Source organism: Saccoglossus kowalevskii, chromosome 8, assembly GCF_978046115.1.
Source record: "Saccoglossus kowalevskii chromosome 8, keSacKowa6.1, whole genome shotgun sequence".
NCBI classification, from domain to species: Eukaryota; Metazoa; Hemichordata; class Enteropneusta; family Harrimaniidae; genus Saccoglossus; species Saccoglossus kowalevskii.
Genome location: NC_140648.1, coordinates 16,552,854 through 16,697,032, shown reverse-complemented (window position 1 = coordinate 16,697,032; position 144,179 = coordinate 16,552,854). Strand labels below are relative to the sequence as shown.

The 144,179-nt window shown below is 35.9% G+C and overlaps 10 protein-coding genes across 10 annotated transcripts; 3 read left to right on the top strand and 7 right to left on the bottom strand.

Moving 5' to 3' along the window:
• Positions 1 to 5,627: 5,627 nt before the first annotated feature.
• Positions 5,628 to 11,197, top strand: LOC146739365 (BMP-binding endothelial regulator protein-like). Its single transcript, XM_085502729.1, has 4 exons — positions 5,628 to 5,660; positions 7,248 to 7,293; positions 9,739 to 9,986; positions 10,898 to 11,197. The coding sequence occupies exons 1-4, from the start codon at positions 5,628 to 5,630 to the stop codon at positions 11,195 to 11,197; spliced, it is 627 nt and encodes a 208-aa protein (XP_085358855.1).
• A 7,092-nt stretch (positions 11,198 to 18,289) lies between these two features.
• Positions 18,290 to 22,809, top strand: LOC102806902 (BMP-binding endothelial regulator protein-like). The gene is made up of 6 exons (XM_006815976.3): positions 18,290 to 18,421; positions 19,108 to 19,180; positions 20,750 to 21,025; positions 21,147 to 21,394; positions 21,742 to 22,034; positions 22,248 to 22,809. Exons 1-6 carry the CDS (start codon positions 18,335 to 18,337, stop codon positions 22,279 to 22,281), a joined length of 1,011 nt encoding a protein of 336 aa, XP_006816039.2. The 5' UTR covers positions 18,290 to 18,334; the 3' UTR covers positions 22,282 to 22,809.
• Positions 22,810 to 32,588: 9,779 nt separating this feature from the next.
• LOC144350826 (uncharacterized) lies at positions 32,589 to 37,920 on the bottom strand. Its single transcript, XM_085502273.1, has 6 exons — positions 37,780 to 37,920; positions 37,349 to 37,433; positions 35,310 to 35,600; positions 34,862 to 35,124; positions 34,067 to 34,398; positions 32,589 to 33,746 (listed from the first exon to the last, which is right to left on the bottom strand). The coding sequence occupies exons 1-6, from the start codon at positions 37,891 to 37,893 to the stop codon at positions 33,731 to 33,733; spliced, it is 1,101 nt and encodes a 366-aa protein (XP_085358399.1). The 5' UTR covers positions 37,894 to 37,920; the 3' UTR covers positions 32,589 to 33,730.
• A 6,842-nt stretch (positions 37,921 to 44,762) lies between these two features.
• On the bottom strand, positions 44,763 to 60,319 carry LOC100371616 (mucin-5AC). Its single transcript, XM_002734354.4, has 6 exons — positions 60,172 to 60,319; positions 56,424 to 56,517; positions 53,914 to 54,204; positions 53,470 to 53,729; positions 46,109 to 46,437; positions 44,763 to 45,774 (listed from the first exon to the last, which is right to left on the bottom strand). Exons 1-6 carry the CDS (start codon positions 60,277 to 60,279, stop codon positions 45,765 to 45,767), a joined length of 1,092 nt encoding a protein of 363 aa, XP_002734400.2. The 5' UTR covers positions 60,280 to 60,319; the 3' UTR covers positions 44,763 to 45,764.
• A 6,839-nt stretch (positions 60,320 to 67,158) lies between these two features.
• On the bottom strand, positions 67,159 to 74,974 carry LOC100371461 (uncharacterized). Its single transcript, XM_085502272.1, has 6 exons — positions 74,774 to 74,974; positions 72,253 to 72,343; positions 70,781 to 71,074; positions 69,877 to 70,133; positions 69,094 to 69,416; positions 67,159 to 67,403 (listed from the first exon to the last, which is right to left on the bottom strand). Exons 1-6 carry the CDS (start codon positions 74,897 to 74,899, stop codon positions 67,394 to 67,396), a joined length of 1,101 nt encoding a protein of 366 aa, XP_085358398.1. The 5' UTR covers positions 74,900 to 74,974; the 3' UTR covers positions 67,159 to 67,393.
• Positions 74,975 to 87,114: 12,140 nt separating this feature from the next.
• On the bottom strand, positions 87,115 to 97,859 carry LOC102806088 (uncharacterized). The gene is made up of 6 exons (XM_006815972.3): positions 97,692 to 97,859; positions 90,604 to 90,703; positions 89,225 to 89,512; positions 88,656 to 88,909; positions 87,817 to 88,133; positions 87,115 to 87,339 (listed from the first exon to the last, which is right to left on the bottom strand). The coding sequence occupies exons 1-6, from the start codon at positions 97,815 to 97,817 to the stop codon at positions 87,327 to 87,329; spliced, it is 1,098 nt and encodes a 365-aa protein (XP_006816035.2). The 5' UTR covers positions 97,818 to 97,859; the 3' UTR covers positions 87,115 to 87,326.
• A 2,107-nt stretch (positions 97,860 to 99,966) lies between these two features.
• Positions 99,967 to 105,435, bottom strand: LOC100371769 (uncharacterized). Its single transcript, XM_002734355.4, has 6 exons — positions 105,298 to 105,435; positions 103,590 to 103,686; positions 102,513 to 102,803; positions 102,079 to 102,335; positions 100,970 to 101,295; positions 99,967 to 100,268 (listed from the first exon to the last, which is right to left on the bottom strand). The coding sequence occupies exons 1-6, from the start codon at positions 105,418 to 105,420 to the stop codon at positions 100,259 to 100,261; spliced, it is 1,104 nt and encodes a 367-aa protein (XP_002734401.1). The 5' UTR covers positions 105,421 to 105,435; the 3' UTR covers positions 99,967 to 100,258.
• Positions 105,436 to 118,034: 12,599 nt separating this feature from the next.
• Positions 118,035 to 122,925, bottom strand: LOC100371918 (pantetheinase-like). The gene is made up of 3 exons (XM_002734356.3): positions 121,810 to 122,925; positions 119,849 to 120,079; positions 118,035 to 119,470 (listed from the first exon to the last, which is right to left on the bottom strand). Exons 2-3 carry the CDS (start codon positions 120,065 to 120,067, stop codon positions 118,172 to 118,174), a joined length of 1,518 nt encoding a protein of 505 aa, XP_002734402.2. The 5' UTR covers positions 120,068 to 120,079; positions 121,810 to 122,925; the 3' UTR covers positions 118,035 to 118,171.
• LOC102807137 (tolloid-like protein 2) lies at positions 121,779 to 138,737 on the top strand. The gene is made up of 12 exons (XM_006815977.3): positions 121,779 to 121,874; positions 124,419 to 124,565; positions 125,051 to 125,168; positions 125,866 to 125,994; positions 126,778 to 126,943; positions 127,437 to 127,536; positions 128,541 to 128,882; positions 130,444 to 131,701; positions 131,828 to 131,883; positions 134,130 to 134,278; positions 135,604 to 135,666; positions 138,394 to 138,737. Exons 1-8 carry the CDS (start codon positions 121,781 to 121,783, stop codon positions 130,719 to 130,721), a joined length of 1,374 nt encoding a protein of 457 aa, XP_006816040.3. The 5' UTR covers positions 121,779 to 121,780; the 3' UTR covers positions 130,722 to 131,701; positions 131,828 to 131,883; positions 134,130 to 134,278; positions 135,604 to 135,666; positions 138,394 to 138,737.
• LOC144350823 (uncharacterized) lies at positions 129,499 to 132,322 on the bottom strand. Its single transcript, XM_078008893.2, has 2 exons — positions 132,068 to 132,322; positions 129,499 to 129,746 (listed from the first exon to the last, which is right to left on the bottom strand). Exons 1-2 carry the CDS (start codon positions 132,159 to 132,161, stop codon positions 129,529 to 129,531), a joined length of 312 nt encoding a protein of 103 aa, XP_077865019.1. The 5' UTR covers positions 132,162 to 132,322; the 3' UTR covers positions 129,499 to 129,528.
• Positions 138,738 to 144,179: the final 5,442 nt, after the last annotated feature.

Below are 144,179 nucleotides of genomic sequence, written 5' to 3'. Positions count from 1 at the left end.
GAGTCAGCTGATGTGCATTGAAAACTGTAACATTGATAAACGTAAGGCTTCGGGTTTATTTTGTGTATTTTCTGCCAATATTGCACAAGTCTAACTAAACTAACCCCTCTGCTGCGTGGTTTAATGGTGTATTAGACATGTGAAGCAAAAATTTACAAAATTTGATGTGTACATTTTCAACAGCTGGTTACTCAGAATGACCCCAAATTTCGCTTCCGTACTGCATTATTGGAACATTTTTAGTGTTAAATATTTTAAAACAGAGAGAGATAGGCACCGATCCAATTTTGCATATAATAACCATTAGTGTATGGAGCGCTTTTGTAGCCTGATCGGCTAGATGTTATTGAAACATTGACTAAGAACCACGTAGTGAGAGTTTTATTCCCAAATAAACGTAATACGGCACTACTGCAATTATTTACCCATCGTATCGCCACTGCTCTATCTACGTTACGTTCCTCCAATTCTGAAAATTGTTAAATTGGTTTTGTCTAAATTAACTCTCAAATGATAATTATCACAATATGATTTCAACTTATTTAGTAATATTGTATTATAGGACATGTCAAAACTAAATTATCCGCACAAAGAAGATAAAATAATTTAATTAAACCTACATAACTAACATTATCACCTAAAAAGGCGTCTGACTGAAGTTCTACGTGAAGGTCATAAGAAAAGCAAACAAAAAAAGAGACAACATACATCCTTGATGCACTCCAACAGGACAGCTAAAGAAGCCTGTCAGACCATCGCTTGTCATGACACATGATTTTACTTGTAAATACATAGAATGGAATACATTTTACCTATAATACCTGCTTTACCAAGTTTGAAAAATAAAGCTACCCGATTGACCCTGTCGAATGTTTTTTTCGAATTCGATAAAGGAATAAAAACGTCCCCGTTTGGTTGTAAGATATTTGTGTACCAGTGTGCGAATATCTATGGTACTAGACCCTGCCCCGAAACCCACTTGTTCTTCTCTAGTAAATTCAGTAATTTCATCCCATTTACATAGCCCTTTGTATAAAATTGAAATTTTTTGAGCATTCCATTTTTTCAACAAATTGTGAAAAGATGGTTTTAATAAAAACAATAATACCACTGTAATGTACTGAAGTGACATTCATTGTTTTCACGGTCAAGTGTCTGTATTTCTGCATTGTAATGTATGCACTGAAACACAGAAACTCTGGCTTATCATGTATCTGACACACAAATAGTTAATGATGAGAGTGAATAATAGAATAATTTAGTACAAGTATGCGCTTAAATGTCTTTTAAATTTGCATATAGCAGGAAATATATATACACAAACTTTATATTTCTATTTGACATTTCTCATATCTATGCATTTTTTTGTAGCCGAAATAAGTAAAGGGCATGACTTCAGTATCGTAAATTTGTTCCAGCTTATTTATTTTTCATGGCGGGAATTTAATGAGAACGAAGCACAAGTGAAACATGAACGTGTACCAACCATACGTTGTATCTTTGAGAATATACAACGTGAAGTGGAGTTTTGTTGTATGAGCTAATATGCATCATTCATGAAATCATTTGCTACCACACTCACTCATATTATAAAAATTAATTCATTTATAACATATTTGCTAAATATCAATGAAAATGGTGAAATAGTTATAGAAGAATGGCCAAAAAGAAATGGCTGCCAGTCGACCATTTTTGATCTGATTGTGAAATAATTAATTCCCCGTCATGGTTTTGTATAGTAACATTATAATTTGAAAAAAAAGGCCTGTCATCGATACACTGAAAAAACAATATAGCTCCCAGTTGGCTCTTTTGGTTCCGATTGCAAAACAAATCTTCGAGGGACATGAATCCCAACATGTATAATGTATATACCCAAATTTAAACAAAAATGAACAAACCGTTTCCAAGATAGCACATTTTCAAAAACAACTGCCAGTCGGCCATCTTTGACCGAAATGTTAAACCATTGTACTGCAAGTACATATGTCCCTTCATGAAGTACTAAGCACATGCAAAAAATGAACAGATTTGATCCAGAATGAAATATCATCACGGGCGGACGGGCAGATCATGTGCAGCTCACATCGCCCAGCGCGGTCATTTTGAATTTTGAACTCCTGACTCCACTGAGGTCACGTGACACATTTGACCTTCTAGCTGGAACGATGCAAAACAGTCACCTTTTATTAAATGCGCATTACATCGAGCTACACATTACATATCTTATTTGATATATCTCTCAAAATAGTCCACTGATTTTAATATTTGCATGTAATTAATAGAAAGCTTTCATGACTTGAGTTGGTTTAATAGTGACAACGAAATGTACTGAATCATTTATTTTATGTTCGTAAAATATTTCTATACTTGTTTGGCGAACCTAGATGAATTTTTGTGGCGTATAAAAAATATAAAAGCAAGTTGAATCCCAGCTCTGTGGCAGCGCACTTTACATGAATAGTCGACATTGTACGCCAATTCCCTGCTAGGACACAACACATTAGGCAACATCATAGCTACTATGTCAGCCAATGCACAGATATGCCAGACATAAAAACAAAAATGGTGCCGTCATTTAATAGAGTGTTGTAGTTACTTTAATAAACTAAATAGTGACCTCAGTGTTTATTTATTTATAACGTTGTCGTGGCATTAAACATCACAGAACATTTACATACGTTAGACAAATCACTCACACAGGTGGAAGCTGAACTAATGCGAGCGAAACATATGGAGTTTATGGCGCTGGAACAATGGTTGTTATACATATTACTATATTGAATCTCGTAAAACCGGACGGGAAACCAGCACAATAACAATACATGTTAAAAAGGGTTGCAGTGGGGCTTAAAAGCGTGTCATTATTCAGTACATCTGTTATTTCTACACTGCAACCCACAAACAAAGGTACTTCACGCTGATGCCATGAGGTTATGGCAATTATACTACAAGAATTATTGCCATGTATTGAACGCGTGTGTTGTACGTGATGACCCCAGGGGTGGCGTCGTCAAAACATCTTTTTTTTTGAAATTGTCTAGGTACACTGTACATGGGGGGGGGGCAATATTTTCTTCCATAAATTTAGCTATGAAACCGAATTGGATTTGAGGGTGGAAGAGTTGGACTTCACTCAGACTTTCCCGTGGGTCAACGCTCAAGTTAATACGCCTAGAACAGGGGCGGATACAGGATTTTGTTTATGAGGGGGGGGGGGTCCAAACTTTAAAATCGCCAGACTAAGTTAATGATTTTTTTATATTATATAAAAACAAATTGAATACATTTTTCAACGGGGGGGGGTCCGGACCGCGAGACCCCCCCCCCCCCTAGATCCGCCACTGTAGAATGAACACTAACCGTGAGAAACGATAGAAAATGGGTGTTATTTTGTATGTCACAAATACATTACACCCATAGAGCTGTAGAAGCAGTCGATTCATTTTTTACATTTGGTCGGCTGCTCCACACAAGCAAATATCGTCTCATAAGCTTTTTACAAGGTCCAAATCCAGGCATACCCACTCTTATTGTCTGCATTTGTCCATCGAAATAAAATAAAACTATTAACTCTTCTTTAAAGTAGTTCTTATAAAAAGAATGCAAAGTGCGTACGTGCCGCAATCAATGTTTTAATATATATTGCAAATACGTCATTTTTTTCTACAAATAGATGTGGCAGATAATTGCCTAATCCCTTAGTTTGATGGCGTAGTTATTGTTCCTTTTTTCTGATACGCTACCGCTAGTTGACAAACGCTATATACAGTTAGACAGGAGTTCGATTTATCCATATAATTAAAAGTACAGGGTAACAACAATCTACAATCATGAAGCTTCTGTTAGCGTTCTGCGCTATTTCCGTAATCTGTTATTGCGTTGAGTCTCAACCCGGAAAGCAGGTAATAGATGTGTATTCGTTTTCTTTCTTGTTTGAAGTTAACACGATATAACTAAACAAGGTAATGTCAGTCTCGTATTCCCAATCTTCGACGACGTTTCAAATGTAATTCACGAGTTAGTTACTGGTATATACAATTTCCACGAATTTAGTTTGCGATACGCGGCTTTTAATTGCCTAAGAACGTACCTTTGTATAATTTGTTTATTATAATCGTACATACCGATATATCCTCGGACATACAACGTTTGTATTATTACAATCGAAACAACTTATTTAACATCTTTCGAAAGACAAATCACCTTTGACAATTCAACTATAATTTTAGAGATACAAGATACGTTAATACTTGAAAAACCAATCAAACATGAATTAATCAGTCTGTTCTCGTACGAAAATGGGGGTTAATTCTTTCCTTGCTGGTTTACCTGGTCACCGGCGTTTAGATGAGCTATCTAACGTTTACGCGGCGAAATTAACCCCACATACGCAGACAAAATTAGAACATGTTAATACCAGGGTGCGGAGGTTTCTGGGGTATTACGGAACTCGAAACTTCACTTCGCGTTCACATACTTACTGAGTGTGTTTTGATAGAAAATGCTGATCATTGTGCGGCGTAAAAGAACCTACTGATCTGTTATTGCTAGTGATAGTTACCCGGCGCCCCCTGCGTTGACTACTTACTCAGAGATGTGAAAAAATAGAGTAAATTCTACCAAGATCACCAAACGCAAGGTTTATAATGTGACGTCCTGTCGAATGGGGACGCACAGGATACATTGCATTGAGAGAATCAATCTTATTCCTTAAGCTTTATAGTACATTTCCATAAGGGAAATAATTTAGAAAGATACGATGTACCGCAAAGTTATTATATAATTTAAAGACAAATGCGGAAACGGAAAGCTAGTTCATTGACAGTTTTGTGAAACGGCGCTGATTGTTGATGGATTTTATTTGAAAGTTAACTCGATTGCTGTACACTGATCAGGAGTGTTTGAGAAATGATATCAGATGATAATTTTCAAAATAATTAAACGTCACATGTCCGACTTCACTGCCTGAATTTGAGAACAAACAGCATTTAACGAGAGAGTGTCTAATTTCATTTCCACAGTCACGGAACCATTGCCAGTTTAAATGTTATCTGTGAGTTTTCAGCTTTATTATTTGCGCCGTTGTTTTCAAATGACAGGACGATTTCGACAACCGTGCGATAAAAAACTAGATGTGCATACACCAACTATTTCGGTTTTTTTCACAATGAATTACTTTCATGTTTACACAGTACATTGTTGGTGCATCCATCATTATTTATAAATGCAGACTGTTAAGAATACCCAACACGTTTTTTTTTTCATTTTTTATTCATAAAATGTACACAATTTATTTTGCCGAATATGTACTATATGCAAAAAATAACATTGCCTTCAATTTGAAACACGTTTTTACATAGTACATGGCATGTGCTTCCCCGTATCATAATAATGTGGACCGTAATAAATACGCGGTACTTTTTTCCAGTTTTCATTCATACCATTTGTACTATGTGCAAAACATCATTTAATCTGAAACAAGAGTCTGCATAATTCCTAGTAACATATGCTTCGATGTTTAAAAAAACATTTACATAATTTACTTAAGCGTTGATCAAATATAAATGATTCGTGTTTCTGTATCGAAATAAGAAATCAAATATTTAGCTTTCAAGACGATTCAAATGACGAATGACGTACCAATGGTCGGAGAGTCGGTACGTATGTCCCGGACACTGTATTGAGTACATACGTACATCACCAAATAATGCGCCAGTGATGCGTTGAGTATGTACGTACGTACGAAATTTAACAAAAAAAGCACTCAGCAATATCCACGTAATGTCGGTAGATTAGCACTTAGGCAGTTGTGTATATTATACGGTAGTTTGACCAATTCTCAGACGTCGTGAATAATGCTTCGACGTTGAAACTGGCAGACGTGCAATAATGTTTCTTAGACGTATTGAATTATGGTTTGATGTGCCGACTACCAAGCATTGTTAGAAGCTTACATTACACGGGAGCCGAGTGTCGAGTGAAGTCCAAATCATGTGCTTTTGTCAGGTGTCTCTAATTTCCTTCGTGTTGTGTAGAGTACAATAGGATGGGCTATTCCACTCAGGTGAACACTGCAGAAGTGTCCGTGTGCACTTTCCAACCTAATATTACCTATGTAAGCATCCACTTAATAAAAGGTAGGGTGCTCCGAGTTCACAACACCCTTTCAACCATGAAACCCCATCCAAAACGGTACAATTCATGCCCTACATTAAAGATTTATTGATAATAAATATTTGTATAATAACTTAATAAATATTACTGATCCATGAATTATTAAAACAGAAGTACGTCTTGTCACAGAGATGACCTAAGTGAACTAACTGGCATCGAGAGATCTTGTGATCTTGTTTCCCCCAAAAACACGTTTTAATTAGTTGGTAATATCATTTCAATATTAAGTGTATTATGTATTGGTGTACTATTATCTATATTGAGCTAGGTGAAAGTTGTATTTGTAGATTATGTACGAATCGCAAGATTTCATTTTATCATTGGCACAGCAAAGGTAGCTTTGTTCGACAATGCGTAGCTGGTAATACGACACCTATGATTAGGTTACTCGATTATCTTTGAATTTTATGTCGATTTCTTGATTCAAGAACCAGTTTCCAGTATTGACGTTTTTTTTATCGTATACAGTTATCCGTCACAACGCATTGAGAAACAAACAAAACATTTAACAATGTTACCCAGGGTGATGTATGAAGATTTCAAAAATACATATTTAGTATTTGAAATTTAGCATTCCGTGAGTTATGAGTACGAGGTGGAACCTGTTTGTCAAAGTAAAAAGATGCTATGCTTTCGACGTCACACAATCAAAGTATTCAAATGTCTGTGATTCAGTCAAGCACGTATGAAAGAAGTTATAGTATGTGACTAGAAAACTGTTTGAGCGCTAAAGGCGACTCTTGTCACCATATATTGTAGCCAACTAAGGAATTATTACACCATCCATCCAAAAATCATAGATAAATGTATAATAGGTGCAAATTATGTTCCAAACATTTCTCCAGAATCTGAAAAGGGAATTCCCTCATATGTTGCATCCTACGTTAAGAGTATAAACTGAACAAACGAAATTTCCACCAATCTCTTAATTCATCAGTGGCATGCCATGTATATAAATTATAAAGATTTGACAGAACACCAGCTTCGTTTGTATATTTGTAATGTCCATGTTCATTTATTTCATATTAATACACAAACATATTAAATTTGTTTCGTTCATTCAATTTCAGAACAACGCGCAAAAGGGGAAAGGACAGCCGTTAGGCAAAGGAAAAAGTGAGCTATATTTCATAATGATTGTAACCTGAATAGATTATAGACGCGACTGGCCATGGGGATTTCGCGATTGAGAGAGCCGAGAACTCGTCTAGAGTGAAAGAGCAATGAGATTTGTTGCTGCCACTCAAACAGTCACCCATTCACTTCCAACATCGAGTTTATTGTTTCCTTTTTGTTTCCTTGACTCATTATTATTAAATCTTTGTTGCAGGATATAAAGTGGAAAAGTTCGTGCATCCCATATTTGACACAAATATATATATATAAAAATTCACTTATAAATTCTATGGGTGTCAGACGATAAAAGCACGACAACGATCCTATTATCGATTTTAGTTAGACGCGTATAGAGAGAAAAGGGCTTTTTTCGTCTTAGAGCGTCAAATGTAGGAATGTTGGAGGACACAAACATACCGCAGCACTACATACAGTCCCTGGGCCGGGCCAGGAATAAACGAAATGCATTATTATACGCAACATGGAGATCATAAATATTGTTTACGACTATGTTGAAACCAATTGCAAAGCTGCAAATATTATATGTTAGAACGAAAGTTTTGGAACAATGTAATTTTAACATAATTACTGCAACTAGAAAATTGTCGAAGCAATATAACGGCTCTGTCGTAGAATGATCAAATCTGTCGTTTTATGTCCTCATCATCTATACAATTATGAGTAACGGACATATCCTAAATAAACGTGCTTGTGCAAAATGTTCAGCTCATAGCCACCAAGATATACGGGTGGAACTACACTGCTTCACTCATCCGAGGAATAAGGTACATAAGTTCAGACCTTTTAGAATCGTCAATAATATTAAAGACCGAGCCATATTCATAGTAAGCATTAATGACGGCAATTTTGAATTGCTGGCAAAAAGTATCACAAAATGAGAATGAGGCATTTATTTTTCATCAGTGCTTTGAGGATGAAAGGAAGAGTCAGTTTTTGTGAAACAAAATATAAAGGATACTACATATATTTCCGAGAACTCAACAGTCACGGCGATTTCAGATTGCTTTATTTCTTTCGAAAATATTTCGCATTTTCAAGAGGATATGTTTTACGTTTCGATAAATTAACAACTGAAAACTTTGCATGTAGTATGTCTGACCAACGTTTTATATGAGAATAAGTAAAATAATTGTGACCAGTCACGTGGTTTTGCTGCCATCTTGGTAAAATGTTTTGTACTTAACATGATATTTTGCAAATGACATGTGTGGCCAAATCCTCGAACGAGAAAAGTGGCGAGTATTGTGTTTCATGTTTATATGTTGGAAAATATAATTCTGATTCAATATATAATACAAACGGTGAGATAATGTAAATCGAACGATCCATTCATCTGTTTACTCACAGAGACCTTTAGACATATTTGGGCCATCCAATGTACATCAATAGTATACATGGGAATTGATGAAAATTTTAAGTTTACAAGCGCTGCAACATTCAATGTTATTGTCGAAATTGACGGACAACCACTGATGCAACTGGAGGGGGTGTTCTACCCTCCGAACTATTTCTATTCTCTATTGGGACCATTTACTCCTTGCCAGACTATCACAGTTTCAGTGGACATGTCCGAAGGTTGTAAAACAAGATCGGTGACCTCTACTATGACAACAGGTATATTTAATTATGTGATTCGGTGCCATGAACTAGTGTTTCGACGCACAGTAGCTTTCGCTGAAAGCGAGAGAGCCTCGCCCGCGGCACGAGTAGAACCTTACCAATGAGGTATAAAATACACTCAAGGGGTTGCCAAAGTACGTTTTAAAATGGGCAAGTGTTTATTTTTTGACATTTGCAATGGTCAAGCAGTTTCTTTTTAACCTGTTTTTGGAATCAAATTTCGCAATTTCGCTTTGTTGATATAAAGTGTGATACGTGTTCATTTCGCTACAGTTAATGCTGCCACAACTTTTCAAGTGTTGGGTTTATCTGGATAATTTGTTGGCAAGAGGTCGATTTTTAAGGAACTTGGTACCCGGACCGTGTTTTTACCAAAAACTTTTGCCCCCATACCCGTCTTTAAACAATACAAGTTTGCTCGCGTGAATCACGTGACGTGTTCTGCCCTTTAAATAGTGTCTCAATTTCTTCTGTCATCGCGTGACTCTCGCTCGCAACGAGATTAAGTCGGTCATTTGCGGCTCATATGTTATTTTATCAATTTATGATATTGATGAACCAATTTAAACAATAAAATACATTGAATAGAAAAGATTAGATACCTTTAAAATACGTATTTTTATTGAATAAAAATGTCACCGATTTTCTGGTGAATTCAGAATGGAACATTGACAGATAGCAAAAGACGAAATATTTTGAGCAGTGTTTGATAAATCTCAGCTTTTCTTTGTCAGTGGGGGACCAACATAACATATATCAGGCTACAATGTTATATTTACATTTTGTTTTTAATTTTATTTCCAGCTTGTCCTTGTAACCCGGCGTCTGAGACAGGTGATCCACATTACTCCACATTTGATAACACAACTTTTACTTACCAGGGCCCATGTGGGTATATTGTGTCAAAGGACGCGTGTGACGGTGGCACCCCTACATTCGAAATATGCGCCACAAACAGTGGGAGAGAAGTACAGAATGATCCTCGGTTCGTGATCGGCGTACATGTGAAAACGGAGAATGACGAATTACTGTTGTCACGACACACAGTTCTGGTAATTGATATTCATCATTACGAATATGATAGACCTGAGCCGCTAATGGCCGCTGAAATCTCGTTGAGAGCATGAGATGCACGAGATGCACGAGACTTGTTATCAAGTATCTAGGGACAAGTATCGTGGATTTCGCAGAACACAATTTCGACGAGCATTTACGTCCAAAGTATATTGATGTGTATCATAAAGTTATTTTGTGTGGGTACATTGTGGTCGCTTAAAGACGATTAAGTTTGTCTTCAAAAAATTGACATTCGTATTGTCATTACAGATCCCTCTGTCTGGATTTCTAATCGATATTTCAATATCATATTCTCGAGACTCGAGCAGCTGTTGCAAGAGGCATCTAAACCATTTGCGACAGAAATAATAAATTGATACATACTTTACATGATTTCTAAAACAACTATCGCATAACAAATCATAGAATCAACAATGCCTGTATTCATTTGTAGTATGGCGCAGTATCTCTGCCACAATTACAATATTACAATATCACACTGCTTCTTAAAAACAACGCGGGAAAATAATACGAAAATAGTCAAGTGACTTTACATTCAAATGTACGAATTAAATGATTCCATGTGCAAATATAATAATGTCATATCCGAATAATATGATGTCATTTACTTATGAAATGATATTGTAATATTCTAATTTTGCATGGATATAACTAAATGTCGATTGATCTGTAAGACGCGCGGCTCATTTTTCATGGTAATGCACTGAAGTTATGGAGACAATAGTTATTACACGTAATTCTGTGTCTATTACGTAGATACATGGACCATTTGTTAGTGTACTCAGAATGACTGGATTCGCGCTATATTTGTGTGTGGTATTCTCAAATGCAAATTCAAATTGCCGAATATGTAATTCAGCGATTGACATAAATTACTTCATTGTAGTGGAATGGCGAGGTTGTGGATAAGAGCATCCCAAAACTGTCAACGGATTACAAATTATTGACATACACTTCCATAGACGGCAGATTCGTACTTTTTCACACCGAATATCTGTGGTGGATAGAAGTTTTAACGCGCACACTCCACGTCTATTTGCACCAGGATTCACCACTTCGCGCTAACATATGTGGAATGTTTGGTAACGCAGATGGCTCTCCGTTCAACGATATGGTTCTTCCTGACGGCACAAGCACTGAAGATGACATCGTGTTTGGCGACGCATGGGAATGCGAAAACATTTAATGATCATGGCATATATACGACTACTGTTCACTCGTTTCGACATTCTTGGGGTATTTTAGTCAGTTTATTATGCCATACAATTGTAATATGATACTTATTTTGAAGGATTTAGGATGCCACGTGCCTAATTTGCATATTTATGCAAACCAATCACGGACTAGATTCCAGGCACAAGCTTCCATTTATAAAATAAATCCATGTTTGTTGATATTTGCAGATAATACTATGTTACTCATACATTATTTGTTACTCATATTTTCATATTTATCATTCTACCAACAGTTGTGGCTATAAAGAACAGCTGGATGACTTGGGGGAATTAAAATGAACTCATATCCGATCCAATTATATACAGTTTAATGGATATTATTTTCTTGGTAATACGGTGTTTTTGTAGGCTGGTAAATGATTGACTTTTATCGATGGTCTAATATAAATATATTTGTGAGTTCTACTGTGTTCGCTTATATACTGTGTAATATTATATTTTTGCTTCACAATTGCATTCCCATTTTGTAGTATATATGTAGAGAGCTACGTGCAGTTTGGAAGACGTTTTTTTTAAAGGAATGTGGCGGTCTTGAACAAATATTCTGTTTGATTTGATTTGATTTGTTTGATTAGATCAACAGATTTTATTGTTTTTCATTGTAATCACAATAATCATTGTTCATTTCATGCTTCGGGTAGATTGTGGAATAAATTGTATTGCAAATGAAAGCAGACTCGTAATTTTTGTTGAGATTATTTGTGGGCATATTTAAATTTAGTAACACGCCAGCGAACTTGAATCAGCAATACGATTTATAATCCGTTCATCAAATTATCTAGATAAGGCTCAATGCAGAGGAGTATATATTTTAGTTCACAGTGAATGAATGAATGAATGAACAAATCTAGACCAAACGTATTGCTCCTATCGACGTTTTGTGCAGCATTCGAACATTCTTTGAAACATTTTGACTAATTTCGAGACTTAGTCGCCGGTATTCCTTATAAATGTGATATTGTGTAGTTGTATTATATGAGATGAGTGCTCTACTTTTTGTCCGTAACTTAGCTACATGTATTCGTTGTGTTATTATATGAAGTTTTTTTAAGGAAAAGATGTATAATAATAAGGTTATTACGAGGATACCGAAAAGTATGCACGAAGACAGTACAGCTGGAGAATCGACCGACGCGCAGCGATAATTTGCGGTATCCTCGTAATAATCTTATTAGTATACATCTTTTCCTTCCAAGGATGCACCATGGGAATGCCGAAATCCAAAATATTTAGAACAGAATCAGCGAACTTCTTTGTGTGGAGTCCAATCAAACTCTGGCCATGGTGGCAACCATGTTTGTTTTTATTATTAGAGGACACTTACGGGGGGAATCATTCGCATTTCCTAAAATACCGCAAAATTACGGCACGCTGTAACTTATGGCGTTACGGTGACAGATGTATAATAATGTATGTTATGTTTAGTTTAATTCGATTACCATATAGTACTGCACTTAGTGCTATTAGAAACGAGCAAATACAAAATAATATGGAAACCTGAAGATCAATCAAAGGTCAAAGATCGATATTTGGGTTTACTTTTACCAACGTTTCCCATAGGATTCCTATAGAATCCCATTGGAGAAATTCCTGTAGGATTTCTATAATATTTTGACACATGTTTTCCTATATAGGATTCCTGTAGAACAAATTCCTATAGGAATCCTCTAGGATTTTGTGTCAAAATATTAAAAGAATCCTATAGGAATTTGTCCTATAGGACTTTGTGTCAATTTTTTGTAGGAATAAATGTATGAAAAGTACAATTACAAAAATACTAGTATGCATATTGAGTTTTTGAAGAAGCATAGAACCCTCAATTCAAATTCATTGATCCCTAATATGAGAGAGAAAGACTTCATTTTGAGTCAGAAGGTTTAATTTGTGTTAAACAAATGTGAAATAAAATATTGCCAGTGCAGCCTTCAATATAAACATACAAATATACATTGACTTCGTATCTGTGAGATATGTCATTCATAGGATTTGGGCATTGGGCCTGTAATACAAAAATGAATTTGTTTCAAATGTTGCAGCATGCTGCAATGTTTGATTTTTTAAATTAAAATATCCTAAAAAAGATAAAAATAACTATCATTTATAATAAACTGTATATGCACTATTAGATGCGAATTCCCATTAGAAGTGCATATAAACACAAAATCGCATTGGCTGTATACTAAATCTTTGAAATATTACTTATTTTTGCCAAAGAAAAAGAATCTATATTTTATATAAGCACATTCATTACTAATAGAGCAAATATGCTAAAAATGTATAATTTCTATAAAACAGTAAAATTACATTTAAATAGCAATCGTACAGATTTGAAGGTACATGTGTGTAATGTTTTTTAAATACTACATGAATTTCATTGATTTTATTAAATGCATTCCTTTGAAGTTGGCTTTCACAAATTGAATACAAAAAATAATATAAAAAAGTGGTACTTTCTAAATGTGAACATTAATTGATTGAAATGAGAATTTAATTATAATTCCCCGAAAAGGAGAGTTGTTAGAGAAATCAAAATTGGTTCAATAGGATAAATATTAGGCTATAATATTGAACGTTATTGCCGTTATGAGTGAATTTCCCCAAGAAAAAGCCATGATTGACCACAACAGTGGCTGACTATTTAGCAAAATTATATACACAAAGCGAAAAAAGAACAGTAATCTTGGTATATTTATAATTGTAAATGGTTATGTACACTCCCATCATTATCGTAATTGTCTTTAAACTTGAAGGAGAAATGATATATTCTCGAGGTCAACAGTCAACTTGTTAATTAATTAATTCAGTGTTACTTATCCTTAGGTACACAGTCACAGTACCTTGTGTGTTTGTGTTTTCTGAAGTTAAAAACACCAAGATATACCATAATATTAATGTTACTCACATGTTTTCAACAGGTTTATGGTCTTCTTGGTCCAAAAATTAGGTAGAATGACATCTGTTTCCAATATTATAAGGTCAAAGTGACAGAATGGTCTACACTTCCTGGCAAAAAAAATAAGTGACCTGTAGTGCATGATGGGTAAATCACTCAGAAAGAGGCTGCTGAAAGTTCACCAACTGTGGTAACAGGAAGTTCAGGCTTTGTGTTCAGTGACGTATCTCCCAATAATTTAATAATAGTTTGATAAATTATTAAGTTGCTATGTTTTATTAAGTATTTTTTTCCCTCTAATCTGCCAATTACGAATTAAAATAGAGCTGATTTCAAGAATAACAAAATTGTAAATTGTATTGTAAATTGTTCTAAAATTAAACAAATCCTAATACAATTCCACAAACTAAAGTATGTATACAAAAACTGAATATGTATTATTAATTTTTCAAATCACATTTTATGAACCTTTAACAATTCAGTAAAAGCTGTAGATTTTTTTTATGTGATAAACATAAACATTTTGAAAGTTGAAAAGAAAGTTGAACTAAACATGATTATTAAAAGATTTTTACAAATGATTTTTCATCATTTTTCACCTACTTGTTGATATATTTTTTTCAAAATGAGTTGACAAATCTTTCAAAAGTCTATAGAAATAATGTATGCCAATCCGATTTTTTAAATCATTTTTTTTAAAGTAGGAAACTTAATTTTAGTTATTTGAATATGCAACATTGATGAAAACAACTATTTTTCAAATCATATTACAAAATCATATTATCAATATTCGTTAGATAAGAACACTAATACACATGTGCATTGATGTATGCACTAACAAATCCAATATGCGTATAACAATTTCATTGTTTCGTCAAACGAATACTCATACATGTTCTCATCCACATTGCACCTATAGTTTTCAGTTAAAAAATACAATATAAAATGTATGTAAGGAAAATAACATATACAATAAACAAGTCACTGAAATGACACAGTCCCCGTTAATTTTTTGAAAGTTCTCTTTGTGCTCGTCATATTAAAGCGAAGGGGTTGTCGCGAGCGTGTCCTTGAAACTTGAGTCCCAAGTGGCGTATACAACAGATTGTTTATTTACATCAAATTTGAACACGTTGCGTGACGACGTCCCCTCCGGTTTAAGACATGGCAAAGAAAAACATAGATCACAAGTGAAAGTAATTATTGCATTTGCTAAACTTGTTTAAAGTATGTTTGAGAAAATGCAAGTCTGAGGATGGGAATGAGGCACTAAGATTACATTACCATACATCTCATGAATATGAATGCTTGTTGCCATGGTGCCCTACAATAAATCTTTACATGGGGCTTACAAGATTAACATATGTGTTACGTAATGACCGAATTTGAGATTCTGGGATAAGAAATACAGCAATTGCAACTCTTTGTAATTGTATTGTTAGTTCTGGACTAAAGTGGCTAATAGACCTTTTCTACAATTCAAGCGCCCTCTTGTGTTGAATAATATGGTGAAGGCAGTGTCCACAAATTTGCAGTTTTAATAAATAACAGTTCAAAATAATGCATTGAATTAGAGTAAGCTAGGCATAGGCCCGATTCAAAAATGTCTAAGTATGTCCAAGGTATCACATTTTAAACAAAAAAAGATGGCCGCCAGTCGGTCATATTCGATCAAATTGAATTGACATGTACATGTATCCATTTATGACATACTAAATATCAATGAAAATGATACGTGGGTGACAGAGATATAATAATATGGCCAAAAATAAAAACAGCCGTTATTTGGTCATCTTTGATCTGATTATGAAACAAACTGACATGTATGATGTATGTGCCAATTACGAATAAAAATGGTACATACATCTTGGAAATATAGTAGTAAGGACAAAAAGTCAGATGGCTGTCAATCGCCCATCCTTGATCAAATTGTCATGGACATGTATCCTAGCATGTATAAATTATGTGCCAAAATTGAATGAAAACTGACAAAGCATGTCTAAGATACCACATTTAAAAAACGAACAAGATGCCTGCCAGTCGGCAATCTTTGATCCAATTGCGAAAGAAATTATCATGGACATGTATCCTAACATGTATAATCTATGTACCAAATTTAAATGCAAACTGACAAAGCATATCCAAAATACGACATTTTCAAAAAACAAGAAGGCTGCCAATGCATGTGCATATGTCCCACATAAAGTACTAGGCACATGCAAAAAATAAACGGAATCATTCCAAAGGATTCTGAAATATGACTCCAGACGGACGCACGGACGCACGGACGAAGACCGAATATAAGTCTCCGTTTTCGAACTTCGTTCGAACAAGGACTAAAATATTGAAAAAAAAAACATGCTGTACATTACAAATGATCGTAATGAGATTGACAAAAGTTTATTCAATATAAACAAATTGACATCTTATGTAAGTATGTAATATCTTATGAACATTTTTGTAAGGGGGTGATATGAATCTAGGTAACCTACTCTACATATGAAAATATGTAGAAATATACAGTCCTATAGGACTTATGATCTCGCACACCAGTCACTGAATATTTGCTTGTATGATGAATTTTAATTGCGGTCAAAATGGAATTTTTTAAAATTACACCTCGTCAAATATGAATACATTCAATTACAACGGCCACCTCTCATATCCCAGCAACATAGATAGCAACATAGATTTATGTTTTCCTCAATAAAATGAAAGAATGGATAATAATGTTTTGTCATAAGATTCTCTAATGAAAACAATATTACTACATAAGCATATTTGGGTAGCCCACTTATTAATTGCACATTCGCCTAGAAGAATGGCGTACATACAACAGATATTGCAGTAATGATATGTGTGATTTTGTTTGCACAGTGTTAATACATAAACACTAAAACAAATTACATATATCAAAATGAACATATATCTTATGTTAAATCGATCAGAGATCTGGTCCATCAAATTAGAGAGATTATTAGTACAGTCTATGTGGGTAATATTATATTATTATTATAACAGATTTGACCTCATATTATCACAGGATAGCGTAATTAAATATGTGCATGTAAAAGTTATTAAAGTCTCAAATCCGAAATTTGATTAATCATGAGCACTCTAGCTACTTAGTTTGTCTGTACTTTACGTGATATAACAGCGTGTCACATTGTGTTAGTAATCCCCTAAATATTGACAGGTTAGTAAGTTGCAATAATATAACCACAGTGTATACGTATACATGACAAGGTTAAAATTGAACTTTTAATACATTAAACTCAATTCATGAACTTGCTGTGTACGTGTACGTGTATGTCTTCTATTCTTATGCAATTATACAATTTCATAATTATATTGGAATTTGGGACTGTCTTTGCATTCCGACGGTATTCAGTTAAATCTTGCATCTGGATGTTTACGCACGCTTGCGTCGGTTTATATTCATGTACAATTATATGCTTTACGTAACAGTTCAACTTAGTCAGTTTAACACATTATTCACCGGGTTCAGCTAAGCGGAGAACTGCCGCTGTGTCGCTGAATAGTATTTTGGAAGACAAAAGCAACAATCATATTTTCTTATATTATAAAAAAAGTATACCGCAAGAGATATAGTATACCGAACACTCATGGGTCAGTAGAAAGAGAAACGTAAGTTATATAAACCCCATATTAATTAACGTATTTAAGTGCGTGAATCAATTGACAGATATTAGATGGTAGGTGTCTGTGTTTTTTAACAATATGCAAAAAAAGACAGAGGATATACTGGTCCTATACTATCTAGGTATCTTTATGACTAACTGGACTCTCATGAAGTCCACACTGGATAGTGGAAACTGAAGGTGATCTTGCTCAATAATGCGTGATCCTAATTATGTATAATATCTAAAATTCACACATATACTGTAAAGAAAAACGTCAGTATACAAACCTGGCTCTCACTAATTTATACTAAGCTTATTTTAAAATATATACACACTATTGGCAATATATTTTTCAAAACAACAGCTTGACTATACGAGGCATTATAATCACAATTTTCATTAAAAAAATTGTAATGAAATTGCGAATTAATATTTGCAATTGAAAATAACATTATTAATTTCGTATTTCATCTACAAAAAAGGATCAAACTCTGAACGTTAATATAAAGAAGGTTGTCAGATACACCATACTACCAATTCTTGTAGTAACTATGGTGAGCTTCACATTCGTGTTATTAATGGTGACTGTCGCTGCTGTGACAGTTAATGGAAATGCCATAGTCAGAAGCCACAGAGAGGTATTGTTGTCGTTTTATTTCTAATTTATAAAACGTCTTTTTAAATATAAGAAACGACTAAGCCATTGTACATAGTTCGCGTTATTTCGTCGGTGTTCGATTGGGTCTGTATATATGTGCAATATATGTACATTGCACATGTAATTTAGTATGAAGATAGAATATTAGGTTTATGTGACATTATGATTTGTTGTTGGTTAGTCAGTGTTAGTCTGTTCGATTTTACCAAATCGCACGTTCGTTTTTATAGAATACGTATTTTTCAAAGTATTATTATTATTGCTACATGACACACATTCAACAATAAAAGCAAGATTAGAATAGTATTTCACACACATAACAGTTCCTTGTATCACTTGTTTCGGTACGTAAAAACGTTCAACGAGAATGTACATCCCCGAAGTTGCCACAATAGACCATTTTTACTGTTATTAGAACAACCCCCTTTATTGATAACAACCAGTTATGTTCACTCACTTATTTTATTTTCGACCACTATAAAATGAAAATATCGATAAGGCCAATCCAATATATTTACTTGCAGAGTTGCCGATGGCACAACTGTCCGTTTCGAATCTCAATTCGATAGTTTTGTTGTTATTATAGTCATTGTTTTGTGTTGTTTAAACACAGCCATTGTTTGAAAATATTGACAATTAAAATTATTATTTCTCTCATTCTCAAAGGTTAAAGAAAAACGTTCCCCTAGCGTCAGCTGGGTGGATCTCTATCGGCTTATGACTGGAAATTGGCCGGACGGTAAGTTTTACAATCGCCAGACTGTTACTTATATTTTGAAAATCAGCTATTCACTGTATGTATACTTATAATTTATGTATTAGTTTGAGGAGTAGTGGTTCTGGTCAACTGTAATGGTTCTGACCATGGTGACATATGTCTAGCTTTACTCATCACTGAAAGCATGGTTTGAATTTGGCCAATTATTCGGGAAGGTAGAAATACACATGAAGTTAATCAGGTGAATATTCAGAGGTTATTGCCATGTTTTTGTTGGTGCGATAATTGTTGTGTGGGCTACATCACTATATTTAGAAAGGTTCCGGCTAAACTTTATTTTGTTGAAAACACTCATCAAAATCTAATATTTTGTTAAGGTAATACGTGCGCAATCTGTAAATACAAACACAACAGGTTTTCTAAAGGAGTCAAAGGTCTTAAATATATATTTGTCTGCTTATAAGCTAGGTATAAACGACTGTCTCTATATGCATTGAATTTATATATAGACAAATATATTTCCATCAATGCAATGTTCTTCAGTATGTATGCTATCAAAGGCAGTTTCAATTATCATATGTTCATATTTTTCTTATATTGGCTGAACTGAGATTCATATTTGTGAGCAATGCATTCCATCCCAGAGTTGGTGTATTAGTGAACAAAATATACTGGCATATATGCCGGGATCTTGAAAAAAAAAAGATAAATAAGATGACATCTGGAATAGAATGATCGATATATATTCCTGAAAGTAAAAGATTCAGCAAGTGTTTATTCACTGCTACTGCGATTGATTCATCTATTATGTTTTGGGCAACACCCTAGACTGGCTCTGGTGTTTTCAATTACAGCTAACAGCTGGGCGATATGATGTAATCGTCCATAGTCACTATACTGAATGGAAATATCCATTACAACACTTTTTTTCATAAATTAGATATTGAATTGTTGTTTTTCTCAAGGACTAAATGTCTCCAGCTAGGCTCGACATAGATGTAACTCACCTTAAACTCCCCTATCACAAGATGAGAATTTGTATGGTACGAGAATTTGATTTTGTTACAAATTCTTGCCAGATGGACGTAACAGTAAATACCACAACACGTTTACCCGCCGAATTGCAGCTGTTTCAATGACTTTTAGGCAGGCTCTGGATTGTTATCCTTTATTATCCTTTTCATAAACTCCAGGTATATACCTACGGCAACGGGTATGTCTTAATCTCCTCTCTAAAAATATTGGTACAGTCCACATCTGTGACCACAGTAAAATCTATATATAAAACAGCCTTTACTCTTTTGCGTTTGTTTTTTTCATTTATTTAACAAAATCGTCAGGCGTAACCAAAACGTCGGGTGTGATATTAAAATCGTCTGGCGCGTCCCAAATAGTTATGCTAATTACATACACAATCGTGCTTGATACCCAAATCTGGTAGCGTCTAGTAATAATTAACCTAAAATGATGAGTAAACCTGGCCACAAACACTAGGGCGCAGCCGGGCTCACGTATCATGGCGTAATACAAACTAATTAGTTACGTATTTTATTTTGTATTTATCCAACATGTCCTATATAAATCGTTAAGATGTATGGATTGTCGAGATATATACTACCACGTGCACAAGCTTCACGGCAGAATTCATCGATCGATTCAGTTACTTTACCGGAGGAACCCTGAGAGTGACTGGTTTTGCTGATGGCCAAACTCCCCCGGAAATTACCAAAAAACACGAGTCTGAGCCTGGACTCTTTGAAGTCCAGTACGGTGGTTTTAAAGATTGTGATATTGTAAAGCTAGAAGGAGTACTCGTCAGTGCTGACAACGTCAAGGAAACTGCCATCTCCTTCAGTACAAATCTTGGTATGTTTATTTAATATTTAATTAATTTAGTTTATTTTTTGCATAAATGACGAAGCACCGTTTAACATTATAATCATAAGTCTATCATAATGTAAAGTCGCGCCTTCTATTTCTGTCACAGAATGTCCTTGCCTAGAAGGCACTGGTCAAGGCGATCCACACTACAGAACGCTGGACGGAGTGAAACTGACATACCAGGGGGAGCATTGCAGTTACGTCGTCAGTAAAGACTGTCAAAACAAGACGGCATCATTTGAAATCATCGCAGTTCACGGTTCTTCGTTACACGACGGTCAAGTCCGTCGTATAATCGGCACGGTCGTCAAAGCTGGCAAGCACATTATCATGGCGGGAAAGGGTTTAACAACGGTAAACTTTAGTAATGTTATCGCACTCTGTCAGTACAATGTGTTTCATACACTCGTCATCACTAGTCTAATCGTTCCAAAGAGACACACCATTACTAGCTTCCGATAAAGTTGTAAGGAATTATATTTGAATGCTAGATATTATCGTTTTTTTGCTGGAATCATTCTTTCAATCTGAGGTAATATATGTGTTCATATATTACCTCAGATTGTTTTGTGAAACAAATTGTTAGCCGCCAACACGGTTTCATAGCACCGCCAGCCTGGTAAACTCGCCTAAAAGTCTGTAATCTATCTATTCCCCTTGTCAATATTCAACACTTTATTTAAGGAAATTCTTTAACCTAGCTCGATGGTAAACAAATCGACCGTAAGAAGACTCTGATGTCACCGGATTTAGAACTACTGATGTATTTCCAAGATGGTTGGTTTACTATACAGTCCATCAAACAGCGTTGGTTTGTCCAGTGGAGCGATGAACGTCGTTTCAAATTTGGTATCCATGCAGACTCCTTAGTCGCTAAACATGTATGCGGAATACTTGGCAATGCAGATGGCACTAAAAATAACGACATGACAATGCCTAATAAGGCGAAAACCAAAGACCACAACAAGTTCGGCAAAAGTTGGCAAGTTCCAGGGTACGTGATTATAATATTACATGGACGCGGTAATAATTTACATCGTTCTTCACTTTTTTCTCTGTATCAAAGCGATTTCTGCCAAGTTATTGTTGATTCATACTACTACTATAAAATATTTCTAACAGGCATTAATTTCAATTCTGTTTTCGACATCCTTTCATTCAAGGCAAAGTATACCTATATTATTAACATTTTTTCTTTCTTTTTCAGTTGTGAATACACCGATCTGTTCGCTGATTTCTAAACTCCAAATCTCACCCTGTCATCGTATAGACGACCTTGACCATGCCATTGCTCTTCATGAATTAAATCTTGGATAAACAGCAGCAGGCTGGAAGGCTGTATTTTGTTTATTTCACCTCTCCCGTCTCGCACTAATTTTATTTTCCAGGCTGTCCTTTGCTTGCTATTGGGTTAATTTATGAATCGTATTGAAATGTAATCTAAAAACAAAATAAGCTATGGCAAGGAAGTTTGGCAGAATGGACAGCAGATACAAAGCGTTTTCTCCTTCCGACGTCATTACACCATCTCCCATTTGGTCACGCCCATAGTTATACTTTATTATTACTATAGTTATACTTTATTATTACTATAATGTCTCTTAGGAATCGTATTGTATCATTTAGATTTTGTAGTTCATGTTCATGTAGAAATAAAAATGTATGGCATATGCAAATGTTCAGTGTTGGTGAAAGAATACTAGAAAAATATTACATTGCTACATTCGTAAATGTTCTATTAAATGTTCTATTAAATGTTCTATTAAAAATGTTTAATGTATTGCCCATATATTGGCACATTATCAGCTGTTCCAATAGTTACCAGACCCAAATGGACGCCGGGATCTCGTTGGCAGCGAGAGAGCCACGAGATTTGTTATACTCCCTTGAATAGTGTTCCATTTTTGCCCATCAACGCATCTACTATTCTATGTGGATCCTAATCTATGTAAACATTGTATTTAGAAAAATGAACTTGATGTAAAATCTATATACCATTTAGAGACTTTCTCGATATCAACAGGTATGAATTCTCGGCCGTGTTGGTTCAACGCAATGGCAACAGTAGACTGCAACCTCTGCGGTCGATCCACACAACCACAACAGGCGGAAAAGATTTCTGTCAGCCCAAGTCACTAAATTCTGCGCAAACACAATTTCGACTATCACCATAGTACCACAACATCCATAACATATTTAAGCTCAGTTGTTGGAAGGAATTCAGTCGATTTAACAGGAAAATCAACCTGCCCACACCGACAAAAACAATTCGACCATTACACACAAAATCTTCATGCTGACCACCACAGGAAAGCACAGACTTATTCATAAACAAAGTCATTCCAATACCATACTATAGATGGCGCTCTCATTATAGACCACCACATGAACGTTTATGGAAAACAATACGAACAAAAATATAGCTGCAGAGAAACAATTACCCAAGCTTTGATCAAAAAATGTGGATTTCTACAGAAATCAATGTAGCCATCTATTATGTGTGTCATATCTCTTCAATGCCTCCTGTATGTACCACAGGTGGTCCGTAATTAACGTTATGCAGTATTTCAGTTCACTGCCTATTGGGCGTCAGCAAAAATGCTATTTAGCCATAAATTATCCGCTGCGCTTTCCATTTTACGTGACGATATATGGGCAATAAATGGTTGCTTAACTTGACATGGATGACATTGTTGATAAGCCACAACAATTAGTCCAATCATTACAGTTAAGGGGGAAAAGTGTACCTGTGTATGTCTGCCGCAGTGTAACAATCCTGTAATAGCAGCAATGAAATTATTCCTGAAATCACCATATGCTTCTGATTTACACTAAAATATTGTCTCGTGAATACCAAAATAACACAATTCAGTATTCAGTAATATAGCACTTGAGTACAGTCAATTAAAGGGGAAATATCAACAGTAAGATTGCAGCAATATCAACAGTAAAGCGTTTCCTAAATTTCCAACCGCATGACTAACATACGTAGAGACTTTCTTCCTCGTCATCGGCCTGTTCTTGTTTTTGATAAACATCGGTACGAGCACTGATTTCCGTGACAATTTATCGCATACGTTCTTAAAGGTGTATTTGAGGAAATAGCTATTGGGAATCCAAAGGAAGTCAAACGATGGTAACTTTGAATGGCTTCACTCGAAAAAAACTAAACTGTCTCTCCGTTTTGATCGTAATACTGCAAAAAGACTAATTTTCACTGGGTTTAAATTTCACTGATTTAGCATTTCAGTCATATTCAGTGGTTTTATCATTAAAATAATGTGTTCTATGCCTAATTTTACATATTTACTGGGTTTTAATTTACCGCATTTTTCAGTCAGCGAAATAAGCAAAATTGGTGTAATGTAGTGTTATGTAGTGCAGTGAGGTGCGGTGTGGTGCAGTGCAGTGTGGTGCGGTGCGGTGCGGTATGGTGTGGTGTGGTTCGGTGCGGTGCAGTGAGGTGCGGTGCGGTGTGGTGTGGTGCGGTGCAGTGCAGTGTTGCAAAAAACCTTCCTATTCTAGATGTGACAACATATATTCCAAACAATGGAACAGCCTTTGTAATATTTGACAAACAAAAAAAATACACAATAATCCTGCAACGTTCGCGGTGTAACCGTTTCGTAGTGGTCGTTATTTCTAATTTGTCGATGTTAACTTTACTACACACCTCGTTGCCCGTAGACTATATTATATTTGACACTCGTTCTTGCTTGGTTATTCTACACATCATAACGCCGGGGTAAAATTTCATGTCCAGCACACGTTCAGGAACCAGGCTCATATATTGACATATTGATCACGTTAGTTGCATTCCCTAGTCCCTGACAACGGATGTCTGTCAAGCATGTTCTGTGTCATTTAAATCTGATTACTGTATTGCAATTTCCTATAGTCATATTTCTCATCCAAAAATATGTCCAAAGCAACGTGGCTAAAGAGATAAGGCATAATATCTCTGCCATAGAAACCTATGGTAAAATTGTTACTATACTAACAAATTGGCCACTATCCACTAAAATATAACCATCATTTTCTCAACAATTAAGCTGATGACCCCCAACTTCATTTAGGTCAATATTCTTATATTTCCCGGAACTACAATTTATTAACAAATAATAAATTCTGGGTATTTGAATTTATGAGTAGGCTTCTACCTTAAATAACACAATCAATGCGTATCACGTGGTGTTGGTCTTCAAACGTCTACATTTGTAATAGTTTTTTTTTTCAAAACAATCCTTAATAGTGTAAATGTAGAGATTATAGCACGCCGTAATTCTTTTCATTTTTGCCACGTAACCAGCATGCAAATGTCTAGTACGTTAATATCGCTCACTGATTATCACCGTGACTATCTCGCGTTCCGATGTGACAACGATGCCAATAAGTTGTTTTATTAACATGGAAATATACAGCAATAAAAACACTGTTCTTTTATTTTCAGTGTGAACGACCGATTCTTGCCAACCAGTCAGTATGCAGGCGCATAGATACCGACTTTAATTTTTCGACCCAAGCTTGGCTGATCTTTTGAACAGTTGTGAAAGAGTTCGCATTCTTTTTTTTTTTAAATTCCAAATCTTGAAATCGAGCCAAGCAGTTTAAATTCAGAAATGCATGTCATTCAGTAGTCGGCATATAAATACAAGTGTGTGATTAGATAATGTACATTAACATATATAAACTAAAACTATGGATGTTATTGGCAATTGACAGCGTGGGCAATGTGAAATCACGTTGGCACTTGTACGCGTATAACCTGCTATGTCTTGAACGTGTATCCCCTGGTGTACAATCAATCTACAACAATCGGGTCCCGTGGAATCCATTACGTCATCATTCCAGAGAACTGTGTCTAAGAACGACAAGGAGGCAGTCACGCTATCGGGTACAACGCTAAAAGCCACTCGAATTATTGCACGCAGAGAATGGGACACTAATCGTCCTGGTGTCACCTCTTGTGGTGGGAGGCGATAGTACTTAAAGTGTTTTCGTAAGTTCGTAAGTGATAGGAACAATAGTGACACGTAGTATATACATCAATGACCGCGAGTTGTATGCTTGAACCGTCACCATGGCGATAACACACGTTTAAAAATTAATTATAATCATGTAGTTTGTAGCTAATAGGTCGATGCAGAAACAGAAATTTTCTTTTTAAAAAAAATGCATTCCCATTATGTCAGAGGTCAACGACGTGGAACGCTGTACGAAATTTATCGAAGCAAATATATGTTACCGCAGAAATGGTATCGTTGAAATTTCGAGCACGTACAAGTACAATGACCAACTGTTATTCCGACACGTCATACGCCATTGATTGGTGCCACAACTGAGCTTTGCATGAATCTAAATGGTAGTTAGATAGCGTAAAATATGTGACTGACTACTACACGGATTTAACGGTGTTGAATACAATACAGACAGCTTTCATTTGTCTGAATGGAAGTGTAGAATATAATTGGATGTGTTCAATGAGACGCCCATCTCCTACTCCCAGTTAACAATGGTTAAACCGAGTGCATTGTACAGAGACAGTTATGGACCAATTGAAGTGAAACGCCAAGTACAACATATTCAGGTCAGCGAACAATGTACTTCTTATACGGACAATATATTGAAATTATCTCTCGTGACGGCACCTGAAATACTATTATGTGAAGATATCACATTTGTGGTCATTTCATCAATCTGAAAGATTTTCTGAAAAATATTCGTTGAATAGAAGCCGTGGTAATTCAGCTCGACATATTACTAGCGTACATTTCACAGAATATATAATTCTAGATATTAAAAGTTACATCACAAAAGCTTATGTAACAGAGCCGGAATTGTATGACCCGCCACTACTTTTAATTGTGAATTGTGTTAACCTCCAACAGGCATGCTAAACACAAATTTAATTTGTCGGTAATTTTTTCCTTCGTGCCCCCTGGGTTCTTTCAAATCTTCAAAATACATTTAAATTCATATTGAAAAAGGGGATTATAAGGGGTTGGGGTCATTGGGCAGGCAATAAAGTGTAAATAAACTATGCACAAAGAAACCTATCCTTTCTCGCGTATTATAAATTGAAATGGTATTGTTAAGAAACCATGGAAACTTTAGAAAAATGCATGGGACGATTTTACGTGGTAGGTGGATCGAGATTAGAGATATAACGCGTAACTGAATTTTCGTTGGCGTTGCCCCCGACCAGGTAAATTAAAGCACCGTGTTATTGGCATTCTGCCGTGGATGCCATGTAATTACTTGAATTAGTACGTGCCCCCATGTAATAGTCATCGAGTTGTACAGTGGTTTGTATTGAGGGATGTGCACCTTTGTGTGGTCCTACGCTATTCCTATATTAGTTAAAGGGCGCGGTGGTCGTCGCGCGGCGCGTGTTCAAAATTTGTGTAAACAAACAACGTATGTTACACGCGGTACGTCGCTAAGAGTGTCGTATCGAACAGGACGCAGCGCGACAATCATTGCTCTTTGATTATTTTTAACCATTAGGGAAATCGAGAAAATTGTGTAGCAAATCCGTCAGTTTATATTTATAAAAAAAACATAATTAAAAGTTAAGTTAAACCGCTTAATTAACTTGGTCTGGCTCATTAATTTAAATTTAAATAATTAGTGTATACCTCAGGCTCTTAGGACTGAAATTGATTTACAACAGTATTTACCGATTCGTTATTACTGAAGTACGTTGGAACAAACATACAATGCCAGTTCGCTCCGTCCGTTCCCGGTACCACAAATGAGACTATACGCTACAGTGAGTGTTTGACCCCAAGGTATTTGAAAATGTGGTTAGACAATATAAAATTTACGAGAATGTTGAAAATATTCAACAGCTCGTAAAGATAAATGGTAAATACTCCACTCCACGCAGATAAACACACGTGTTGTAATAGTTATTCTGCTCAGTCGCCGATTTTTTTTTCTCCAAACTAATTGTAATCGTCCATGGAAACTTCGTTCTGTCAGCCCGATGTCGCGCTACGAAACCCGGTGTCTGGATGAGTGGCTCACATCTCCTGTCGTCAAGATATTGTAAACAAAGCAGACAATGCGTTGACTAGCCAGTGAAGTGGCCGTTGTTGGGAGACGGGGGTTAAAGGTTGCTGATCACTACGTCATAAATCACCACAGCAAGGCAGACATCAGACCTAATACATGTTAGTTTACGTTAATGTCTGTTAGAGGGGACCGACGGCACGGACTCGGATCGAAGTGTTAGATTTTCCAATCTTACAGATCTAAAACAAGTATATATTCGCGACCCGATGCATGGATCTATTGCAGATTGTCGCAAAGCTGTATTTAACTTTCATTGTACGTCGTATCAACTCATCATTCAAGTGTGTGCACGAGTAAATATATGCTGGATTCTACTATCTACGCGTTTTTCTACTTTCACCTGGAAACATCTTGCTGGAATGAGCAATAAGCCCATTTATTATCACAAGTATTAGTAATCGCGAAGAAAATATAAGTTGTCTGCGTACTGGAACTACTGAAGATAAAACATATTTAAAAGGGCTTTTGCGTGGGACAAATACGAAGTTTACAGGCGACTCGTTTGGCGGAGATCTGTCTATTGTGGTCGACAGTATCAACAAGGTGTGATATTGCTTGCCATACCAATTGCAACAATCAATGCTCACAGCTGAGCGAATTCGAATGGCCCGGGGCTGCGCACTTGGTATATACATGACTATACTTCATTCTAGTGTGCATTAGTTCCGTTCAAAGAGGACACGTTGGGGTAAATTAACTACAGCTTTGACGTTAACGAGTCCACGGAAATATCTCGGGTCATTGTCGGTGAACATGCGACGAACACGTACCAAGCTTCAAACGGCAGTGACTGGCAACGGCTACCCGGCTACTTATACTGACGATCACCAAAATAGCGTAGTAGAAACGGAAAAGTTCGATGAGATTGAATCGTGGCGAACAAGAGTTGAGAGCATGCGTACTAAATCCCGTCTCTGCGAACGGGGACGCATTCACGATCATTTGAAGAGTAGATCGGTTTTAGATAGGGCAATTGAGTCGCTCGTGTCACACACAGTGCCGCTGTACAGACCCGAAGCTCGCGGTGAACACGGGTGTTTTGGCGAATACCCAAGAAAAAATAGACCTGCATCTGCGGTGAAAAGAAACTCGACCAACGGTAAAACAGAGACACTTTCAGCGTCATTTGGAAAGGAGTCCTCGCTGATTTCCAGCAGTCGTCCACGGACTACGGTTACAACTATCAAAGAATTCATCTACAGTGAAGCCGGTTTTCTTCGACCAACTTATGCAGATGAACCGGCGACCAGCAGCCAACTAAATAATCGAGGTTCATTTTACGACAGCAAACGCTCCGCTAAAGTTCTGGAACGTGAGATAACTGATATTATTGAACGCAGAAAAGTTGGCGGCGACAACAAGAAGTACGGTAAAACAAAACTGCAAACGTTGACAAACGACCTCGGCCCTGACGACGATTCTGGTGACAATATAGATCATGGTGAAGTGAACCAGAAGAAAAACCTAACGGGAATACTATCTCCAGGTCGGACAAGAATTAAAAAAGAACACTCGCATGGGTTGTTGAAAACGGCTATTAAAAGGAACGATGCTATCAACAACTCAAGTAGCGACCAATCAGACGAAGACATTCTGAAGAGCCCGACTAAGGTAAAATTTATCGACGATAATACAATAGATGAAAATCAAGAAGAAAAACAACCGGGTTTCAAAATAGACTGGTCAAAAGTTAATGAAGTGCAAGAACAGGTAGACGAAAAGCAGAATGAACAGAAACTATTGAAAACATTTGCACAGATCTACCGCGACACATCGTTTGACGAGGACGACAAGGAAGACGTCGACAGAGAAATGACTGTGTATGCGGCCTCGGGCCTGGCTACTTTGGGTGAACTTGGCGAACCGGAGAAACCAGCTCATCTGCGACAGGAATAAACTAATTTCGACATTTATAATTGCATAGCTTGAAACCTCGATTACTGTATCTTACGCATTGCCTAGAGACTGTTGTACATAAATTGCCGTGGATTTTTACGTTGCTAAACAACTTATATATAGCAACGCACGCGTATATATCCAACAAGCACAACAGTATGATTCCACATGGCAAGGATTTATTGCCGTATCAGTACATAATGGTTACTATGTACGATGATCGCCGAATGTTGTCATGTACGCTTTTTGGGTAGCCTGTCTTAGACCGTAGATGCAACGTCGATATTTTAATATAAACTGGTCCAACGAACTCATTGAATAATTAATATAAGGTTTTCAGAGTTTCGTATTGATGGCAACATTGTCAGCGGGTATGTATTGACGATCAATTATCGAGCCTGGCTTCAATTCATTTTAAGATTGAGTCAAACGCCAATAAAATGAATTAACCAAGTTATGAACTATATTTCCGACTCTTGCAAATATTTGAATAATTATGCGAAATCTTATACTATAATTTAGTATTTCAGAAGTTTCAAATTCCGATAAAAGTGAATGTTATTTAAATGAAATATAATCTATTTGATTTAATTACTTTACTACTATCCTGTACATAACTCAACTTGAATTCATGGACTTTATATTTTATTTAGACTTTTTTTTTCGATATCATGTTTCGATTTGAAGAAAATTACCTTACTATTAGGCATTTTGTGTCGTTAATCATTTGATGTGTATGGTCCTATATGTAGTTCTGTTTCCGTATATAAGTGTCAATTTACTGCCATGTATGCAGTTGATACATTAATTAATCCAGTAACAAAAACTTGTATTTGATGAGTATTATACTTATCATTAAAGATTATGTTTTATGTACTCGGTGTATTCAATAACACCGCAATTATGGAGGTTAATAATAAGAGAAAGGGTATGTTTATCTATCCAAAGTTTTATTCAATTTAGTGTCATAGGCTGCGAAAATATCAAAAGATAAAACTTATTGATGTATATTGATAATATTGGTACCAGGATTCACATTTTTATACACGACAATAAATATTTGCCTAAATTAGGAAAACGTATCAAATCACTACTAATACTGGTCTTTAGTGTATATAGTTTGAAAACGAATACGATAATGAATCCATATATAGTGACTGGCTCGTCATTAACCCTATTCAAATGGATTCCGAGTCACAAAAAATTATGTATATTACCCCTAGCCGCCAGGACGAGTGAAACATGACTTAGTGACTTAAAATCGAGGGGTAAAATAGACTTGAATAAGACCAGTTATTGTGTGTTTCATAACACCAAATTCAAATTATGCAAGCACACACAAGCAATGATTCGCGCTGATCAGATAAATCACTGGGTATTTCAAATTCACACAAGACAGCAATTCAGTAAACTCTTTTTCGGACAAATGTGCAAACCATGAGCACTTTTTTTAAAGTCTCGAATACGCATGCGCGATCGCAAGTCGAAGGATATAACACAACATGTTGATTTTTGCGCGACAGCGTATTGTTCAATCGATGGGTAGAATGTTGTGTATTGTATTATATTATATATTGTACACCGACTAAAACTCAACGTCAAATGTCAAGTTACGGCATATCACTGGGAACATTGTAGAAAGTTCGATGACCAATATATTCAAAACAATAGTGCTACATAAACATTTCTCGATTTAAAATATCTGGAATAGAATCAAATATTTTGAATTCTGTTGACAGATCCCCAAAACACAAATGCATTATTCCAGAACATTGTAGATAAAAACAACAATAAAGAGTGTGAAGCTTCAACTCTACAGTACTATCGGTGTCGATGGCCGGAATAACCTACTCAGTTTGAGGTCAACACACTGTTTTCGTCCCCGAATGATGTAGTGTACCTTGAATTGTTGACATCGCGAAGACGCATTTAATTAGATAGCGATATAGTCACGTAATAACTTAACATAGTCCGAAATATAACAACCGTGTTTGTGCACATTACAAACACAAAGACTATAGTGAATTTGAATGCCCGGGTCTATTAACCTGATTTGGATTTACTTTTGTTACGCATTTTTTGGTCATTGAAACAAAATAATTTTCAAGTGAGAATTACTGTTTGAAAACATGTACTATCTGTACATGAATAGAAAATAAACATTACTTGATTGTGTTATTATTATTATGATATCGCTGATGAATGTACATTGCGAACTGTTCAGTTTGGATTGCATCGTACAACATTGTTTATGTAGTTTACACCATAACTCTCTCTTTTATATTTTCCTTATTTCGGTAGCCAAAATTGCTACTCTTGACCATTTTACCGTCTCCTGGAGTATTCAGGAATTCATACAACACATACACCTTAGCTGAGTAGACTAACCAACCAGAGTGAGTTTAGTTTGATCACAGTTGCAACATTAAAACTAGTATTACGTTTTGAAGAAGTTATTCCAATGATTCCAAATTGTCATTTCTTCTAGTTAAAATGTCCGTATATTGGTATACGATTCCAAGATTCATTTTCAGCCCCCAACAAAGTAAAAAAAACAAAAAACACGCACACAACATTTTCTCCCAAATATCAAGATTTATTATCCATCCTATACCAGGTCCCATAGCGTGATGTGAATGATGTAATATTAATTATATAAAAACTACTAAACAAATGTAGAGTTGTGATTATTGAATTGATGAATATCAGTGAAATTTTGGTACAATAGTTTTTGTGTGTGTGACATCGTACCGACAATAACACACACAAATTAACGCCGATGATTCTGTGATGAAACTAAGTGCTGCCTCGGTGATCACCACCGATATATAGCACACTCCACTAGATTGTCTACGGTACGAAACTTGCTATCTTATGAGGTAAATATATTCAAGGCCCAGAAGACGGACACGTAGAAATTGTTCATTTGTTAGGTCTACTCATGGGTATGTTTAAAGCGGAAAGGTCGTTACCTGTGCATGCGCCGTAATTGAGTCCCAAGCGATGATAACAACACACGCTAAGAACGCAAAGGCTCGTGTGTAGACGCTTGTTTGTAAACAATGACACGCTATGGCCACTTGACGCATGCGCAGGTGACGACTCTCCTCTTTAAGTAATTGTAATATACTAGTAAATTCATTTAGAATATGAGATTATTGTACATATAAGTGCTGCGTAATTATATTTGATCACAATAGAAATAAACAATACATATGTTCCGAATGCAAACAACACGTGTATATTGTTGTATGTAATTACCATATTCACTCATATACTTTATTCAGTGTTGTCAGAACCACACATATAAAGTATAAGGAGAATACGTAGTTAAATATCAGGTTTATGTGGAATATATATCAAATATATGTTTGACAGTTACATGAATATATAATGATGTACTTTAAACACGTACGGAAGTGTAACACATTATTTTGGACTATAGGTCGAAAAAGAAGGCGTGGTTTGTTTGGTTCAAACGCTGTTGTTGTCTTTGTTTATGTTGTCTATGTTACTATACATTTGGTAATGGGACCTGGTGAATTATGATGAGCACATCAGAAGGTTTCATCAACATATATAATATAATAATATTATTCGCTGATATCTATAGCAGGCACTATTGAACGGTAACCATGGTAGCACTACAGGAATAAATACTTTGCTACTGTAAACAGCGTCTTAAACGTAGTCATCTGTACCGGGTTATTCGCCATATCATTCCCATGGGCAACTGTAATTTCAAGAAAAGTACGTTAAATACGAATTATATTTGACATCTGCTATTGTATCTACATCTAACTCGTACGATATATATATATATATATATATTTAAGGGTGCTCTCTAGGGGCAAACATAATCGGTGACGTCACTCTTAAGTATTTTATTGGCAAACGACTGCAGATCAAAACCATATCAATGCCATCAGAACGTCTCTTGTACCGAATATCATGTAGACACAGACGAGTTTCGTCGCTAGGTGGCGCAATCCATAGCTATATTGTATAACGTGCTGCGTTGAGCAGTTTGATAAAAAAAAACTACAAATTTACCTTCCATTTACGACATAACTGTTTCCCAGTTCCTCCTGGTCGTAAGTATATGTCCCATTAAGCAGAAGAAATCCTTCGAACTCATAGTCTTCGGAATTCGTTTCGTTCAAGTTGGTCTTAGTACCTAACAATCCGAATGTGTTGCCCACCAACTCAGAATCATTGTGAATACCAATAAATAATCGGTTTCGGTTGTTACGGGTGTTCTTATCCCACTCGACCCACCAACGCCCGCCTTGGGAGAAGACTACACTCGTGGCATTGCTGATAATTTGAGTATTAATCGCCAAGTCAGGGGTCATGTATGTTTGGTTGTTTATCACCCCGTCAATCTGCGAATTACAATGTATATTAGTGTAATTAATGAATTCATCTTTAAAACATTATTACTAACTGTGAAATAATTGAATTCGTGCAATATGAGTAACAATTCATACAGATTTCTACTACATTTGAGTTTCAATTACATTCGTATGCCACTGATATGTTTTATTTTAGTTTGTTCCATTATACTTTTGAAGAAAGGGTGGAAATATTATTGAAACTTTCTGCAGCCTACTGCAATACACCGTTCATAGTAAGTCTCGCCTTCTAGCGACAAGGGCCCTCTAGCGACAAGGCTCCATGTGATGTAAGCGGTGACCTGATAACTTCACACTCACTGAGACGATAATATTTCAAACTATTGCTGATTATCCAAAATCGAAATATTCATTTATCTAAAAAAAGGTCTTGTTTGAATGAGTTGACAATGTAAAATAAGTGTGCATTAAATATGTGGTTAATAATACTTACAACTATCGCTCCGTTGTCTTGTAGCTCAACTGTATGGTTATTATCAACGTATAAGTAGGCTGCCTCAATACGACGAGCATCAGTATTAACAAATCTGTTGACCACTTCTCCATGTTTTGCAACTACTTGAAGGGTATGATTAGTAGTGTTTGGGACCGTATTTAACAGAGTGTAGCTGCATGGGCCGTTAAAATCGACGTGCTGTCTGTCAAATGTCACATAGTGTGGATCACCTTGACCAGTGCCCGGCTCACATGGACAATCTATATTCAAAACAAAATAGCTTAAAACTCAGCCTTTGGTATTTTCAGGCGGAATAAAGTAGCATATTTGCTTTTCATTGGACAACAAATATTAAAATTACCCTGTGCACCCTATATCATATGATGTTTTTCATTCCATGTACTATTACCATAAATTCGGTTATATTTTATAATCACATACTTACCAGTCTCCATGGTGAATGAACCCAATCTGGCAAAACCATCATTGTTTTCTAGGCGAGATATGATCGTAATTGTGGAACACGGGTCATACGGCCCAAGCGTTACAGTGAACGTAGGTCTATCTAGAAAAGAAAATGCATTTCTATGCACTGTCGTCCACGTTGGACCGGCGACATCGGGATGTTTGTAATATTTTATCTTCATCCATCCATCTTCGAATAGCTTTACAATATCGATGATCCAGAATGTGATATATTCACATGTCCCAAACAGCACATATGCAATGACGGTATCTGTAATACAATAATAACAGAAACAACGTCGAGGGAAGCCACATTGATAAACGAGCGTGGGTACAAATGTACAAAGTACAAATGGGGACAATCAAAGAGAATGGCAAATGTAGAATTAGTGATAACATGACTTTATAATCCCCTGTCCAACGTTAGACCCTACTCTGGTGGTCTTTTCAATAAACATACAATAAGGTTCATTATTGTTTTATTTGCTAATAATTGCCAATATCAATTTTAATAAAATTGTCGAAAACGCGTTGTTCTCGCTACGGACCAGTCACAATTTTGTGAGAGATTTGGTCTAGATACTATATACTAGAGGAATATTCTAAGAATTCGTACTATTATTCGTAAATATTACCTAATTTAACATTTCCAAACCAACTGAATTATTAACTACTTTGACACATACTAGTATAGTATAACTCAGAGTGTTTACTGTTTTTAAATTATCGTTTTATTATGCTCCACTTGTGGAAGTAAAGTCTCAAAATATTGACAGCAAAATATGATTTAACATTATTGGACAGTGGTCTACGAACTTCAGCATGTTACTATTTGGCATGAGATATTTTTACCACATATGTCCAAGGCAGATTAACGTATGATTTTTAAGTTGAAGATTCACGTATTGACTATTGCTGACTTTAAAACAGGTATGGTGCTTCCACTGTAGTTATCTGCGTTGGTTAAATAGCTATGTTCGCACCACTGATCTAATGCAAAAGGCGTTTAGACGTAACAAAAAAACTTACATGACCGTTTGCATGTACATGTATATTAGTTTATGACGCAAACTGTGTAAACCCCATTCTATCGAGTGAATGTATAGCTCATGCGTGAACAAAACATGCTAAAACATTTTTTTGTTTTTCATTAAATGTTCAAAATAGTTTAAATTAGTATATCGATGTTAGAAAACGTCATTTACCATAAATTAGAATGTGCCTACTCATTGAAGAACATTTTTCATCACTTATGTTATAGCATACAGTAAGCTAAAAGTGACATAGTATTAGTAAGTAAATAAGAACGTTAGTACTAATTATTAAATGTATATATGTCATTAAAAGTGCAGTAATAGTATAGGTTTTATTTCCTCTACGCTCACATGAACGGAATCATATTTGATTTACAATTATAGCACCTGAGGTGAACTATCAGTTTCCTATCTACTCAATCATCACAGCTGCATAGAATAGTAGTCCCTATGTTATTACTTGTATTTACCATTATTTTCAATAAGGCAATTGGTAGCACATCTTGGGAATTGACGCAACACTTCACTTGGAGGTACATGGCTGCCTCAAAGCCCCCCCCCCCAAATAAGGAAATATATATGATATATAAAGTATATAATTAAGATTATCTCTTGATAAAGTGATTCAGAGCAGCTTTGAATTCACTCTTGGTAAAGCTAAAACAACTTAATGGGGATCAGTGGATCTGATGAAGATAGAGAATGGAACACTAGGTGCAGAAACAGTGTAGTGGCTCTCTTACCCTAACCTACTCTAACCGAGATCTTGTCGTATCAGTTCTATTAAAACGGCTAAATTGAATTGTCAAGAAAGAAATGTTTGCCCAATTTTTGAAAAGTCCAATTTAATTTTCTACTATGCAATCTATATATTTTATGTCACATGTGAGGTGCATACAATTATATTGTCGTATTCAAACATCGATGTAAACTATTTGAGTTTGAGCAAGCATTTCCATAACTAACAGTTGACAAATACACATACCAGGAGAGATACCCATGGTCTGTCTTCTCGTTATAGTAGTTGGTTCCATCAAGTCGATGGCGTCTGGTAACGGCAGGACTGTGATCTGAGGAGAAACCAGCAGATTACGTGAGTGGACTGCATTCAAGTACACTTCTCAAATAGTTCGACACATTAATAATGCTTAAATCAAAATTAGGAAATAATTGTGTGTTTTTTTTAATAAAAGTCACACTTTTGTCCACAGTCATTTACTAACTACTGAACACACATGGCCAACTAGTTCACGTACGGCCTCTGAGTAACTGCATGTGTCCCCATCTAAGTAAAATTAAATTCACAATTTTGAATTATACCGACAATTCCTTTGCTGACACATGATTACAACGTTTCTGAAGTAAATCGAAAGTTCATCACTGAAATTCCAACGCTTGTGTAAAAACTAACCGTACATTAAGTTCAGTTTCCTGATTCCGCATTTCTGCCAAAGCACTTCCATGTACATCATTACTTAGAATAGCAACAATCATGCAGCAAATAGCAGAGAATAGAGCGATGTTTCCCATGACTGCAATCTGGTAGTTTTACCCAACAATATGGCAAACAGCGGATTATAAACAAGTGAATTGTTGTTTTATTTTCACCGGAACCGCGTCGCGTTGATTGTTAATACTTAATGTGCAAAAGATGTCCCGTCACCAGATGGAGAATACTATTTGTACTGAATGTATATATAATCATTTTGCATATAGGTGGAAAGGGAATGAGTTAATATCTCTCATTGTTATTTTGAAACTAGCAATCACAAACAATATTTTTCAAATCAATAAAACATTATTATTATTAATTAATACATTATCGGCACGATAAAACGTAAACTCTGTACCAGTGACACATGTTACCATCTCCTGTACTTGTATAAACATGATCCCAGTGAGAAAGTCGTGGGTCTTGATTGTGGTATTTTGAGTGCCAACGCAGTCAAAGTATATTTTTAGGCGTCATGCTTCTGAACAAAATAAAAATAACGGATATAGAGATATTTCAAGCGATAAGCCATACATACAATCTAAAGTACTGGATTGACTTTTTGGCCAAGCTGAGCGTTATGGATATTACATGTCACATTGTGTTACCACCTAATTCACCTTGTATATATACTGATCCCGATGCGAAAGTGGTTGGTTTTGGTTCTCGCAACCAACTGTAGGTGTCATTGCAGTCAAAACATATTTAGGTGTCATTAAGCAACACCCGAATAGCCGAGCCTCGACTATTACGCTAGTTAGGGTAAATAATGAATTCCGGGTGGCTACAGGTAGCCAGCATAAATATCGTCCTATTCTACTGTGGCGAACGTGAACAGTGCGTGCGGGGAGCAGTGGCGGGGATCATTTATCTAGACGTAATTTCAAATTACGTGTTGCATTTTAATATGCCTGTAACTGCAATTGTAAAATTCCTGATCGATTTAAGTTATTATTAAATTATGTATGGCAAGGAATTATTGCCGAATGATAGTTACTATATGCGACGATCGCCGAATGTTAGCCTGTCTTAGACCGTAGATGCAACGTCAATATTTTAATATATAAACTTATTGATATGAGTGACCATTAAGGTTTTAGGGTTTCTTGCTGATGGAGACACTGCCAGTGCGTATGTATTGACGAACAATTATCGAGAATGGCTTCACTCATTTTAAGATTGTGTCAAACGCCAATCAAATGAATTAACCAAGTTATGAACTATATTTCCGACTCTTGACAAATTAAGTTTCAACTTTCGATAAAAGTGAATGTTATTTAAAAGAAATATATTCTATTTAATTCATTCATTTACTTCAACTGTATGCAACCCAACTTGAATTTATGGACTTTATACATTTTGTGTCGTTAACATCTGATGTGTATGGTCATATATGTAGTTCTGCTTCCGTATATAAGTGTCAATTTAATGCCATGTATGCAGTTGATACATTAATTAATTCCTTAATAAAATCTTGTATTTGATGAGTATTATACTTATCAATAAAGATTATGTTTGATGTACTCGGTGTATTCAATAACACCGCAATTATGGAGGTTAATAATAAGAGAAAGGGTATGTTTATCTATCCAAAGTTTTATTCAATTTAGTGTCATAGGCTGCGAAAATATCAAAAGATAAAACTTATTGATGTATATTGATAATATTGGTACCAGGATTCACATTTTTATGCACGACAATAAATATTTGCTTAAATATGGAAAACGTATCAAACTAGTTATTGGGGTATACATTTTGAAAGAAAACACGAACACAAAAAAATAAGATATTGAATCCATAGCGACTCGTCCGACTGGAGTGTAGCATAGGTTTAATCCTATCCAAATGGATTCCGAGTCAGTTTATTACACAAAGCCGCCAGGACGAGTGAAATATACTGCGTTTCGAGTGACTCAAAATCGTGGGGTAAATAGACGTCCGCCATCGCCTGAATAAGACCAGTTATTGTGTATTCCATACAGCCACAGTCAAATTCTACAAGCGCACACAAGCAGTGATTCGCGCTGATCTGATAAATCACTGGGTATTCCGAATTAAACGTTTAATTTCAAATTCACACAAGGCAGCAATTCAGTAACCTTTTTCTTGGACAAATGTGCAAATCATGAACACCATTTCAAACAGTCTCGTCTACACATGCACGATCGCGTTATCTCCCAGGCAATGTAGATGGGTTGCAAAGGAGATAATGCAAATATGACAGCCTATTTGTCCAATCGATGCATAGAATGTTGTGTCTTCTATTACATATTGTATACCAACTAAACTTATTATCAAGAATTCACAACAACATACATCTGACCAGAAGGTATGGCGTTCTGCATGTAAAGTTGCGCATCGTTGTGTAATGTCGCGCATCTCTATGCAGTGTTAGTATATATGTAGTATTATTCCTCGTGGACCGGATATGCCTCTTGCGGTCAGAGGTCATACAGCGGAAACGCCAGAGCTTGCAAGCTTGTGTTTTACAATATGCCTTATAAGGATCACTAAAAAACGAATGCAATTGTTCCGAGCTACTTGTGTTTGTTTTATTTTATGTGTGTTATTTATCTTATTTCTATCATTTATTCAGACGTTTACAGTTCGAATTGATATTTTTGTACCTGACTAACATTCGGTCGCGCTCGCAAATTCTTTGAACTAGAACTCCCGCCGGCGCACGAACCCCGACCAAAACGCACATTTTTTTTAATGTGGTTATATTTCAGCCCTAATATTTTACCGTGTTCGGAAACTCTAATGTGATCGATGTTTTATAAAGGTAATTCCCGCAACATAACAGTAAAATTCTGTCATCTCGGGTAACACTCTGTATCCGTTTCGGTAACTGGCTGACGCCAGTTCGGAGTACTCGCGGCCCAAATATGGTAAAACAGGGCCGGGTGTGATATGGAAAATTAATTGCACGGTTCACTTACCGGGTTACTCGTAGCGTTACCAGACCGGGGCGCAATACGAGGTAAGTGTGCATTTCTATATAACGTTGCAGATTCTTATGGAGCCTTGCATTATAGTAAAGTGTGCTCAATGTAATCCAAGAACACGGTATAACAATTCACTGTCGAAGGCCATTTTTAATTTGAAGAAAAGTGCTTATCACGTGACACCGGCCTCAAAAACGCTGTCGTCATTAGATCTCGCGCCATCTTGGTACTGTAGGTAACAACAAAAATAGCCTCTGACATGCCGTGCAATATAAGTATGAACTATTTATGAGCCGATTAAAACAAATACACGTGCTTTTCTTTAGATCTGTAGCTAATATATCACGAGTCGATTCACGAATTCACACGACTACAGCGCTGATCATCAAAGATATTTCCGTTCAACCTTATTTCTGAATACATTAACATTTATTTGCATGATTTATAAGCCTGAATGTCCATTGTTTGCCAAATAATTACGGAAAACGTGTTTTCGCCAATGTGCAAAGACCGGAAGAAGTGCAGCTGTTATATTTCCACAAATAAAACAAAAAATATGGAATAAAATACAACGATCTAGATTCGTTGTTTGATATTTCTACGGATGATGTAAATTTTGACACATTTATCAATTTTTTTTTATTTTGGTTATAATTTTTCGTGTTTATAATCACAGATTGTTTCGATTACAGATCCTGTTAAAGAAGTTGGCATGGAGTGTTTCATTATACACAAATTAGTGTTGATTACGAGTATTTAATAAATTTATTCAATGGTGTTAGTTGATCAAAAACCCCACAATAGTTTTGGAAGTTTGGGTATGTCAGGTTCACCATTTATATTATTTTTTTCTATATTTGGTTTGACATTTGATCGACAAAAATAAAGTTCCCCATTTTTACTGTAGTACATGTCACAGCTTGCTCTCATTTATCTAACTATGCAATTACACATCACATCCCACAAAGTAAAGAAAAAAAATACTTGTAATACTTGTACTTTTTTTTATTTTGGTTATAATTTTTCGTGTTTATAATCACAGATTGTTTCGATTACAGATCCTGTTAAAGAAGTTGGCATGGAGTGTTTCATTATACACAAATTAGTGTTGATTACGAGTATTTGATAAATTTATTCAATGGTGTTAGTTGATCAAAAACCCCACAATAGTTTTGGAAGTTTGGGTATGTCAGGTTCACCATTTATATTATTTTTTTCTATATTTGGTTTGACATTTGATCGACAAAAATAAAGTTCCCCATTTTTACTGTAGTACATGTCACAGCTTGCTCTCATTTATCTAACTATGCAATTACACATCACATCCCACAAAGTAAAGAAAAAAAATACTTGTAATTGGCCACAGTACTGAAACAAATAACTTTCTCGCTGCCTTGTGTTGGTTGACGTCTGCTATGTTTTTTGTATGTACATCATCGATATTTATTTTTATTACTTTGTAAAAAGAACATTAGTTTGATTTTTGAGTGGACTAGATTATAAGTCAAAGCAGGATAAAAAAAAATCAACAATAACCACTGAAACAGTGCTACATTGTCGTTTCTGGTCCCCAAAACGGCTTCACTAATTACCTAACATATGACACACAGACGAGCATCACCAGCTCCAACCTATTTGAATAATTAGAAATCTTCCACGTCAATCGTTTCCAATTGATCAGTATCCAATACGGCGCAGTGCGCGAGTGGTGTATGTTCCGGGAACCATAATTCGACCATGATTTTACTACATTTCACGAATCAAAGGGGATTGGGCCATTCAAATTGTTGTTGTGATTACGCATAGCATAATAAATTTAATAATGGTGTTGGTACTTCGATTTCATATTCCATGATACCAAGTTTCGGCATATTATAGGAAACATTGTGGAAAGCACAATGACCAATATATTAAAATCAGTAGTGGTGCAAGAACGTTTCTAGATTTAATGGAATAGAATAAAATATTTTGAATTCTGTTGACAGATCCCTAAAATACAAATGCGACTCATTATTTCAGAACAGTATAGAAAAACAACAATAACGAGTGTGAACCATTCAAATATACAGTACAGTACAGTACAGTCAAAACAAAAGTTATCTTATTGCCACTTCTTCTGAAAAAAAAGTAAACTAAATTATGTAGCCTGAATGACGTTGTCATCCCTAATTCACTATTGAATTATGGGAGTTACTGCAGGTCCAATAGCTTCGAGTATTTGTAGATATTTCGAGGTTTGGAAAACCAACCAGAAGTGTCGATGGCAGGAATAACCCACTTAGTATATGGTCAACACACTGTTTTCGTCCCCGAATGATGTAGTGTACCTTGAATTGTTGACATCGCGAAAACGCATTTAATTAGATATCGATATAGTCCCAAGCGACGATAACAATTGTTATGATATTCTATTTTTGCTGTAAAATGAATGTATTTTGATAATGCCCAGTTAGCTAGTGAGGCTTGCCCAGCTGCGGAATTAGAATAGACAGCATGTATTGTCATTGCTAATTAATATTCTTTTGTTCGTGCTTGTGCAAGACAACGTGAACACGAGTTAATCAAGTTGTCACCCAGCTCCCGACCAGTGCAGTGCAGCTCAGCTCAGGTGCAGTGTCAACGTGGCAGCCAACGTATGTCTCATGATAATGCCTGACCAATTCGGCATGTGGGACTGATAGATGCAAAACAGCCTGCTGTGGTTCTACGCTGTAAAACCAACTTTAGTCAAAGACCTGTGTTTCGCCAGAAAGCATGGTTTGCTGATCTTGGTCTTCTCTCTACACGGACGGTATGGAAGTCGCGTAACATTACGGTCAGTGTCGTGTAATTTGCACTCCCCGAGACCTCTTAGTTTGGAGCTGTAGAACTGATATCGCCGTCGACGTTGCTGTGATTAACTGTACTATCGCTGAAACTACGCAATACGAGTTCTGCACTTAGGTAGGGTAGACAATTCCGAGCTGGGCTATTATCATTAATGTTATATTTATTGTGATATATATTGTTGACCGGTTTGTGATTTATATCACTCCTGTTATTGGTTTATGCTTATTGTATTATTAAATTAGTATTATTGGACATATCCTGACTGTGTGCCTTTGTTTGACCTTTAGTGTTGCGTTCTGGAGTGCGAGATATTGGCGGCCAGGTTCGCGGGAGACTATCTCGTATTCCCGTTCGTAACACAATACACGCTAAAAATGCAAAGGCTCATAGGTAGACGCTTGTTTGTAAACACGCTATGGCCACCTGACGCATGCGCAGGTGACGACTCCCCTGCTTTAACATAGTCCGAAATATGACAAACGTATGTGGGCACTGATACCGCATTGTACAAACACAAAGACTACAGTGATCTTGAATGCCCGGCTCTATTTTCTGGTCATTGAAACGAAATAATTTTGAAGTGAGATTACTTTTTGTAATCAGTACATGATTACAAAAAGTAGTCTCACCTCAAAATTATGTGTGAATAAATAAATGAATTGAAAAATAATATTACTTGATTTTGTTATTGTTATTAAGATATTGCTGAATGTACTTTGAGAACTATGCATGTTCAGTTCAGCATGGATTGCACGGTACAACATTGTTTATGTTGTTTACATCATGACTCTGTCTCTTATATTTTCTTAATTCGGTATGCAAAATTGCTGTGCAATGAATGTTAATTTCTTCTGACCATTTTACCAACTCCTGGAGTATTCCCGAAGTCATACTGCACATACACCTTTGCTGAGTAGACCAACCAACCACAGTGAGTTTTGTTTGGTAACAGTTGCATCATCAAAACTAGTATTACGTTTTGAAGAATTTATTCTAATGATTGAAAATTGGCAGTTCTTCAGGTTAAAATGGCCGTGTATTGTTATGCGTTTTCAAGATTCATTTTCAACATCTTTCTACCCACAATGACTGGTCAGCCCGCAACAAAATAACAAAAAACGCATACCACATTTTCTCCCAAATATCAAGATTTATTACCTATCCTATACCAGGTCCCATAGCGTGATGTGAATGATGTAATATTAATTATATAAAAACTACTGAACAAATGTAGAGTTGTGATTATTGAATTGATGAATATCAGTGAAATTCTGGTGTGATAGATTTTTTCTGGTACATGGTACCGGAAATAACAGACAAAATAACGTCGATGATTACCGATGTTTCTGTGACGAAAAACAAAGCGCCACCTAGGTGATCACATAAAAACATTATATAAAACGTTATACGGTACGAAGCATGCTCACTTATTATATTCAAGGTCCGAAATAATGTACACGTAAAAAGTGTTTAGGTTTATTCAAGGGTATTTATGAAAATTGCGTATGTTTAATTGTGATATGTAGTAAATTCGTTTAGAATATGAGATTATTGTGTATATAAGTACTGCGTAATTATATTTGATGACAATAGAAATAAACAATACATATGTTCCGAATGCAAACAACACGTGTATATTGTTGTATGTAATTACCATATTCACTCATATAATGTATTCAGTGTTGTCAGAACCGCACTTATAAAGTATAAAGAGAATACGCAGTTAAGCATCATCATGCTTATGTGGAATATATATCAAATATATGTTTGACAGTTACATGAATATATAATGATGTACTTTAAACACGTACTGAAGTGTTATATATAACACTGAATTATTTTGGAATATAGGTCCAAAAAAAGCCAGGGGTCGTTTTTGTGTGTGCAACGCTCGTGTTGTTTGTGTGTATGCTGACTATGTTACTATACATTTGGTAATGGGACCTGGTGAATTATTATGAGCACAGTAGAAGGTTTCATCAACATGTATAATATAATAATATTATTCGCTGATATCTATAGCAGGCACTATTGAACGGTAACCATGGTAGCACTACAGGGATAAATACTTTGCTATTGTAAGCATCGTCTTAAACGTATTCATCTGTACCGAGTTATTCGCCACATCATTCCTATGGGCAACTGTAATTTCAAAAAAAGTACGTTAAATACGAATTATATTTGACATCTGCTATTGTTGTAATACGCCGAGCAGTATCTACATCTAACTCGTACGATATATATTTTTAAGGGTGCTCTCTAGGGGCGAACATAATCGGTGACGTCACTTAGCCGCTGACGTACCTTGATGAAAAAAAAAATGTTATTCAAAGTAACATTTTGGTTATACAGTCGTTTTTCATTTACTATAGTAATACATAGTCACTCTAAGTTTCGTCGCTAGGTGGCGCAATCCATAGCTATATTGTATAACGTGCTGTGTTGAGCAGTTTGATAACAAGATTTACAAATTTACCTTCCATTTACTTCATAACTGTTTCCCAGTTCCTCCTGGTCGTAAGTATACGTCCCATTAAGCAGACGAAATCCTTTGAATTCATAGTCTTCGGAATCCGTTTCGTTGGTCTTAATACCTAACATTCCGAATGTGTTGCCCATCAACTCAGAATCTTTGTGAATACCAATAAATAAACGGTTTCGGTTGTTACGGGTGTTCTTATCCCACTCGACCCACCAACGCCCGCCTTGGGAGAAGACGACACTCGTGGCATTGCTGATAATTTGAGTACTAACCGCCAAGTCAGGGGTCATGTACGTAGTTTGGTTGTTTATCACCCCGTCAATCTGCGAATTACAATGTATATTAGTGTAATTAATGAATTCATATTTAAAACATTATTACTAACTGTGAAATAATTGAATTCGTGCAATATGAATAACAATTCATACAGATTTCTACTACATTTGAGTTTCAATTACATTCGTATGACACTGGTATGTTTTATTGACCTTCGTGCGTCCGTGTGTCCGTACATCCCTGTGTCCATGGATCCCTGCGTGCGTGTGTGCGTCCGAACCTACATCTTAGACTGATAACATTCGAACTTCACACATACATCATACATAATATTATACATGTGCACATCAATTTGTTTCACGGTCTGATTCAAGATGGTCGAATGGAGGCCATTTTTGTGCTTAAAAATCATCGAAAACAAGAATTGTCACATTACGGGACCTTGATGCATATCATACTGTTTTTCAGATTGGATTTAAAGCGGGAGGGTCGTCACCTGCGCACGCGCGGGAATTGAGTCCCAAGCAACGATAACAACACACGCTAAAAACGCAAAGGCTCATGGGTAGAAGATTGTTTTTGTTTGTTTTGTTTGTTTTTTTTAAATGTTTTTGTGCCAGGCAACAGTTCCTGACATTGAATGTCACTGTTGTCTCTCCTGACTTTTTGTTGTTGTAAGTGCTAGTGCTGACACATAGTGTAGACGATTGTTTGTAAACACTGACACGCTATGGCCATCTGACGCATGCGCAGGTGACGACTCCCCCGCTTTAAAATGGATGATCGGTGGCTATTTCATTTAATGAATGCAGTTCTGGTGCCATATCTCTGCCATGCTTTGACTGAATATGTTCAAATTTTATATATTCATTATACATCATGTCATAGATATACAGGTATATTGGCTTGACTATCTGATTCAAATAGCCGAATTGTATATATTCACTATACATTATGTTATAGATATACATATGTATTCAACATGGCCGACCAGTGGCCATTTTGTTTCAATTAATACTGTTCCAAAGCAATATCTCCAAATATGGACAAGTACTCGTTTGACGATCATAAACAAGATAACTGAATGTCAATCAAGTCAATGTTGAAAAAATCATCATAATTAAGCATCAGCCTCTGGATCCATATTTCTGACATGTTTATGTTCCAACTATATTACTATAAACAAAACTATATATCTTAAATTGTATAACTAACGGGGACTGTGCCATGCATTGCTTGTTTTAATTTGTTCCATTTTACTTTTGAAGAGAAGGGTGGAAATATTATTGAAACTTACTACAACCTACTGCAATGCACCGTTCATATTAAGTCGCGCCCTCTAGCGGCAAGGCGCCTACGTGATGTAAGTGGTGACCTGATCTGGTGGCCGTTCACACTACTGGCGACAGTGAAGACTATATCACTTTACTGAATACCATTTTACTGCACAGCCAATCGAAATTGTCTATTTGATCCAACCTACGTCATTTTCGGAAACTGATATAACCATGGAATGTCTAAAGGAATATCTCCCTTCCAACCAGCTATTTTAGACATTTACTATGAAATATTCATAAATCTAAAAACAATCCTGACAATGAAAAATAAGCGTGCATTAAAGGCGTAGTTAATTTATTAACCACTGTCTGAGAGAATCAGGCAGATTTGAAAAAAAGTGGGAAGATGGGGGTCGGCGGATTTCTTTTATATTCTGAGGTTTAAGTACAGCAAGGGTCTCTACTACGAAAATAAGGTTAAACATTTCTGATCATAATTATTTTCATAGTTATCCCACCCCCCTAAAATATACCCTTTTTGGGTATCTTCAAAACCTCGCATCTTTCAATTTATGGTCATTTTCATGACCCCCTTAAAGTAATTTAAGAGTTTGCGATTCAAATTAAATTTCCAGGGCTTAAAATCTAACCCCTTTTCTTTACATTCATGTAAACAAAATTTAAAACAAAGCATGGAAAGCTTCCATTTTTGCAATAGGGGTGTTGCAATTTTTTGCATTTTTCAAGAAGCGGAAAAAAGCTATATTTTGGCAATATTCAAAGCTGTATAAAAAAAATGGCCCAACTTTTTTCAGGCTGATTTTTTCATAGAATGTGAACCAAACATAGGTCAACCCATTACAAGTTTCAAATCCGTGGAGTGTCGTCAGCTCTTTTGTCAGGAGCTGCTTAAAATTCAACCTTTTCAAGGAAACATGACATTTTGGAATCTTGTACATGGTGCCAATGAATTATAATTATGTGCAGTAAACCAAACATAAGCATTTGAAAAAACACCTTACACCAAGAGCATGTCCTTAAGAAATTCTGGCAAATATAATTTCAGGGATTTCCATCTGTTTACACCCCTATAACGAAAAATGGACTGCCCCTATGTGATAATGTACATCTAAATCATACATACGAGTCATAGATTACTTGTATAACACAAAACGGGAATATGATAAGGAAGGCATATAATGATAAAAAATAACTTAATTAGTAATCCATTGGTACATGGACTTTATAAAAACATTACAGGTCTTAGAATCAACCTTTAGGGTCACACATATCACGAAAATACACAACAAATGACACCATAAAGTTTTAAGAACAATAATGATTACAATAAATTTCTGTCAATTTTTATGTCATTTCCTTTATGGTCTCAACTGGCAGGTGCAAATATTTACATTAAAATCAGTTTGGATTTCAGAGGCAGATGGATAGGAGATCGCCCCCCCCCCGGAAAAAACGGGGGAGGTAGGCCTAAAGACATAACCCCCGAATTCATTTTTTGCATGAGGTAAAAGCAACTCCTGAGAAAATTATTCATGTTTGTTTTGCTCCTTGTTTAAAAAAAATAAAAGTTGCCTTTGCTGAGCTAAGATATTTGCAATTAGTAATCAAGAAAGGTAATTAATTTAGTAAGTATTTTGTTCCCTGTTTTATCATTTCAAAAATACACCTTTATTAAATTGTGAACAATATTACATTGTTGTATAAAGTGTATCATTTGGTGCCATACGAGAGTGTTCTTAACTTGAAATGTCAAAAATGGGCTTAATGGATTTTGCAACCTAACCCAGGTAGATTGGAAAGATCAATGTATGTATAAGACGACTGATAGTTAACTATAGTTAATACACACGTATGCAAAGCAGAACCTAATTAAGTTCCAAGATTTTCCCTCGACGGAGTAATGACTGAGTGAAACCTTTGCAATCGCCATTGTTAGGCCTAGCATATTTATACCTGAATACTATCAAAACATTTTAGCGATGATGAAAGAAACTAACAATTTTCATCATCTACTTTGCAATTGTTCCGTTCAGTTTACGGAGTACAATGTTTCTTTCAGTTTACGTAGTAGCGCAAGTACACTGCTGTATGTACTCTTCCAGTGGCTTCAAAAAGCAGACTATTCTAGACAATGATCCTGCATCCTTTATTTTGAATTGTTCACATATCTCTTTCAATTTGAGCGATTTCTCCAGCGTGCGATTTTCATAGAGATGAAATAAGTTCATTCCTCTGAACATAATTGGATGTTGCAACCCCAATTCTTGGAAGACAAGATCATGCATATCAAGGCGTTCGCTATCAGCATCATACTTGTCATCGTCGTCCTCGCTGTCATCAGGCTACTGGTTACTCTGCATTGGGTCAGCAACAGGCAGGTGACTTCTTCACTTAGCCTGCTTCTGCTTAGCTGCAAGCCTGCTAAAATAGCTTTCTTTTTGTCTGGTTGTTTTTCACTCTGATAAAGTGAACATCAGATCTCCATCATCCCTCTTCAAGAACCGCATTTCTTTGGAGACTTGAGCTGGATCAGCTTTACGGCCTGTTTTTTTACCGGTTTCAAACTTCTCAATTAGATAGGATCTTACACCTTGAGTTACTTTCTGGTGTTTTTTCGGTTCTTTCAAAGCACAGCCCTTTTCAGCAACCTTCACTGCAGCGATCTCTTCACGACTAGAATCGATTGTTGGCATTAGTTTTCCTTTTGAAAAGTGACACCTTAGCTGCCCACTTTTTCCTGATGGCATCATACATTGTTCTTTTGGCACTTCTCGTTGGTGTTCCTCGGTGTCCATATGGTTTTTCCAGATCTTTGAAAGATGTGAATGTCTGTATGCATCCTTCCTCTTCACAGGAAAATACTTGCTGGGCATGTAAAGTCTCTGGAGTGGAATGTCTGAGTGTTCCTTTCTACTGGGATGTCACTTCAGAGAGAGAAAGGATAGTTATGTCAGTAGGTCCCTAGTTGTATTGACGACTTGCAATGAACTTGCCAGTTGTTTTCTCTGGCCAAGTTTACCTCAGAAACTGCTACCCTACAATCCTTGGTACCTCCGTGGGAATCAAAAGCCTTCTTTATGTCCTCAGCAGTCACCACGTCATTCTTTTCACTGACATATGTGCTTTCATTGGAGCAATCTTTCTGTCACAGATATCCTTGCCAAACTGGGGATCAGATAAATCGTATCTCTTCACGGTTATACCTGTTCTGTTGCCAATGCCTGTGAGAGCGAATAGAAGCCGCCTATTGTGGTAGCAACCTGCGTTGTCACTCTTGAGGAAGGCATTGACAATCTTTGGGTTCAGTTGCTTGACCGTGGAAAGGACATGTTCAACAATCGATGCTACAGCAAACCAATTCTGGGTGCATGAATTGAAGACATGTACAAAACACTCCACTTGAAATTTGCCATTTTCTTTCAAAATGACACAAGACACATGCCAGCTTCTTCCTCTCTTGTCAAAGAAGTCAGCCATTTGCTCACGAAACTGCAAAGGAAGAAACTTCATCGCCCAATCCATGACCAAGAGAATACTGGAATCATTTAGATTGTTCAGCACGTCATTTTTGGCGCACTCCTGATTTGATGTTCGTGCAATGTGCGCTTTCCAGGCATCAATGTCAGATTTAGCTATGTCAAACTCAAATAACATGCGTTCTTTTTCTTGAGGCGATAGAGAACTCTGGATATTGTTCCTGATACTGTCCATAATCACATCTAGTGTAGTACATCGCTCACAATTAAGTGTGTGGTTATGGCTGCATTCTGAGGAGAATGTATCAGACTTGTGGTCACTAAGAGCATATCTGAGACAATGATAAGTACATCCATCGGTAACGCTTGAAGTTAGACTTCAAATACAGTTTTGAAGATTTTGAATCGTGTCCAGTCTGACGACAAAACTCATCATCACATCCATTATCCCGATGGCTGGTCAGCATGTCATCTAGAGTATCAAATGCATGGCCACCCTTTGTCAATTTAATAATCTAATCCTTGGAGAGATTTCTGTTGGCTTGCTGAACATACTCGTAGCAAAAGCTTTGATATTGCTTTATGATTCTACTCGGAATAACAGTTTTGATAGCATTCGGAATTGTTATTCTTGTTCCATCATCCAGTTTCAAATCTCGTGTTCCGAAGGCAACATCTTGAAGGTAATGGGATGTAGATATGAAATCAATGAAATGGTCTACCTTTACTGTATTCAATAGACTTCGTTAGATTGTTACTTCGGGTGGAGGCTTTCCATTTCCTACCTCAGATGCATGTTTTCGTGCAAGGTAAATGTTATACTTGCTTAAGCCAGGAATTAGTTCTTGCAACTCTGACTTAAAGAAGTCATTGACAAATATAGACAGAATCTAAACTTTCTCTTTAGCTCACATGGGTTCATAGTTCATTATATAATTCAGAAAATGATTTTGATACATGAATAACTGACAAACTAAAAATTCAATGTATATTATTTAAATAAAAAGAAAAAGAAACATATGAATGAATATTCCTCTTAAACAAGCAAGGTGTCAAAAAAGCTAGATACCAGAAGCAGCTAGGTATATGTAATGGAGCTATATGAAGTTGTACCACTTTGATACACTGATCACGGATGGCAGCCTCTCTTGACCAATAGTCAGGTCATGGGTCAGGTCCCTCAAGTTCAGCTGACCTGTGATGCCTGTGTGGTATCTGTGAGCATGTGCAGCCCACATATTGTTCATTGCCGTGATAAAGAAATACATGTTGTAACACAGTGTACTCCAGAAGACAATGCAGAGTCATTATATGAAATTCATGGGTCTCTCTTTCTCTCTGTTTCTGTCTCTCTCACTCTCTCTCGTTCTCTGTTTCTGTCTCTGTTTCTGTTTCTGTTTCTGTTTCTGTGTGTGTGTGTGTGTGTGTTTCTCTCTCCCTCTCTCTTGGTTGCATCTCGGTGATTTACAGTAACAAAATAAAAATGAATTATGAGTTACACTTTAGTCACACCCATTTTATCTATACACGAACAATGTCTAGGATCATCGTTCTTGTTGCAGATATGATTCAATACATTAAATAAAATAATGTTGAAGGAATAACATAGGCCTAATAATATAATATTTGATAGAATCGGTCAGTCTTCCACAATGCTGGATGCGTTTCAGTAGAATATTCATGATAATAGAAAAGAAATACATATCAGCTGAAAACTACACTTTTTCACCATTTTGAAAAAGTGACCTACTTTAAGAGGCTGTAGAGCAAAAAATAAAAGACACTCCACGAATTTGAAACCTGGAATAACCTAACCTGGGTTGCCTCTATATTCCACATAAAAATCAGCTCAAAAAAATGTGGGCCATTTTTGTTATAGCTCTTCAAAAATAGCCCCAAAAGGGCTATTTCCCAATTTCTTTAAAGTCAGCAAAATTGCGTCACCCCTACTGAAAGAATGGAATGATCCAATCATTTGTGCAAATAATGAACTATATAACCTGAAAGGAAAAGGCTTGAAGAAGCCAACCTATCAATTTCAAATGATTTCGACAAGATTCAATACACTTAAATTCATGATGAAAACAGTACGAAATTTGAAATTTGCCAATTTTAGCGGTACCCCAAAAGGCCATTTTTAAGGGTTCGGGATAATTATGAAGATAATTATGATTAGAAAATTCTAATGCCATTTTTGTTAGTTTAAAACTAAATCTATTAAAACCTCAAAGTATGAAAGAAATGTGCCGACCCCCATGTTCCACCCTCTGCCTGATTCTCTCAGACATGTGCTCATAATACTTACAATTGTCACTCCGTTGTCTCGTAGCTCAACTGTATGATCATCAATATATAAGTAGGCTGTCTCAATACGACGAGCATCAGCATTAACAAATCTGTTGACCACTTCTCCATGTTTTGCAACTACTTGAAGGGTATGATTAGTAGTGTTCGGGACCGTATTTAACAGAGTGTAGCTGCATGGGCCGTTAAAATCGATGTGTTGTCTGTCAAATGTCACATAGTGTGGATCACCTTGACCAGTGCCCGGGTCACATGGACAGTCTATATGCAAAACAAAATAGCTTAAAACTCAGCCTTTGGTATGTTCAGACGGAATAAAGTAGCATATTTGCTTTTAATTGGACAACAAATATTAAAATTACCCTGTGCACCCTATATCATATGATGCTTCTCACTCCATGTACTATTACTATAAATTCGGTTGTATTTTTAATCACATACATACCAGTCTCCATGGCGAATGTACCCAACCTGGCAAAACCGTTATTGTTTTCTAGGCGAGATATGATCGTGATTGTGGAACACGGGTCATACGGTCCAAGCGTCACTGTGAACGTAGGTCTGCCTAGAAAAGAAAATGTATTTCTTTGCACTGTCTTCCATACTGTATCGGCGACCTCAGGATGTTTGTAATATTTTATCTTCATCCATCCATCTCCGAATATATTTGCAATATCGATGATCCAGAATGTGACAAATTCACACGTCCCAAACAGCACATATGCAATAACAGAATCTGTAACACAATAACAGAAACAACTTTGAGGTCAGCCACGTTGATAAATTAAACGAGCATGGGTACAAATGTACAAAGTACAAATTCGGACAGTCAGAGGGAAATGCAAATATATGGTTCGGGATACCAGAACTTGTTTCCATGGTAACAATGACTTTATGAACTCTTGTCTACCGTTATACCCTACTCTGGTTGTTCTTTCAACAAACATACATTAAGGCTCATTGTTTTAAAAAAAATGTTTTTGGATACCGCTCATTTTTTCTCGAACTTTCAAAGAATCACGCTCTGGTTGTATTTAACTATTTTTACGATAATTGACAATAATTAAGTTGTCGTTTTTCTCGATACGGGCCAGTCAATTATATTTGGGGAGAGATCTGGTCTAGATACTAGATACTAGAAAGATATTGTAATAATACGTACCATTACTAGATAACCAAATCAGATATAGACGGATTTTCATGACTTGTTAAATTTCTTGAGACAAGGACAATGTATTATGTTCACAAAGCAGTGATTACTTTAACACTCCCTACCCAACTGAAACTTTAACACTCTCTAACCAACTGAAATAATACCTAATTTAACACCTAAAGTATACCTTAGAGTTGTTATTGTATATAAATTATCGTTTTAATATGCCCCACTTGTGGAAGTAAAGTCACCGAATATTGACAATATATATATTTAAGGCTATGAGTAGTCCACAAACTTGAGAATGTAACCTAAGGAGATATCTTTACCACATATGACCATGGCAGATTAACGTATGATTTTCAAGTTGAAGATTCACGTATTGACTATTGCTGACTTTAAAACAGGTATGGTGCTTCCATTGTAGTTATCTGCGTTGGTTATATAGCTATGTTCGCGCCGTGGATCCAATGCAAAAAGCGCTTTGCAATGAACAAAAAACTTAACATAATCGTTTGCGTGTACATGTATATTAGTTTATAACGCATACTGTGTAGACCCCATTCTATGGAGTGAATATAAATGCATAGCTCATGCGTGAAAAAAACATGGTAAAACAATTTGTTTCCTATTAAATATTCAAAAATTGATTAAAAAAGTATATCGATGTAAGAAAACGATTACTGAACTTCTTTGAATGTCATTTACCATAAATCAGAATGTGCCTACTCATTTAAGAACTCTATTCTTCATGTGATAGTGAGCCACAATTCCCGGTTCCCGAATTGATAGCGTTTGCGCGTTCATCGTTTGAGCTTGCGCATATTGCGTGACCTGGGGTCAAAATTCTCCTGAAATAAAACTGCCATCATCTTTCAACTAACTCGTAGAAGTCCCTGAAAATGTGCACACTATTCTGCCTAAGCAAGAAATACGAGCATGCAAATTATCTTTGGCTATCGCGTAATATTTTCCTATTTTTTTTCTGGTATTTAGTCATACTTACTCTGTGAAACAAACACGTATCTTCTCAATTTCAGTCTATTTTCTCTGAAAAATCATCTTTTTCAACTAGAAATCCAGGTTTCTCAGCTGTCTTACTTAGTTATTCTAGCTGTACTGTCCTCGTTTGTACCCACCCGCACTCACTCCGCTATTTTTGAAAACACTATTTCAAATATGTCATTGACTTCTTCCGGGTTGCATGTCTACCGGTGTCTTTCGCCCGTCGCTAGGTATGTTACACTTGCGCAAATAGAATTACATCGCATCTGACGGTAATTCGGGAATTGACGCAGCATCAGTAAGTAAGTAAATAATTAAGTACTAGTTGCATTTATATATGTCATTAAAAGCACAGTTAATATTATAGGTTTTAGTTTCTCTCCGCTCACATGAACGGAATCATATTTGATTTACAATAGCGCATTAGGTGAACTATTTCCTATCTGAACACATTTCTTTTGAACACGTGTTTTGGGTCACTCAGTGGGTGTGATGAACATAGAGAGAGAGAGTGAAACTCTATGCAAGGTGCAGAAAGTATCGTGGCTCTTGATCCAAACGAGAGCTTGTCGTATCAGTTCTATTGAAACAGCTAAATTAATATGTCAAGAAACAAATGTTTGCCCAACATTTGAAAAAAAGTCCAAATTAATTTTAATATGCAATCTATATATGTTATGTCACATGTGAAGTGTATACAATTATATTGTCATTATCAAACATCGATGTAAACTATTTGAGTTATTTTTAGAGCAAGTATTTCCATAACTAACAGTTGACAAATATAATACACTTACTGGGAAAGATACCCATAGTTTGTCTCCTCATTTCAGTATTTGTTTCGTTCAAGTCAATCAAGTTAATGGCGTCTTGTAACGGCAGGACTGTGATCTGAGGAGAAACCAGCAGATTACGTGAGTGTGCTGCATTCAAGTACACTTCTCAAATAGTTCGACACATTAACAATGCTTAAATCAAAATTACAGTAGGAAGTCACACTATTTGTGAACAGTCATTTACTAACTATTGAACAAATGTTCGTGTCGTGTCAAAACGCCACGATCTAGGCTGTGGGAGGTGGTACAATCTTGTAGACGCCCAGTGTAACAAATTGAATGACAACGTAATTTCCGTACTGCCTCTGAGTAAATGCATCTGTATTCATTTACGACGTACAATTGAATACCGAAATTGACAATTTTGGATTATACCGACAATTCCTTTCCGACACGTAATTAATACGTTCCTAAACTAAATCGAAAATGTAACGCTTCTGTAAAAACTAACGTACATTAAGTTGAATATCTTGATTCCACACTTCTGCCAACGCACTCCCATGTACATCATTAATAAGCATATAATAGATCGATGTTTCGCATGACTATAATCTGGTAGCAGATTACGTGAGTGTGCTGCATTCAAGTACACTTCTCAAATAGTTCGACACATTAACAATGCTTAAATCAAAATTACAGTAGGAAGTCACACTGTTTGTGAACAGTCATTTACTAACTATTGAACAAATGTTCGTGTCGTGTCAAAACGCCACGATCTAGGCTGTGGGAGGTGGTACAACCTTGTAGACGCCCAGTGTAACAATGACAACGTAATTTCCGTACTGCCTCTGAGTAAATGCATCTGTATTCATTTACGACGTACAATTGAATACCGAAATTGACAATTTTGGATTATACCGACAATTCCTTTCCGACACGTAATTAATACGTTCCTAAACTAAATCGAAAATGTAACGATTCTGTAAAAACTAACGTACATTAAGTTCAATATCTTGATTCCGCACTTCTGCCAACGCACTCCTATGTACATAATTAATTAGCATAGAATAGATCGATGTTTCGCATGACTATAATCTGGTAGTTTTAACCAACAATATGGCAAACAACGGATTAAAACAAGTGATTTTTTTTCACCTGAACCGCGTCGGGTTGGTTGTTAATACTTACTGTGCAAGAAATGTCCCGTCACCAGATGGGAAACACTAATTGTACTGAATGTGTATATCATCATTGTGCTTATATGTGGAATTTGAATGAATTAATATCTCTGTTTTGTTCATTATTGTTATTATTTTATAGTGTTGTCAATAGCAGTGGATTTGCTGCGGAAGACTTGGAGAGAAGTCCACAGTGCACGGAACTAGTTTTAATCCATCAAATAACATTGTACATGTATGTAAATTATTTTCATTGCGAGTAGACAAGTGACTGACGTGATGTGGAGCAGCGCTGTAGTGATTGCCTGAGCGAAGAGCACGTGCACCATAACTGGTACGCCGTTTCGGTGTCCGCCGCGATCTTGGACAAAGCTACGACGCTAGATCGCCGCCGCGGAACGACTGTGCGTATAGGTGCGTACCCGGGGTACAAGTACGTAGTCGTATCGTTACCCCATTCCACAAGTGTTTTTAAATCATCAAGGTAGATGTTACTGACACCTGTCCTGTCTGTGTAATAGTTATTTTCAAATTCTACGAGAGGCAAACAAACTTAGAGGCGTAGTGAGCAAACGAATATGACTGGAAAGCTCGAAAGCTTGACGCTGAGAAAATACAAGTCACCGTCGGTCATTCGTTGATATCGTTTTGCAAATGGTGTAGTACTACTCATTACAAAAAATAGAAATCATCTCTCTGTACTCGCGGTATGTGGACATACATTTGCTTGGACGAATCACCCCGGACTAAACTTAGTTCATCGACACGATCGGGCGACCGAGTCAGGAGGCCATGACCGGAACAACAGCATCAGTCGGGATTCTAGAAGCGCGCGTTCCAGATGGAACGCTGCGATCGAACGCACTATAGCGTACAGAGCAGCGTTGCCTTCACAAAATTGTCGTATTTCTATATTAAAATCCGTTGATATAGGCAATGGACCATTTTATTTGATGTCGTTTTTAATTTTAATTACTTGTTATCTAACAATTTTTCTTTATTTTAAGTAGTTTCTACTTTATTCGTTTTCAACAACAACATTGCATTCATATCCATGGTACGGGGCCTTGATGCTCAATGGCATGCCTTATCGCGAATAATCTGCTGCAATGACGTCATAAAATCCACTGTTATTGATAATTCTATAATAGAGACATTAAGATGCGCATACGAGAACGGACACGTCACCGCTTTGTGCATGAGCTCCGCGCGAACCAATGACGTCATCGGTTGCCTGGTCGTACGGCAGTCGTTTTGAACGTGATCAAGGTGACTGACTCGTAGTTGATTTCCGAGAGCTTTTCTCGCTGTCAATTTTGATTAATTTTCACTGACACTGATAAAACGTTTTATATTAGAGTGATTTTGTATATTTATGATAAAATAAGAAATATTGAATGCAGTTTAGCTGATATTTATACCCACCGAAAACACATGACATTGTTCTGCTGAAAGACGTCTGCAGGCCTGGGACCTCAGCAGAGAGTGGATGGAAATAGCGAGAGCTCTGTCAAATGTCTGTGAACTAACTACTGATTCTGATTCCGAACGTGAAATGACATAACAAATTTGATTGGATATTATGGTTGCCCAATGATAGACGGATTGACATGGTTCTGGTTTCAGTTACGATCCCGTTGTGAACGCTTGTACTTAATCGTTTTCTGACACCCGGGAACGTAACGCAAACGAAATTAGAACATCACATTACGTTCTCGTTACGTACGCCAATCTTAAACTCTCTAATAAATACGTTATCGACACGATAAAACGTAGTGGCATATATTATCATTTCCTGTACTTGTATAAGCATGATCCCAGTTATAAAGTCGGGGGTCTTGATTGTGGTATTTTGAGTGCCAACGCAGTCAAAGTATATTTTAGACGTCGTGCTTCTGAACAAAATAAAATAATGAAATCTGGGTTTGCCGGGTGAGTAACGTAATGTTGTTGCACCATTTTGCCCAATCGGATATAGAGATATTTCAGCCGATAAGCCATATATTGTTCATATAATCGAGGAACTGGATTGACTTTGTTGGCCAAACTGAGCAATATGGATATCATAAATGTTACTACGTAATGTACCTATGTATACATTATCCCGATGCGAAAGTGGTAGGTTTTGGTTTTCGCAACCAACACTATAGATGTCACTGTATAGATTTAGGTATCAGGTTATTAAGCAACACCCGAATAGCTGAGCCTCGACTATTTGGCTCGGTAGGGCGAAATATAATAATGAATTCCAGGTGTTACGAATGGTTACAGGTAGCCAGCGTTAAATATCATCATTTTATACCGTAGCGAGCAGTGCGTGCGTAACGGGACCGGGTTTTACTACAGTGGCGTGGATCATTTTTCTAGTCGTAATTTCAAGTCACGCGCTGTGAGTTAATATGCCTGTGACTTCGATTGTAAAAGTCCTGATCGATTTACGTTATTATTAAATTATGTAGAAGTTGTGACGTATGAACACTTGTCGGTAAAAATTACCTAACAAATTATACATTGCATAACTAAACTGAATACTGAAGATATATGACACGAGATAATGCATTTACAAGGAAGAGAAAAGAAAACAAACTTACATTAGAATCGTAATTCGACCGACGGGATTGAATATGTTTTCCATTGACACAGGTACCAAGTGCAATAAAGACACATAGCACAGCGGGGAATAACCCTATTTTAACCATGTCCGCGACGCTGCTCGTGTAATACAGTCTTTCTCGTGTAACGTACTCCAACACACTGCCGACTCAAATGGGAAATGAACACTGACGTTGTTATCCTCATTTTGTTGAGGACGTGTAGGTTTCATTGTTTGTAGCTAATATGCGAAGATGCATTGTCACCAGATGTGGAAGGTTTGTTTTTGAGACATCACGATCGGCATCATATGTATTCATACGGATTGTTGTTGACATCAATGAGAACAAAGTTAATTCGTTCATTCAATTACAATGACAATAATTTTTTGTACGGGGACAAGGAAGCCCAAAAAAATAACACATTTCATTTCCTTTAAAAGAGGTCTTGAAGATAATGTGGATGTGTGGATGAAAAGAAAAGAAAATTACACAAATGTAGGTCAAACATATATTGAGGTCAATCAATTTAACGTATCTATCAGAGACTAGTTATGAAGTAATTTGGATTCCACAGAAATGTTGTTAAGATAAACAGGAATATTTAGATTTTCTATGTGAATATGATTTGTGTAATGTCGTATTTTAATGTTTCACGATGGCGGACGTTTCTGAGAGGAAAGTTCAGTGTGAGAATAATGTTCCAATAATGTTCAAATATTTTTTTTTCCTAAACAAATCGCGTGGATTAGGAAGAGGTATAAAATACAATTATGACGGGGATATCGAAAAGTGTCACCCGCTACTCTCACTTCACTGTCTTTGTACGTACTTCTACTTTGCGATGTCCTCAAAATAACGTAATATTGTTATATTATCACGGGGGATATTCTTTTCTCTCGGGGTCTCCACACTTGCCAGGGGGGAAACTCGTCTCGTCTCTCTATCTCGTCCCCTTGAGGTACGGGATCGGGAAAGTCACTTATACTTTACAGTCAAATAAGACACACACAACGAAATACGTTTCAGCTCTCGTCTTAGTCGGTCAATCGAGCACACTATAAGACACAGCGCCCTGGGGAAAAAATCCCCAAGACTCTCGCAAGGCTGAACCAAGACTCGCCCAAGACTGGACTGCCTCAAGGCTCGCCCCTGGACTGGACTCTCGACTGCACTCTCTCTCTCTTCTGCGTCTATCGTGCTGTGTTCGTCAAGACCAACTCAAACTCTCTTTATTCATTTTCAAAACTCTAACCAATTACAAAACAGTAAAAAGACTCTAGGGCGTAACCTTCAATCATAAAGCCAATCACACTAAGTACTGAATACGTTATATCTTTTGATTAATCGTTCACTACATTAATAACTATGGATATAAACTGTCAGAATGAGTAGTCTACAAAGCGGCGGTTATCTGGTAATTAGTTCCAAATCACTGAGCCAAGTTCCGTCCAAAACTTCAAATAGACCTGAACGATGACAGACATAACACAGCAATTCGCTAATAATCAGTTAATTAAGTCGGTTAACAGATACGCGAAAACAAATTCATGACAATATTACCGTCAATGTTTCATGTGAATATGATTTGTGTAATGTCGTATTTTAATGTTTCACGATGGTGAACGTTTCTGAGAGGAAAGTTCAGTGTGAGAATAATGTTCCAATAATGTTCAAATATTTTTTTTCCTAAACAAATCGCGTGGATTAGGAAGTGGTATAAAATACAATTATGACGGGGATATCGAAAAGTGTCACCCGCTATTCTCACTTCACTGTCTTCGTACGTACTTCTACTTTGCGATGTCCTCAAAATAACGTAATATTTTTATATTACCGTCAATGTTTCATGTGAATATGATTTGTGTAATGTCGTATTTTAATGTTTCACGATGGCGGACGTTTCCGAGAGGAAAGTTCAGTGTGAGAATAATGTTCCAATAATGTTCAAATATTTTTTTTCTAAACAAATCGCGTGGATTAGGAAGTGGTATAAAATACAATTATGACGGGGATATCGAAAAGTGTCACCCGCTATTCTCACTTCACTGTCTTCGTACGTACTTCTACTTTGCGATGTCCTCAAAATAACGTAATATTTTTATATTACCGTCAATGTTTGAGTTGTTAATTTATTGAACTAGGCTTAGAAAACTAAATTGCTTTCTGGTGCAAAACATAAATAGCCGTATCAGCCACCACTGGGAGGCAAGTTGGGTAACAAGTGTTTTAACTGGATAAATAATAGTAATCATCTTAATAATAAAACAGATCATCGCATTTAACATTTTAACATATTTGAATGGAAATGTATATACTTGAAAAATACTACAATATAGGTTTCATTAATGTGTGTCAGTTTTGTCAAAATACGTACGTTGTCATAGCACATACCATCCATACAAAAAATCAAAATGGCTTTGATTGATCAATCTGAATGTATATGGGTCACGTTCCCATAGAAACATTATTTCGGTTTTCACCGTTCCATAGTGAATCTTGTTAATCTGTAATCAATAATTAAGTTACGCCTTCTGGCGCTGAAGATTTTCCGTAACGTAAATTGATGAATAAAAAGCTGTTTACGGCATCAATATTGTTTTTGTTTTTTTTTGTTGTCTGCAGTCGCACTTTGTTTTAAACGACGAACAACTACACTAATTAAGCGTTTAGCTTTTGAGAGGGTTTGTGTCCCATAAATATTACTTTTATTGGTAGCGTTTTTATCATCAGGATCGCGGAATTGTTCACTGTCATGGGTTATTCTTGTTATTAAGTGTTTGTGAAAGATATGTGCACACCAGAACACTCTCATCACTGGCAATTCAGTTTTAATGCCCGATGGTGGGCCGTTATAGGATTGTACAAAAATGACCCCCGTTAATTAATTGACTTCCCTACCTAATTATTAACACATAATGAATAGCCTGCTAGTGTATTTTAGAAGGGACAAAATACATTTGCATTTTAAGTATATAAGTGAATATGAAAAACTATTAAAAAATAATTCATATATGTATTTCTTGTATTTCAGGTTCCTAACTTAATAAATGTTTATATGTCACCATGTAAAGTCAAGACATGAAGTCGTGGATTATATTTATCGTAATAGATATATTTTGTATTGCTGGCTACATACTGATCCAAACCGATGTACTACCTAAACTGTCGGTCCAATTAATTTTAACACAAAACCATTAAGGATGGTAGCAGGCAACACACTATTTACACATCAATTTCATAAAAGTTTTAGAAGTTATTCCCCGCGAGAGCTTATTTTAAAATACGTAAAACAAATAAAATGAATATCCAAATTAATTTTAGAATAATGAACCTTTTGACCTATATTTAATTCAAAATTGCCGTCAGATAGAGTTTAACGCTATTATAAAGACGTCATTACCATGGAATCGAGTTTGAGTACACACTCTTACTTGTCCTTATATTTCATTGGATGCTCCCTTTGGCTCATCGCAAAAATATCAACATTATGATTTTACACCACCGCGTGTGTTTAACCCCGGCCGACTTGCGCCCTAATGTAATTTACCAGACTCAGACCAAAACTGTAGTTTTTATATCTGTGAATCAAATCAATCTATCAAGTGAGTGTTTATGACTTATACAACGAAAAATGATAAAATTGAAAGATTCTGCAAGCTCGTTAAACGGAGGTTGATTTGCATCGATACAAACAGCTATTGTAGGCCCATCTGTAGACTGGAAAAGTCGGGTCTTCTTTTTTGTTTTACAAAAAAAAAATTGTAAATTTAGTCTTTTTTGTGTGGTCACGAAAACTAGCGTGCCCGAGAAAGAAATCTCGACTGGACGCATCTGCAGGCGACCCTCTGCATTGGAGTGAAAACCGGAGCGGAATCTCTCCGGTGATTATGCTAATTAAAAGTTGTTGACTAGCACTGACAACGAATCAGAGTGCAGCTCCGATGTTTGAATCACATTTCCGTTGTCATTTTTGAGAGTGAAATAACTAACCCCCAGCACCACTACCACCATAATTCTAACCTACACTACACTGCAACAGTTTATCCCGTTCCAGCTACATTTTCAGTTCTGAACTACAAGATACGACAAGCAGCAGAACATTCATGACCCAACCTTTAAAAGATCATGTTTACGTTCACACACCCATCATGAATAATCAATGACATCATGAATAATTAATATCAGTCAAATGCCCGCAGATGTGTCCAGTCGGGATTTATTTCGCGGTCACGTTAGTTTTCGCGATCACGCTAAAAAAACAATTAATTATTTCTTCTTATAAATCAAAAAAGAAGTCCCGACTTTGCCAGTCTAGCCCATCTGCTTCTGGGTGTAGATGTTGAGGTTTTGAACTCCATCCTTTCTCAACACTTTTAATAATTTATAAAAAAATTCCATCTTTTTCTCAACTCCAAGCGGCTGCATCTTTACTGAAGCTGTACAGTCTTTATCAAGGTACAACAGTGGTAAAACCTACTGTCTCAAACAATATATATATATATATATATATATATACATATGGATATTTTGCGATCATTCTCATAATTTTGAAGGCCTTATGTGAACTATTTTGCACAAAATATGTAATGGGTAACGGAAATCTGCTCCTATTTTTGATCGAACATTTGTTACGCAATGAGTGAATCGAGTACACGTGTGAATGAACTTTTTACCGTCGGAATGTATTCTAATTGTTCTCATAAAATTTGCATACTGAACAAATTGATGGAGGTGGCCCGCATATGCAAGTTCTTTGTGATGAATATTCATGATCTAACACATCGAATGATATAGCTGGATGATACAGTTTGTTTCTTAGCACCATAAAACTTGTTCACTGTTTATTTGTGACGTCACGTGATCTGTATAGAATTCTTAGAATAATTCTAGGATATTTGTGTTATATACGAGCATTGGGATTTGAGTTGAGAAAACAAGCTAGACTCGAAAACATATTTAGTGTATAATAAGTTTTATAATGGGCATTCTGATTGGTCGAGAATCACTAGGTTTGTTTTAAGATAATAAAGCCCGCCTACGGGGACGTGGGGTATAAATTCTGGTCTGAGATAATATGTCGAGACTGCAGGCGGTATCACGGGTAGACCTTATTTTCAATGAGAGTCCGAGTAGATGGGCTTTATCTGACTCAAATCCTACCACTGAAAAACCACCTACCACAGATATATATTTTGCCACCAGTGGGTCAATTTATGAGATTTATGGATTAGACATTTTTCTGTATATAAAGTTCGAAAATAGTGCATTATGATTAGTCGAGAAGCACATGGGTGTGTTGTACAGTTATCTAGCGCATACAATGCCGGATTACACAGTACTGTTATCATATATATCAATAACGAGTGAGAAAATAGCGTACGGTTCGATTCACGTACGATTGATCATGACTATTATTCACGCAGATATTGATATAAACCAATTAGAACCAATGTAACAATATTTTTGTGCGGAAGAAATAGTGATCAATTTAGTATTTTCTAAGAAAATCAATGCTGTTTATTAAACAGTGTCCGTTTACTTTGTTGTTTTGTTTGTTTTCTTTGTTGAAAAAATGCCCCGGTCATTAATTTCTTTGTTCTCATCAATGTCCGTTTAACTGAAAAGTATATTCTTTCTTTGTTCAAACAGTACCCAGTCACTAGTTTCTTTATTCTCATCAATGTCCGTTTACTGGAAAAGTATATTCTTTCTTTGTTCAAACAGTACCCAGTCACTAGTTTCTTTGTTCTCATCAATATCCTTTTAACTAGAAAAGTATATTCTTTCTTTGTTCAAACAGTACCCAGTCACTAGTTTCTTTGTTCTCATCAATGTCCGTTTACTGGAAAAGTATACTTTTTCTTTGCTCAAAAAGTACCCAGTTCACTAATTACTTTGTTCTCAACAATCTCCGTTGATTAGGAAATTAGGCTCTGTTGTTGTTCAAAAATGTATTCGTTCGCTTCTAACATGGCTATGCGCCCCCCAATAATAAAATGTTGCATTAGATTAACCAATCTTTTGATGATCTCTTGTCAATCAAGATCAGCTAACAACTTCTCTCAATTTATACAGAGAATATAAATCGTGAATCCGACGATCTGATTGGTGGAGGGCGCATAGCCATGTTAGAATGATCAACAACACCCGGGGTTTGAACCAACGATTGCTACATCGTCAAGCTGTGAGGCTGTAAGGTAACTTTACTATGATAAGCACATAAATCAGGTGCGATATCTACAGGGTATTGGCTTATTGTTACGTTATGTGACATATGTACACTGTGAAAACACATGACCCGCGACTGGGATGCAGAAAAAACACCTAAAACTCGCAAAATTCTTCGTATAACTTCGTTTTACAACTTGTTATCTCGTCGCTATGGTAATGTCTTCGTCATTCGGCTTAGTTACTCGAAATGAAATGGTGATAATATTCACTTATTAGTGTGGCGCGGTAACAACGCGCGGATTTAGAGGTAGGCGTGCCAGGCGCCCCCCCCCCCTTCAGCCCGCAAAACAAATTGATAACTCAATTGACAAAGCCTAGCCCCGTCAATACCGAAATTCTGGATCCGCCAGTGGTTATTTTTTTCAAAGAGACATTTCGTTATTGCCTAAATGTTTATCTGTTAACAACACGAACTAACGTTTGTATTAACTGAAGACACTGACGTGTACTCCAACTAATTGTCTCCTACGACAAAGGCAATTCTTTAAACCGTTTGACACATTGCTTCAGCTGGAATCTTTCTGTAACTCGACGAAGCCACTCCACATAAGGTAAATATCCACAATATTATAGAAATTATTTTAAGATCTCCTCCCAATACCAAAATGACCGAATACTAATACAATATATATTGATATATTGAAGTTTGTTATTACTGAAGTTTTTTCTAAAGGCTATAATATGTATACCTTTAGAGAAGTATCGTACCTTGAATACCCCCCCCCCTCACAATCCAAAGAAATACACAAAAAATAACGATGCTTTATGATTTATTCATAGATTCTACAACATATTAATTTAAGTAGAGTGTGCACTAATAGCAGACTCAATAGTCCAAAAACGATAAGAGATTACAACATTTGTATGCGTTTCACCACTACCATTACTCCCGACCTCTGCATAGTCTACAGTTATTTCGAAGTGTATATGGTTTAATTGATTACATATGCACCATTGATATCCTTGCACTCTGATTATAGGTGTATTACTACGGACAGCTGAAAAAAGAAAAGGAAAAGAAAATGTTCATTTGTCAGCAGAAAACTTCGAGAACATATTTTCGTATTTGTGAGCCCACTTTAGAATAAATCATTTGCATGGTTCATACGTTTAAAAAAATAATTCTTATAATGTTAGACAAACATTGGCATCAGTGGGTAAACCGTAGTTGCATATTGTATTGTACTATAAACTTTATAGAGATCAAAATAACATAAAATGTGGGTTTTGTTCACGGTGGTTAACATATTTTATGCGAAATATAAAGCACATGGCAAGAACTGAAGCAACTCAACAACACAAGTGGTTTCTGTGTCCGTGTATGTTTAATGCAATTAGTGCTATTGTGTAAATTTATTTTGCGAAGCACACTGCTACTGGATTTGTATATTAATATGTCCTGTATTGCTACCAGAAGTTATTGTTGTAAAAGTTATTAATTTTGAAAAAACTATGTTTTAAAATGTTAAGAGTCACCCGAATAACGGAATCTGTGTGACAGTGTGTCTGGGAAAACAATGTGAGGAGTTTGGGGGTATTTAGTGGAACAATGTGGTTTTAACATCAACAAATTCATACAACCACAAATGATACATTTTATCCACCAAGCTCACGAAAGAAAACGAAAGTTTCATCTATTTCATTTGCCTTCAAGTTATTGTTCTGTAATACGTTAATACTTTTCAAAAGGCATCACGAATAAGGGAAAGATGAATGTGTGTTAGAAACTAACATTATTTATAATGGACAGAGTGCGTAAAAAAATTCTGTGGTGAAATGCCCGTTACAAATAATAAATGCGTGCCGTATGCATTCATACTTGCAACCTGAGAACATTAACACAGATTTTACAATATATGTGGAGGCAAATAATGTACGGTGCTAAAATGTACGTTACCATGACAACGAACCGGGAAAATGATGTCAGTATGGTTTTGATATTTGAAATGTTTCTTTCAGAAAACAGTTTCAGCAATTTAGTATTGCATTCAAGACCATTTTTGACTGACCTTATTTTCTGTATGCTCATGTTATGCTCTGTATGCTTAAATTATTTCATGCCTTAAGTAATTATTGTTTGTGTGCAAGATATATTAACTAAACAGTGGTTAATTGTGGCAAGGTTAATTTCGTACAAACAAAGCAAGTATTTGAAATCCTGTGGGTACTGTTTCATTATTGCTGTTATTATTTTGACTTTACACTAGTATTCATGGTTGCCATAATTAACTACAATAAGCCTAAATAGGTAGGAAGGAAGATTGGCTCCCATGGCTCAATTACAATTACCTATAGGTCAAATATGAACATGGCTATTTCTAAGGTGTGTCTTCTGAAATCGGCCAAGAAATACTGTTCAACTGAAATACGTTTCTCAAAAGTGCAATTTTTTTTTTTATTTCCAACTCTTGTTTGCTAAACTCCTAGTAGCGACTAGAGGGTAGAACTACAATGTCGTCATTTGTTTCGTTATTTGGTGGTCGGGATTGTTAGTTTCCATGTCGTACTTTTCTCCCTGTGTTTTCTAAAAATGTCCGAAAAACAGATAGACTTCACAGTAACACAATTGTGGAGAAAATATTAATATATTATTATGTTGGTATTTCCTGATTAATAATTGCAACTACTTATTGTATTTTACAAATATTCCAAATTCTAGACAAACTGTTAACAAAATAAGGCAATTACCTGTTGGGTACAACATAGCTGTTACCAAGTTCTATAACGTCATAAGTGTATTTCCCGTTTTTCATTTGATAACCAATGAAACTCTGACTTGGTGCATTACTGGGCAACTTGGGCCCGAGCATACCGCACATCTTCCCGATAAGATCCGAGTCTTTGTGTATACCAATATACAGTATATTCCGTTTATTACGTATATTCTTAGTCCATTCAACCCACCACTTTCCCTTATCAGAGAATACTATGCTAGTTATGTTGTCAATCATTTGGATACCAATTTCTCCCTCGTCCGACAGATAATATGAATTGACGACTATTCCATCTATCTGCAGATATCAAAAAAGAAAAAAAAGAAAAAAAATGATTTTGTAAAAATATCAAAAATGGGGGGGGGGGGTCATTCGTTAAATAACACCACGTGTCAGATGATAACCAGGAATTGCTCGAGCTCAATGAAATCTATAACCTGTTCGATACTGAAGAAACGAGGAGCACTGTGCGCCCGTAAAACATCGGATCGTTTACAACAACGCATCCACCATGATTATTTTCATTGAGAAAATCATTCCACTAAGGACTGTCGTTTGTCTATGTGTGACTGAAATATACACACATGCCCGACATGATATACCAAGCGTCTGGAGTTGAACACATCAGGAAGGGTGGTGTATATTCGCCGATAATATTTATACTCGTTAATATATATCTGCGCACACTCATATATAATAGATAACAGCAAATTTAGTTAATAACTATGCAAACGATAAAAAAACGTGGTATACATACAGTTATTTGACCATCATCAGCCAGGTTGATCTTGTGATTATTAGTTGTTATATCTGCGCTCTCAATTCGGCGAGCATCGGGATTTGAGAGCGTGTTGACCACTTCACCATGCTTTGATATCACTTTCAAATAATAGGGAGAATCTTTACAAGTCTCGGCCAGAACGTAACTACATTTACCATTAAATTCGAGGTGATATTTGTCAAAAGTTACGTAATGAGGATCACCCTGACCGGTACCTGGATCGCATGGACAATCTGTGAGGATAAAGGTAAAATCCAATCTGAGTAGTTGAGATGTGTAACATACAGTGCGTGATGACTCCTTGTAATCGAGTTAGTATCGAGTTGACATTGATGTGTACGGGTTCAGAACATAAAGCATGTGACACGGAGTAGTAAAATATATTCTACGGACTGCTCTTCTATTAAACACGCCCGCAAAATAACTGCGTAGTACTGACGTCATTGGCTGTTGTTCTGCCCTACGTCTTCAAGTACTAGACAATAGTATTGTTATGTTTCATTCTGTTAAAAGTGAATCAAGGCTTACTAGTAGGCGATATCTGGTCACATGCTGACTATTAAAACTATTAATTATTTACTATTATTATTTTTAAATCTCAGCGTTTAGTGTTTCTTCTAGTGAGATGCATTTAATTAGTTGTTGTTAAACAGCTTGTCACCTGATGAAATGTTTATGAACCGGCATAACCAGCATCTTTAAAAGTCGTTACCGATGTCCTTATACAACGAATTGCATATTTGTATTCGAATTGGTGAATTTGGTTGTTACTTGTACATGTCGATTTGTGACCGTGTATGTGGTATCTTGAAACCTTACATAGGTTTTCAGCATGTACTGAACCAACAAAAATGAAAAAAAAATCACGAAGATAATATACCTGTTTCTATTGTGATGTTTCCCATTTTTGTCAGACCGTCCGGCCGTTCCAAAATAGTCTCTATGTACACCGTTGTACATGGGTCGTACGGTCCTAATGTGACGGTGAATGTTACGGATCCAGCGAAGGAAAACATCAAGTTCTTATTCACAGTTACCCATGTATCGGGAGGGTTTAGTGGGTCGGTGTAGTACCTTAGATTCATCCACGCATCTACAAATTTACCGGAGAATTCCATAGCCCAAAATGCAACATACTCGCAAGTCGCAAACACCAGGTACGCTATCACAGTGCCTAAAAGAGAAGACAATATATTAGTACATCATATGTAAAGCATGTCCCCCCCAAATATACTTTCATATTGCTTTTCTAGTTATTTTGATATAATGTTGGTCAGATATTTATGCAAGAAGATTTATATTATATTGAGTGTGATTAATATAGCAGATGACTATAGTATAACGTATGCGCATGTCCGTCTAGATAGGTTCGCGCTTATTACAGACTACTTCGAAGCGTTGTCATACATGGTGTAGCGAAAGATGTGCGTCTGATTACAGTGGCGAGACGCTTTGGTTTGTTTGTTTGTTTGTTTGTTCGTATTTCTCATGAATAGTAGATGTACATCTATGGTGAGCACATATTTCATGACCACGGGGAAACTAGTATACGTCTATTTAATTTTCCCGAGTAACTGCGGGTATCAAAAGTACCTGCTATTCCACGCGGTCGTGAACATATACAAAATGTTAAGAATTCAAATGTGCATTTCTTTGAGTAATGTGTTATAATACTAAATATTTATATATGTATATTGTCATTTGGGAATTGCATACTATTTAAACAACCCGTTTAAAGTATGTGTACACTCATATCTTAATCTTCGTATTTTTTTTTTTTTTTTTTTTTTTTTTTGCTGCTCATACAAATATTTGACATACCTTTTATATTAAGAATCAGCCCATGTTTTAAAAGATGAATTATTGGAACAACAATGAACTATAAGGATGATGTTAACCCCAACTAATCTTTAAATCTAAATACTACGCTCGAGTAGTAATTGCTTATGTGATTTCGTCGTAATTATTTAAAACTCTGCATTGTGAAGAAAAAAAAAGACATGGTGATGAAATGTATACCAACAACTAAAATAAACAGTTGATCTCGAAATTGTGAAATTGGTTTGCAGTTTATGACAAATACATGTGAATGCATTTGCGTGGTTGCATACTCACTGTAACATCTAGTTATACATACTCCCATATATGGTCATGAACACATTTAAAAGCTTGAATATTTAGACCGCATACACGATGAACACGTTTCTAATCAATCAATCAATCAACCAACCAACCAACCAGATGTTGTCAATGTTAGCAACATTATTAAGGAACACGTGCCCGTCATTTGAGAACCTTTGTTTTTTTAAGCTTAATATACAATATAATATACCAAGAGAACAGTATACATACCATCAGGCATGCCGGGCAACGTTTGACGCTTGGCATTTGTTGAATGTATATCATAACTTTCTAGGAGTTCAATCAGAGGAATTACGGTCACCTATATAGAAATAGACAAATGCATATTACACAGGATGAAGAATAGAAGACCAGTGGGCTGAAAATCTGTTTACAGGCTCCAACTACATCATATATATAGCTGTTTTCCCTGTGATAAAGTTAAAAAAAACGCTGCGATAAAGACTTACCGTTTTCGGCATTGTTAAATTTTTGTTTTGTTTTTTTAACAATACAATTTAGAAATATATTAAGAATAATTTATAGCGAAATCTATGTACCTATGCACCTGAAAATAATTTTCAATATTAGCGATTACATAAAAATATTACAGAGAAAAAAGATAATTTGCTATATTCTGTATATTTTTGTCTTTTATTTGTCTTATGACTGAAAGATGCTGAATGAAATTACAAATTATGTAGTGTGTTGAACAACTCGTGTATGAACGAAAATTGAACGAGCATACATTATAAACTTTGCAAATTAATATATTATATATAATATATTAATTTGCGAAGTTTATATAATATATTAATTTGCGAAGTTTATATAATATATTAATTTGCGAAGTTTATATAATATATTAATTTGCGAAGTTTATATAACATATTAATTTGCGAAGTATATATAATATATTAATTTGCGAAGTATATGTATGCTCGTTGGTGCAGTGAATTAAACATAAAGCTCCTGATGAGTGAGGTACTTGTACCTTACGAAACAGTGCTGTCGAGTTTCAATATTCATTTAGTTGTGTATTAATTCCTCTATTACCGCATTTATCCGCTCTACATATACTTTGTATTGAGCACTTTTGTTTTGGAATAATCGACTCCCACATCTAGACTATGTTATATATATGCCTGGACTCAATTGATGGGGTCTTGCTGCTCTTCTTGGTCTCACACATTACAGAAATTAGTTATAGGCAAAGACTTGATTCGTAAGGCTGTCATATGCCTCGGCTGATGAAATTATCATTAATATTTCAAAAACATGTTTTAGCAGATGTAATGGGAGACAAGCGGTATATGCCCTATAACACAAATAATCCACTTGAATTAGTAGCATCAAAACTCAGAAATTCAGAATATATATGCTCATACGCTATATATTGATATCCTAATTTATCTATGAACGCCAACAGGATAAAGTCAATGCTAATAATCAGTACTTTCCATGGAGGCGTACCTTTTAGCGCATCTGTTAACGTGAATGACGTACATTTTCAGCGAACCTTTTTAGCGAGAATGCCTTTGAGTCGGTAAATAATTGTTTCATGAACGAAATACCTCACGTTTTCAATCAGATAAGACTGTGTAGAAGCAAATAATATATTTATTGTATTGGTGAAATTATTTACTGATTTTCAAGAAAGTTGAAAATATGTAGTCATATAATCATGAATATAAATCACCAGGAAGACTTGTGAAAAATCACAGAAATAAGAAGTCTGGTGTGTTAAGTACTAGTGCAGTCGGTAATGCAACTTTAAAGCGCGATTTAATTAAATCTTTTTGGTGGATTTCTGTTTTATATGGAAAAAATCAACACTGGAGATGTATACGTTCTTTGATTGTAACTACCATACTGCCACACTTTTCTCACATTAAAAATGAAGAGTTTGCCATAACATCATGAAACAATCATGAAACCAAAACCTCCAGCCCGACCCATCTAGCCTCGAAGTCTTTGATGAGCACAACTACTCAAAGTTATGGTTATATATCTACTGTACATGCACGTGGAGAAAAAACTAACTATACAATCTCAACTACTAGTATAACCTGATAAACGAACCGAGAAATTTGGCTATAGAGGAGTTTAACCTTCCATGTCATATCGACTACGGTAATTTTCAGGACAGATGTATAAAGGCGTGTTCAGCCTGATTGGTCATATTGACATGCTCTGAGTGTGGGGACATTGAAAGACATAATGGTGTTCTGCGATAGTATAGTTTATCTCCTGATTTAACCAGCAATGTCAAAAACATGGGTAGGTCAGTGTGGCAATACTAGCGTTGTATTGCAGAGGGGTCAGTCGTTATCTTTATCGGCAGCAATATGGGGAAATGAGAACGTACATGTCTGTCTACGGTATCGGCGCAGGGATAATGCCTGATCATTTATAAGGGGTAGGAATATGGTAAATAGGAGAATAAATTTCAGTCTATGGTATCGACAGACTTTTCCCTGTAAACGGCATTTTACTGTTGCAAACTTTCGTTCTGCATAGGGTTCAGAATTTATAATCACTCAACAACGTCACAGAGCTTATTCCACACAGAAAACAGATGATCGTGCTTAGTTCTTTTAAAAAAATCTTTGCCGGTTGGCAAGGTAGAACTAATCAGTTAGATAAACGTATGAATGCCTTAGGATAGAAAAGTCCCTCTAACGGATACAGGGTTTAACCGCGACGCGGGAAGAAAAAAAACACATAATTAATCAAATAGAGAATAGCTTACCGGCTCATCGTCCGTACTTCTTCGGCCAGTCTTGAACAGTCTCTTTACCGATTTGCCGTGTGCATTATTAGGTAATATGGCAACTACAACACAGGCAGCTACAAGAAATAAAAATAAGTTCCTCATATTGCACAACTAGCTGCCTCACACTGTTTGAGCGAGCGTCCGTACTGAACGCGATCATATATACGACGTAAGGTTGCATTGAACAAATGATGTAGCGTCATATGCTTCAATTTTAATACGCTTCTAATGACAAAGTAATCACTGTTATTTTACAGAATTACCAAAAGGATCAAAGATGAATTTATTTATTTAATGTCGATTCCATTGTGCGCGTTGATTTGAAAATAAATCTGGTTACTTTATCCAGGGACGAAACCTTTTGTGTTGGATCTAACATGCACAAACGCGATGATGTATGATGTGTATCTACCATCCAGACACGCGTGTTAGTTTAGCAGAACTGAACAAATAGTTTTACTATCTGCCACATCCCGCTATTTTGCATAACATGCAGATATCAAGATTTACGTTGTACTTATATGTCTTTGAGACATCAACTAATGTGGTACTAGACGTTTGTTAGAAGTCTGTTCTTTTTTCAAATTGCTTTGCTGTTGTAATTTCAGGTTAATGCATAAACGAGAAGCACCTCCTTTTGAATATGTAATCCTTCTACTTATGTCCAAAAGCATTCATATAAAAATCCCTGACTTAATTGACAGTCCCACTTTCTTGACAATGCTCAGTACTGATATCAACAAGGTCTGTCCGTATGAGTTCTTCAGTTGGTCGAGAGGTTTTAAACTTCGATTCGAAATGTTCACACTATATGTGGAGTTTTCATGTGTGTTTGTGTATTCATTTGGACAGGCTTGGTCGTGTGGCAAACTTCCTAGTTATTATAGTTTTACTTGCGATTAAAACACTTTATTACGTTTTAAATAATTAGAATTAATCAGAATTAGAATCAGATTAATTTGTTTAGATAACTTGCATCGTGTAAACCGCAAAATCTGAACAGATTTAAAAAAATCGGACATACTTGAACTTTGGTAAATCTGGTCAGATTATTCCGGTCGTGTAAACTGGTCTAGGCCTTGCCTAGGCCTACCGACCTCAGCTGGTCGAGTGAGTTACAACGCCGCGTTCGAATGTCTTCCATATTTTTGAAATGTGCTCGTCACATTCCAACACTAATGTTTACAGTCACACGGGCTCCGAACAGAAAATCTATATCGCTATCTAACGTCAAGTGTTTAAGTTAGCGATAAAAACATAGCCAAACGATCTACAAATCCATATTTGAAGACAAAATTTACAAATTCAAGAACACAAATGAAATTACTATGGAAACTTGACGTAAATGAATACAGTCGAGCCTGTATCAGTGATTGCCTGCCTTTAGTACCCACTGTTAGGCAGTCCCAAAGCATAACGTATGAACAACTTGAATGAATGACTATAAAGACCACCTGTCTTGCGTGATATTCCTTAGCAATATTTTTGCAGATTCGCTTTTGTTTTGGGACAAATAAATTAATTATCTTTCTGTTTATAAAACAAATTTAATTATTTAAAGTTAACTTTATTTCTAAAACAATACACAAACCTCCATATAAAGACCACTTTTATGAAAAGACGAGTTTGACCGTATTATTAATTACATATTTTAATTCAAATACGTAATCATCCTTCAAATACGGCGCAGAATAGTAGACGTGATGTAATGACAGAATGAAACACAGTTTGAGGGACACAAAACAAGTCTTGTGGCTCTCGCTGTGAACGAGATCTCGGCGATCAGTCGCCTAGCATGAGCACATGTTGGTACAAAAACATAGACCCCTTTCTTTCCACTCTTGTCGACGAGAGTAGCGTCATATAATTCTCTAAGCAAACAGCGTAATACAAATATCCGTATGTGTTTTCATAGTGACATATAACTGACAGAGAGAGAGTCTAAATATTAAAAACAAATTATCATTGATATCTCCCTGGGCTGCTAATTTAGCCGACGTTCTTCAAGACATCACATTAATTTATCCAACAAAAATAAATCTAGATGATACAGAATAAACCTTAAATCTTTATTTCTATAAAACGACCCTTCAAAACTACAAAGACACAACCCGACGTCCACTACCTACTTTTATATTACAGATAAAGGTATTTGAGACAAACTGCTTAACGTCTGCGACGTAATACTGGAGTTAATAAATGACTTATATGTAATATAGTTATCTAGGTGGATTGGCTTATTAGGTTAAAATACGTCAACTTAACAATCGATCAAAGCCCACCTACTAATATCAATGAACTAACCGTCGTCAAATGACATGTCCTAGAAACTACGTTCATAAAGACTTCAAATAAGTTGCCGTATATTAAAAGTATGCCTTTTTTGATCGATCAGTAATATGTGAAGCCTGCTATCAGACGATATAGAGGAAAGCCTTTGAAGTCAATGTACTTTGTCAATCGAACCTGAGCAGACGAACAGAACAAAACCCCGGGGGATGATCTAAACCAAATTGAAAACACAAGGAATTTGCACCTTCGGTGTGAAATTTGAGATAAAGGACTCCGCTTTTGTGCGATACGGGAATATTTTTTTTAAATAGTGAGCTTGACTACGATTTTATTATCGATCCATGTTTCACTTTCAATGTTAAATTTGTAACAATTCATGTCCCCTCAATGTATTCTCGAGGGCGGACATCCGGGCATTTTCACCGCATGGCAACCATCACGGTGAAAACAAAGGCCGATAAACTCTCCGAAAACGGTACTTTGGGATGGTTGTTGAGACTCCCCTGAACAGTGTAGCAAGATTACCCCCTGCGTGTGTAACGCATATAAATTTAATTGTTTAGGATTACTTCAAAGTTGAGTTCCTGTTGTTTTCTCGAATTGTCACCGGCTCTTCAGTTCGCTCGGCGTTCCGTGTTCCTCAGCAGCGCGCGCAGAGCCCGTAGAAATACGTGGTACAGTGCAGTGGTGCGCGTCTTAGCAACGTGGAACGTCTTGTGACGTTGCTCCGGTCCCCGAGGATTTATATATTAAAATACTAAATACTGTGTCAACATTATACCTCTCTAGCACCAAATGAGTCAACACATGATGGTATGTCATGTGACATATTATATAGTAACGAGAACAGCATGCCAATAGATGGCCAATGAAAGCTGTGTATGAGATTTTTGCATTAGCGTAGCATAAACATCCTAATATTCACACCATGCGGTCATTTAATATCAGAAAGGTGATTTTGGTCCAGTATTACATGGATTAAAAGTCCGAAAGAATTCATCAAATCAGGTGAATCACAGTTATAAATAAATAGATAATATTCTTTTTTTTACTTTAAAAGTTTTATACTTCCTAGCTTAACCTGTTCTCCTTATCAAAGAACTTTAGGCATTCGGACGTTTTTTTTTCTTCTAGATCTGTTAATGAAAAAAGTATATAGCTATGTAGACACTACTTAAACATAACTGTGAGTAAAGTGGGTTCTGGAAGTGTGTGTTAAGGTTTGCCAAATTTAAATCAAGGTATATATATATATATATATATATATATATATATATATATATATATATATATATATATATATATATATATATATATATATATATATATATATATATATATATATATATATATAGGTAATATATTATCGACTTAAGTAAGAAAGGGACAATTGAGAATTGAGTCCCAAACAACGATAACAACGCTAGCTAAAGACACAAGGGCTCATGACGAGACGCTTGTCTGTAAACAGCGACACGCTATGGCAGACTGCCGCATGCGCAAGTGACGACTCCCCGCTTTAAAGCAACCCGAAATGAATTATGTAAGCTAGTAACTATATAAATTTATATAATATATATTCAGATACGTTATTAACTTCTTCCACGTTCTTGTTGGAAGGAAGAAGCTGTATTCATGTCAGTACATGTTTCGTGTTTGTATACAGCTATAAGCTTTACAACTAAACGCTAATGGTTATGTCATTCATTGACGGGGCGCGTCTTTCGTGTAAATGAGTGAAAGTGCAAGCCATTCACATTTCGATATTGGACTGTACTGTAGTATTCCGTCAATTATTTCATTCACCGACGTCATTTTAACATCACTGAATCACGTCGTTGGTAGTGGGGCGAATTTTACGCAAGTATATTGCATGACATGATTTAGAATATCAGAAACGGAAAGATAACTGATGGCTAGAACAGTGAAGGTATGTCACAACGGTAATATTAATACACGCTCGTGGCAGTATTGTAATCAATGTACTGCCATAGTACCGTAATTAAGGTAGAGATGCAGGTTCGTGGGCACTTGGGAGAGAATTTTTTTTTTTTTTTTTTGCATTTTATTATCTACAAAGTCTTGGCTATAGAGACTGTTGACATTTTGTAGAATTGTGAATAGTGGAACATACTCAAAACACGATTTTAAAATATAGATAACAGGTGCAAACATTATCTCTTTTGAATGCTTAGCAAGATTTAGCAAGGCTGTACATAAATAATAAAAAAACACGGTGAAAAGAAGAAATGACGGGATCTCCATATTATGCACTGTATTTAACTTTTTACAAAACGATAATACATTTAAATTTGAAACTGTACGGTAATTTTAATTATGAGCATTGGCAAACGTCTTACTGAGTGAATTGTTATGCAAATTAGCAATTATCTCAGCTTCTTTTTAGTGCACATTCCAGAACTTTAAATAAAAATAGCTCCTAGACGCTTTGACCTTTTGTTTTGAAATATTCACAAATGATTGACAATGTGTTTATCTTCAAAACGCCGTCGGGGCATTGTTTTTAGTTGAATAGTGTTACAACAATCGTACAGACAACTAGCCTGGGTGTTAATTTATGCATAAACTTGAAGTAGTGAAATTTTGGCTGCTGCCCTGCAAAATTGACAACTGGTAGACAGTTTTCAAGACGGCACTTTCTTCATAGTAAACAGATGTACCCAGAAACCAATTTTGACAGGAAACAGAAGCATGGTTTAGAAGCTATTTTTTTAAATCACTTTTGACCAAAAAAGCACATTTTTGTGCATATTTCAAACTACAGTGTCAATAAAAATAAAATACTCACAAAACTTTAAAATTCATACACTAAGCTTTCCGAAAATATATAGTTTTGTGGTCAAGGGAGGTCATCTTGGTTTTCTAATTAACTAATTAAAATACCTGTCAGGTAAACTGCATCTCTACCTTAATATTAAGTTATGGGTCGTAAGTTGTATCAGTTGTATTCCGTACATCAGGGTTGATACAAAGTTACACTGTAAATCTAAGTGTTTTAAAATATGACACATATTTGTCTCCACTTTAAAATCAATTTTAAGTGATTTCTATTTAAACATATTAAGCGTTTTTCCTAAAATCGCAAATGAGTTATTTTACAACACTACTGTTTTAAAAAAAACACACATTTTTTTACTGTTTTGTGATAAAGTGTTTATAAGCTTGTCCCCGCTTTAAAAACACTTAAAGTGTTTATAATCTGCATAATTGCGAAAAGTGTATATTATGAAAACACTTTTATTGGCATTTCAGGGATGCTTTTGCCCATAACACATTGTGTAAGTTGGTGCCATTAGAAACACGTTTTTAAAAGTGTTACCACCAGAAATATGTTTATAAATTGCTTATTATCACAACACTTTTAAAAATGTTTTAATGCTCACACATTTGTAAAGTGTTTCCACCAGGAACATGTATACAACGTGCTCATTATCACAACACTTTTAAAAGTGTTTTTACTAGACACAGTGTTTAAAATCACGACACGTAGAAAAATGTTTCAACCGAAGACATGTTTTAATGAAGTGTGTATTATCACAACGTCTTAGAACCTTTTCCTACTGACATAAATGAAAAGGCCCTATCACGTGGTATTGTTGTCTCGGATACAGTCCCTCTGGGCACATCAAATTCCTGGGGGGGGGAAATAGTAAAACATAAAAAAAATCATTAATTTCATCTATTGCGATCGCATTCACACTCAATCCTCGACTCTGAATATATGCACTACATCTATTTTATTTCATACTTTACTATTCGTCAAAGGGGTTGATTCCTTATTTTCACCACTTTTAAAATCAGCCCTAAAAAGGATAGTGTGGTATTTTGGAAATATATTTATTTACCCATCAAACCAAAGTTCTTTATTGTCATTAATGTTTACGTTTACGAAAGTAGCAAACTTATTTATTGTTCAATCATTTGTTTTCATATTGTATGTATTCCCTGTTTTCTAAGGTCTATGATGTATTGTATTATTTAAATTTCTAAATATAAATTGAATGGTTATGTATTATTAAAGGCTTAAAGGAGCTCGTTTAAATTAGGCGCAAATTTGCACAGGTGCGTGGTAATCACCATATTGGAATTTTACACCGAGGCTCCGGCAATAGAATAAGCGCTGTACAGAAATTGAATCTAATGATTAGATCACAGGGAATTAATCCCTGTTTAGCGCAGCGTCATCCAGCTTACTAACTCGAGCATTGATAACAACACCGTGCATGTTTAATTCCATCGGTTATTAAACTTTTGGCAAGTTTGTATGGTATGACAACTCGCAAAATACTAAAATCGGTAAATTTATCGCTACATGCACAGTATGACTTGCTGACAAATACGACGTGTGTGAGCATTTTTTTCTTATAAATATGCTGCATACAGTCGATAATAAGTACTGTGTACATTATAGATGCATACCGTAGACGGCATACAAAAGCGCCCTGTACCTTGAAACATTGAATGTGTGTTTGTTTTCTGAAGTGCCTCAAAATAAAACAGTTTCAAAGAAAAGTGTTTTAGTTACTCTTATGAACGTTTGTACATGTCATATACGTAAACACTTATAAAACATGCATAGTCGAGTGTTTTACCTTGAAACATTACATGTGTGTTTGTTTGTTTTAGGAAGTGCTTCATGTTAAAACAATTTAACAATTTGGAAGAAAAGTATTATAGTGTTTTACTCTCATGAACACAAAGGTGTCTTATACATTAACACTTTGCGAAACATTTATAGTCTGGTATTTCAAAAAAATCACATGGGAGAATGTTAAGATGTGATTGGAAACTACAACTGCCGTTCACCAAATGCAGATTAATAAAATCCGTTAGGCCACGAGGTACTTAATTCACCACGTGTCTCGATTTCCAGGTGTACTTAGGTTGGTAAGACAATATAGGTTGGTGCGTGACATACAATTATTTTCTGGAGTAATGTCATTATGCGTTGAATTACGTCACTTTCTGTGATTGTCAAGTTGCCCTAAATACATAATTTGTACTCACGAGTTCCCAGAATTTTCACTCAATTTTGTTAATACTGCTTGCATAAAGTTGGATGCATTAGTCCATACATGTCCTATCAATAAACACTTTAATGACACATTTATGTCACCGTAAAACACCGTTTTATTGTGAAATAGTTTATTTATGTGTGTTTACAATGTGCTTAATTTTCATCAAAAAGTGTTTAATGACTCCCTAAAATATTTTTCTAAAAATAATGAAACACTACTATTTTAATAGAAAATACAAGTGTTTTATCATATAATACACATGTTTTTAATTACAACAGTGTGTTTTTCAATTAAAACGGTATGTTTTAAAGAAAAACATGAAAGTGCTTCCGAGATTTACAGTGCACAGTGCAATCATTAGTTGTATTCGTACTTAGTTTGAGACAATTTTACAGTGAGTGTAATCACTAACAAACTCCATCCATAGAATACATATCGTATTGATCCTTTGCTGAAAGGATTGTTGAAGTTGAATGTATGAGAGAATCACAATGATGGGCATATAAAAACGGATAGTTGCCCAGGATTATTCTCCTGACCATGACCGATTCGTTAATAAACTTGTTTGACAGAAAATAATCGCTTATTAATCGATAATGACACTGAAACTTGTTTTATATATATTGCACCGCACACTTTGTCAAGTGAGTTATTCTTGTTGAACAGCTGTGGCAAACAACCTCTCATGTTTTCATCTCTCAGCCTGTTACCATTACATGGTATGCAGAAATGACATATTTAATAATAATTGACATATACTCATGAAAGAAACACCGGATGCGTGTGTATATGTAGTATTATTTTTTTGTTCTACACATCCTTCATCAAAACATAAGCGTCAAATTATATATTTGATTATTTATTGAGTATTTCATTTTAAATTTGTTGATGCGCTATGGTGACCAGGGTGTGGAGCTACATACGAACTATAATGTTCATGTTACAGAAAGCAAGCTAGCATAGTTCAGTGGAACTATAGACGCGATGACGGTACAGAATGGAACACTATTGGAGAGGGAAGCAAGTCTCGTTACGCTCTCGTTCTTGACGAGATTTCGGCAGCCATTTGCAGCTAATGGTATATTAATAACGTTTTTAAAAAATCACGTTATTCTGAAATACCTGACCGATTTCAATGAATGAGCAATTGCGCATGTCGCATGTGTGATTAGGAATTATGGCGTGATTATATTAAAGAAGATTTGAACGCTACATTAGGCCAAAACAAATTGTTTTGTTGCCTTCAGTGATCGACCGAAAAATATGAAATATCGGGTCGCGTTTTTTTCCCATATACCTCGGCTACTTACGATACCCTTAGTTTTCACGAGTTTTAAAAAAAAATCCGATCGACCGATCCAATTTTTCAATTTTCCGGCTTGAGGATAACATAAGTTTTTTTGGGCCTTAACTGAAAACAAACTGATAATAAATATTACATGTAACGTAACTTCGAATTTTCTCTGGAAAGTTTGAAATTCGTCATTCAATATTCAAAGTTCGAAGCAATATCGAATATTTTTAATGTTTTAGTTATCTTTAGTTATGTTTCGTCTATAGTAAATAGGGTGTATTACAGGGGATACACTAGATGAATTTATATTGAGGCTGGGAATGTGTGCTTATTATCCACATGAAATAGCAGCTGTCAAAAAATAGTAATTTGCATTCCACTTCCTCGCGCACACGTCACAATACAGTATCAACAGGAAGTGACGATGACAGAGTAAATGTGCGCATTGGAGGTTCCCGAGTGACGTAGTAGTAATGCACTGTCGCAATGAAAGAAGTCGTATGTGTGATCGTGATCGTGGGGTAGTATCAGTACATTTTTATGCAAGCAAAACTCGTGTAAAATGTACAAACTTTATTTTTAAAACATGCACTGTGAACATTACCTAAATAACATTTTTTTCCAACGATTTCGTCGTCAGTTACTTATCTACACCCCCCCCCCCACCCCCACCCCCACCCCCACCCCCACGGGGCGATCTAGTTGAGACGTCACATCATACTATTTCGAACGTGGACGGGGCAGGTTAGAGGCGATCCGGACACAGAGAGATGGCCACGCGAACAAACGTCAAAATGCCATTTCCCAATTCGCTATCCAACAACAAGGTTACAAATTATGGGTATGTGAAACGATAGCCTAGGTCAATAAACAGATGATTGTATTCAGTATGTTTATGTGTATGGGATGGCGTTTCGATCACGTTTTTGCGGGATTAGCCGTGACCTTTAAAATGACAATTCTAACCGTTGTATAGGTTTCACGCCACAGTTACAAAGCCCTTTGATGTACGAGACTAGTAGTAAGTCGGTTACCGAGCTAGTAAACACGAGCTTGTAGTTCAACCACTTTGCCTTAATATGATATGATATCTGAATAACATCTTTCGTTTATTTATCTCGATTATAATTATATCTAGTTCATTTGTCTGACAAAGGATGGCGCTTTATAGTGTATAATAGTGGCACGCCCCCCCCCCCCCCCCCGTAAAACAATAATATGTACGCACACGGTTACTTCTTTCAGTAACCGCGGTAAGCATGATAATAGCGGCGGACGTTCGCCATTAATATAATGCAGTTGGATTCGATGCCAGGTTGTGGAATAATGGTGAGGGTGTCAGCGTCACAGAGATTAATAACTGAGCTTTGCTGCACACTAAATAGTGAGAAAAAAAATATAAACGGATCTCGCTCGTACTAGTTCAAAGAATGCCGTCCTGGCGGATGGGTACTACGATTTTTCGATTTCGTGAATCAAATAAATTAAATTATCCTTGTCGCACGGAGTAGCGGATTTCCGCGGAATATTAAAATTACAAATCATCACGCTCAATAAATTGTGAACGTGAATATAGCAAAATAAGCTGGCATATGAATAATATTGGGCATGTTCAGAATTCTTAGGTCAATGTAATTGTATTGGCGATCCGCTCCGCTAGGATTGCCCTTATAATCACTTTTGTCGTTTTGTTGGCGATCCGCTCCGCTAGGATTGCCCTTATAATCACTTTTGTCGTTTTGTGTGTGTGTGTGTGTGTGTCTGTGTGTGTACATTTCCAGTGTTCACTATTATTTCTTCTGTGATTTTTTTGGCTTGGCCGATTTCGTTCAAACTTGGCAGGTAGGTCACACCTTAACCCTAGTTATAAGAAAATATCTGAAAAATTTTTTTGGCCCACCGTTGCCATAGCAACAGCAAAAAAACTGATTTTTGGATAGCTTCACGCCAAATGTATCTCCTCCTACAAATTTGGGATAAAACACTTCAGACATAGCTCATTCTACTCAGCTTGAGTGTGGGCACAAAGTTACCATTTGAATTTTTGATATCTGTTTTCATTACCGAGAAATTTGACCCTAAAGTTGGGGTAACTTTTCACCAGCAACGGCTTTTAACTCCTCTGTGATTGTTTCGGCTTGGCCGGTTTTGTTCATACTTCACAGGTAGGTCGTGCCGTCACTAATTGGAAAACAATCCTGGCCCACCATTGCCATTGCAACATCCAAAAACTGATTTTTGAATACTTTCGCCCCAAATGTATTACCTCCTACCAGTTTTATCGGTGTCGCTGGGTGTATATGATAAAGGGAAGTTGTGCAACAAAATTTGCCGAGTTCGCAGTTTTTCGCCAATAAAAAAATAACTAAGGCAACAACTCACGGTTTTTCAGCATTTTTGTAATAAAGACATTATTCTCCATCAATAATCCGCCCAAAACAGGAACATTTCTACTAATTCTTGTGTTTTTTCGACGTTTTTCGAAAAACCTGCGATTAGGCTGTGAAAGTAGAACATTCCGGAGGGGGCGAAATGGAAGAGCCATATTTAACGCGTAAAAATAGAGCGCGTATTTTGACCTCTATGCGGTCGTCGCCAAAGAGCCCTGCGTTCATCGCCTGGCAATGCTCTTCCGTTTCACCAGTTGCGTTTTTTTGGCTAAAATTTGGGCAGTACTGTCAGTCACGAAAATTGATGAATAAATTAATACACATAAAATATGAATCACGGGCTAATTCAATGGTCACCGAACACTCCACTGTGGCAAGATAGTAGCGTACTGTATATTTGACCCAGATTTGACAAGCGTGGTACAGTTTTTTGCGCGTGTCTGTAATAACGCGCACAAAGGATTGTGGGGCAGAGTCCTTTATTTGCTGGCATTCTTGACTTTTGACTGCAGTTCTTTTTTTATATTTTAAAGTAAATGCTTTTGATATGCTCTTAGGTTTCTTAGAATCCGTCTGAAATTCTGGACTGTGGTCATATTTTTCGATTAGGAGTCGTATATTTAAATAACTCACCGTGACTAATGTTTTGCATTATGAAGTATATTATTATGAAGGTCAAGACACTGTACTTTAGGTAAATATTTACCATCTCGTTATTTCATTATTTCGCTTTCCAGCATTTACAGGAAACGCTTCATTCTAGAAAATGCTATCGCAAAACGGTTGGAAATAATAAATGTAACAGCAGAATACGTCCTAGCACAGTCACTCGACTAGGAGAGTGATTGTGGTCCTAGTAATAAACTAAGTGACTTCCAAAAACTGAATGGTGTTTGCGAACTTCGTATTAGTTATAAACCGACGTTAGCTTCACGTTTATGTCACACCATGGAAACAGCCAAAAACATGGTGCTTGTGTTTGAGCGGAGCGGATCGCCAACCAGCCTACCGGCTTGTTCTGTTAGTAGTACGTTAGTATAAGTCGCCAAATCCAGTCGAACTGCACATTAGTCTGCAATTTCCCCCACGTTTCTGTGATAGCAATTTTCAATGTTACATCAATACCAAGATTTTTGTTTTACGGACGATCCATGAGCCAGATGTCTTAGCTGTATCATGGGGAGAGTAATCAGACATGGTATCCTTGAACACGTCTTGGAGTGTATTTCTCAAATAATTGTAGATTATCCGCTATAGTTCCGAAGTTTACTTTTTAATGTAAGCACACACATTCAACACTGATAAGTTACCCACTCAGATTTAATTCTAAATAACGCAACTGAATATGCTGTTCTTTATATTGCATTAATTACAACTATGCGAAGTAATTTAAAACCGATGAATGAAAATGTCTGTATAACCGACACAGAGTGACATAGTATACAGTGTAAGCCACCAGACCGTCATCTATGCTACTGTTGTTGACACCATATGACCACTGTCTTCAGCATGCATTATTTTTTACAGCTAGAACAAAGCACATATACATTAAGTGTGTGAAATGATAAGTATAACAAAATATTTAACATAAATTATTATCATTATAATTATTATCATTATTATGTAGCCGAATACCGTTCACACAGTTATGGTCGACGACCTTTCGACGCACAACTTAATTTAGCTGTACTCAAATCAGCCCTTTAAAGCGGAAGAGTTGTCAATTGCGCACGCGCGGGAGTTGAGTCCCAAGCGATGATAACAACACACGCTAAGAACGCAAAGGCTCATGGTTAGACGCTTGTTTGTAAACAATGAGACGCTATGGCCACCTGACGCATGCGTAGGTGACGACTCCCCGCTTTAACAGACATATTATTTTCAGGAAACAAATTTAATAATAATTTTTTTTTTTATTCATAATAATACTGTAGTCCTACGGCCTCAAGGTATACTCATTGTAATTACATAACATTTTACAGAAACAAATACTGTTGAACTTACCTTCCGGTAACTACCCAGCTATCACCAAGTTCATTCACATCATGGGTATAAGCGCCATTTGCCATCTGAAAACCTTTGAAATCTTCGGTTTGATTGTCAGGTAGTTTGTTGCCTAGCAACCCACACAGGTTGCCAATAAGGGTCGAGTTTTTGTGAATACCTACAATCAATCGATGATTGCCATTTTGTCGAACCTTCATCCACTCGATCCACCAATCGCCGGAAATTGAAAAGATGATGTGAGTGCTGTTATTGATTAATTGTATCCCGGCACTGGCGTCAGCAGTTATATTAGCTCCATCCACTTTCACACCATTCTGGAAGACAAATGTTGAAACGTGTCATGTATGTTATGATTACAAATCAAAGAACTCGACAACAACAAAAACAACAACATAACCATATCATAAACTATGACAGTTGTTTCAAAAAATGTTGTATGTCTGAATAATAATATTAATTGTTTACTCATTGTTTACATTATTCAAATTAGGGTCTCGGGGATTAAAAACATTCCCATCAGCTCAAAGTAGCTGGTGAAAAAAAGTAATTCTAAATCTAATTCTAAATTTTTAATCTCATATTGGTATTATATCTGATGAAGTGAAAATAGCATATCCAACCAGATCGTAGAACAGCAAGTCGTATTGGGGAATTTAGCAGGAAATAAAATTTGTCATGAACTGTTGAAAAGCCTTGTGATTCCCGGAGAAATCAGTAAAAGGTTCTCCACAAGTTATACAAAATGGGAATGCAATCGCTTTCATTATTTTAATTTGATTTTCAAAAAAAAGTATTAAATCGAAAACCTATTGAGATACGGATATCATTTACAATACCAATATGATTCCCTTGTCGTTGAGAATAATTGTGTTGCCTTGGGCAGTGATCTCTGCGCTCTCTATTCGACGAGCACCATTTTGTGAGGACTTAACAACTTCACCATGTTTGGCAACCACTTTCATTTTGTACGAAGATTCTTTACAGGTCTGGGCCAGGATGTAGCTACAAGGACCGCTATATTGGATGCGATGATTATCAAATCTTTCATAGTGTGGGTCACCTTGTCCACAGCCTGGGTCACATGGGCAATCTGTGTGAAAGAACGTGCGGTTAATTAATAATAAGTAATTGGCCATAAAACTAGCTGATGGCGTTTCACATATAACTCTGTATTCTTCACAGTTCTCAGCGCCATCTCATCTAAGGTTTTAGCTCTTACGCCAACCATTGATAGTTTGTTTCAAGCAAAGAACATTCTTTGAAATGCCTGGCAATATTAGTGGTCCATAGAAATGGACGCACATGGAAAAAAATGATATAATTAAAATTCCTAAAATTCTAATCTGATCGAATGACATTATATTATATTCATACCATTATATTTTTATGTGACTATGAAGAATACCTGTTTGCAAACTGAACGATCCAACAGCCTTCGAGCATTTCGGTTTTCGCAACTGGCTTTGTATGTACGTGGTAGTACATGGTTCATATGGTCCAAATGCCATAGTGAATGTTGTCGACCCCAAAAAGCTGAACACAGGATTTTTGTAGACAACTGTCCATTTATTAGGAATATGTTTGGGATCCGTGTATGACTTTATGTCCAGCCAGCCACCTTTAAATTTTCCAGATAAATCCATCACCCAAAACGTAACGTATTCGCATGTTGCAAAGACCGTATACACAACCACTGTGCGGAGAACAATACATAATACGTATTACTTTCGTTTCACAAAAAGTAAAATTGAAGATTTTATCTACATTAGGGACTGGGCTTGCAATACCAAGGGGAGGGTCGTCGTATGAGGGGGAGGGTCACTCCTATACCTGGACAAGTTTGCTGAGGGGTCACATATTTCTAGGACAGGCATAAGAGGAGCGTCACGTATTATTGGTTCACCAGCAGTTTTTTTAGTAGTGTAAAATATAATGCTTTACAAATATCAACAATCGAAAACAGTCAAAGAATACTTCCTATTTATATATCTTACTTTTGGTATCAGTAGCATTATGGGTGAACATCTTTGTTTAACTTATTAGTGTGACTTACTACAGGCTGCTTACTCAGCTCACATGTGGAACAAAATGTACTCACTTATTGTGAAACACCTGCTTATAAAGGGCGGGGGTCGTCGCGCAGCGCATGTTCAAGTTTCATGTGAACATACAATGTATTTTACACGTGGTGTGTAGGTCGCTGTGAGTCCCATATCGAACAGGACGCGGTGCGAGGACTGCCTCGTAATGTAATATTATTAGCGAGGGTCAAACAATTTTGGTTCCTGTAGTGCGAGCTGGTCGTACAATTTTGGTAACTCTCTTTTCTCAATTATCTAGTCCGTTACTGTGCTGTCTCTCTTTTCTCAATTATCTAGTCCGTTACTGTGCTGTCTCCCTTGTAAATTCCCTATGTATAATACGATGTTTCAACCGTATATTAACTTATAGTCCAATTTAACTAAATAAATAGATTACCTATCCTCTGTTGGACGGGGTCACATTGCGAAAATAAACGCCTTGAATTGATTGGTCAAGAATGACATCGATTTGCATATCATTTGCATGCACTTAAAGTGAATGATTGCTATGGTAGCATTGCTCGTTGCTACAATCATTTACAGTAATATATGGCAATGTTGTTGATATCTTTAATACCCGTAGATATAATCATGGCAGAATTGGTGGTCCATAACAATAGACAGATGAAAACTCACTATAGTATCAATAATAGCTTTCCTTTAAATTATTCTCGAGTACAACATTCTAGACTTCCCTACATACCGTCATTTAAACCTTTCATGATAGTTCCTCTTTTTGAAACGGTGGTGTCATTCCTCATGTTATACATTGCCATGAATTCGTCCAAAGATAGAACAATAATCTGAGCAATTAACAAATTAAGATAGTTTAATAACTTGCAAATGAGGTGTATATATTGGAATACTCGTGCGATTAGATTTACATATTTAGCCATGACAGATGTGACTAACTATAATGCCTGTATATCTGTAGAATATAGCTATATAGTGCCGTGTATATCTGTGGTATATAGCTATAGTGTCGAGTATATCTGTGGAATATAGCTATAGTATCGTGTATATCTGTGGAATATAGATATAGTGCCTTGTATATCTGTGGAATATAGCTATATAGTGCCGTGTATATCTGTGGTATATAGCTATAGTGTCGTGTATATCTGTGGAATATAGCTATAGTGCCGTGTATATCTGTGGAATATAGCTATAGTGCCGTGTATATCTGTGGAATATAGCTATAGTGCCGTGTATATCTGTGGTATATAGCTATAGTGTCGTGTATATCTGTGGAATATAGCTATAGTGCCTTGTATATCTGTGGAATATAGCTATAGCGTCGTGTATATCTGTGGTATATAGCTGTAGTGCCGTGTATGTCTGTGAAATATAGCTATAGTGTCGTGTATATCTGTGGAATATAGCTATAGTGCCGTGTATATATGTGGTATATAGCTATAGTGTCGTGTATATCTGTGGAATATAGCTATAGTGCCGTGTATATCTGTGGAATATAGCTATAGTGCCGTGTATATCTGTGGAATATAGCTATAGTGCCGTGTATATCTGTGGAATATAGCTATAGTGCCGTGTATATCTGTGGTATATAGCTATAGTGTCGTGTATATCTGTGGAATATAGCTATAGTGCCGTGTATATCTGTGGAATATAGCTATAGTGCCGTGTATATATGTGGAATATAGCTATAGTGCCGTGTATATATGTGGAATATAGCTATAGTGTCGTGTATATCTAAGGAATATAGCTATAGTGCCGTGTATATCTGTGGTATATAGCTATAGTGCCGTGTATATCTGTGGAATATAGCTATAGTGCCGTGTATATCTAAGGAATATAGCTATAGTGCCGTGTATATCTGTGGAATATAGCTATAGTGCCGTGTATATATGTGGAATATAGCTATAGTGTCGTGTATATCTGTGGAATATAGCTATAGTGCCGTGTATATCTGTGGAATATAACTATAGTGCCGTGTATATCTGTGGAATATAGCTATAGTGCCGTGTATATCTGTGGTATATAGCTATAGTGCCGTGTATATCTGTGGAATATAGCTATAGCGTCGTGTATATCTGTGGAATATAGCTATAGTGCCGTGTATATCTGTGGAATATAGCTATTGTGCCGTGTATATCTGTGGAATATAGATATAGTGCCGTGTATATCTGTGGAATATAGCTATAGTGTCGTGTATATCTAAGGAATATAGCTATAATGCCGTGTATATCTGTGGAATATAGCTATATAGTGCCGTGTATATATGTGGTATATAGCTGTAGTGCCGTGTATATCTGTGGAATATAGCTATATAGTGCCGTGTATATCTGTGGTATATAGCTATAGTGCCGTGTATAGCTGTGGAATATAGCTATAGTGCCGTGTATATCTGTGGAATATAGCTATAGTGCCGTGTATATCTGTGGAATATAGCTATAGTGCCGTGTATATCTGTGGAATATAGCTATAGTGCCGTGTATATCTGTGGAATATAGCTATATAGTGCCGTGTATATCTGTGGTATATATCTATAGTGCCGTGTATATCTGTGGAATATAGCTATAGTGCCGTGTATATCTGTGGAATATAGCTATAGTGCCGTGTATATCTGTGGAATATAGCTATAGTGCCTTGTATATCTGTGGAATATAGCTATATAGTGCCTTGTATATCTGTGGAATATAGCTATAGTGCCTTGTATATCTGTGGAATATAGCTATAGTGCCTTGTATATCTGTGGAATATAGCTATATAGTGCCTTGTATATCTGTGGAATATAGCTATAGTGCCTTGTATATCTGTGGAATATAGCTATAGTGCCTTGTATATCTGTGGAATATAGCTATAGTGCCGTGTATATCTGTGGAATATAGCTATAGTGCCTTGTATATCTGTGGAATATAGCTATATAGTGCCGTGTATATCTGTGGAATATAGCTATAGTGCCTTGTATATCTGTGGAATATAGCTATATAGTGCCGTGTATATCTGTGGAATATAGCTATAGTGCCGTGTATATCTGTGGAATATAGCTATAGTGCCTTGTATATCTGTGGAATATAGCTATATAGTGCCTTGTATATCTGTGGAATATAGCTATAGTGCCGTGTATATATATGGTATATAGCTGTAGTGCCGTGTATATCTGTGGAATATAGCTATAGTGCCGTGTATATCTGTGGAATATAGCTATAGTGTCGTGTATATCTGTGGAATATAGCTATAGTGTCGTGTATATCTGTGGAATATAGCTGTAGTGTCATGTATATCTGTGGAATATAGCTATAGTGCCGTGTATATCTGTGGAATATAGCTATAGTGTCGTGTATATCTGTGGAATATAGCTGTAGTGTCATGTATATCTGTGGAATATAGCTATAGTGCCGTGTATATCTGTGGAATATAGCTATAGTGTCGTGTATATCTGTGGAATATAGCTGTAGTGTCATGTATATCTGTGGAATATAGCTATAGTGCCGTGTATATCTGTGGAATATAGCTATAATGCCGTGTATATCTGTGGAATATAGCTATAGTGCCGTGTATATATATGGTATATAGCTGTAGTGCCGTGTATATCTGTGGAATATAGCTATAATGCCGTGTCTGTCTGTGGAATATAGCTGTAGTGCCGTGTCTATCTGTTGAATATAGCTATAGTGCCGTGTCTATCTGTGGAATATAGCTATAGTGCCGTGTATATCTGTGGAATATAGCTATAGTGTCGTGTATATCTGTGGAATATAGCTATATAGTGCCGTGTCTATCTGTGGTATATAGCTATAGTGCCGTGTATATCTGTGGAATATAGCTATATAGTGCCGTGTATATCTGTGGTATATAGCTGTAGTGCCGTGTATATCTGTGGTATATAGCTATAGTGCCGTGCATATCTGTGGAATATAGCTATAGTGACCTGTATATCTGTGGAATATAGCTATAGTGCCCTGTATATCTGTGGAATATAGCTGTAGTGCCGTGTATATCTGTGGAATATAGCTATAGTGCCGTGTATATCTGTGGAATATAGCTATAGAGTCGTGTATATCTGTGGTATATAGCTATAGTGCCGTGTATATCTGTGGAATATAGCTATAGTGTCATGTATATCTGTGGAATATAGCTTTAGTGTCATGTATATCTGAGGAATATAGCTGTAGTGCCGTGTATATCTGTGGAATATAGCTATAGTGCCGAGTATATCTGTGGAATATAGCTGTAGTGTCATGTATATCTGTGGAATATAGCTATAGTGCCGTGTATATCTGTGGAATATAGCTGTAGTGTCGTGTCTATCTGTGGAATATAACTATAGTGCCGTGTATATCTGTGGAATATAGCTGTAGCGCCGTGTATATCTGTGGAATATAGCTATAGTGCCGTGTATATCTGTGGAATATAGTTATAGTGCCGTGTATATCTGTGGAATATACTAGTAGTTATAGTGCCGTGTGTATCTGTAGAATATAGCTATAGTGTCGTGTATATCTGTGGAATATAGATATAGTGCCGTGTATATCTGTGGAATATAGCAATAGTGCCGTGTATATCTGTGGAATATAGCTATAGTGCCGTGTATATCTTTGGAATATAGCTATATAGTGCCGTGTATATCTGTGGAATATAGCTATAGTGTCGTGTATATCTGTGGAATATAGCTATGTAGTGCCGTGTATATCTGTGGAATATAGCTATAGTACCGTGTATATCTGTGGAATATACCTATATAGTGCCGTGTATATCTGTGGAATATAGCTGTAGTGTCGTGTATATCTGTGGGATATAGCTATAGTGCCGTGTATATCTGTGGAATATAGCTATAATGCCGTGTATATCTGTGGTATATAGCTATAGTGCCGTGTATATCTGTGGTATATAGCTATAGCGTCGTGTATATCTGTGGTATATAGCTGTAGTGCCGTGTATATCTGTGGTATATAGCTATAGTGCCGTGTATATCTGTGGGATATAGCTATAGTGCCGTGTATATCTGTGGTATATAGCTGTAGTGCCGTGTATATCTGTGGTATATAGCTATAGTGCCGTGTATATCTGTGGGATATAGCTATAGTGCCGTGTATATCTGTGGAATATAGCTATAGTGCCGTGTATATCTGTGGTATATAGCTATAGCGTCGTGTATATCTGTGGTATATAGCTATAGTGCCGTGTATATCTGTGGTATATAGCTATAGTGCCGTGTATATCTGTGGGATATAGCTATAGTGCCGTGTATATCTGTGGAATATAGCTATAGTGCCGTGTATATCTGTGGTATATAGCTATAGCGTCGTGTATATCTGTGGAATATAGCTATAGTGCCGTGTATATCTGTGGAATATAGCTATAGTGCCGTGTATATCTGTGGTATATAGCTATAGCGTCGTGTATATCTGTGGTATATAGCTGTAGTGCCGTGTATATCTGTGGAATATAGCTATAGTGTCATGTATATCTGTGGAATATAGCTATAGTGCCGTGTATATCTGTGGAATATAGCTATATAGTGCCGTGTATATCTGTGGAATATAGCTATAGTGTCGTGTATATCTGTGGAATATAGCTATATAGTGCCGTGTATATCTGTGGAATATAGCTATAGTGCCGTGTATATCTGTGGAATATAGCTATATAGTGCCGTGTATATCTGTGGAATATAGCTGTAGTGTCGTGTATATCTGTGGGATATAGCTATAGTGCCGTGTATATCTGTGGAATATAGCTATAGTGCCGTGTATATCTGTGGAATATAGCTATAGTGCCGTGTATATCTGTGGTATATAGCTATAGCGTCGTGTATATCTGTGGTATATAGCTATAGTGCCGTGTATATCTGTGGTATATAGCTATAGCGTCGTGTATATCTGTGGAATATAGCTATATAGTGCCGTGTATATCTGTGGAATATAGCTATAGTGCCGTGTATATCTGTGGAATATAGCTATATAGTGCCGTGTATATCTGTGGAATATAGCTGTAGTGTCGTGTATATCTGTGGGATATAGCTATAGTGCCGTGTATATATATGGTATATATCTGTAGTGCCGTGTATATCTGTGGAATATAGCTATAGTGCCGTGTATATTTGTGGTATATAGCTATAGCGTCGTGTATATCTGTGGTATATAGCTGTAGTGCCGTGTATATATGTGGAATATAGCTATAGTGTCATGTATATCTGTGGAATATAGCTATAGTGCCCTGTATATCTGTGGAATATAGCTATAGTGCCGTGTATATCTGTGGAATATAGTTATAGTGCCGTGTATATCTGTGGAATATACTAGTAGTTATAGTGCCGTGTGTATCTGTAGAATATAGCTATAGTGTCGTGTATATCTGTGGAATATAGCTATAGTGTCGGGTATATATGTGGAATATAGCTATAGTGCCGTGTCTATCTGTGGAATATAGCTATAGTGGCGTGTATATCTGTGGAATATAGTATAGTGGCGTGTATATCTGTGGAATACAGCTATAGTGCCGTGTATATCTGTGGAATATAGCTATAGTGTCGTGTATATCTGTGGAATATAGTTATAGTGTCGTGTATATCTGTGAAATATAGCTATAGTGTCGTGTATATCTGTGGAATATAGCTATAGTGCCGTGTATGTCTGTGAAATATAGCTATAGTGTCGTGTATATCTGTGGAATATAGCTATAGTACCGTGCCGTGGCTATTGGACATAGCTATAGTGCCGTGTCTATTTGACATAGCTATAGTGTCGTGTCTATTGGACATAGCTATAGTGTTGTGTCTATTGGACATATCTATAGTGTCGTGTCTATTGGACATTGCTATAGTGTCGTGTCTATTGGACATAACTATAGTGTCGTGTCTATTGGGCATAGCTATAGTGTCGTGTCTATTGGATATAGGTATAGTGTCGTGTCTATTGGACATAGCTATAGATTCGTGTCTATTGGACATAGCTATAGTGTCGTGTCTATTGGACATAGCTATAGTGTCGTGTCTATTGGACATAGCTTCTGTGTCGTGTCTATTTGACTTAGCTATAGTGTCGTGTCTATTGGACATAGCTATAGCTTCGTGTCTATTGGGCATAGCTATAGTGTCGTGTCTATTGGATATAGATATAGTGTCGTGTCTATTGGACATAGCTATAGCTTCGTGTCTATTGGACATAGCTATAGTGTCGTGTCTATTGGACATAGCTTCTGTGTCGTGTCTATTGGACATAGCTTCTGTGTCGTGTCTATTGGACATAGCTATAGTGTCGTGTCTATTGGACATAGCTATAGCTTCGTGTCTATTGGGAATAGCTATAGTGTCGTGTCTATTGGATATAGCTATAGTGTCGTGTCTATTGGACATATCTATAGTGTCGTGTCTATTGGACATAGCTATAGTGTCGTGTCTATTGGACATATCTATAGTGTCGTGTCTATTGGACATAGCTATAGTGTCGTGTCTATTGGACATAGCTATAGTGTCGTGTCTATTGGACATATCTATAGTGTCGTGTCTATTGGACATAGCTATAGTGTCGTGTCTATTGGGCATAGCTATAGTGTCGTGTCTATTGGGCATAGCTATAGTGTCGTGTCTATTGGACATAGCTATAGTGTCGTGTCTATTGGATATAGCTATAGTGTCGTGTCTATTGGACATAGCTATAGCTTCGTGTCTATTGGACATAGCTATAGTGTCGTGTCTATTGGACATAGCTATAGTGTCGTGTCTATTGGACATAGCTATAGTGTCGTGTCTATTAGACATAGCTATAGTGTCGTGTCTATATTTTGGATATACTCTTAGTGTACATATAATGCCATGTTGTAGGCTTGTCTTACCTTTCCTGTGTCATCTCCTGCATCATCACCACCGTCTTGTCTTGGCACTTGAGTGCAGTGAACACAATTACCGTGTATCGATGCAACTAAACCCAACACAACCAAAGGAAAGAAAACTTCAACCATAGTGTCTGTTGTTAAGCGTTTGTGTTGAATTGAAATGAATTGAATTGGCTTGTGGTTCTCGTATTTCTACTTAATATCGTACGCATAAATTTCATTACCTCGCGTAGTTTTAATCCTGATCATTTGAGTTATATTAAAGTATTACAGAACACGAACAAAAGATGCGATATACATGTAAATGTGTCTTATTTCATCCGTTTATTACCCATTCATTTATTCATTCATTCATTCATACATTTATTCATTCATTCATTCATTCATTCATACGTTCATTCGTTCATTTATTCAATTATTTATGTTAGATAATAATGATCCATAACGTGTAAATAAAGTTATATCAATACTTTAAAGTCGAACTTGAAAGTGAACTACAATTATATGAGAAGCCATCACGCTTCATGAGACGCCTATTCCATGGGCCGTGTAACGGACTGGGAAAGTGCTAATTGCCAAAGATTGTTGACAAATTAAATAACTAGTACATTGCACATAGTTGATAAATATTACGTCACTAATCACACTATATATATGTAATAATCTGTGATATGAATAGAATGAAAACGTAAATTGGACAACTTTGTATTAATCATTCCAGTAAGCGACTTTATTATGACAGGGTTTCGTTTCATTACTGTCTTAAAAGTTTCGTCAATTATGCATATTCAGAAAATGCGGTGTAGTGTTATTGCACCCCCGTCGTTTATGCCACACACAGACAATGTTAAAATTTAATTTTTGGTTAATATTATATTATTAATATATCATCATACACTACTAATCCTGAGACAGTTATAATTTTAAAAAATCATTACACACCACGAACCTTTAATATAAATGTTAATTGGATTTTTCTATACCTTGCTTTGTGTTATTATGCGTATCATAATTATTAGTCTAGTCAATATTATGATGATGTATTGTCTCACATTATAATTAAACTCGCCATAGACGACAATCTTGAAAAGCACGGCTATTTTATATATAGATACAAGGAGTCTCAATATTTTCAAATAATTAAACAGAGTGATGTGTATAGTTTTTAAAATCAAATAGTAAATATCACCATAACCCCTGCCCTCCCCCCCAAAAAATAACTACACTTTCAATATTTGAAAAGATTACTCAACTGACTTTTCACTCTAAATGTATCAGTCCGCCATTCAAAAAGGGCGCACATATATGGTAGGTGTACCTACGTATTTTTAGTGAATGTTACCTAATAGCGATGACCACCTCGGACTCAGGAGCTAAACCATCGCATGTCCTGCAACGCGTCTTTAATATATATATTACCTCATATCGTACTAATCCTAAAACAATTAAAAATAAAATATTGCAGCACACGAATACGGATATTTATTTTAATATATATGTGTAAAATATTAGGTGGATATTACAGGATTCCATTAATTTCGTATTTGTCATCGCTTTAATAATTTACATTGGCATTAAATAGCGACTCAACTATTGAAAATACGACCTCTAACATATGTGTTCTTGCGGATTCGGGTGGAGTTACCTCCTAAATTCACGTCATCGAAAGATACTTTAAAAGTGCGGTCACGTGGTTGGTGTTTAATTAACTAATGAACTGATAACAGGATGTACACAAGATCTTTTCGTATTTATGTAAATTAGCCATTTCCCAGTGTCCAATGCAATTATTTGCATAATCGGAATTCAGCTTCACCGTGAATTGATATGCTCGTATGGACATGTTTTGTAAAGTAGATTACAATAGTCTAATTTTCGCTCACTGTGAGATCCCGCGCCATGCGTGAATCGAATGTAGCAGGATAAACAAAGACTCGTAAACACATTGAGTGGGATTCAAAAAACGCGAAAATATTGTTGACGTATTTACACGATTAGTAATGTTCTATGCAAATTTGATGATGTTTTTTTTTATGAAGTTAGGGTATCTCAACGCCATACCCCCCCCCCCCCCCAACACACACACGGCGTTTTGACAGCGAGCTATAAAAATATTTTAAAAAAATCAAGTTCAAAATCAAATCATTCGATTTTTAGCAGACGTTCGGTCCGCGCCTTTTCCGCAATGTGCGGGATCTCGCAGTGAACAGAAAAACATCTATTATATAATTTGAAACAATCATAGTGACAACAACAACAACAACACAGCCACCACCACGTATGCATCACTGTTTATTACTATTAAGTTCCCACACATCTACTACTCTAAGAGTTTACAAACATTCGACTTGATTCACGATAACAATTGTTACATAATATTCAGTATTGTTTTGAAGTTATTATTAGGAGAAAGTGTATTTCCCGCGACGGCATGAAATAAATTAGTCGCACAATTAATGTATTCAAATCACCCATAAGTCGATAGATATCATCAAGCAAATCATTTCTGTTCTCTACATAATATCAACAATCTTTAGAAGTATGTGTCTCTGATGTTCAATACCGTACTATGGACAACTGAAATAAAACAAAAAGTGAATGAGCGTGCATATAGGTTTGGCCGCGTTACTATTGACTGAACGCATGCAACAAGAAATGTACATGGATTTTAGTGACATTATTATTCCACCGATAAAAACACTGGGATTATTTTTATAGGACTGGCAATCAAAAGAGTGTGAAATGCATAAAGATGTTTTCAGAAGTATAAATAATGATAATAATTTTACTTATCCTGGGTGACCATCGTAAGGACAAGATTATAAAAAAACGAACATAGCATCTTAATGAAGTTCAATACGTCTCAAAACTGTAGCTTATTTCAAGTTCTTAAACATCACAACAGAGGGCGTGGTATACCGACATTTTAAGATGATTCTCGCATCACGATTTTAAGGTCAGTATCACAATTACACATATTACATTGCAAAAAGTCTATCAGAGGTAATACTATGCTTTTAAATAATAACTTGGCAGTATTTACAGTAAGTGTTCGGCGAATACGTTTGAGAAAGTCAAGTTTCCTAGAGATTCGCCTGCAGATAATATCAATATGCTCAAATTGTCATCAAAAATGACACCCAATATTTTTTCTTCCAAGCCGTAAGACCATGGAACATACGGAAGCGTTTTCCACGTGTGACAGTTTCCCTTGATGGAGTGACATTAATTTTTTTTTTTTTTTGACCACCAGTGTCAAGTAGGCAGTTTAATATTACCTGCCAGGTACTTCCCAGCTATGGCCTAATTCTTGTGCGTTATCAGTGAACGATCCATTGGCCAGAAGATAGGGGAGCTTTCCTTCAATGTGTACGTAATCCTCTGGTTGCTTATGACCGAGCATACCACACACTTTTCCTATCAGATCTGAATCTTTGTGGATACCAACAAACAACCGATTGCGGTTGTTACGGGCATTCTTGGACCATTCAATCCACCACTTGCCAGAAGCGGAGAAAATGATGTCTGTGCCGTTACTGACAATCTGAACACCGACAAGCGCATCTTGCGTAAGTACACTAGTTGTGACGAGTACTCCATTCAACTGTGTTGAATAAATAAAAAAAAAGAAATTGTTGGCATGAATTTTTAATCAACTGTATTTCCAGTAGCTACAGTATACAGCATCTATGCAAGCTCAGGTCAAATATATTATGTTCATTTTGTTATATCTAAGCTTTCAGAACATGTATGACTTACCCTAATTACAATACACGCTATCGTTACGCTAATCTTCAATGATAGTGTACCTCGTTTACCCTAATTGAATTTGTTTTATCCTGGGAAACATGCTCGGGTATTAGTATAAATTATCGTAAGAACAACTGTGATATCCCCGTATTTCTATTTTGACTTCAATAATATTCTGCGGTACAACCACGCAATATCGTTTGACCTCGGTGCTATTTTTTAACCCATTGCAGATTAATCACATACAAATCGAAATTCCAAATCCAGGGATAATATATTTGTTCTTCAACTTTGACAGTGTTGATCAGATCACTATTAATATCACGTGATTACTGTCGATATTGAGAACAAACTTAAAAGAACTGCGCTACCATGAGCGAGATAACGTCTTGTTTACTTTAGAATAGTCCATCATGGCCTACTGTCTCGGGCGATTCCATTTTCCATTAATATTCTAGAAATGTGCACATTCGAAATTGTTTGCAAATTTAACATACAAATTCTAATTTAACACAATACCAATACTACTTCCCATAATGTCATACGCTATCGCAATATTATTGTTGTTATCACGATATTAGCTGCGAATAATCTCTAATTAGGAATTAATTTATGCACGATAAAATAGCATTTATACCATTATCACTCCATTGTCTCTAAGATCAAGTACGTGCGCACCAGTGGTTACTTTCGCACTCTCTATACGACGGACATCGTTGTTTACAAATCGACTGATCACTTCACCGTGTGTTGAAATAACTTTCAGATCAAAGTCAGACGCAACACAGGTCTCTGTGAGAACGTAACTGCATGGACCATTAAATTCTAGATGGTTCTTGTCAAAGGTTACATAATGCGGATCACCTTGACCGCTGCCCGGGTCACATGGGCAATCTGAGGGCAAGAAATAAAGCAAGTTTAATAAGAGTAAATTATATTACAATTAGAGTCGAACAGGGCGCGGCGCGACGTGAAGTTCCCATGACTTCCATGATGGCGGTCATCAGCTTGACATTAGGATATTTTCAAAAGACTACGAATTCAAAGTACGTAATTTCGATAAAATCTTACCGGTCGATATTGTGAAATTTCCCAATCGCTGGAACCCTTCAATACTCTGTAGCTTACTGTCAATGTGACATTTGGTACACGGGTCGAAAGGACCCAGCGTGATGGTGAACGTCGGGACACCGCTGAATGAAAACCATGGATTTTGGCTAATTTTTGACCAACCAGGAATATCGTTTGGGTCTGTGTAATGCCGCGTTTCCAGCCAACCCTCTTTGAATTTCATAGTGATATCCATTGCCCAAAATGAAATATATTCGCATGTTGCGAAAATCACATACGCAATTACTGTTCCTGTTGACAAAAATAAAATAATACAAATTAGTATTCAGACACGATTGTTTCATCACAATATGCATTAACGAAGTATGGATACGTGTTTGTTATGATGAAGGTGACTATTATATAGATGAAAAAGATGGAAATCTCATCAACATCTATCGGGAATTCATCCGCGGTGGCCAACACGACTCTGTCACCTCGAGTGAAGCGAAGAGTTACTTGAAAGATTTCACTACATGATTGGCACATAAAACGGTAACTGGTTGAAGAAAAGAACGACATCAAAATGAATGTGAAACAACACGTTTTTTTTTTTTTTTAGAAACCATCGCCGGCTGATACTGATGAAAATAGAACCCATAAAATTACGCGAATACAATAAAACTATGATAACCCGAAAAAACATACTCTAAATTTCCGACTACTATTATCATAAAATCAAAAAGCACTTATTACGCCTATGTGATCGCCATTTGTAGATTGTTTCAATATAACAATTAGAAAGTCATTTGCTATTTGTTGCGACAACTGTAACAAATGCAATTGGTAAATATACGCATAGTATCGGCGCTGTCATTCGAGACAGAAGGAGGAATAAAAGAGGCACACACACACATAATGAAACGATAGAAACATCGTTTTGCTATGAGTCATACGAGGCCAAATTACATTAGCACAGCCAATTGGTCCACACTACACATCGGTGATGCTTATGCGTTCTATACAAAGTATTTACCATACCGGTGGCAGAAGGGGCACGTGGTACATATGAGAAAAATAAACTAGTATAATCACTACCTGCAGGTAAAGGTATCAGATCAAGTTGCCGCTTGCCAACACCGGTAGCATTTACATCATAGGTTTTCAGAAGTTCGTCTAAGGGTATGATTAGTACCTGTAAGTAAATGATAAAGATGTGGAATAACATATTTGACAGATATCAAGAGATTATTAACGATAAAAGTAAATAGGGAGAATAAAAAACAACCAATATAGCGGTAATGAAATGGTATGGTGTCGAAATAATTTTATTTGTTATTTTAAGTAAAACGATTTTAACGTTGTGATTGACATGGAGTCTGAGATTAATGTGAATATCTTGTTGACTAACATGGTGTCTGTACTACACTGTGAAACTCTCTTTGACTGTCATGGTGTCTGTATTTTACTACGAACACCTTTCTGACTGACATGCCTTTTGTACTGTACTGTACTGCACTACATTACAACACTCTCTTTAACAGACACGGCGCCTGTTCTGCGCTGTAAAACTTTCGTTGACTGACATGACGTATGCCCTGCACTTCAAACCTCTATACTGCATTGTGGAACTCGTGTTGATCGCATGGCATGGTGTATGTATCTAGTCTGTACTGCACTGTGCAACTCTCGTTTTATGTCGTGGCGTATGTGATCAGGTGCAGATAAGCAGTTGCTTAACGAAAAAGCAAGATGATTTTTAGAGCACAGGGGGGGGGGTATTATCTATTTTTATGGGCAGGGGAACATTTTGTACCTTTTAAAGACAGGAATTATGTTTTTTGAGGTAGGTTTTTTTTCTGCCAGGAGGCATTGTAAAACTTTAGTGATGGTGGATCTTACTAGATTTTGTGTTTGATTAATCAGAGAGTAAATCTGATATAAAATAAGGAAATACAATATAAATTTCCAGGCAGAGGGAGGATTTCACAAACACATTTTATGGGCATGGAGCAACTTTGCTAAAAATGTGGGAGGGAAGGAGACTTTCCAATAGATGTGGGGATGGAGGGGAGTTGAGAAATGCTCTAGCCAGATGGCAAGTTATAATCAGCTTTAAATGCCCCTCTTGGGTCTAAATTAATCAGTCCAACTTTCTAGATCTGTAAAATGTATTTCGTCACGAAAAGAACATTTGTTAAGGCACACCACTCATTGGCTGGACGCGTGTACAACACTGTGAAACTCATTGTGACTGGCATGGCGTCTGTATTGCACTATGAAACTTTCTTTAACCGATATGGCCTCTCTAGTGCACCGTGGATCTCACTTTGCGAACTTGGTGTACGTACTCAGTCGCACTGCACTGTAAAACTCTCGTTGATAGCCATGTACTGCACTCATATGTGAAACTCTTTCTTTTCGTGACTTTGGCATCTGTACTGCACTGCAAAACTGTCGTTAAATGCTTTGGCGTCTGTACTCTACCATGAAACTGTCTATGACTAACTGACATGATGTCTGTACTGCTTTGTGAAACAAGCTTTGACTGACTGACTGAAATGACATCTGACATGACGTCTGTGCTGCTCTGCAAAACTCGAATTCTATTATGAGCCACGAAAACATGCATATCCACTATAACCCCCTGGACTATAACGAAATTAATTTCGCTCGTATAGTTTTTATTTACCGATGTTGAACAGATTTATTCACAGTTATATATATTTTTCAGTTAGCCCCTGAAATTAAAATCGGATTTGGAATCTCCCACTGTTTAAATTATGATTAATTCTAGATATCTTACCGGTTCGCCATCCTCTTCGGTTGGTACTTCTGTTCTCGTAACAATTACTTTACCATTGACTTCATTAGAATGTATGGCAGCAAATATGCAGAAAGCGGTGAGAAATAAAAATAACTGACCCATAGCCGGAGATGTTGTTCCCACACAATGACTACTAGTAGGCAGATACTGTGCTCATGACTTTTATTCTGATACGTCAGAGGCGATATGTTATTAGAGGCCATTGTCATGTCCATATGTAATTATTATCATAAGGAATATCTTACAACAATAATATAGCAGAACACAAACCAACGTCATTTGTTGTTTTGTCACACATTTGCACTGCCATGTCACTTACTAAAATAACAAACACATTCAGACTTTACACCCTGGTTCGTAACTCGCTCTTCACTTACCGCTGAAAAGTTCAAATAACTAAATAATCCGTAATTTCAGTAAATTGTTTTTTTTTTCACGTCAATAATCGTTATATTATATATAAATAATAATAATTATTGTCAATATTGTTTCATCTCATTTCAATAAATCGATGCTCGTACTAAGAACAAAAAAAATAAACAAGCAGAATTCAATACTGCTCACTGTTTTGTCAACTAAATCAGTGCGCTATATTCCAATACTGCTGGTTGGGGCCAATCACTGCAACTGAGAACATGGAATGATTGTAATGCATGCGCAAAACAAACAAAAAGACAAAGGAACGGGAGAAAATAAGATGTGTTTGCTTTTGTTAACCTGATTAGAAAAAATAATATACTGGTAAAGTATAAAAAAAAACGTCAATTTGAAAAATAAAATAATAACTTTCCTTGAGACGACGTATCGATATTGATCTATTGTTCATATATTTTTAATTGATTATCTATATTTCTTTCTTTTATTCAATTATATATATTTCAGTTTTTTCCAACGCATGCGAGATATAAGGTCTCAAATTCCAGCCAGACATGATACATTAAACAATATTTTAACACCGGTGTTATTTTCAAAAATTTAAATAACAACACCCTTATGTGCTGTAAAATTAAACATAAAAGAAGATAGAGTTCTCGGAAATATAAGCTGATGCTACATCTATGATATATAGCAGTCAATATCTGGAAATCGATGTCTATAGTAAATTTGCAGAACAGCTAGACGTTTCTAACAATAGCTATTTAAGAAAAATGTTTAAAAAGAGAAGACAAGGCGAACAATATGACACTTCCAGATATGAGAGTTCCATATATACACGGGAATGCAATTTAGAGCTTTTACAGGTCACCTTTCGTGCTATAATTAGTATACTTTGTCCATCATTTTGATTTTCCAGGACTTTATTGTGGGTAAAATGGCAAAACAACATCTGTTGCAAAAACACTATAAAAAAAAGAATTTCATGTATAACTTGAGAAATGCTGATGCAAATTAGCATAAATTGTCAAGTGTGCATATTAATCATGTATATAATTATAATTATAGAAATTAAACACAAGTAAAGATATTGCCAGAAATAAAATGTTCGTTGAAAATAGAATAGCACTTTTTTGTTTCCTTTTTGCGGTCGAACGGATATACATAACCCGTATAAGCTTCTCTTATTGATGGATTAATTGTATGAAATATACGAAGAATTTAACAACAATTCACATGAATAATTTCAGTTACACTTTAAACGACAATGCGCGTAATTGTACATGTAGACAGAACATATGAGCACACATATAAAACAAAAGCAAAAGGGATGTTTTCAGTTTCAGGGCGAAATATACAGTTTTCCCTTCGACGCGCCTGTGGTGTTTTTCGTTGTCATGTCACATATATTATAAATGGATATATCTGTAATGTTACGTCCTAAAATTAAAATGAAGTGGATCTTAATAAAAATGATTTCCTTATGTAGTTGGTGATAGATGTTCAGCAAACCGATCTCCAAGTCGATCTACTGTGAAACCACTGTGTTAATTACCTGAAATTCAATAAACAACATTGCTAGTAATACAACTTAATTGACAATAACTCCCATGATACCAAATACATGATTAGAATATGTAATAATGAGTCGAATATCAGCGTGGCGCGTAGCCTGAATTTCATTAAACATAGACTTAACAAGAATAACATTCAGTCTCCAACCAGGTTGGTAATTATAACGTAATATATATGTATATTGTATTTCTAGCAATGTATGTTGCAATATGTATGTAAGAAAACAAGACGCATTTCTAACAATATATGATGCAATATATATGTAAGAAAACCAGATGCATTTCTAACAATATATGATGCAATATATATGTAAGAAAACCAGATGCATTTCTAACAATATATGATGCAATATATATGCGAGCAAACCAGATGCATTTCAAGCACTGTGTTATGCAATATATATGTGAGCAAACCAGATGCATTTTTCGCGATATATGATGCAATATATATGTGAGCAAACAAGATGCATTTCTAGCAATATATGATGCAATATATATGCGAGCAAACAAGATGCATTTCTAGCAATATATGATGCAATATATATGTGAGCAAACAAGATGCATTTCTAGCAATATATGATGCAATATATATGTAAGAAAACCAGATGCATTTCTAATAATATATGATGCAATATATATGTAAGAAAACAAGATGCATTTCTAACAATATATGATGCAATATATATATGCGAGCAAACCAGATGCATTTCAAGCACTGTGTTATGCAATATATATGTGAGCAAACCAGATGCATTTCTAGCAATATATGATGCAATATATATGTGAGCAAACAAGATGCATTTCTAGCAATATATGATGCAATATATATGTGAGCAAACAAGATGCATTTCTAACAATATATGAAGCAATATATATATGCGAGCAAACCAGATGCATTTCTAACAATATATGATGCAATATATATGTGAGCAAACCAGATGCATTTCTAACAATATATGATGCAATATATATGTAAGAAAACCAGATGCATTTCTAACAATATATGATGCAATATATATGCGAGCAAACCAGATGCATTTCTAGCAATGTGTTATGCAATATATATATGAGCAAACCAGGTGCATTTTTAGCGATATATGATGCAATATATATATGAGCAAACAAGATGCATTTCTAGCAATATATGATGCAATATATATGCGAACAAACCAGATGCATTTCTAGCAATATATGATGCAATAGATATGTGAGCAAACAAGATGCATTTCTAGCAATATATGATGCAATATATATGCGAGCAAACCAGATGCATTTCTAATATATTATGCAATATATATGTGAGCAAACCAGATGCATTTCTAATAATATATGATGCAATACATATGCGAGCAAACCAGATGCATTTCTAGCAATGTATGATGTAATATATATGCGAGCAAACCAGATGCATTTCTAGCAATGTGTTATGCAATATATATGCAAGCAAACCAGATGCATTTCTAGCAATATATGATGCAATATATATGCGAGCAAACCAGATGCATTTCTAGCAGTGTGTTATGCAATATATATGTGAGCAAACCCAGATGCATTTGTAGCAATGTGTTATGCAATATATATATATGAGCAAACCAGATGCATTTTTAGCGATATATGATGCAATATATATATGAGCAAACAAGATGCATTTCTAGCAATATATGATGCAATATATATGCGAACAAACCAGATGCATTTCTAGCAATATATGATGCAATAGATATGTGAGCAAACAAGATGCATTTCTAGCAATATATGATGCATTATATATGTGAGCAAACCAGATGCATTTCTAGCAATGTGTTATGCAATATATATGTGAGCAAACCAGATGCATTTCTAACAAAATATGATGCAATATATATGCGAGCAAACCAGATGCATTTCAAGCACTGTGTTATGCAATATATATGTGAGCAAAGCAGATGCATTTTAGCGATATATGATACAATATATATGTGAGCAAACAGGATGCATTTCTAGCAATATATGATGCAATATATATGTAAGAAAACCAGATGCATTTCTAACAATATATGATGCAATATATATGTAAGAAAACCAGATGCATTTCTAACAATATATGATGCAATATATATGCGAGCAAACCAGATGCATTTCTAGCAATATATGATGCAATAGATATGTAAGAAAACCAGATGCATTTCTAACAATATATGATGCAATATATATGCGAGCAAACCAGATGCATTTCAAGCACTGTGTTATGCAATATATATGTGAGCAAAGCAGATGCATTTCTAGCAATATATGATGCAATATATATGTAAGAAAACCAGATGCATTTCTAACAATATATGATTCAATATATATGCGAGCAAACCAGATGCATTTCAAGCACTGTGTTATGCAATATATATGTGAGCAAACCAGATGCATTTCTAGCGATATATGATGCAATATATATGCGAGCAAACCAGATGCATTTCTAGCAATATATGATGCAATAGATATGTGAGCAAACAAGATGCATTTCTAGCAATATATGATGCAATATATATGCGAGCAAACCAGATGCATTTCTAACAATATATGATGCAATATATATGCGAGCAAACCAGATGCATTTCTAGCAATGTGTTATGCAATATATATATATGAGCAAACCAGATGCATTTTTAGCGATATATGATGCAATATATATGTGAGCAAACAAGATGCATTTCTAGCAATGTGTTATGCAATATATATATATGAGCAAACCAGATGCATTTTTAGCGATATATGATGCAATATATATATGAGCAAACAAGATGCATTTCTAGCAATATATGATGCAATATATATGCGAACAAACCAGATGCATTTCTAGCAATGTATGATGCAATATATATGCGAGCAAACCAGATGCATTTCTAGCAATGTGTTATGCAATATATATATATGAGCAAACCAGATGCATTTTTAGCGATATATGATGCAATATATATGTGAGCAAACAAGATGCATTTCTAGCAATGTGTTATGCAATATATATATATGAGCAAACCAGATGCATTTTTAGCGATATATGATGCAATATATATATGAGCAAACAAGATGCATTTCTAGCAATATATGATGCAATATATATGCGAACAAACCAGATGCATTTCTAGCAATATATGATGCAATAGATATGTGAGCAAACAAGATGCATTTCTAATAATATATGATGCAATATATATGCGAGCAAACCAGATGCATTTCTAGCAATGTATGATGCAATATATATGCGAGCAAACCAGATGCATTTCTAGCAATGTGTTATGCAATATATATGCAAGCAAACCAGATGCATTTCTAGAAATATATGATGCAATATATATGCGAGCAAACCAGATGCATTTCTAGCAATAAATGATGCAATATATGCGAGCAAACCAGATGCATTTCTAGCAATATATAATGCAATATATGCGAGCAAACCAGATGCATTTCTAGCAACATATGATGCAATATATATGCGAGCAAACCCATATGCATTTCTAGCAATGTGTTATGCAATATATATGTGAGCAAACCAGATGCATTTCTAACAATGTGTTATGGAATATATATGTGTGAAACCCAGATGCATTTCTAGCAATGCGTTATGCAATATATATGTGAGCAAACAGATGCATTTATAGCAATATGTTATGGAATATATATGTGTGAAACCCCGATGCATTTCTATCAATGTGTTATGCAATATATATGTGTGAAACCTAGATGCATTTCTAGCAATGTGTTATGGAATATATATGTGTGAAACCCAGATGCATTTCCAGCAATGTGTTATGCAATATATATGTGTGAAACCCAGATGCATTTCTAGCAATGTGTTATGGAATATATATGTGTGAAACCCAGATGCATTTCTAGCAATGTGTTATGCAATATATATGTGAGCAAACCAGATGCATTTCTAGCAATGTGTTATGGAATATATATGTGTGAAACCCAGATGCATTTCCAGCAATGTGTTATGCAATATATATGTGTGAAACCCAGATGCATTTCTAGCAATGTGTTATGGAATATATATGTGTGAAACCCAGATGCATTTCTAGCAATGTGTTATGCAATATATATGTGAGCAAACCAGATGCATTTCTAGCAATGTGTTATGCAATATATATGTGTGAAACCCAGATGCATTTCTAGCAATGTGTTATGCAATACATATGTGAGCAAACCAGATGCATTTCTAGCAATGTGTTATGCAATATATATGTGAGCAAACCAGATGTATTTCTAGCAGTGTGTTATGGAATATATATATAAGAGCAAAACAGATGCAATATATGATGCAATATATATGTTTTATAGTCCTTTCATTCAAGGTGACGTTGACAACTACTAGTGGTAACTACAGTGCAACAATTGGAAATACTCCCAAGTCTATATCACGATGATTGGCCAGCTTGCAGACAGACTGAGTTTAAACCAAGGTTTATCTAAAGTAGTGTGTGTAAAAAGTTCAAAAGAATTGTTAACAACCCGGAGAATCTCAGTTGGAGCCAACCCAGTGTTTAGTCATGCAGTTGAACACATTAAACAGAGTTCTTCATCCGTCTCCAGCGAATTACCATTACTTCAGTGCTTTCAGTCCAAGAAATGGCAGTACTGCAATCATTAAAGAGGCCAAAGCAATGAGTATCTCTCCACTTAGCAATGCAGAGACTAGAGTCAGATGCACAAGCATTAATTAGATTATAGTACATGATTCATTATGACCCACGTTCTCACAAGTGAGATTCTCTAAGATTAGTGAACATAGACAATTGTGCATTCTATCATTCTCATTGCTGTTGCAGAAAGTTTAGTGGACTGACATACTGACACTGATAGCAAGCGTGGTATAGTAATCTCTGCTTCTCTTATTATCCTGATGGGTCATTGGAAGGAGCTGTCATCAGACAAAACATTGTTGACCAATGAAACCACAAATGCCCCAATTTTTCTAGTCCAATCATAAAGTGTGCAACTTTTGTATGCATTCCATCAAAGTCACTGGCCCTAGTTCAAGACTAATTTGTTCGACGCAGGCATGATTCATAACAGTCTGAAAAACGCCCTAGTAAATTCTCAAGCTTTACTTTTCATGAAATTGTATTCAAACTACAAAATTAGATATGAACATTTCTCGAACTAGTCTCAAACATGTCCCCAAAATAATATGCACTTTCTGTTGTTATGCAAACAATGTTTGGAAGCTGCTGCGCTTGTATTCATATGGATATTGTAAACTGCTATTGAATGAGTCTTGTATAACGTGAAGCATTATTGAGACCGTTATTTATGAAACACCTGAGAACTACACTGAATGGAAAGGACACCCGGATATGACCTCATACTATCCAAACATCGAATATGCCACACATTGTCCTTCTAGCATGCTCATTGCGCAAATACGTGTCCAAATTACACGTCTGGTTGGAAAGCGTGCGAACAGTGTATTTAGAAATACATATGATTATTTGAGATTGAGAATGACCGGCTTTGTATTACAGTGTAAATTCCGAATGAACACGTGCACCGAATTCAATATGTTTTACTGAATAAATATCGGACGATTGCATTGCTATTTCCATTCAACACTCTGGTATTTATACTTTGCCGTTCTAGACTTCGGGTAACATTTGAACTAAAAAACCACGAGTGAGCATGTTTTACATGTAGATATGTATATTTCTATAAAAGGTGGGGATAAAATAACGAAATATTATATCGGTCACATAGCATTAGAATGACCTTTCAAGGTCGGTCGTGTGTATTCGACCTAATAAAGTAGACACAAATCTATCAACTTTTTCTTTTAAATGTGTTTCTCATTGATTATTGTAGAAATAAATTGTCAAAATCTTTGGAGATCCTGTAGTTTCCTCTACATGCGATATTTTATTATATAAACCACAGGGAGCCTAGGAACTATAATCAACTGTACGCACTCCCTGTGAGGGAGGGGGTATCGGCTGGTATCTAGTGTAAGAAATAGACCAGCCGATACCCCCTCCCCCTCGCTCATAGGGAGTGCGTACAGTTGATTATAGTTCCTGGGCTCCCTGTGATATAAACATGGGAATCGATAGTAGATTTCTTTCTATTGATGTTTGATCAATGTGCTTGAAAACAAGTTCGGTGATAATAATTGTATTTTCCAGATTTTATGAACAGCATAACGTGCGAAGGCAAAGGACATCTGACCTTATACGGTGCCACGGTGTTGTGATATACACACGTGTCATGTGCACGTGGGCGTACGGCCTACAATACTGACGCCACCATGACAGAATAATTCTTTACTTATGCTCTTTAAAATAAATAAATAGTTAATGTAGTGATAGCAACTGAACCAACGACACAATATCAAGACAGAACTTATTTAATTTTGATAATCAGCCAAAAAAAGTTGAAATTATTACTATAAATATATAGGTTACTATAAATTATTTAAAAACTAGTGTATATGATAAAATCAGCGAACTGGATGTTTCCAATGAGAGAGTATATTTCAAAACATTGTTTACTTAAATCCACCTGCCCACTCCTTTGTAGTGACACGAGGCGTCAGCTGCACTGGCCAATATATTATTTTATTGCAAATAATTCACTTGCCGTGTATTGACATTATACTAAAGAGGATAGCGTGTATGTATACGTAGGCATTCATATAAGGTCATTTATACTCATAATGAATCAACGCGTAAACCATCCTTATCTCACGGGTCAACATAAAGCCTCGTATGCTCAAAGCGAATCAGTCTGTGAGCTGAACACAAATATAAGAAACCCCCCACCCCACTCGTTTAGTGGGAAAACAGGTGTATCGGAATAATTAATAATGTGATATTTCAACTTTCAATTAAAAAATATTATGAAAGAATAAAAATGTGAAACACTAAATACGATGAGAATTGCTCACACCGTTGAGGGCGTGAATGTCGAACACTCCTGCGCATGTACGGACAATTTGACTTTTAATACAAAAGCCAAACCAAACCATAAATATATATCAGATTGAAAAGATATTTATTATATATTATAATGTCTTTTTACCATAGAGATTTCTTGAATGATTTGTGATTTTTACCCGATAAATTAAATACATATTTATATACAATCAAATTCCCAATAGATCAGGTGGTCTAGGTTCTGTATGCTTTGGGTGAACCCCAGCTTTAGCGAACTTCTTCAAACTAATAGAAAACAATGTATGTACTCAAGCAATTTGATCTTGGCTAATAAAACCAAATTGATCATTTTACAATTTGAATAAAGAAGTAGGTTTTCAAGTTGTGTACGATTTACAACTCATATGTGAGAATGCCAGAGAGACTTACAATAGCAGTTTACAATAATCATATGAATACAACCGCGGCAGCTTCCAAACATTGTTTGCATAACAATAGAAAGTTCATATTCTTTTTGGGACATCTTTGAGAAATGATCATATCTAATTTTGTAGTTTGAATAAAATTTCATGAATAGCAAATCTTGAGAATTTATGGGGCGTTTTTCAGACTGTTCTGAATCATGCCTGCGTCGAGCAAATTAGTCTTGAACTAGGGCCAGTAAAATACTGTTTGTCGAGACCAATCGAAAGTAGAGACATCCTGTCCGATCCCATATAGATCTGTTCAACATATCTAAGACTGCAGACAGAGACCAAGGCAACAGTTGGTTGGTAACCAACATGAAAACAGTTTTTACTGCCTCTCTGACCAGAGGTTTAAGCATGGAATTATCTTATGAGTTGTCAAATCCGTATGTATAGAAAACCTTAGAACAAAACTACTCATTGAACAAATAAAGTAAATAATCGGCTACTACAAGAATAGTGGGATAAAGTGGATGATTACCCCCTTGTGATACACCTATTTGTATAGACTCTCCAGAGACTTTGATGGAATGCATAAAATATGCACACTTGATGATTAGACTAAAAAAAAACTTCTTGCATGATTGAGTTGTTTGAGCAATTTCAAGCAAAGAATTGAAGCATTTGTGGTTTCATTGGTGAGCAATGTGTTGTCTGATGGCAGCTCCTTCGAATGACCCATCATGATACTAAGAGAAGCAGAGGTTACTATACCACGCTTGCTATCAGTGTCAGTATGTCAGTCCACTAAAATTTCTTCAACAGCAATGAGAATGGTGGGAATGCACAACTGTCTTTGTTCACTAATCTTAGAAAATCTCACTTGTGAGCACATGGGTCATAATGAATCATGGTTTAGATGTACTATTGTCACACGCAACGTAATATTATTGGTATAGTACAGGTGTGATGGTTCAAATACCAAAATGGCAACAGTAACAGAAAGACTTCCCTGGCGGCGATGATAACATACGAACACGGAGCCAACAGATGAGGTTTAAACTGGTACTGGTATTATTATACTCTGCAAACATCAAGTACAATAACGCGGTAAAACTCCACTACTCCAATGACTAGATACTTAAACTCCAATACAATTCAACGAGATCTCCGATCTGATCTGAACTCAGTGCTAAACAACTTCCCTATATATATACCCCCACTGTCTATAAATAGACCATTACATCAGCATACATAATGAGTCTGGAATTTACTATAAATTTCTAGAATGTTCCATATTACTTCCAATTGCCTTCTACAGTGTTATATTACCTATTCAACCAGTTTCTAAAAAAAATCTAAAATATTCCACCCAGACACAGTATGGTTCTAGAAAATTCTTAGTGACACAGAAGTGGTAAACAAGTCGTATGTGACAACTATAATCTAATTAATGCTTGTGCATCTGACTCCAGTCTCTGTATTGCTAATTAGAGAGATACTCTTTGCATTGGCCTCTTTAATCATAGCAGTCGTGTGACTGATGTGCTCTTTCTTGGACTGAAAGCACTGAAGTGATGGCAATTCACGGGAGACGGATGAAGAACTCTGTTTAATGTGTTCAACTGCATGATTAAACACTGTGTTGGCTCCAAATGAGATTCTCTGGGTTGTTAACAATTCCTGTAAACTTTTTACACACACTACTTGTGATAAACCTTGGATTAAACACAGTCAGTCTGCAAGTTGGAATAGCCAATCACCCGGATATAGACTTGGGAGTATTTGCACTGTAGCTACCACTACTTGAAGTATTTTGCCAACATCAGAGAGGATGTCACCTTGAATGAAAGGATTATGAACATATAAGTTTGCCCTAGAAGATTTGAATGTATTAGTATGTGCAGACGTCATGTAATCTTTTGATGAATATGTCGCCTGTCATAACTATAACATGGTCTTTTTAGGAACAAAACTAGCTTGGACAGGTCCACAATCATTCAATATTCAAACTGTCCCATGAATTCGCCTGTCATTACAAGAGACTATTGGCCCCTTTCACACTAACACAGTATTAACTGAATCTTCCCTAGGTCTGACAGCTTATGTTCTTGGGAGGTTCCTGTTATATAAGTGTAGAACTAGTGTCATTTCATAACCATTCTCTAATACCAAGAAAACAAAATGGTCTGTAATCAAGCTTTCCAGCTGTGGTGAACTTAATTTAGGCTTCTGGAACACAGGGACTGAAACTTTCTAATAATTTTCTTACTTGCTTACCAGTTATGTTTGGTTAGCTCGCATTGGCAGGTGGAACTGTCAAATTATGAACCACCTTGAAATCTGATTTATTTGTTACAACTAACATTCTATTTACATACAAATTTTTGAAACATTCAAAATATGTTCATGTATATCTTGTTCTGGTATTCAAACTGAAATGATGGGTGTTAAGACAGGGGGGTAATACACCACAAACCTTCAGGGTTTTGACACCTTGCTACCTGACTGAGGAGATGAGAAATGACACATAAGTAATTCCAGCATTTCTGTACAGAGAGCAATCAATAGTACATTAGAAAGACCTTTAAATCCATGTGCATAATCTATATAGCATGGGGCCATGAAATAAAACATGGTGGGCTCCCTACACAACAATGGTCTTCAATGTAACAACTATTCAATAACAGTCAGTGCATTGCACTGTGTGGTTTCCATCAATAACATATTCATGATCGCCAACTCAGATTGCAGTAATACTCCAGGACTTGGCACTAGGGGTAGCAGCTAGGCTCTGGCACACTTGGAAGGGAGGGTGGTAACTTTCAAATAGAAAATTGTTGGACCTAGCCACTGGACTCTGGCGCACTGGCTAAAGCCTAGTCAAAGCACACTGTAGCCTCCAGTGAAAACAGTTGATTTGGATCTCGGAAGTCCAACAGAATAAACTCCTTGTGAAATTCAAAGTGATGAAAATAGGTATCTTGTGGACCAAGAGACGACACTAATGTACATGTAGTTGACATGATCTGAGGTAGAGAATCAACACCCATAACTTGATAACAGTAAGACCATTTTTGAGTTTCTTTTGTTATGACTATGAACACTTATGATAAGATCTAGTGTGCACTCGCCAATAGTGCCCCTGATACGAGTCCATACAGACAAATGACATTTATGCATTTTAATAAGGTCTCATGACCATATATGGTCATGAAATTTATCAATCAAGTCTAATGTCAAATGTAACCAATATAACGCTGTGTGAATGTTTCTATCTGCAATAGTGCTTCTGATAGGACTCCATTAAGATGGATGGATGGATGGATGGATGGATGGATAGATGGACTCTGGTAATGACTATATTCCCTGCCGAAAAGGTGCCAGGAGATAGGAAGCCATCTTGTGACTTTAGTGTGGATTTATGGGAATAAACTTATGACAAGAACAATGAGTCAAAATTTATATTATACATGATAGGTGTACAGTTTATTGAAAATCAGAGATAGGAATATAGCAAATAGTACAAAATATAGTTTCAATGTAGTCCGCCATACATAAAAAATGATGTTCATTAATATCGAAAAACTAAATTGTGTTAAGGATCTCTATCAAACCACCGACCATAAATTACTGACGACACTAGGGGGTCATCTAATTCACCTTCACTCCATATATGGTCATATGGATATATTGTATGCCACTTAGATATAGCGGGTAGCTGCACATGATTGGTTAAAACAATTGGAAATAGATAGACACCGGGGTCAAAATTACCAGTCAGACTGAATTTTTTAAAGACGGTAGTAGCGGTGCTGACGGGGGCACCGCAACGAGATGGGTCGTCTCCGGCACACCTGATAAGGGCACATATCTGGAGATAGAATTTGGAATATGCTGTGTGAAACCCATTGAATACGCCAAGTGCATACAAATCGGTGCTGTAATTTTCTGGCTGTTTAGAATAAGACAAGTTACAACACAACCAACCATCGCACACAGAGATGCTATCAATATCTTCATTCAATAAAACAAATGTGAAAAGATCATTATCCATTATGCCGTAAAATGTTTCATCTGTTTCTGGAGTGAATTTCAGAGGAGATTCTATATGACTAGTTCGCATGCCCGTTTTATCATCATTAGTACAGCAGCGATGGTCACCTTGTATAGCTGGAACATGGCTTATCAAGAGTCTTGGATTTGACGTTGCCATATCATGATGATATTTCAAAGCCCCACTAACGCTAGAGAATATACCACTTCCAGTGGCGTCATCCTTTGGCAAATGGAGATTGGATGCTAATAAGTTGACCCCATGACCCATCGCCCATGCATTCTGGATCCCAACAGCAGTGAGGGTGGGTAAGCAATTGACCCACGCGGTGGGGAATACAATGTTTTTAATATTTTCGTCATATATCAACTGCAGGGAAGGTTTAGAAAACAGCATATCGTAACAAATAATAATTGCAAATGATCCAAAAGATGTGTGAAATACACCATAGTTTGTTTTTCCCACAGTGCCGGCATTGAATGTGTTTTTCTCTCCAGCAAACAGGTTTACTTTATAGTATCGCGCAATCAGCTTGCCATCACTATCGAACACTACGGCTGCATTGTATTGATATCTATCATCCGGGGGACATGCCGCGTCATCTACTGGGTTACAATGTGTCACCGCCCCCATACCAGCAACTATGACGACACTATGAGACTTAGCGATGCAGCTTAAGCGACGTAAAACTTTAGTAGCATTGAATCGAATTACATCTTCGCATGGATTGATATTTTTGTCATATGGAGATGGTACACTTTCCAAGAATGGTAAAATAGTATTCCGGTCATAATCCCAGGAAAACAATCCATATTCTGGGAATACTATTATCTGTGCACCCTTTGAAAAGAAAAAAAAAATCTGTCTGTCAGTCTGAATAAGTTGTATTTTAATTATATAGAATAAATGCATTTTTTGGTTGATATTCTCTTCCTTAGAAGCTAATTATACTTTCACAATCTGTATTAGCAATTAGGATAAAAAAAATTTAATAATGATTTATGTTATTGATCTAATCTGCAAATATGTGCGTTTGGTACAAACAAAAGAATGTTCGAATAGATGGCTGACCTCTGGAACATTTTCGCAACTGATATGACCTTACTGTCAACTACTGATAGAATTAATGATATGTGCGGACACCTTTCAACAATGAAGTGCAAATTATATTTTAACATTACTCCACTCGTAACGTTTTGTTTTTTTTCGAGTTCTCACCTTTGATGCCGCTATTTTTGTCTGCTCATCATAAATGTCCAAGTTTTGATTCATCAACTTTAAAGCTTTTTCGCGTGACGTGACATGGTGGTAAGTGTCAGGATCTACTACTGCAACGTGTTCGTACACAGCGGCAACATAGCCATTATCACGAAGCAATGCACTATCATATACATCTATTGTGCATACAAGAAGATATAGCCATAAAAATAACTTCATTGTTAATTCTTCCTGTAAAAAATTAAAATATGAAAGATACACTACAATCATACCAGGCTGATTAATTTGTTAAATGAATTTGTATTCTGAGATAATTTCTGGTGCTGTATGTGCGAATTACAAGAAATATTTACCTAAAGTTCAAATTTATGTTATTCAGCACATTTAAATAGTTTGCTTGAATTTCATTTGCTTACAATTTTGAATTTTGTTCTAATGACAAGAAATCACTTTTTTTTCGAACAAGGCTGAATTGTCAAATTTTACTACAATTCACAAACATATATCAGACCTTCAGCAGGATCTCCATATTGGAATGATATTAATTTTTACATATTAACTATATAGGCAAAGAGTCATGTATACAATAAGTTACAAAAATTATACTAAAGCTATTAGCAAGCAAACAGGTTTGAACAGAATCGAATCTTCGATTATTTGTGTGCGTATCCTATATATATATATTAAGATTCATATGTTATATTATTATTTCCAGGATAGCAAAGTACCTGTGTACCTGGCCACTGTGATCCTGATATTACCATGCATTAATGAGGGGTTATTTACAGCTACATGTAATACTGAAAATAACCAAATACTTTCTCAAAAACAATATGAAATCTTTGACTATTATAAGAATATTGCAATTAATATTTGTATGATGAAGTTGTTCCTTAAAAAATATTATTAATTTGAAATTTTTAGTTATAATAATATCTAAAATCACAATACTTATACGCATATTTCACGAAAAAAAAGAGAAATCTTATCCTGGTGGTTACAAGCAAACACTCTTGGAATTACCCTTAAACTACAGAAACATCAAACAAATGATCACTTGAACCCAAATTAATGAACTTCAGGACTATAACAACTTCAGCTCAACAAACTCTTGGACTCACATCAAACTATCAAATTGACCAACAAACTCAAATCTTCGACCCAATGAATTAGTGGACTATCAAACAACCTAAATGTTGACTGAAACAAGTTTAATTGGCCGATGGAATAATTAACATTGGAACATTTTTTGGTAAGAGTTCCTTAGGGTCACCTACCCCTAACCCTGCCCTCCAGATAAGCCCCTTCTATTTCAATTGTATATACCCCTTATTGGGTCATTTAAAATTATTTAAAGGCCATACTAAATTATATTAGGGGGCTGGAGTGTTAGGGTTAGGGTTAGAGGTGAGGAGGCCTTAATAAGAAACTTTTTCCCATTTTTCAAATTATAAAATTGTGCACTGTGTTCGTTGATTGGCTGGTTTGGTGTAACTTACACATTGAAATTTATAAATATTTACAAAAATGAAAGAATGGATTTGTAACGTTGATAGTAAATTTATGATTTTACTATGATTGACTATAATTACTTCCTTGTATGAAGTCCGCCATATGGAACACATACACAGCAATTTAAATCAAACCTTAATAAAGTTAGTTAAATCTCATTAAAAATAAAACAATAGGTTTTACAAACTAGTAGATAGATAAATTACTGGAATATAGCTAATTAATTGTAATACATATATATATACATTCGATTCTGAGTCGTTTTCGATATCCAACGAGTGCACAAATAACGAACAAACACATTGACCTTGTTCATTTGTTTTTACATACACGGATGCTGTATATCTTCATCATCAGGGATCTGGTACCTTACACATCTACTAATCGAAATACTGTTCCAGGGCATCTCTGACAGACAACATGTACCTGAATGTATTAACATTACTTACTGTCTTTATGCTGTCAAATGCAATCGAGGAAACCGGCGGCGATGTAGGCGACCCGTGCGGAGACGGTATGTTGTTTATCTAAACTTTTAAGATAGATAGCGCGAAGGTCGGTAGGTTTCTTGACGCGCCGATTGAATGATTTAACCAAGTAAATGTACAGTACCCTGGCAAGTGCGGTCGTTGTGATAATGGCAGTTCTTCACACGGCAAGCTTGTTGTAAGATCGCTAAAGTTGCGCTAAGACCTCGGCATCGTGCGAGGCCTGGATCCACTCCGTCATCAGCTGGCCAGTACCGCACATGCGCACATCGCGCCTTTGATAATGGTAGTGACGAACTAAGTTTTTGTGCTGATATTTTATAGGTATTTACAGTTCTTTAAAAATAATATTTAGTTTGTTAATTTTAGTTTACTTATTGAGAACAACAAATGCATTATGGTAATTCAGCAGTAACATTGTTTGAATATCTTAGCTCGTTTTTCAAGTATATGAGAGTTGTTCAGTGGAACACATTAAAGAACAGAATACAAATACTAGCACAATTGAAAAATGTTAATTGTTTGGTGACTTTTAAATATTTTCTTAGTTGTAAAAGTGGGTGGTGCAGGGATAGGGGCTTAGTTTGTTTTGTTGTTTTTTTTTGCTAATAGAAATCCTTATTTAGCCACAAAAATTACAAATATTGTGATTATGTAAATTAGAAAACATCTTTGTTTATTTTTGGGCATTAATCTATTCCCTAAAGTATTTCCTTCATCTTTAAAAATATTTAAAGTGTGGTGGTCGTCAGCGCGTGCGAATTTCATGTAAATAAACAATGTATTTTACATGTGTTGTATATGAAATGAGAGGTTTCTATTGATTGATTGAATAACAATGGATTGTTTTTGAATGGTGTGGTTGTGTGCTGTGGGCATTGATTGGCTGGATGGATTCAACTGCCATTGAGTGAATACCTTTGTTGCACTGGAATATTATGACTATTCGTTCCATAATTAACAATTTGAAAAAGATTAAAAAAAATGTGGCAAATGCTTCACTGACGTCATCTTGTCCAGCCAAAGTTTATTATTCAGTCATCGCCTCACGATTATACATTGCTAGAATTCCAACTATAAACCTGTATTCACTGTTAACAAAATCAAACTCAATGAAGCATACTTTGATAGTTTCGAAGTCGTGTTGTGATGTGAATGCTAATTGATAGATCCAGCTCCATGGCACACCCATTCAAATCATTCAGTTAAACCGAGGTCAAATTCAGCACAATCATGCACACGTTTGTGAGGATTGCTGGGTATGGATGGCTTGCTTTAGCAAAACCATGTGTATCAGATGATGTACTGATATTTGAGCGGAGAATTTAAATACAAAAAGTATGATGGTCTTAATTTTGTGAATAATCTGGTCTTCACATTTGCTATGTGGTAAAACACCATGGTTGCCGTGCTGCGCATTGTTCAGTGATGTATCCTATCACAAGGAGATTGATAGCATAATTTTCCCATAATGCATTGTGCTGTCATCTAACTTGGCAACCATGCAAGGCTGACAGACATGAGCATAATTCACATGTTTTGTCATCTGCAAATTAACACATACATTTACAGGAATCAAACTTGGTTGCTGCTTCAGTGTTGCCCATATTAAAACTCAAATCCACCTCATTATTGCCTCTTGACTTTTCTTCACTACTCAACTCGTCACCATTTTTTTGTTGGGATGGCTACAATTTATTTGGAAAAGTCTACGGTCGACTAGCTCAAGTCACTCAGTCATGAAAATTAGTTAACCATTTGTTATTTTGGACACCAAAAGGTACAACCAGAAAAGTGACAGATTGTAACAATAGCAAATTGCGAGTGGCAAAATGTGCGATTGTATCCAAGTATAACAATGACGTAATCGTAATATTTCTAACATAAACTAAATTTTATTTTAAAAAAAATTGCAATGTAAGTATGGGTAAAATAGGTTATTGTTGATCAACAAAAAACCTAGACATCCACAACATAATTTCAGTGCTGTAAAGGGCAGGGGTCTTTGCACTGTGTCAGGTTCGATATGGGACTAATAGCAACATATACAATGCTTGTAAAAACATTATTTATTTACATGTAATTATTTACAAACATTGCGTAATGACCACCGTGCTTTAAGTGACCTTTCAAGGCTTGAACTTTTTAGCATCATGAGAGGCAAACATTTGTGAAAATATCTTTGATTGGTTGAAACTGTCAACAAATATATTAACGAGCATGAATGCATTCGGGTGGGGTATCTGAGCAGTTTCCGCCATGGACTTCGATAATTGATTTATCTATTTAATTTTAATTGGTTTAAATTTAGAAGCACCAATTGAGTAAACACCTGGTGATATTTCAGGAAAGAGTTGGAAAATTAATTTTTAATCAATCAAAAGTTTATTGTTGATTTGTCTAGGTAGGTGCTGTTTGTATATGCATAGGAGGAACATCCTCAATGTTTTACCTCATTTATGGTCATTTAGTAATTTTGACCCTGGATTGGAAAAAAAACATAGCTTATGTACCAGGTATGTTATTTTATAAAACCGAAATTTCATCTTTAATTTCTTTTTTCTTTCAAGATAATATCCTCATTGAACATGATATTGCAATTCCAAAGAAGGAGTACTTCTCACATATGTTCAGGAAAAGAAGGGCTGTTACCAGTAACCAGGAGAAAAAGTGGCCAAACGCTATAGTTCCCTATACAATCAATAAGGAATTAAATAGTAAGTTAAATGGCCGACAAGTTGAAAATGTCTTTGTTATAATAATCTTTCTGAAATATCTCAATTGCTATAATGATAATTATGTCTCCTGGGTTTTGATTTGTAAGCATGATAAGGCCACGAAAAAAACAAATTCTCTGTTTCTCGTTTCTTGGAAATTGGGGAAATTTGAGACAAGTGCGAGTACAAGCGCATTTTGGAATGCTTTAGAAGGAAAAAAAAAAGTTCGAGGCGCATGGTTCAAAATGATGCGCTCGGAAACGAGAAACAGAGATATTTTTGTTCTCAGCCTAAGCAAGTAGAGTGATCATTGACATCTCCTGATTGGTTATATGATAATTTATTCTTTTCTGGTTGGCTTTTTACTCGTATTTTTTTTTTTTGCTGTGAAACTGACATCGTGTATTCTGATCAAGTTTTGATGACAGTGATTCTTTAATTCCCGAGTTACACACATGTACATGTGATTTGTCTTCTCATCACAGGCTATCAACATGACGTTATCAAGAAAGCCATTTCCCACTGGGAGGAACACACATGTATAAGATTTGTTGAACATAAGAAACAACAAGATTATGTTGAATTCGCGCATGGGAACTGTGGGTAAGTTGCCAATGGAAATAATCTGAAAGGTTCAATAACTATATTCAGTATATGAGACCATTTTACTAATAGGCTGAATATACTGCCACGGACAGAATAGCATGTGTGTTGCAAGGAAATACTTACCCCCGGTATAATACACAAATTATCAATACTGTGATGATGTTATTTTATTTAATGTCTTTTCTTATCTCTGTAGAGGCACCTAATAAAAATGTTCTATAGAATTCCTATAGATATTATGTATAATTTCTATAGATTGACTTTAGAATTTCTGGACATGTTCTATAGAATTTCTAAATATTTTCTGTAGAGTTTCTATAGATACATGTATTCTGTATAATTTCTACAGGTTTTCTATAGATTTTCCGTAGACTTTCCAAAGAGTTTCTATAGATTGACTGTAGAATTTCTGGACATGTACTATAGAATTTCTAAATATTTTCTGTAGAGTTTCTATAGATATTCTGTATAATTTCTACAGGTTTTCTATAGATTTTCCATAGACTTTCTGTAGAATTTCTATAGATTGACTGTAGAATATTCTAGAATTTCTAGATTTTCCATAGAAATTTAATAAAATGACATATGTTCATTTATCAACAGAATGTTCGTTTCAGTAAAAAAATGTTAAAAAGTTAGAAACTTAGTACTACTAATATTACCATACTTTTTTAAAATTCTTTTTTTCTCACAGATGCTGTTCTCTTGTTGGACGCCGTGGTGATGGTAGACAGCAGGTATCACTTGATGTGATTTGTACTGAATTTGGCATTGTTGTACATGAGATAGGACATGTAATTGGTTTTTGGCATGAACATAATCGGTAAGCATACCCAGGGTCAATCTGCAGACATAGGAGGGTCCCCCGACATGTACAACACCTGTATATACAATGTAACTTCTACAACAGAGCCTTACGTGGTGAGAACAAAAATATAAAAAAACTATAATCTCATATCGATGATTATAATTTTGTATATAGTAAGTTCAATACTGTAAAATACTTTATTTTAGCTGAAATTAATTTTTGCTGAAAAGTTTTTAGGGTGTTTTGTATGGAATTTATTTTCACTGATTTTTGATAACTTGAATGCGAAATATAAGAAAAAAAATGTATTAGCTGGATTTTATTTTCACTGAACCATCCCTTCAGTGAAAATAAATTCTAAGTGGAAATAAAGTACTCTACAGTATTTCGAATTGATGACATTATTCCGAGGTAGTTCCAGCTGCAGCGCAACAGCACACTAGCCTCATCAGGCAATCCCCAGGCTAGCAAAACCGTCACTTTATGCGACTCTCATAAATTGGTGTAAATAGCAGGCAAGTTCTCACTGACAGTAAGACAGATGCACAACTTGTTTTAATTGCCTTCCAAATAATATTCCATTCCCAGTTGTGATTACGTCCACTGTTTGGCCGAGCTATGTAACCATGGTAACAGTGGGCGCGATGGCACGAGAGAATGAAACGCTATTTGGAGGGCAGATCTCCAGGAGATCTTGGCGGTCATTTTTTAATTAGATTAATTTTCAATCTTCACACAATTATAATGAATATCAATTTTAGCAAATTTAACAAACTCGCAGTATTGTTCTTCTTTCAGACCAGACAGAGATAAATTTGTTAAAATATATGCGGAGAATATCAAGCATGATAAAAAAGACCGCTTTATCAAGAAAAATACCTTAGAGATTAACTCCTATGGTCAAGCATATGATTACAACTCCATAATGCATTATCGTCGAAATACCAATTCCAGGAATGGAAAGGTCAGTAGTTGTCACTGCAAACTATGTAAATATTGTATATCTACCTATACATGTACCAGTGTTCTCTACTAGAATTACTACTGGACAGCATGGTTGTTCATTTGCATAACAATAGCCCATGATTTACATATTACTAGTAGATTATTTGAATTAGCATAATACCCTTCATTAGCATGATAATAATTTCTATTGTTTCATAGGAAGCTAATTGCCTCACTAAAGCCACAGCAAAATTATTTCAATAATACAGCAGTTATACATATGTATTGCTATTTTAGTTTTTGTATTTACTTCTTTTTCCATATTGAACATTTTCATGATATCTACATAATGTTATGAGATGATATTTGAAAGAAGCTCCATTAAAACTTCACTATTTTTTTATTTGGTAGTAGTATTTATCAGATTGAAGTTGCATATCACCCACTCATACAATTGTTTCCTGTCCATCGTTCAGTCCTATTTACAGACTCAGAATTATTATTTTTTTTAGGACACGATAGAACCACGGATGCATGACGTAGAGATAGGGCAACGAGACGGTCTGAGTCAAAGTGATGTAATCCAGGCCAGAGAATTGTATCAGTGCCCCAGTAAGTAAATGACCTAACTTTGTTTACTGGTAAAGCAAACCTTGTTTTGTTGAAACTGAAATTTTTTATTGTTTGGTCAATTTGTATTGATTATTTTTAATATGTTGCCACCTGTTTGTTGGTTGTTCTAACCTCACCTGTCTGTAGTGTAGCTGGCCAATCTTGTTAGCAAGTCATATAAATTTAATGGCAAATACCATTTGCTAGTTGTTGATTGGCTAACCAAATTATATTAGTTACTAATATCCAAATATTTGTTAAAACTGAACAAATCTTTTCTTATTGACCATTAATTGTTGGGCCATTTGCTAACTACAATTGACCATTTATTAATTTAAAATGTATTCCAAATGTTATCTCATATGTAATTGCTCTTCCTCCAAAGCTTGGCTCTAGTGTTCTGAGCTCAAATGGGAGGTACTGTAAATATCATATTAATGTACTGTAAAACATGTTGAAAAAGCGGCATGCAATTTTAGCGAATTGTGGTAAAATGGCGTAATAGCGAAATGTTGATTTAGCGAATCTCTATTGTCATTGTTGATTTCTTTGTTTGGCGGCCATTTTGAATTGATAATAAAGTCATTAGCGACATCTTGAATTAGCGAATTAGTTCTCTCGCTAAATTTGCAAAAAAGACATGCTCGCGAAAAAGACATGTTTTACAGTATGTCTGTCTCGATGAAAGTGATTGTCAAGTCTTGTTGCCTTTACAGTTTGAGAACCACAGACTGGAGTGGCATGCTGGGAGTTATGATGAATATCAGAATGCTATTTTTAGCCTGTATTTGTTTGTAATTTAACAACAGTTTGGTCAGCAGCACAAGCATGTTTGGGGCGCTTAAATGATTGAATATTAGTTGTTCAGTAAACGTCAAAGAATAATGAATTCACTTCACACGTAAGCTCTTTGCATGTCTTGTTGTAGATGCTTTGTGAACTTATCCTTGTATGCATGGTATTGTAAACAAGTGATTTTGATTGTTTTTATCTTTATCTCCTAGAACCAGCTTGCAGCTATACTTTGACAGAGCCAGAGGGTGTGTTGAAATCCCCCTATTTCCCATACAACTATCCAAAAAACCATGAATGTCATTGGGTTATCAAAACACCACCTGATAGTAAAGTGATTCTTAAATTCATCAAGTTTGACATGGAATACACAGAAGTCTGTGGCTTTGATTATTTAGAGATCAGACTGGGACTCCACTCGACGTCACCTTTGTATGATATATATTGTGGTGATGAGTTACCGGAACCTGTGGTGTCTCATTCAGGACTGTGGATGAAGTTCCGTAGCGATGACAGTATTGTAAGGTGTGGATTTATGGCGAACTATTCCATTGGTAAGACCTTTTAAATTTCAATTTGAATGGTCAGAGATCACTAGTTTTGTAACGGCAATCGTGGGGTCCAACCTTTTCTCAATTTTCAATAACTAAATGTAGATAGCAAGTTCATCAGATGAATACATATATATTCTTCAAAACAAAGTCGTAAGAAATTCATTTGAAGAAACCAAGAACATGGCTTGTGTATGTGTTAACCTTTTCACCATCAGATTTTCTTGCCCAAATTTTTCAGCACTTTTTTCTTATATTCTTTAACATTTCTGGAAATAGACCCTAATTTTGGTGCCAACAAACAAAATTTGAGTCAATTTTTAGTTTTTACTCAAAAAATTTGTCAATTTTTGTTTTAATCTGTGAAGGAAAGTGCAGACTATAAACAGGTTTAGTTTGTGAATTTGTAATGAAGAGAGGGAACTGTGGCTTGTGACATGGGAGTCGTATCATTGCTAGTCTTCTGCTCATTGTCATATGGCTTTTACATCAATTGAATTTTCTCCAGCTGAAACGCAGACAGATGTAAGGGAATATTATATTAATTACACTACATGGAATATATGTCAAGTATTGGCTGCACTTGACTGCACAAATACACACCCACCAGCCTGACACATTCACAATTAAGATCAAGGTTATTCAAATATTATGGCATGAAAAACTTAACAAAAGTCAAAATATTTGTGTTGAAAACCAGCTGTAGTAAATTTTTATTTCTCCCTGTTGGAGGTATTTTTTTATTATATCCATCGTTCTTCAGACATGACTCATCCATGGACTGATTTTGTTCAAAGTTGAGACAAAGACAAGAGATATTCATGTTGATTTGTTTCATTGATCTTTGGCCACCAGGCATCCCACCTCCTAAAAACAAACAACAAAAAACAACAACAATTCAATGTGTCATCAACCGCCTGGACCATATTCATTCAAACGTTTTATTGATCACTCATCATGGATTTTATTCAAAATGGCCAACAGATGGCCATTTTGTTTTTTATTATGTGTCCTGCTGTCTCTCAGATTCATTTAAATTTGATACAAAGGCAGTATGTATTAATGGTTTGCATATTTTTTTAAATTAACCACCGAGCATCCACAGCAAAGTCAAAGTAAAATTTAAACATGTCATCAACCGTTTTTGAGGTATGCCCTGAGCTCATTTTATTTAATATTTTCTTGACCATGCCTTGACCAATTTTGTTTAAACTTTGGAAAAATACAGGACATGTTTACATATTTTGTTCAGTATTTTGAGGATTTCCATGAACCAACTGGTTGCTATTCACTTAAAGTGTTCCATTCTCAACCATCATCGCCGACCTATGTTACCATGGTAACCACTGGTATAGAATGAAGCATTATTTGGGAGCAAAGACAAGTTGTATGGCCCTCTCACTCTCGCTGAGGTATCAGCGTTTCAGTGTGAATAAGTTCAATGGACCAATTCTCTTGCACACATGACTAATATTTTATGGTACAACAACAAGTTCTGCATGCATGCCAATTTTTTGTGACATTTTTCCCGGTAACAGTAGATTATTTTCTTTATTTTAAATAGTACCAATGGAGCCAACCATAACCAGTGGAAGTGGGGATCAATTGTATACCAGTAATGTTGGAGATCTGATACCACAAAATGATGGTTATCCTCATCCAAGACATAACATGCTGTCTTCACAAACAACAACACAAGCTCCCTGTGAACTAATCTGTTGGTTTTTCCATTTCTGTCGTTGTAAAAATCAAGTTGTTGACGTACTAAAGAGTGATCAGTCATTAGAATCTAGTGGATATGAGGTATCAGTAACTGCTGAATATAGCAGTGCTGAAGAGTAATCATCACCTCACTAATTTTTCCAACAAAATTTTAAAACATCATTTCATTTTAGTTCCATTTCATGCTACAAGAACATTAGCAATTGACTGCGTAAAGTGCACTTAATGAATGAATGAGTTGCTTTAATTATTTCATATTGAAAAATTTGCACAATTCTCAGAAACTTAGATGGCCTTTCGACACTGGTCACAACTCTCAGAAACTTAGATGGCCTTTCGACACTGGTCACAACTCTCAGAAACTTAGATGGCCTTTCGACACTGGTCACAACTCTCAGAAACTTAGATGGCCTTTCGACACTGGTCACAACTCTCAGAAACTTAGATGGCCTTTCGACACTGGTCACAACTCTCAGAAACTTAGATGGCCTTTCGACACTGGTCACAACTCTCAGAAACTTAGATGGCCTTTCGACACTGGTCACAACTCTCAGAAACTTAGATGGCCTTTCGACACTGGTCACAACTCTCAGAAACTTAGATGGCCTTTCGACACTAGTCACAACTCTCAGAAACTTAGATGGCCTTTCGACACTGGTCACAACTCTCAGAAACTTAGATGGCCTTTCAACACTGGTCACAACTCTCAGAAACTCGGCTGGCCTTTTGACACTCTGCATACTTATGATTTGCTCTGCTTTTATTCATCAAATTTACTATACATTTTTTTTTATTTTAAAACTCTACTATATTCTACTATAAACTTGTATATTTTTGTTGTGTTTTATACAATATGTAAAACAATTTATTCTTTTTTCTTTGTTACTAAGTTTTGATCAATTTGTATTATAGTACAAATGTTTTACTTTGCAACGAAGGATGCAGTATATTTTGCTTTTTTGTAGTGAATTTAATCAGTACTTTTTCATGAAATAAGTAACTGCAACAACAGTGATGAACTAAAATTATTTGTACATTTGATTTACTAATTGGAGCTTGTGTTTGTTAGTTTGTGATTACATGGACATTAAGATGAAAAGGTTAATATATTTCAATTATTATATCAGCTCATTCATTTTTATTTGTACACCAGCCTTTCAAGAAACTCAAATAGGAATATGATTCATCAGTCTTATTGTAGCATGTTTTTTTTTTTTATTTTGTAGGAATATATTCACTAGAAACTATTCTTGAATTAAGTACAGAAATAAATGTATGCATGGTAAGTATTGAACTGATAAGTCTTAAAAAAGTGATTAAATAATTGATTGATTGTTTAATGTGTCAGTACTAGCCAGTTTCATGTTTAGCGTAAGACCTGCCCAATTTTTAGTTTGTTGAATAAACAAGATTGAAATTTGATTCACTTTCATACAGTAAAAATGTCATTATTTAGACTGGCTCACCTGATGTATCGGTGTCGTCATCGGTTGTTGAAAATCTTTCACATAGATGCGGATAGTTCAACATTCTTTTCAAACCACTCACGAGGTTGGTCATATTATAACCCTGAGTCGAAGATTTTTCTTTGCCTCGCCTGCCATCGGCTTCTTTGCTGTCTTTCTGTACCTTGTCATTGCATTAGTAAAATGGTGTTAGTAAAATAGAATATTGACTTTAAAAGATTTAAAAGAAAGTTGTCCAAAGTTATGACCTTTCCCTTGAAGTCTTGACTGACAATAATGCTGAAAATAGACGTTAAATAAACTTGCATTGTTTGCGGGATGACGTATTAAGGTCTAAAGTAACTGTTTTGTTATTAACAAAATTAAAAATTCCCTTCTTGCTACCTTAAAGTGTCCTCTTTTGTTTGGAATGCAGATTTGTTATGTTAGAAGTATCCAACATGGCAGAGCTCAATGCGTTGTTTGTTCTTAGAATTTTTTCTGTATTTACGAAGCAAATCTTGGGAAAGATGTAGTTTGAATCATCTCCTAGTTTGAATTGTTGATAGCAGGAAAGGGGGGGGGGGATTGGTTCAATTGGAATATGGTTTGTCATGAACTATTGAATACAAGCTCAGCTACAGTGGAATGACCCATCTGGACATTAAAGCGAGACCCTAACTGGTAAATACAAATAGTTTTATGGACACATGACAAAAATCACAATACTTCTCTTTTGGTCATTACCGTTTTAAAATCTACCTGCAGAAGTTTTAACATTCTTTTCACTTGTGCTGCCGATCTCTCTATTTCAATATCTCTTAATCAGCCTGCGATCTTTTCGTACCACCGTGTGTTCATTGAATTTGTTCTTCTGTCCATACATGTATAATGAATGATCAATGATTTTGTTTCCTGGGCAGTCCAATTGATTGTGAGATTGTGCAATTTGGCCTAATTTAAAGGTTGAAATTAGACTCGGCACTGGCATTCCTTACAGACGTGACTTATTTAAACCAGTCTAAATATTTAGGTTGTGTTCACACCCAAAATTTAGTCAAGCATAAAATATGGGTAAGCAATAAGATCTATCTTATTTTCTAATGTTAAATCAACTACTGTGAAACAAAGCATTATGGGTCATTGTGGTATTTGTAATTTCTCATGCTCTGTACATGCTGCTATTTCAAGACATCTTTTGAAGTACTCTTAGTGTGGCGTTTACAGTGGTAAGGTGCTTGCCATGGACGTTTGAATCTTGTGTGTTGCATGTTTTTAATATGCCTGTAAATATATACTTATTAGTCTCTGTTCGGACGCAGTCCGAAAACAGGGGCTTATGGATTGACCTTGTGCATTCGTGCGTTTATGTGTCCATATGTCTGTGCATCAGTGTGTCTGTATGTGCGTCTGGACTACATTCAAACTTCACACATACATCATACATAATATTATACATATGCACATAAATTTGTTTCACGATCTGATTCAAGATGGCCGAATGGCGGGCATTTTTGTGCTAAAAAATCATCAAAATCAAGCATTTTGATGAATTTTGTTCAAACTTGGTACATACGTTGGACGTTACGGGACCTTGATGCATTTCATTTTTTATTTTTTTTTAAGTTTGAATTTAAAATGGCAGACTGGTGGCCACTTTGTGTTAATGAATACAGTTCCAGTGCCATATCTCTGCCATGCTTTGACTGATTTGTGCTCAAATTTTATACATTCATTATACATCATGTCATAGATTTACAGATGTATTAGTTCGACGATCTGGTTCAAAATGGCTGATCGGTGGCCATTTTGTTTTAGTTAATACTGTTCCAGAGCATTATCTCTCAATATGGACAAGTACTCGTTTCATGATCAAATACAAAATGGCAATTTTAATGTTAAAAAATCTTCATAATCAAGCATCAGCTTCTGGATCCATATCTCTGACATGTTTGAACTGTATTACTATAAACAAAACTATATCCTGAATTTGATAACTAATGGGGACTGTGCCATGAATGGCTTGTTATTTTATAATTTGTTATGAATTATAATAGAAGTATAATGTATCAATTTATTTCAGTTGACAACACATGCATGTAACAGCAATGGTAGATACTATCAGAACATTGCTTTCAGTGAGGTGGAATAATGAAGCAATCCTGCCAACAATGGCTTCCAATGAGTTCATGATTGGGGTTTTTCTAGCGTGTACGTTGTCACCACATAGAGGTATGTTTTTCATTACTAACAACCATTTTATTCTCCAAGGTAGGCTTTGTAATATACCTTACTCACAACATTTCTCAGAGTGAGATAGCCCCCAGTTATGCATCGACTCTGCTGATCAGCGTCCTCAAAACAGCAATCTGACGCATATTGTGCGATGAGGATGCTCAAAACTTGGACCATTTTGAAGTCAGTCATCAGTCGCACATATTTGACACATATAATATATCATTTCAGTTATTTTATTTACTAAACCATGATAAATGGAACTTAAAAAGCAATGTAGAAATAAACTAAATAAATACTAAAATTGTGCAATGAGTGTTAAGTCTACGCTGCTAGTTTTTTGACCGGAGTGCGTTCTACGCATGATTTCATTACGATAAGGACGTTCTAGTTCTAGCTAGTTGAAACCTCAAATTACACATGAAATTGTTGAACTTCAACCACACATTTTATCATCGTTATTAGGGTATGTGTTTGTTTCTGCTGTTCCAAAGATTTAATTATGTATAACATTAATATTTTACTAACTATGCAATACTATTCTGAAATATGTGATTAAAAAGTTTAGTTGTGCTATTTTAACCAAAATCAGCTAGTATGGTGTCATATTGCACAGGTCTGTGCTGAGACAGTGCATTCTGTGAAAACAAAACGACAAGACTTGTTGCCCACAAATAACGTTTCATTCTTTACTATTATCACCCTGATCATGGTGTGTAACCATGGTATTTGAGACAGTAAACATGATGTCTTCATCTGCTCTAATTTCACATGGTGTACTTCGTTCTATGATTACATCAGTTTTATCCATAGTAATATCTTGTAATCATGGTGAACACTATAATTTAATATTTCTGTTTCCATATTTGAATCTTTCATTATAATGTATGTCCAGGGCAGTCCACGAATATGATGGTCAATTTCTGTAGTAATACATGTGGTCCATGTTCCAATTAAAATAGTGATTCTGCAAAACGAATATGTTAACCGGGTTTATGTAGAACATGTACTTATCTACAATTGAAGGTATCAAATAGTTTTTTTGTTACTCACCAACTCATTACCGGTAGTTCAAAACCAAAACTGTATTTTGATGGTATAGTAAGGATTGTTATGACATTGAGCCACTTTATTTTATGCAAAGGAGCTAAATTGGGCATTTTCACTTTAAATGACTGTCATGCTACATGTTTTGTCTTTAGAGTGTGAATTAGTTTACACCAAAATGAGCAGAGTAACTATTTTAATTGCTATAGTCACTTGGTTGCTTGGTTTTTGTTATTTGCCAAAAGTTTAATTTTTCTTTTGCTTTTTTCGAGTAGCCTCCACTGATTCAACCAACATTTAAAATACCAACAGCAGTCACAATGATAAATTCAGTTGTGGTAAGTAATTATTTTAAATTTTTATTGAAGTTAAAATCGGATTGTTGGCTCAACTTACCTGGTATTTGAAAAACTTTTCAATTATGAGTAAACTTGGCCAAAAATCAAATATATGGATCAGTTATATGGATTAAAAGCTGACATTTATTGCCTTCACAACAGTAAATCTTGTCATGCATTGATGTACATAGTATTCTTTATTCCAAATTCACCAGATGTACTGGTAACACGGGTAAAATAGTTGCCCAATTATTTGAAAGGAAGTCACCTAACCGTTTTACCACCAGTTCTCTCTTTTCATCACAAATTCACAAAATAGTTCTGTTTATAGTCTGCACTTTCCTTCAATAGAATGAGAAAAAAATAGCAAAATCTTAATAAGTGTATGTGGACTCAAATTTTGTCTGTTGGCTTCAAAATTAGATTCATTTTCAGAAATATTGAAGAATAAAAGAAAAACGTTTAAAAAAATTTAGGCCAGAAAGTCTGGTGATGGAAAGGTTAATAGCTGCATATACGGGAAACAACTTTTGTCTGGTGGGCATCTCAGATTAAATGCTTCATATCCAATAATGTGTAATATAGTCTATCTTCAATTGTTGAACAGATAATTCCTTGTGCAATTCAATGACACTCTAAGATGCGAAAACCCAATCACAGCTGAATCCGCAGAAATACTCAGAGATGTTCAGCTATAGGCAAGGCAGACATCTTGCAAAAAACATAGTTACTAAATTCACTGCAGTACAGTGTATTTACTCATTATGTTAAAAGCTTCAAACACTAATTTTCAGACATAACTTTTTAAAGCATCATGGTCATTGTGTAGTGTGTCTTTCAATTTTGTGTGAATGTATTTTTATACGCGTTATGTAGGACACATCAAACCCATATCGAATGCTGCAGTAACTATGGCACTTTAATTTATACTGTCATGCATGGATACTGTATTTGCTTTTTAAGTATGAAAGGCCAATATACATTAGTTGTTCATGCACTTACATAAATGACGAAAAAAAGTCATGTTTACTGAATGAGATTCAATTACAACAAATACAAGTTTTGAGAATAGGGCTAAAGCTAACACAAATTGAACAGGAGTTTCCTGAAATTTATTCTCTGATATTTTCTGAATTATGGACCTTCAGTTTTGTATAGTCAGAGATTTTTTTAAACAAGGGAACAGGGGCGAAGCGCCCTCATGACATGGCTATGCATCCCCTTACCCTGGGGAGCAGATCTTTTGGCAACCATAAAATTCTGATTGGCCAGGGATCACATGTGGCCACAGTCTTCAACTGTGACCTGTCTGATAGTAATTTTGGCCCCAAGGAAGCCATAGAATGCTCCATTTTAACTTAGAATTATCAAAAACTCCACACGCTGGTAGGGAGAACCCTATCTCTCCCACTTGGTGGCGCCGCTGAATTGCGGTGCTCCCTCAAAGTAGGGCATATTGGAAAATCCAAAAGTCATTGTTTCCATGAAGATATTTGACACCTCATTTTTTAATTAAAATTTTTTCGTTTTTGTGATGTACTAGTTTGCTCAGCAGAATAGTAGGATTTCGTAGGTGGCTTTAAATTTTTTGCATTTTTGCCAGTTATTAATCGTTTGATGGACAATGTGGGACATGTCAAATATAAAATTAAATATCGTCATCTGTGATGAATATAGTCACTCAAAATTGTATGGAATATTGTGTTATTTTACTGGTTTAGATCTACAACAAAGCAATGCATGATTATCAGACGTTTGTTAACTTTTGCACAGATGTTTGGGATTACACTGCATGGGTAGTGCATGTTGATAATGAGATGCGAATATAATTTGATTCCCATGTACGTAGGGATGAAGCATACCAAAGCGTTACACATGTCCAATAAAACACAGGATGAATATCATCCTTAAACTTGTGTATATATGACCTTGGGTTTGTCATTGTGTGTGTCAACACAGTTAATGTTCCTACTGATGTGTTCAGATAATCCTGATTGTGGGGGGGGGGGGTTCTGACATGTGCACGGTCTTGACCTTAACTGTAAACAACTGTAAATGCTGGTCTCATTTTTTTCACATTAATTAATTAATTAATTACAATTTTAGAATATTTTGTATGTTTTTACTTTGTATTGCATCATGTTTTATGTTACGTCATGCTTATTTTAGGCGTATGTTCTTGTATCATTATTTGAACCAACTTCTCAGATTTTGATGAAAATGATAACCAAAGAGAAAGTAACATTCAGGCAGATGTGGTAACTGTGTTATTTAGCTAAATAAAATGACTTGATTTGGTGTAGAATGAAACCGAAGGCATTTGAAAACAATCTTTTGTGCAGGACTGGTGAATTTCCGGCATACCTGGTGAAAGTTACCAGCGCTGGTGTCTGGTACACAATTTTAAAAAATTTCAAACACTGTTATATATATTATCCAAACAATGTAGTAATTGAAATAATAACATAAACCGCTCAGTAAACTGCATTTCATGTTGCTGAGTTCTATGGAATTTAAAAATAATATAAATAATCATTATCAGTTATCGGGAGATTAATTATCGGGAAGTTATCAATTAAATATCATGTCGTATGCCTAATAATCATTATTATTCCTGGTATAAATAAGTATGAGGAATATGGCCTATAAGTTATGGAAAATAAAATATTAGTTTTCATAAAATATGGCGGCCTTTGACAATTGTTTTATCTGACCTCCTTGTTGCAGGTGGTGTAATCTTGCTGTCCTTCAGGACTTCTGCTCTGACTACATTTCCTGGGAGATGCACTGCTGTATATCAGAGCCTCACTGCTCAAATATTGATCATATTTCAAACATGCTTATTTTGAGGATGATCAAGGCGCATACAGGTATAACATGTCATAGGTCTGAGCATTACTAGTTTTAAAAACATGGTCAGTGATCAGCTCCCAGTGATTGTTTCAATATGCATTTTTGACTTTAAGAATGCTTTATTAAAAACAATTGCAATGTAACTGTAAATATAAGTTAATGAACGACAATTGGTGTATGAAAAAAATAAATTCCCCACTTCCAAATTTGCGTAAAAATGTCAATCTACTTGTCATTACTGTGTGAAAGAGTAATCTGCATTGGTCACTTTGTATGAAAGGCCAATCTACATTGGTCACATTGTATGAAAGGCCAATCTACATTGGTCAGCATTGTATGAAAGACCACTCTGCATTGGTCACATTGTATAAAAGGCCAATCAGCTTTGGTCAGCATTGTATGAAAGACCACTCTACATTGGTCAGAATTGTATGAAAGGCCAATCAGCGTTGGTCAGCATTGTATGAAAGACCAATCTACATTGGTCAGCATTGTATGAAAGACCACTCTGCATTGGTCAGAATTGTATGAAAGGCCAATCAGCGTTGGTCAGCATTGTATGAAAGACCACTCTGCATTGGTCAGAATTGTATGAAAGGCCAATCTGCATATGTCAGAAGTGTATGAAAGGCCAATTTGCATTGGTCAGAATTGTATGAAAGGCCAATTTGCATTGGTCAGCATTGTATGAAAGGCCAATCTGCATTAGTCAGAATTGTATGAAAGGCCAATCTGCATTGGTCACATTGTATGAAAGGCCAATCTACATTGGTCAGCATTGTATGAAAGACCACTCTGCATTGGTCAGAATTGTATGAAAGGTCAATCAACTTTGGTCAGCATTGTATGAAAGACCACTCTGCATTGGTCAGCATTGTATGAAAAGCCAATTTGCATTGGTCAGAATTGTATGAAAGGCCAATCTGCATTTGTCAGCATTGTATGAAAGGCCAATCTGCATTGGTCAGAATTGTATGAAAGACCAATCTGCATTGGTCAGAATTGTATGAAAGGCCAATCTGCATTGGTCACATTGTATGAAAGGCCAATCTACATTGGTCAGCATTGTCTGAAAGACCACTCTGCATTGGTCAGAATTTTATGAAAGGTCAATCAGCTTTGGTCAGCATTGTATGAAAGACCACTCTGCATTGGTCAGAATTTTATGAAAGGCCAATATACATTGGTCAGCATTGTATGAAAGGCCAATATACATTGGTCAGCATTGTATGAAAGGCCAATATACATTGGTCAGCATTGTATGAAAGGCCAATCAGCGTTGGTCAGCATTGTATGAAAGACCACTCTGCATTGGTCAGAATTGTATGAAAGGCCAATCTTCATATGTCAGAAGTGTATGAAAGGCCAATTTGCATTGGTCAGAATTGTATGAAAGGCCAATTTGCATTGGTCAGCATTGTATGAAAGGCCAATCTGCATTAGTCAGAATTGTATGAAAGGCCAATCTGCATTGGTCACATTGTATGAAAGGCCAATCTACATTGGTCAGCATTGTATGAAAGACCACTCTGCATTGGTCAGAATTGTATGAAAGGTCAATCAACTTTGGTCAGCATTGTATGAAAGACCACTCTGCATTGGTCAGCATTGTATGAAAAGCCAATTTGCATTGGTCAGAATTGTATGAAAGGCCAATCTGCATTGGTCAGCATTGTATGAAAGGCCAATCTGCATTGGTCAGAATTGTATGAAAGACCAATCTGCATTGGTCAGAATTGTATGAAAGGCCAATCTGCATTGGTCACATTGTATGAAAGGCCAATCTACATTGGTCAGCATTGTCTGAAAGACCACTCTGCATTGGTCAGAATTGTATGAAAGGTCAATCAGCTTTGGTCAGCATTGTATGAAAGACCACTCTGCATTGGTCAGAATTTTATGAAAGGCCAATATACATTGGTCAGCATTGTATGAAAGGCCAATATACATTGGTCAGCATTGTATGAAAGGCCAATATACATTGGTCAGCATTGTATGAAAGGCCAATCAGCGTTGGTCAGCATTGTATGAAAGACCACTCTGCATTGGTCAGAATTGTATGAAAGACCAATCTTCATATGTCAGAAGTGTATGAAAGGCCAATTTGCATTGGTCAGAATTGTATGAAAGGCCAATTTGCATTGGTCAGCATTGTATGAAAGGCCAATCTGCATTAGTCAGAATTGTATGAAAGGCCAATCTGCATTGGTCACATTGTATGAAAGGCCAATCTACATTGGTCAGCATTGTATGAAAGACCACTCTGCATTGGTCAGAATTGTATGAAAGGTCAATCAACTTTGGTCAGCATTGTATGAAAGACCACTCTGCATTGGTCAGCATTGTATGAAAGGCCAATATACATTGGTCAGAATTGTATGAAAGGCCAATTTGCATTGGTCAGAATTGTATGAAAGGCCAATCTGCATTGGTCAGCATTGTATGAAAGGCCAATCTGCATTGGTCAGAATTGTATGAAAGACCATTCTGCATTGGTCAAATTGTATGAAAGGCCAATCTACATTGGTCAGCATTGTATGAAAGACCAATCTGCATTGGTCAGAATTGTATGAAAGACCAATCTGCATTGGTCACATTGTATGAAAGGCCAATCTACATTGGTCAGCATTGTCTGAAAGACCACTCTGCATTGGTCAGAATTGTATGAAAGGTCAATCAGCTTTGGTCAGCATTGTATGAAATACCACTCTGCATTGGTCAGAATTTTATGAAAGGCCAATATACATTGGTCAGCATTGTATGAAAGGCCAATATACATTGGTCAGCATTGTATGAAAGGCCAATATACATTGGTCAGCATTGTATGAAAGGCCAATATACATTGGTCAGAATTGTATGAAAGGACAATATACATTGGTCAGAATTGTATTAAAGGACAATATACATTGGTCACATTGTATGAAAGGCCAATATACATTGGTCAGCATTGCATGAAAGGCCAATATACATTGGTCAGAATTGTATGAAAGACCAATATACATTGGTCAGCATTGTATGAAAGGCCAATCTGCATTGGTCAGAATTGTATGAAAGGCTGATATGAATTGGTTAGCCTTGTATGGAAGGCCAATATGCATTGGTCAGAATTGTATGAAAGGCTGATATGAATTGGTTAGCCTTGTATGAAAGACCAATATACATTGGTCAGAATTGTATGAAAGGCCAATATACATTGGTCAGCATTGTATGAAAGGCCAATATACATTGGTCAGAATTGTATGAAAGGCCAATATACATTGGTCAGAATTGTATGAAAGGCCAATATACATTGGTCAGAATTGTATGAAAGGCTGATATGAATTGGTTAGCCTTGTATGAAAGGCCAATCTGCATTGGTCAGAATTGTATGAAAGGCCAATCTGCATTGGTCAGAATTGTATGAAAGGCCAATATACATTGGTCAGAATTGTATGAAAGGCTGATATGAATTGGTCAGAATTGTATGAAAGGCCAACATACATTGGTCAGCATTGCATGAAAGGCCAATCTGCATTGGTCAGAATTGTATGAAAGGCCAATATACATTGGTCAGCATTGCATGAAAGGCCAATATACATTGGTCAGAATTGTATGGAAGGCCAATATGCATTGGTCAGAATTGTATGAAAGGCTGATATGAATTGGTTAGCCTTGTATGAAAGACCAATATACATTGGTCAGAATTGTATGAAAGGCCAATATACATTGGTCAGCATTGTATGAAAGGCCAATATACATTGGTCAGAATTGTATGAAAGGCCAATATACATTGGTCAGAATTGTATGAAAGGCTGATATGAATTGGTTAGCCTTGTATGAAAGGCCAATCTGCATTGCTCAGAATTGTATGAAAGGCCAATCTGCATTGGTCAGAATTGTATGAAAGGCCAATATACATTGGTCAGAATTGTATGAAAGGCCAATATACATTGGTCATCATTGTATGAAAGGCCAATCTGCATTGGTCAGAATTGTATGAAAGGCTAATATACATTGGTCAGAATTGTATGAAAGGCTGATATGAATTGGTCAGAATTGTATGAAAGGCCAACATACATTGGTCAGCATTGCATGAAAGGCCAATCTGCATTGCATGAAAGGCCAATCTGCATTGGTCAGAATTGTATGAAAGGCCAATATACATTGGTCAGCATTGCATGAAAGGCCAATATACATTGGTCAGAATTGTATGAAAGGCTGATATGAATTGGTCAGAATTGTATGAAAGGCCAATATACATTGGTCAGCATTGTATGAAAGGCTAATATACATTGGTCAGAATTGTATGAAAGGCCAATATACATTGGTCAGAATTGTTTGAAAGTCCAATATACATTGGTCAGAATTGTATGAAAGGCCAATCTGCATTGGTCAGAATTGTATGAAAGGCCAATATACATTGGTCAGAATTGTATGAAAAGCCAATCTGCATTGGTCAGAATTGTATGAAAGGCTGATATGAATTGGTTAGCCTTGTATGGAAGGCCAATATACATTGGTCAGAATTGTATGAAAGGCCAATATACATTGGTCAGAATTTTATGAAAGGCTGATATGAATTGGTTAGCCTTGTATGAAAGGCCAATATACATTGGTCAGAATTGTATGAAAGGCCAATATACATTGGTCAGCATTGTATGAAAGGCCAATATACATTGGTCAGAATTGTATGAAAGGCCAATATACATTTGTCAGAATTGTATGAAAGGCTGATATGATTTGGTTAGCCTTGTATGAAAGGCCAATATACATTGGTTAGCCTTGTATGAAAGGCCAATATACATTGGTCAGAATAGTATGAAAGGCTGATATACATTGGTCAGAATTGTATGAAAGGCCAATATACATTGGTCAGAATTGTATGAAAGGCCAATCTGCATTGGTCAGAATTGTATGAAAGGCCAATCTGCATTGGTCAGAATTGTATGAAAGGCCAATATACATTGGTCAGAATTGTATGAAAGGCCAATATACATTGGTCAGAATTGTATGAAAGGCCAATATACATTGGTCAGAATTGTATGAAAGGCTGATATGAAGTGGTTAGCATTGTATGAATGGCCAATCTACATTGGTCAGCATTGTATGAAAGACCAATCTGCATTGGTCAGAATTGTATGAAAGACCAATATACATTGGTCAGAATTGTATGAAAGGCCAATCTGCATTGGTTAGCATTGTATGAAAGGACAATATACATTGGTCAGAAATGTATGAAAGGCCAATATACATTGGTCAGAATTGTATGAAAGGCCAATATACATTGGTCAGAATTGTATGAAAGGCTGATATGAATTGGTTAGCCTTGTATGAAAGGCCAATATACATTGGTCAGAATTGTATTAAAGGCTGATATACATTGGTCAGAATTGTATGAAAGGCCAATATACATTGGTCATCATTGTATGAAAGGCCAATCTGCATTGGTCAGAATTGTATGAAAGGCCAATCTGCATTGGTCAGAATTGTATGAAAGGCCAATATACATTGGTCAGAATTGTATGAAAGGCCAATATACATTGGTCATCATTGCATGAAAGGCCAATCTGCATTGGTCAGAATTGTATGAAAGGCCAATCTGCATTGGTCACATTGTATGAAAGGCCAATCTACATTGGTCAGCATTGTATGAAAGACCACTCTGCATTGGTCAGAATTGT

What these genes read in the sequence shown, in the direction of transcription:
- LOC102807137 (XM_006815977.3), top strand. Translation starts at nt 121,781, where the DNA reads ATGTACCTGAATGTATTAACATTACTTACTGTCTTTATGCTGTCAAAT. An exon ending in TTCGCGCATGGGAACTGTGG is followed by an intron (nt 125,169 to 125,865) that starts GTAAGTTGCCAA and finishes TTTTTCTCACAG; the next exon opens with ATGCTGTTCTCTTGTTGGAC. An exon ending in TATGGCGAACTATTCCATTG is followed by an intron (nt 128,883 to 130,443) that starts GTAAGACCTTTT and finishes TATTTTAAATAG; the next exon opens with TACCAATGGAGCCAACCATA.
- LOC144350823 (XM_078008893.2), bottom strand. Translation starts at nt 132,161, where the DNA reads ATGACCAACCTCGTGAGTGGTTTGAAAAGAATGTTGAACTATCCGCAT. An exon ending in TGACGACACCGATACATCAG is followed by an intron (nt 129,747 to 132,067) that starts GTGAGCCAGTCT and finishes GTTTGTTTTTAG; the next exon opens with GAGGTGGGATGCCTGGTGGC.
- LOC102806088 (XM_006815972.3), bottom strand. Translation starts at nt 97,817, where the DNA reads ATGGTTGAAGTTTTCTTTCCTTTGGTTGTGTTGGGTTTAGTTGCATCG. An exon ending in CAGGAGATGACACAGGAAAG is followed by an intron (nt 90,704 to 97,691) that starts GTAAGACAAGCC and finishes TTAATTGCTCAG; the next exon opens with ATTATTGTTCTATCTTTGGA. An exon ending in ACGACAAGGGAATCATATTG is followed by an intron (nt 88,134 to 88,655) that starts GTATTGTAAATG and finishes TTTGTCTTCCAG; the next exon opens with AATGGTGTGAAAGTGGATGG.
- LOC102806902 (XM_006815976.3), top strand. Translation starts at nt 18,335, where the DNA reads ATGGTGAGCTTCACATTCGTGTTATTAATGGTGACTGTCGCTGCTGTG. An exon ending in CTCCTTCAGTACAAATCTTG is followed by an intron (nt 21,026 to 21,146) that starts GTATGTTTATTT and finishes TTTCTGTCACAG; the next exon opens with AATGTCCTTGCCTAGAAGGC. An exon ending in AAAAGTTGGCAAGTTCCAGG is followed by an intron (nt 22,035 to 22,247) that starts GTACGTGATTAT and finishes TTTCTTTTTCAG; the next exon opens with TTGTGAATACACCGATCTGT.
- LOC144350826 (XM_085502273.1), bottom strand. Translation starts at nt 37,893, where the DNA reads ATGGGAAACATCGCTCTATTCTCTGCTATTTGCTGCATGATTGTTGCT. An exon ending in TTCATTCACCATGGAGACTG is followed by an intron (nt 35,125 to 35,309) that starts GTAAGTATGTGA and finishes TTTTGAATATAG; the next exon opens with ATTGTCCATGTGAGCCGGGC. An exon ending in AAGACAACGGAGCGATAGTT is followed by an intron (nt 34,399 to 34,861) that starts GTAAGTATTATT and finishes TGTAATTCGCAG; the next exon opens with ATTGACGGGGTGATAAACAA.
- LOC100371616 (XM_002734354.4), bottom strand. Translation starts at nt 60,279, where the DNA reads ATGGTTAAAATAGGGTTATTCCCCGCTGTGCTATGTGTCTTTATTGCA. An exon ending in GGTCGAATTACGATTCTAAT is followed by an intron (nt 56,518 to 60,171) that starts GTAAGTTTGTTT and finishes GTTTCTCCTCAG; the next exon opens with ATCACAGTCCTGCCGTTACA. An exon ending in AACTATGGGTATCTTTCCCA is followed by an intron (nt 54,205 to 56,423) that starts GTAAGTGTATTA and finishes ATTGTGTTACAG; the next exon opens with ATTCTGTTATTGCATATGTG.
- LOC100371769 (XM_002734355.4), bottom strand. Translation starts at nt 105,420, where the DNA reads ATGGGTCAGTTATTTTTATTTCTCACCGCTTTCTGCATATTTGCTGCC. An exon ending in CCGAAGAGGATGGCGAACCG is followed by an intron (nt 103,687 to 105,297) that starts GTAAGATATCTA and finishes ATTTACTTACAG; the next exon opens with GTACTAATCATACCCTTAGA. An exon ending in GAGACAATGGAGTGATAATG is followed by an intron (nt 101,296 to 102,078) that starts GTATAAATGCTA and finishes TATTCAACACAG; the next exon opens with TTGAATGGAGTACTCGTCAC.
- LOC146739365 (XM_085502729.1), top strand. Translation starts at nt 5,628, where the DNA reads ATGACGAATGACGTACCAATGGTCGGAGAGTCG. An exon ending in TACCAATGGTCGGAGAGTCG is followed by an intron (nt 5,661 to 7,247) that starts GTACGTATGTCC and finishes ATTCAATTTCAG; the next exon opens with AACAACGCGCAAAAGGGGAA. An exon ending in GCCGTTAGGCAAAGGAAAAA is followed by an intron (nt 7,294 to 9,738) that starts GTGAGCTATATT and finishes TTTTATTTCCAG; the next exon opens with CTTGTCCTTGTAACCCGGCG.
- LOC100371918 (XM_002734356.3), bottom strand. Translation starts at nt 120,067, where the DNA reads ATGAAGTTATTTTTATGGCTATATCTTCTTGTATGCACAATAGATGTA. An exon ending in CAAAAATAGCGGCATCAAAG is followed by an intron (nt 119,471 to 119,848) that starts GTGAGAACTCGA and finishes TTCTTTTCAAAG; the next exon opens with GGTGCACAGATAATAGTATT.
- LOC100371461 (XM_085502272.1), bottom strand. Translation starts at nt 74,899, where the DNA reads ATGAGGAACTTATTTTTATTTCTTGTAGCTGCCTGTGTTGTAGTTGCC. An exon ending in GTTGCCCGGCATGCCTGATG is followed by an intron (nt 71,075 to 72,252) that starts GTATGTATACTG and finishes CTTCTCTTTTAG; the next exon opens with GCACTGTGATAGCGTACCTG. An exon ending in AAACATCACAATAGAAACAG is followed by an intron (nt 70,134 to 70,780) that starts GTATATTATCTT and finishes TTATCCTCACAG; the next exon opens with ATTGTCCATGCGATCCAGGT.